This window comes from Lynx canadensis, chromosome B4 (assembly GCF_007474595.2).
Source record: "Lynx canadensis isolate LIC74 chromosome B4, mLynCan4.pri.v2, whole genome shotgun sequence".
Lineage (NCBI taxonomy): Eukaryota > Metazoa > Chordata > Mammalia > Carnivora > Felidae > Lynx > Lynx canadensis.
The window spans coordinates 122,172,149-122,316,327 of NC_044309.1; the positions used below are offsets into that span (position 1 = coordinate 122,172,149).

Sequence of the window (144,179 nt, forward strand, 5' to 3'; positions counted from 1 at the left end):
ATATCTGATTTTGTTCCTCTAGTTTCTAGCCCAGTGCCTGACATGTGACAGATGTATAGTTAACATTTGTTGAATGAACAGAAGTATGAATAAATTAAGTTCATGCCTTTCCAGTAAGGTCTGACTTTGAAGTCAGGGAGTCTGGTAAATGGCCATTTCTTTCTGTTTTCAAGATGATATGCTTGGCTAGGTGAGGCAGTGTTTTGGAAGACAGTGGAAAAAAAAACAGAACTGAGAACAACTGCCTCCCATAGGTAGGATAACTGAAGTCTATTAAAAATATTACTTCATCAATTTGAACAAATATGTATAGATTGCCAACATAGCTAAAGCACTTGTGCCAGCTACTGAAGAAAATTCAAGGTAACTAGAAATCAAAGAGTTTATAATATATTAATCTTTTGTTCTAATATCCAGTGTATAATGTTATCATAAATTACTTTTTTCCAATAGCATAACTCTCTCCAGAAAAAAGACATGAAATTCTAGCTCTCCTTCTCTGATTTGGTTTTATAGGTGGGTCTGCCGACATTCCTCTCCTCAGTTGTAAGGGGAAGTTTAACTGGCAGTTTATTTGTGTTGCTATTCATCCATCTAGCATATAAGAAGGTCAGGATTAGAGCAGGAAGGGAGGCCTAGAACACCCATGGGATGGCATGTCTGGATTCTTACAGTTCTCTAGGAAAAATCATGGAGAGATATCATTTGTACACCTTCCATTTGTATGATGTCAATTTACATATGTCAATTATATCACAGTGAAACTGGGAAAAAAGAGTTCAACAATAAGAACTAAAAGACAGTGGCTCTCAGGCTTGGGCAAGCATCAGAATCACCAGGAGGCCTTATTAAGACACAGATTGCTGGGTGCCACCTCCAGGATTCCTCATTCAGTGGTTCTGGGTTAGGATTCCAGCAGTTGTATTTCTAAAAAGGTCCCAGGCAGTGCAGGTGACACTGGTCCAGGACCAGCTGATCTGAGGTAAGCTCAATACTTACCTTCTACCAAGTCTTGTTCTGCCATTCTCTTTATAACCCATAGGGTGATTCTATTTTTATGGTTTTGTCAGGGTAGTCTTGGCCTGGGGTAAAAGAAAATCAGTTTGAATTATTTTGTAGCCATTTCTTAGTGATCTAGGGCAAGTTTTTTTTTTTTTTTTAATGTCAGATATTTTCCTTTTGCCATTTAGCCTATGTACTTATGAGCTGCCTCTCCTGCCATTTAGTTGGAGATAAAAACAATGATAATATCAATGAAAACAACACATAAGCCTACTGTTAACAAAGACATGTATACATGTTAAGTGTTTTACTTACGCCATTGGCCTTGTGTGAATAACTACGTGAAACGATGAATTTAACATCAGCTCTTGGATTTCGTACTTCTTTCCCTCATCTGCTCTGACTAGGAAAATAATTGTAGCTTCAGTCTAAATGGGGAAATATCAGCCAGGTCTTTCTGTCTTCTAGATAGTTCCTGTAGTCCAGCCAAACTATCTGGCTTTCTGATTAAGCAGTTTTTATAAAGAGGAAAAAATGTTTCCCCAAGAATCATTTTTAGTTATTTTCCCCTTTCATGATGAAAGGCTTATCTAAAAGCCCAAACTTCATTCAGGATTCTTCCCCATTCATTGTCATCACCCATCCTTCCCTGACCCCACTCATCCCTCAGACAGCCAGGGATTTAAAAATATGTTGGAAGATTTTAATAGTGTCTGCAGAGGAGAATTATATTCTTCTGTAATGTAGCATTCGGACACTAAGCAGAGAGATAGCACAGTCTGTCTAGCTCATGTAATTAGTTTCATGATACTGTTTTAATTGTGGCACAGCTTAATCATTGGCTGTGCACAGATTATGCCACATAGTTAAAATAATTATGGGGATTTGATAAGATAATACTTTGAATTCATCTGATGCTTCTTTTCCAATGGGCTCCACACTCTAAAATAAGAGAGAACAAAGAAAAATAGTTGATGCCAGCATTTGTCTGCACCTTGTCAGGGCTGGCCAGGGGACGATTATTCATTTCTTCCAGGTTATCTTCCACCTGCCCAAGGTAGCATTTTATCTAGTACTTGAAGATTCTGAAGATAGTGTGAAATGATGCATACCCTGTTTGCCAGCTAATATTTAATACAGTCTATATATCTAGCAACTTACATAAACTCATGTGGATGCATTAGTTCTAAATCCAATGTTTTGTTTACATAACTGATGGTTGCTGTCTTCATAAGCAGTTCTTTATTTTCAGAAGCGTGCATCTGATCATAGATCTTTCTTAGAACTACTATACAATTTATATGGCTTATTGAATATTTATTTATTCATTCATTCATTTACAGTAGTATGCCTACTGTGTGTCAAATGCTATTCTAAACTCTAACAGTAAACATGTTAAGCAAAATTCCTACCCTCATGACACTGATGTAGGGGACATTCCAGATGTAGGGGAGCTGACAGTAAACAAACAACAAAATAATGACTTCAGATATTATTAGTCTTATAAGTAAAATAAATCAGGATTGGAGAATAGAAAGTGCCTAGAATGGGGCAATTTTACATAGATTAGGAAATATCTTTTAAAGAAGATAACATCTGAACAGAGTCCTGAGGATGAGAAGGAATTGAACATGTGAAATTTGGGGAAAGGGAATTCTCGGCAGAAGGAAGAGAAAGTGTAAGGGGCTGAATCTATTTTGAGCTTAGTGGCTCTGGGAACAGCAGGCAGTGTAGACGGGCTGGAGCAGAATGAGTAAAGGGGAGAAATATTGGGCTGGCACAGAAGCAGGGACCAGGTCAGAGGGCTGTGCCCCACAGCTATAAGATTGGACTTTAAGGTGATGGTAGGTCTTAGAGGGTTTATATTACCTGATTTACATTTTTGAAAGATCACTCTGGTTGAGGAGATTAGACTTATAAGCAAGAATTGAGATGGGAAAGACTAAAGAATATAAGACTTTTTTTTAGACATTTGAGTTTGAGATAGGTGTTACACATCCAAGTGAGGAATCTAACATCAATCTGGAGCTCAAGAGGTAGGTCCAAGTGGGAGACATATATGTGGATGTTCTTAGTCTTTATATATGGTATTTATTACTTAAGCTGGATCTAGGGTGAGTGGGGAAATGAGGTGAATCAGCAAAGGAAATATATACATCATTGCCCTATCCTAAATGAGGGTTTTTTTTTTAAATTTTATCTTTTCTCTTTTTTTTTTTTTTTTTTTTTTTTTTTTTTTAGTATAGTTGACACACAATGTTATATTAGCTTCAGGTGTGCGACATAGAGATTCAACAAGTGTATACGTTATGCTAAGCTTTTTTATGATGCAGGTAATGAATAATAGGAAGTAACAGAGTATGACTTTAATGCAATTGCATCTGTTTATTTGTGTGTTTAATGGAAAACAGAGCAAAATTTAGATATTCAAATAAATCTTATCCTTCAAAGGAGCCACTTTGTAGGGCAGTCAATTGGCCTAACAATGCTTCCCTTGCTTAGAACTTTCTTGGAATGATTGGGACTCACTTTTTAGATTTGCTTATGCGACATGAGAAAGTCAGCCTAACTTTCTCATAAAACTTTATCTCATTTTTATTTAAAAAGTAGGACTGGATTGAAAATTTTGTAACAAAATTTTGTTGTTGTTGTTGTTTGATAAAACCAAATATTTCACCATAGAGAGATGAGTTGCGTCATGGATGATTTTAAAATGAATTTGTCACTTGCTTTGGAGAGTCTCAGAAGAGCATCTGGATATGTTTTGAGCAATAAAGGAGTGATTGGGATAAGTATCACCTTCCATGTGCTAATTTGAAGAAAATTCCGTTTATTTGTGTTTGAAGCTTCAATTTTAGTCATTCATTCACTTATTCATTCATAAAAAAAATGTGTTATCTGCCACATGCCAGGTGGTTTTCTAAGCAGTGAAAAGGCAGTTATAAGCAATAAAAAGAATAAGACAATGCTAATTTTCAGGACTTCATTTTTGGCCTAAAAGATTAGTATATCTTAGCCTTCAAAAATCTCATTTCTGCAAATCGCTCCATTAATCAATTTCCTGAAACAAAAACACTTACATGAAGGAATAAAATTTAACTTTATCTTTGCCTTCCCCATCTGTTTTCCTCTTCCTGTTATATTTCCAGAAATCTAACTCTCAACCTCTGATTTTTAAGTTTAAAGTAATCTGTTCCTATAAGATCTCCCTCAGACATGGAACACCCTATTATCTTTCTTTCTCCCCATTTTGTTACTACAGGATGTTGAGAAATTTCTGGGATTCTAATTTATTAATTAGTTCATAGTAAGGTGTAAATTATTTGATGTTGAGTTACTATGGCCTGAATTTTTATTTTAACAGAAAAAGACTTAGATCAAAGTAATACGTCTATAATGATGGAAGGTAAAGCATTTGCAAGGAGTAAAATGATGTATTTCTTGGCTGAGAGCCTTCTCCATGTCTCTGAAATCACAGCCTATACAGCTCACTTAAATTGGCAATCATAATCTCTAGGAATAAGAAACTTTCAGTTTCCCCTTGATGCCACTATTTCTTTTTCTTTTTAAGAGATATTCAGTAGCCTCCAGGACTATATAATAATGTCAGCAAGCAATCCTCATAGTTTTGTTAGAGCAATGGACCAAATTTTGCCTTGGCCTTTGTTTAGCTGGAAGGTGCCTACCCACTGAACTGGGGCTCTCCACTACCATTGCTCCTTCAGCCTTGTGCAGCATATTATTACAATCAGCTTCACTTGTTCCTAGTTCTTTCAGCATCTGTAGTGGCAGCTGGCGCATCTCCCACTTCATCAGGAAGTGCATTCAAGGGTATCCGGCTAGAAAGCTCCCCCAGCAAGCATTTCTTCATATTACAAAATGAAGAAGCAAGGTTTCAGTTGGAGGTATTCATATTTGGGGTCAAGTAAGGTAGAGTAAAGTCGGGGAGATCTTCCATCATCAAAATGTCTTCAATCATGGGTGAAACCAGTAAAAAAAAACACAAAAAACATTATTTTTTCTAGCAGACTGGCATTCCTTTGACCCTGGTTTAATCAGAAAAGGGATGAGCAGAATTATGCAATTGGCACGGCCTTTGTTTGTTTTCTAAATTCTCAAAGAGAATTGCTCTCATACCATGGGTTTCCCTCAAGATCTGCAGTTCTGATTACTATGGTTCACTTTTGTGTGGAGTTTTCTGCATTTTGCCTTTGGACACCCATATCTATCTTTATTCCAGCAGTTAGTAGGAAAATTCCATTGTGCCAATTGTGGTTTTGCTTTTTTTTTTCCTTTTTCCCCTGAGAAAACAACTTCTGTTGTCCTCTACCTGCCTTTACCTCCTGTATTCTGTACTAATGTGTAATTGCTTGTCAGGGAGGCGGTGATGGTGATCGGCACACGTCACCAAACTGTTGTGGTTCATTAAGGAGAAAAGATGTGGTGGAGGTTTTAGTTCACGTGAAAGTAACTGTGGCCCAGACAACTAACTTGTGTATTTTCTCCCGGGGGAAGAGCTTTGGGACAACATCTCTCAAGGTCATTCATTTTTGTCTTTTAATTTTTCAGTATGCCATGTGTCCAGTACTGAGCATAGAGCCAGAAGTGTTGCTAGCCTTCAACGGTCTTTGGCAGATATTGAGATAGATGTGTCTCTTGGAGAAAGACTAACTGGAGTGTGATATGTTTAAGGAAGCTAACAATTATTGGGTACTTACTTTGTGCCAGGCGATATGCTAGGAATTTCTGCATGTGTTATGTCATAAAGTTTCAATTATTTTTTGTGCATATTAGTTAGAATATAGATTTTATTTAGTTTTATTTAAGTCTTGTTTTTATTAATTTTGTCTGAAATGTTACCTATGTCATTTTGTACTTGAGGGAAAGTGAATTTGATACTCTAAAAGAGCAGTGGTGGTAGTAAATAATTCAGAATTAGACCTGTTCATGAAGTATATAAATTCAAAATGCACACATACATTTAAATTACAGACTTAGGATCAGTCAACACAACAACCAGGGTAATTCCCAGAATTTGGTACTCTGGTACTTATTGAGACCATTCATCAATATTTCCAGACATCCCCCTTCAGCAATACCCTGTGCCATATAACATGTTAGTAAGTAATACTCAGAGTCAGACTCTATTTTCCCACATCCTTAAAATTAGATGTGGCCATGTAACTTACTTTGGCCAATGAAATATGAGCGGATTGATGAGTATCACCTTTAAGTAGAAGCATTTAAAGCCAGTGTACAAATTGTCTTTTTATCCTTTAGCCATCATGACCAACAGCATTCCAGAGGGAGAGGCTCTGCCGGCCAAATCCCGAGAGAGGATAACACGAAGCCAAGTTCACTACTGACCCAATATTACATGAGTGAGAAATAAACTCATTCTAAGACATTGAGATTTGGGTATTGTTTGTTATTGAACCACAACCTAGATCATTCTACCTAATACTGTAGGCTCCATCCATCCAGAAAGTAGAAACCCCCAAAAGCCCTTCCTAAATGTATCTGCTTTCCTTATTTGAGTGGTTTAAGCAGAGGTTTGAACAGACCAGCCCCTTGTGATGATTGGATAATCTAGAAGTTAAGAGGTCTGCGCACTCAGGCTGCCTCCGTTTGAGTAGTAGCCCTGCTATTTTCTACCTGTAAAGACTTGAATGAGTCACTTAATCTCTGAATCTCAATTTCCATATTTGGAAAATTAGGACAATTAAAGTTCCTACCATACAAGGCTATTGTGAAGTGAGGTAAAATAATATATTAGAAACACTTAGCTTGGAGGATAACCCTTTTAAAGTCTTGGGGAAAAAGGGAAATGGGGAGTTACTAAAAATGGACGTGAAGTTTTTGTCAAGCAAGGTAAGTTAGCTCTAGGATCTGCTGTACAGCATTGTATCTAAAGTTAATAATCACATATCACACACTCAAGCATTTGTTGAGAGTGAATCTCACTTTAAGTGTTCTTTCTACAATAATTAAAAATAAACATTAGCTATCATTCTGTTATCTGGTACCATTTGAGACTGGCTTTATGGATCCTGTCTTCTTACAGGATTTTTTGGGTAACTGATCCTTAAAGTTGCTTCCAGCTCTAAAACTCTATGCTTCCATGAAATACCTTGCTATCTGGTCCCTAACTTTCCTTAGAGTAGCTTTCGCTATGGTTTGAATTTTGTGGTACATGAAGGAACAGATGCCAGCAGAGTTTCTTTGGCTTAGCAAGAAATCATCTACCAAAAAATCAATTTATTCTGCTTCAAATTTCTCCTGGTTGTCCACTCCATCATTTCTTAAAGTTGTTCCAGAATTCTACTTGACTTTGTAGTGCTTGATTGTTTCTCATTCTGAAATATATTTTTATTTTTGTCCTTTGACACTGGACAACATAAATTTTCCTTTTAATAGACTTGCTCATGCCTATAGTAAATAAGACCAGGACTATGTCAAGGAAATTTCCCCAAGAGATTATGGAGGTTTTTGATGGTAAGTGTACTAAGATCTAGAGACTGCAGAGGGGAGAGGAGAAACTCTTATTGTTAGACACATAGTAACTTTAATATTATACCAAAACATTTCATATGCACATACTTGTAGAATTATTTCTGACTTGCTGTGTGGATTTGTCAGTGCTCTCTTTGGGAAAGAATGCATTGTCCCCTGAACACGTAGTCATCATTAGCTAAAAATGTTTTGTTAAAATTAAAAAGTTCAGTCTTAAGTATCTCATTAGTGTGGTTGGTATCAATGACTGTTGCTTTGAAATGCCGATGTGGATTGTGAAGCTGTGAACAGGATTGCACAAGGAAGATGGCATTGTCCAGGATGAAGGAAAAGGGCAGGACCTGTGTCAGATGTGAGCGGGTAATGCCAACGTTATTTGCAGAAAAGATGATGAGGGAGGAGAATGGTTGAGTTCCTGGGACAATAGCCTGAGAGCTCAGGGAAGTGGAAAGAGTAGAGGGCAGGAAAAGTGACCCTGGGGATGGGGGTGGTGAGAAATACTGGGCAGGAAGAGGGAGATCAGAGAGGATGCAGAATAAAGGCAGGGCAGCAGACAAAGCCCTCAGGACCAAAAGCCAGAGAGAATCCCAGTTTGTTTAGTTCAGAGACAGGAAAAAGGACATCCTCTAAAGGGACCTAGGTTAAGGGCTGGAGGGAGAAGATAGATAACAGGAAAGAACCAGGCTTCTCTGGGGACCTAAAGAGCAAAGCCTGTCCCACCATCCCACCCTCCCTTTATTCCTGCCCTAACCTTTCTCATAAGACAATAGCTTAACTTGAGTCTAGAAGGTAGAAATGGAACAAACAGTCTGAAAGGAGAGAGAACCTGATCCCTGAAGCCAGGGGACTGTCAGGGAAAGCCTGGCAGAAAGGCCACCATACTAATGGAGGCTGCAGTCTCAGGCCAGGAAGGGCTTGTCTCATACTTTGAAAGCATTCCTTTATTGAATAAGTGAGTATTGTGGAGTGGGAAGCATTGAACTTGGGCTGAGCTTACTAGAAATGTGACGTTCTATTTCAACTCTAGAAGCTGAGACTGTAAAATTTCCTCACAGGTGGGAAAGTTTTTTGTCTGGAGTTGTTGCCCAACAGATACTGTGTGAGGGAGAGGACCCCAGAAGCTGAGTCAGATGTGAAGTGGGGGTGGAAAGAAAGAGGAGAAGAAGCACCCCGTGTTGGAAAGCAAGTGCATTATGACAATTCCCTCTTTTCTCTCCCCCAGCTCTCAGATTGGGTGAGTAATGGGGAACTCAGATTGGGAAATCATCACAGTAGGGTTACTTTCACATGATGGCATTTTGTAATTTGATGTAACATTTTCACCATCTAGGTTGTATTGGGGGGAGGGAGTCGCTGAAAATCCAAAGCAAATACAGGAGCAGTTTGGAAAACAACCAGTACTAGATGAATTTCCAGAATCCTCTGTCAATTCAATGTCACGAATCCTTAGCTATTCTTCCTTTGCATTGTTTATGGATCCAGGTTGAATCAGATCTAATTTAATCTTAAGGGACTTCAATCGCCCCAGTTTGGGTAACTAGATCCTTGACTTGCATCTTTCCCTCTGAGGGGCCTTCTCAAACATTTTCTGGGGGGATAGCTTTGGGTGCTGTTCCTCGAACTCTGGTTTTCTACATATTAGTTATATCCTTAGGAGAGTACCTTACTTCTCTGAACTTCAGTTTTCTTGTCTATAAAATAGTTCACCACTACTACCATATAAGGAAATTCTGTGAACTGATTACATGATGTATTTGAAAAGTGCCAAGGCATGTGGCATACAGAAGTCCTTCTTCAGTAATTATGCCCCTTCTTCTCTCAGAAGGCCAGACATGTAGCATGTCATCTTTGCCCCAGTAGCCTGGGGGATTTTGCCCCAGAAAAAAGCAAGCCAGCATTGTGTGATGTTCTCAAAGATTGCTCCAAAGACACAAGCTTTGTCCTAATAGCTGAACAGGCATAAGTAATGGACAGTCTCATTGTTGCTTTCAACCCCAGTAGTAGACTTCTTCTTAGAGCTCTGGCTGCCTGAAGTGGTCAGCCACTAACCCCTTCCTCCTCACCAGGAGTACAATGGAGAACTGGGGATAGAATTGGTGAAAATGGGCACCCACACATGTATGTTTTATGTGAATTATACTTTCCTAAGGTAAACTTAAAGGAAATAGGTTTTAGCAAGACTGGGGATGATAACAAATAGGGACATTTGCTGAGTGTGGCTTTTCAGGAACCCGCAGATCCTAACAGGGGATCCATTTAGGTACTTCTTCAACCTTTATCCAGGACACCCCAGAGCCCAGTGTGGTGACCTCATGGTTACACTGGCATTGCATTCCTGTCTTAGCCACAGGTTATAAAATAATTTATTAGATGTCACACAAATGTGACCTTAATGATGACTTATCTTTTAGGCCAAGGCCTGGAAGAGACTGAGTACTTCCAGCCTTGCTGTGACCACCCCATGCCTCCAGTATTTGTGCAGGGTGATGTGATTCAAGTCAGCAGTGTGCATTGTGTGGAACCCCATACCTTTTGGTGTACCTCAAAGAGTTCATACTATCTTCATGCAGGGAGCAACATATACCAGGGTCCCTTGCCAATTGGTTTTCAGGTAAGTTTGGCCAATGCGAGGTACTGGTGGAAGACTGGAAGGCAGGATGTACCAGAGTATTTCTCCTCCATTTTGCTTCAGATGAGGCCTCCAGCACTAGCTGCTTTTGTATGCTTGTTTATTTATGCAGTTTCATCTCTTACTGGTCAATCCCATCCTCTGTGTTCCCAGCTACTGTGGAGTGTTCCCTATCACAGTTCTAAATCTCACCCACTGGCTTCAGTTCCTGGCTGTGGTAATGCCACATCTTCCCTGTGTCCCTTCGACCCTAGATGTAGTGGTGGCTTTCTGTTCTTGCTAATATATTAGTTGCCTAACCATCCTTCCTTGGCTTCTCAGCCACACTCTTCCATCACCTATGTAACCAGTTCCTTGTTTGAACCAGTTCCATTGTTCCTGTTTGAAATGCTTCTGGCAGGTCTGTGTTCCTCACTAGACACTCAACTGCTACACCTCCTTGAGTCAGTGCTATTTTATCATCATGTTGGACGTAAGGCTCTCAGGCGAGGTTTGTAGTCTCCCGGGCCATGCACTGGAATACTAGGCAATGTTTCCTTTCAACAGTTAGGTTCCCCTGAACATACTGTGGGTTTCATGTACCCTTTCATGACCCTGTGAGGGGGACAGGGTGCTTGTCGTTTCTTAGTGACCTACTTTCTATAAACACTGGTTAAGCTTTTTGAGATTGTCCTTGTGCTCCTTCCTATTGGTTACATTAATTTCTTTTGAGGTAAATAAACTGCTCTTAGTTCAACATCCATTTTCCCTTTTTCTTTGGTTTATGATATACACTCTTTGTTATTTCTCTGGACTTTGCAGCTAGAGATAAACCTTTAAATAAAACAAATAAGCATAAAGGCAAAAGCAAGCCAGGGATGCAGAGCATTGAAGACCACACAGATCCATTAAAATGATCAGCAGCTACATCTGATTTCCAGGGAGAGCAATGGCCACAGGGCTATCAGCAATGTACAGTGATAGGGGTGTGGGGCATCCAGTGTTAGCGGTAGTGGTAGCGGTAGTGGTAGTGGCAACGGTGTCTTCACCAACCAGGTTCTGTAGCATGATTTTGAATTTGATTCTTGAATGTGTAGCATCTGAGTCTGGTTTTACGACTTTCCTAGAGATCTTGTGAGCTACTCTATATCGTTTTTTTGGTAAATCATACAAAATTTGTTTCTGATATTTATAAATTAATAATAGATACAGAAATTGGAAACATGCACAGTATTTTCTGATCCATAAAAACCATATGTTCAGGTGTGCCCAGGTGCCCTCTAATCTTATGTGCTTTCAGATTAGATCCATAATATCTGAGTTCCATATAAATATTTCACTAAAAGTGCCTGTGATAATTAGATGATTAACATGATCTGTCTTTTGAATGCCAGTAGGTCTTTGACCTCAGCTATGCCAATGGTGCCCAGTGGGCTCATTAGTTAGGTGGCCATGGCAGCAGGAACTAACCTACTAGTTTATTTATGTGGAATTCCCTTCACTAAAGATTGCCCAGAATCACCAACTTGCCAGCTCTAGTGACCAACCTTAACCTGAATGACTGATTCCATTCCTGTCATTCAAATGGTGGAAGGTTCATCATATTTGACTTATTTTGTGGAGGGAGAAGCAGTATGTCCTTGCTAAAATACACACTATTTGGATTTACTTCCCTTCTTTCCATGCTTCTGCCAAAGCCATCATCTGCAGATACTCTGAACACCTTGTTCACTATCACAGTATCTCACCCAGTGTTGTTTCTCACAAAGAAATTCATAGTTTAGGAAAGGAAGCCAATGGGCTGGTGCCCATGGAAATTCATAGTCTTATCATAAATTCTGTCTTAGAAGCACCTGGCTTTTTACAGTACAATGACTGAAAGAAGACTCAGTTGTTATGCCAACATAAAGTCAACATCTTGAAATGTTGGGGTGCCATCTTAGAGGGTGAGATCAACTTGTGTTTGATATATACTGTAGGCCCTTGCAGAAAACATGGATCCAAGGACCAAGGTGAAGAAATGTGAGTGCCGCTTCTCACAATTATATTTAATATTATGGTCATTATACTGTGACTCCATGCAACAATTGTATAAAAGCTTTAGTACTTGGAGAAGACATGCGTCCACCAGAAGAAACAACAGAGACTGCCATTCTGCCTTTCCAGGCTCCTTTTACCACTGGACCAGGAAAATATAGGCCATAGTATTGGCTGGGGTGCCTGATGTGAGTGATCCTGGTTATCAAAGTTTTCTGATATACATTCTGCTATACAGTGGGATCAGAGAGGAATATGAATGAAATCCAGGTGAAACTCCTAGGACTTCCCTGTTCAGTCATAAGTTAAGGGAAGCTATTTCAATTCTGTCTAAGCAGGAACCACTGAGAGCTCAGATCCTTCAGGAACAAAGTTTTGAGTCACTTCACAGTAGGAACACTGGCCATCTGAAGAGAAAGTAAAGGGATGAATAGTGGAGGGTTGAAATAATAAATATTTGCTATGGTCTCCTTACCAGGGGAGTCATGGTTTGAGAGTACACATGAAAAGAATAGGAGACAATCTGCATTTTCAGGAACATAAAGGAAACCCTCCAAAGGTTTTCTTTTGCAACAAGAATAAAAGCCAAAGAAAGCCCATGTGAGATGGGCATCCCTCTCACTTCATTTCATTTCACCCATTGTCTGCCATGTTAAAGCTTACCAGGGAGGTTCATTCTAACCTCAAGGATCTGTACTACCTGTTCCTCCAACCTGGAATGCCCTCCTTCTAGATATCCAAATGGTCTCATTTCTCACTTTATTTGGATCTCTGCTCAAATGCCCCTCATCAGTGAAGCCTTCCTTGGCCACACTATATGAATTGTACTGTCCCATTTTCTCTCTCCACCTCCTTAACCATGCTTTAGTTCCCATTACATAACTAATGACTATATTGCATATTAGATAATAGGCATATATATATTTATTATCTGTTCCTCTCCAATGGAATATAATCTCCATGGGGATAGAGTCATTTTGTTTATTGTTATTTCCATAGGGTCTAGAATAGTGGAGGTGTTCAAATATTCATTGCATAAATGATTTAATTAGTTGATTAATTAATGCCATAAATAAAATGTATTACCAGACCATGGAAAGACTTGGGAATCAGATGAGATGTTTGTATCTCTCAAAGTTCAGATAGTTTAATAAGCATAACATAAAAGATGTTTTAGAGAGTTTTTGAAATTTCTCAGAGTCCTTTGCTATCTTCCAAGCTCTTTAGCCATTCAGAATTCTACTAAGGCTTATTCTACTCTGAAAATGCTTTTAAGTTGATCCCTATTCTTCCCAAACCACCTCCAAATCTCCCTTCTGAGCATCCTCAATTCCTTTTTCCAGAAAACTACTGACTTCTGTGTGTGTGTGTGTGTGTGCATTTTTTTTAAACATTTTCTTCTCTAGGTGATATATCTTGATTATTGAGCAGCTGTTTCATAAAGATGGTGGGAAAGGGCCCTATATCTTTGTTATCACCCAGCATCCTGATTAATGTCCCTGTTTGCTTCCGCATATCAGCTTTGAAGCTATCTGAAGCTTTTGCTTTCATTATCAGAACGTCCACACTGCTACTCAGAGGGTTGGCTTTAGTGAAATATAGTATGGAGTTAACTCTTTACTGTCCCATCAGGGCAGTCAAGGTGGCCTTATTTTTCCATTTGTTCTGTCTACACTATCCTGCTTCTTCAAGATTGGTCCAGAAATGTCTGCCGCTTTTCCATGCCTCATTCCTTTTTCCTTTGAGCTCATTTTACATATATAGTTTCTACCTCACATTGAAGCCCTTGCTTACATACTGTTAGGCATTCCATTTCATTGGGGGATTCAAACTCTTTTCTGTCTCTAGGTAGTTACCATTTCCCACATTCTCATCAGCAACATCTCTCTCAGTAATCATCAATAGTGGAGAATTTGACATACACCATTTGCATTCTATTTGAAAGCCTCTGCTGATTTAATTTGTCTCACTTATCTTTCTCAACTTGTAACTTCTGGGATCCTTGACTGTATCTCATGTTTCTATAGTATTTCTCCAAATAGTGGCTTAACATATGGGATAGTGCTGGGCATATTGCAAGTACTCTTTCAACAAAAAGCAATTGATTGATAGATTTCTTGATTGATTACTAATTAAGGGTTTTACTGAAATTTAGGTGAATCATGATACACACACACAAACACACACACACACACACACACACACACACACATTTGAATACGTTTACTTCTATTCCAGACTTTCAACAAAGCTGTTCTTGGATTGATGACCTGACTATGTATTGTAGATGGGGGTCACACAGCTCCACAGAAAGTCCAGTTTTAATTCTTTAAGCATTAACGCCCATTTCAAGTTTGGCAAAGACCAAGCATCCTGTCACCCTCAGGCCTTTTCTAGCCCAGCCTCTGGGGAAGTGGAAGTGCTACTGGAGACCAAGTTCAACAATGTGGGTAATCCATCCATCCGCCCACCCACCCACCCATCCTTCCATCCACTATACCTATGCAATAAAACTCCAGTAAAAACTCTGGACACTGAAGCTGGGTTTCCCAAGTTGGCAATAACATGTCTGTATTGTTGCACATCGATGCTGGGAGGGTAATGTGTCCTGAGGATGACACAAGCTTTGCACTTGGAACCCTCCTAAACTCTACCCTATATAGTTTGTTTTAATCTCTGTAACAAATTATGACTGTGTATATAATAACTTTCAGTGAGTTCTGTGAATCTTTCTAGTGAGTGATCAAAACTGAGGTGGTGGGAATCCCTGAACTTGCATTTAGTGTCAGACATGAGTGAAGTCTGAGAGACTGTGCCCTGAGACTTTGCAGTTTGACTAACTCTGGTAATGACACCCTCATATTCCCCTCATTTCTCAGAGTTTGAAACATTGTTGTAGTTTGGGAGAGACAGGACTGACCTTTTCTTTTGTTCTGATTTATTTTTCCACCCACTCAGTCTGTGCCAGCTTTATTTCTTCAGCCCTTTCTCAACTTCTGGTTTCCCTCTTCACAATGTCCACTACCTTGTACTCAACCTTGCTCAGCTCCACACTTCCTTTTTCCAGCAAACTACTGACTTCTTTGTGTGTGTGCATTTTTTTTGTTGTTGTTGTTAACATTTTCTTCTCCAAGTGATATATCTTGTGATAGGAACAGCTGCCTCTCAGCTGGTGCAATTCACTATTTGTGTTCTCTAAAAGTTAGACATGACCTTCAGGGACCCAGGGATGACCAATACCTATGTTCCCCAAACTTCAAATCTCCCTCACTTCCTATCAGATATGGATTTGGTGCCACCAGGATGGGTCGTTAGGTGCTTGGCTTTCCTTTGCATTAAACGCTTTTTCTACCCATTGTCAGCCACTTCCTAAAGTTGCTTAGCCAGGTGTTTCATAAACTTGATTATAAGGATCCCCTGGTGGCTCTTGTTAAACTTTTGGATTCTTAGCACATTTCATGGAGATTTTTATTATAGGTCTGAGCCTTGGCTTGAGAGCCTGCATTATCTGAATTTAAATAATAAGTGTACCAGTTATTGTTATGAATACTAACTATATCAATGAGCCTGGACTTCAGCTTCATACCTACTTCTAACTTTCAATTACTATCCTGGGTATTTTCCTTGTCCCTGCTGGTGTTAAGACATAAACCTGAATTTGTTTTGTATGCCCTCTGTGTTGAAGGAGTCATGCCCTAGCCTTGGTCCTGGGGCTGGCAGTCCTCCTACCCCACCTTATTATGGCCAACACTCCTCTCTGGCACTAAGATCCTTCCTGTGCCTTATCCCAGCGTCTGTAGTCTTGCCACACATGCATGGATGGATATCAAATATGATGACCAACTCCACAAACAACATCACTTAATTCAATAAACATTTACTGACTTGAGTTATGTCCCAGGCACTGTGCTAGGTGCTGGCGAGATGAAAAAGGGAAAATACTCATAGTTTAAAGGGTGTGACAGACACATAAAGAAACAGCCATAATACCTCATGATAAATGCTTTAGCAGAAGCATGTACAAAGTGCTATGGAAACTCAGACGGGGAAGTGATTAATTCCTCCTGGGAAGGGTCAGGAAAAGTCACCCAGAAGAGTTTACATTTGGAAGGTGACTGAAAGTTCTCTCAGAGGTCAGGGTGACGGGAAGGCATTCCAGGGAGAGAGCAAAGCCGAATCAAAGCCAAGGAGAGTGAGAGTGCTCTCTGTGCTCAGGCAACTTGGACTGAGCGGCCTAGTGGACAAAGAGCAGTGTTTTTTCCAAGTGTGGTCCTCACACCATCTGCACCACAACTCCTTGGGGAGCCTGTTGAAAATGCACATTTCAAGATCTCCACCTCACAGTCACTGATTTAGAATCTCAGGGGTTGGGGCTAAGCCATCTTTATTCTTAACAAGCCTCCTAGATGATTCTTAAACCAATTAATGCAGTGATTCTCTACTTCCATATCCTATAATCACTAGGGGAGCTTTAGAAAATTTTAATGCCTGAGTCTCACCTTCAGAGATTCTCATTTGTTGGTCCTTGGGTGTGGCCTGTGTATCAGGGCAAGCTTCCCTTGTGGTTCTAATTTGGAGAACCACTCCACCCAAATTGAGAACCATAGGACCACAGCATCAGATTCAAGAAGGTGAAATAGGCACATGGAGAGCTGCTACAAATTATGATGGAGATGTAAGAAGTTCATGAAGGGTCTTCCATACCAGATGGTTTTGATAGAGGTGGCTCCTACAAGCTCACATTTTTCTTTAGGTCTCACTAAACGGTGGTGGTAGAAAACAAGACCAAATCTGGTTTGGACACACTTTGTGTTGGGGGAAGGGATGTTCTCCTGGAAGCTTGTCTACATGAAGTGGCTCAGCTATGCCTTCAGGATGGCTGCACTTTCCCAGTACATGGGCACTGAGTATTCCTGTTAGCTTATTCAGAGATGCATCAGGCACCTATCTTGTGGCCATTGTTGAAAAATCCCTGTTTGTACCCCAGGTGGATTCTGAGCCTCAAGGAGACAAGACAGCAAGGAGATTGGTAGTGGGGGTTACACATTTTAGCCTCCATTAAGCTCAGAGGTTAGAGGTATAAGCTTCACCCAAGTCCCTGAGGTTCATGAGTAGAAAGAAATGTGTGGATTATGGTACATTTAGAACACAGAGGAGTAGTTTTGGGGTGGATCAAATAGTATAGAAGCGGGAGAAAGTATAGGACAACAGCCAGTCACCATCCCAGTCTGAGGTCCTGGGACCTTAGTGGTCACCTTGGTCAAGATAGAATGAGATATTTTATGGGTACAGATGTTAAGGGAAAGGAAAGGAGGTCAGAAGTCTAGTACAGGAACCACCTGAGGACCCTACCTAGTCATGCAGACCTCGGTGAAATCTCCTCCTCTTCTAGTCTCCTCAAATTTCCCCTTTCTCTCTTCTGTCTTCTCCATCTTTTCTCCTCTTCATTAACCCTCTGCATCCTCATTACCCACAGGGCTCCCAGGAACAACCAACAAAGCCCACCAGACTCAAGTTTTAAATGAGCCCAGGAGTCACACCCTTTGTTGAATCTTAGAGCTGAGAAAAATGTGGACAATTTTTGGTCCAACTCATTTAATTTGTGAAAGAAGAAAAGTGACTACCCAGAGAGGAGAAGATCACACAGATAGTCAGTGGTAGAAGTAAGGCAGATCACTGGGGTTTTATGTAAATTCTACACTTGAAACTAGTATTATACTGTATATTATCCAATTGAAATTGAGATAAAAACTTGAAAAAGAAACAAAACAAAACAAACAAACAAACAAAAGACAGACCCACGTCTTTTGACTTTCTGAACCTGTGTCTACTGTACTAAGCTGTTATCACAATGGTGAATTCTTAGATTTTGCAAGCTTTTAGTGGGAAATTTTACATTCATCATGTGTGGTTCCTACAGCCATTTTATAAGGAGGCTACAACAATTAGTTCCTCATGTTTGTCAAGTCAACTGAAGAAGAAAACTACTTTGTTTAAAAACACAAGTTTTACCAGAAAGGAAGTACAAATTTACAAAATAGGGAATTTCAGGTTCATATAATTTTAGGTCAAATGATCAGATTTTTTCATATAGTAGATTCTAGAATTATATCTTGACATCATTATTTAGAGTCCCAGAACCACTACCCTGGGACAGGGAAAGACTTTCATGGTTCTGTGGCTGAGCGCAGGAAAGGACATTATGTGGTTGATTACATTACTTTGGTCCTTTGACCTTTGTCTTGCTTCTTTTTCAAGTCTACTGAGCTTGTCTGCTGCTGCTGTCACAGTAGGATGTGGGAAATGAAATAATTGCTTCTCTACAAAGCAACACAGTGGTGCCTTTAGCTGTGGCCTTTTGGGACCTGGGAAGCCAATGTGGTGTCTGACTCAGTGCCTCATACATAGCAGGCACTCAGGTTATTTGCTGCACCAAGCTGAGATGATATCTGAAGCTTCACTGGATTACTATCAGGGCAACCTTGGACAAGTCATTTCCATTCTCCATGCTCACTCTTTGCTCCTACAAAACAGTAGATAAGAACCAGACACTTTCTGATGTTCCTTCTCACTCAGAGATTATATATACATATTGGCATCTCTTTCAAAAATCCCAGAAATTTGGACCAGGAATGACTTTGAAGGTCAATTAGCCCAACCCATACCATGTTCAAGGCAGAGCCAGACTATTCAAAGAAGTGAAGATTTGGCAACTTTGTGGTTTGTGTAATAGTGAAAGTCAGCCAAAAAGAACAATTCAGATTAAAAATTATTTGAGGGCCAGAATTACTCTAGTTTGCTCAATATCCATCAAGTCAATGAGAAATAGTTGAGTCGCTGCTTTGGTTTTCTTCCTTGTTTTACACTAATGTATAACTTATATATGGTAAAATGCACAAGTATTAAATGGACAGCTTGGTGAATTTTTACATACGTATCCATCCATGCAACTACTTCCTACATCAAAATATAGAACATTTCAACACCATGGGAAAGCTCTTTCATGCCTTTTTCCAGTTGTTATCCTCTCTTAAGGAATTAGAGATCTAATTTCTACCACCACAGTCTGGTTTGGCCTGGTTTTGAACTTTATCTGAATTGAATCACACAGTATATAACCTATTATGTCTGACTTTCACTCAACATTACATCTGAGATTTATCTGTGTTGTTTCACGTGTCAGGAGGTTGTTTTATTTTCACTTGCGTGTATGAACTATATGACTATATCACATTGTATGACAATCATACAACTTAAGGATTTACTAGTGCAGAACATTAGCCACAGCCCAGGAGAAAAAGTCAGAAGATTCTAATCTTAATTTTACCACTAAACAGCTTTATAAACTTCTCTCTGCTCCCATTTTCCTCATTTTTTAATGAAGAGGTTGGGTTAAAGAATCACTAATAATTTTTCTAATTCTGAGGTTCCACAAATAGTATATGAATCACAGACTTATAAGGAATTGGAAGGTAGTCATAATCATATATCGGACTCATATCGAGAACTCGTATCAAAGAACCCATATCAAGAATGTGTAAGGGACGCCTATAAATCAATAAGCAAAAAAGAGACAACCCAACTAAAAACAGGAAATATGCTTACATACTTTGCGTGTGTGTGTGTGTGTGTGTGTGTGTGTGTGTGTGTGTTACTGTTGTTATGATGGAGGAGAAATTTGTTGAGTGGGAAATCTTGGGGTTCTATGACCATGTAATGAATGTATTCAGACACTCAAAACCATTTGGTCATTTACATGCCATTGAAGCTGATTTTTTTAAAAAAGTATCCTTTTGTACTGTTTTCTGTAAGGGAGGTACCATATTTAAATGAATGCATGAAATGTATATAAAAGGGCTTCATAAACTGTAAAGCTCTCTGAAAATGAAAAGCATTATTATTATTCCAGACATAATATGAATGCAGTTGACATCAACCTCCATTCATCCCAGTTGCAGGTGTAACAACCAACAAGGGTATTTTCCTTTGTTCCTTTGCCATGGCCATGGGAAAGTTTCTGAACCCAATACACAAATAACAGCTGTGATTTTAATTGAGACTTTTGAGTGGATAAGCAAGGTGTACACTGAACACATAGCAACAGATAGACTTTCACTTGTGCAGCCACATTATTATTTCCTCAGACTTTGAAAAGGGAAAGTTTTAACAGACCTCTTGGAAGTGACCCTTGTTTTTCCCCCCACCTGTTCGCAGTTACTGTCACAGAATGCGTCATCTCTCTCCCACGCACACAGTGGGAAAACAACTTTGCCATCCAGAGCAAAGAGAGTATTTTGCTGCGTCAGGGATATGAGAGTCTGCATATGGTTCACTATCCATTTCCCAATTAGGCTCCCTCCCTAGGCGCTGGAGTTTCCTGCCTGGAGAGCCTGCCTGGGATCCTTATCATTTCAGCAGAAATAAGTCATCATGAGAGGCCACTGCAAACCAGAATTTTGCCAGAATGCTTGTGGTCTCTGCCTTGCCCTTTTAAAAGATTTTGCAACTCTGGTCTCGCCTTAGAAGGGTGAGAAATTGTCCCAACAATGTAATCAACCCAGATTGGTCAACCAAAGGGAATTTGCTTGTTCGCTCACATTTGCTGCCTGTATCTTCTTGGATGAGGATATCCCCATGGCCCTGCCCCTTGACTAGGGTGACTAACTACTGGGTATTCTCTCTGGCATAGATGTGTTTTGGAATTTGTATTTATTTGCCCATTAATGTTTCCTCTATGATGGACTTAGCAGCTCTATAGTAACACACACACACACACACACACACACACGCACACACACTAATAGCTGTAGACTGAAAAACATTTCAGAGTCCAGAAAACCTAGGTTTGAATCTTGGATTTGTCACCACACCTGGATTACCCTCAGTTGCTTCGTCTCTAAAATGGGGATGAAAATACCTTTCTTGTCCTCAGGATTTTTGTGAAGTCAGGAGAGGCAATGCTTGTACCCCTTCCTAGAGAGGTCTGGCCCACAGTAATTGCCTCATAAACAGTGGGTGAAATGATTATTCCATAGGTTGTGCAACTGGGACAGATTACCCAGTAGTGCAGGGAGGTGGCCAGCCCAAGTTTTGCAGTAAGTTAATGGCAGACTTAGGACAAAAGCTAAGGAAGGCCCAGAGCTGTTTTCCACTATGGAGCAAATCGGGCCATGTCCATGAATTGCTTCCGCAGATTTTGGGAGGAGGCATAATGAAACAAAAGAAAATGAAACAAAACACTTCAATGAAGTGAATTATTAAGCTTTGATGATTTCTTAAATTGAGTGGACTATGGTTGGCTGGCATGAAAGGGAGGTTTTTATTTTTATTTTTGTTTTTGAAATACTAGCCTCTCTTTATGTTTCAGCATTTTTTCCCTATTCAGCCAGAAGCATCTATATTGCTTTGAGGATTGTTAGATAAAGAAAGCAAAAAGAAAGAAATTAACAAAATATGTTCATGCAGCCTACTACAGAAGCATAGATTTGAATGCCAAATCAAAGCTTTTTATTTGTAAGATGGAGGTTTTGTAGAGAAAAAAAAAAAAAAAACAAAACCTTGAGAATCCAAAGGAAAGGTCCTTAAGGAAGCAAGCTATAGAACCTATGACATCAAATTAGGTGACAAAGAAAATAAAGAGCCAGATTATTGCACCTCCTCTTTGGGCTAGCAAGTGGTGGTTGTCTGGCTAGAAAAGGGAGAGGAGAAGGGGTAAGATGAGTGTTGGGGTGAGCAGGTCTGACCTGAGGGGGCCACATGTAGGGGAGTTGGTGAGCATTGAGGGACAGGGCATGCCTTGCAGACTGTGCTTTCCCATTAAGCGGAGGGTTGTGTTAGCTGTTTCATCCTTTTTTTGTTGAGGACCTTCTGTAAACAGCTGCCTATATGTCATATGTGGGCTATCAGCAGAAGTGAAACCCTACAATGTCTCAAGATTTTGCTAAGCTCCATAAGAGCTACCTATATTTCTCATTTGGTGGCCAATGACACTAACAAATAACACAGCCACAGTTCTCTGAAGATGGGTGGAAATGTAGAGAGTAAGCCCCTAACACTCATCCTGGGTCACCAGCCATCTTCATTACTTAGGTTTAATGTTAATTTTAGAAGTTAACAGAGCATAGTGATTAAGAGTGTGTGCCTAATATCCTGGTTCTCTCCCCTTATTAGATGGGAATTTTTGAGAAAATTTACCAGACTCTCAACCCATTGGTTTCCTTGTCTGCCAGATGTCATAATCACAATGTCTGCTACATAGGTTTGCAGTGGTTAAATGAATTAATACACATGAAGGACCCACTCAGAATAATACCTGATACATAAAAGAGTCCACTAATTATTAGCTCCAGTTGTTCTTAGTATTTCTGTTCAGTCACACCAAGGCAAATGTGTGTGTGTGTGCATGTGTGTGTGTGGTGTGTCAGAGCTAACAAACTGACAGGTTTTTTTTTTTTTACCGTAACCGAAAGGGAAGTTACATTTTCAGTGTGTCAACTTTCTAGGGTTACCATTTGATTTTCTATTCATTTGTTTATATGTGCCTTCAAAAACTATTTACTGAGCCCCTTCTTTCTGACTGACAGGTACTGTGCAAGGTGGTGAAGATACAATGACATAAGAGAGACATATTTCCACCCTCATGTAGTTTGCAACCCCAAATAGTCTTTTCACATAGCTTCTTTCCCTTTATCTGATCTGGGGACACAGGACAATCTCCTGAGCATACTCCATAGTGCTGGCAATCTGGGGTCCTGTAGCAGGCCATAAAATGCATGGTATATGGGTTTAATAATGTCAAGGGAAATTTTCAGTTAATCCCTTGGACTGTGGGTACACTCAGGATTCAAAGGCCAGACCAAAATGGCATGAAGAGAAACAGAGAACTGGTAATTATCTGGTGAATTTGGGTCATGTGGAAAGCCAAACCAAATTACTTTAGCCAAGGAAAAAATTATTTTTTTTTCTCTTCAGATGAATTGGTAGTTTTGGTAAGATCTTGCAGGGGTCTCCCTTCCCCTCTTTGCTTTATTCCAACAGATATTTCCTAGAAACCAGCAAATTGTGGGAAAGATATGAAGACAAGGACTTTGAGGGAAATGACAGCTGTCCATTATGGGGTGTTATTTTGGGATCCCTGGTCTTTCCAGTGCATATACGGAAAATTGAAGCAAGGTTCTCAGTCATACTAAGTTGGCAGTGCTATCAAAAGCCAGTCAACTTTTAGGTGCTCTAATTTTGGACTAAATCCGACAACTTCTCTTGATTTGTGAAACAAATGTTTTGAGTTAGCTTTCTTTTAGTTCTAAATTGTATCATGCATTTGTATTTCTAAGGCAAAAGCAAATGCAGGGGATATACTTTAATTTTTATGTTTTGAGTCATTTATTATCCTTTTAATCGATTTCAATGCATTCCCCATCCAGGAAACGGTAATGGAAATTGCCTACTTCAACATGTAATCTATAAAATCTTGTTAAATAGTGTAATGAGAATTTGTCACTTTGTCACCTAGCTGACCTTTTCCAACCCTGAGACCCAAAGTGAAGTGACACCTTCCCCAATTCCGATGAAATGCCCACATATTTTAACTGTGTTCTTACCAAGAAAACCCTTCAGCCAAAATTTCAGCTAGTCCAAGTCAATTTTTAAGCAAAGTGCATAACCAGAAATTGGCACAAACATTTGTGTATCATCCTTTCCATATTCAAAAGCTGTCTGAGACTCATTTGATTAAGCATAAAAATAACTCTGCGAATGTCATTAGAAAGACTGATGAACATTCCATGTCTGGTCCCTTGAATTTGTATTCTGAAGATGCATTATTAAGTCACTGCTAAATAGTTTCTCTTGTAAGAACCTGATCATGCTCTCTAGAGTCTGAAGGAATTATTTTTATATTGAGTTTAGGAGGCTTAATTTTTCTATTTCCATTCAACAGAAAGGAAACAGCTGGTAAATTAGGGAAGGCCGTTACAGTTTATTTGGCTACGTAATCTCCTCTGGCTTCTTTGGTTAATAGAGCATCTTTATTCCAGCCGGGGCCCCCTCCCTGCCAAATCCCCTCATTAAACTGAGTTGTGATTAGAAAAGAATAAATGGCATTTTATTTTATATGTGGCTCCTTCCAAGCTTCATACTCCTCTTTAAGTTTTCCTCTTACACTACTTTTCCTTGGCCTTAAGCATTTCTTATCCCTGGCAGCTCTTCAACAGAGGATGTGCAAAGTTCTTGTCCAGTCTTATAGACTACTACTAAATGTAGCATCTCCTTGTCCCCTCCTTGGACTCAACTGTTATTCATTAATTTATTCATTCCACAAACAATTCTTACACACAAAATGGCCTTATGTACTTTAGACTCAAGCAGTCATCTGTGAGGATAACTTATTGGTGCAGACGTGGAAGTCCTCTTTCACTTGCTCAGATTCGTTTCTCTATCAGGTGGGGCAGTGGTGTGCTTCTTTCCAGAGTCAGGAAAGACCAAAGTATACCTTGCATGTATTAGAGTGTGTTCCAAATGTGGACAGATGTAGACTTGAAAAAATATCACTTGAGTTTGTCAAGAATGGAGTTTTAGGAGATAGCCTGAAGATGGCGGTATAGGAAGATCCTGAACTCCCCTCCCACAGACACAACAAAAGGACACCTACCTATGTGATGATTCCCTCTGAAAAACCAGCATCCTCACAACAGAAGATAGAAGGGCCATATGGAGATAAGGAGAGGCAGAGATGCAGTCTTGCTAAAAAAAACAAAAACAAAAAAAAACCCACCTCTGGTGTGATGACCCACAATTGTAAAGGATCTCATAAATATGGAGCTTATCACTGAGGAGCCAAGGGTTTGTGCTCCACACCAAAACATCTGGCTTTGAAACCCAATAGGGCTTATGTTAAGGAGAACCAGAGGGTTGTCAGGAATGAACATTCTACTTTTAAATGAACATTCTACATTCTGAGTTCACATGCAGACTCATTCACCTTGGGACCTAGTGAAAAGGCAGCAGTTTGAAAAACACCTAGACCATGTGACAAAGGGATTAATTTGCTAATGTTAAAGCATCTGTTAGAAGGGCAGGAGCTTGTTAGAACTCTGGGGACTGAGGCACTGGCAGGTGCCATTTTTATATTTTCCCTCTAACCTGCTAGCATCATAGGGCAGGGAAGGGTGTTATTCCCATGGCCCTGCCAAAGCCACATATGTAGACCACACAGGGTATGCCCCTGGAGCACCTAGGTATGGTGGCCAGAGGGGATTCTCTTTCTGGGCCCCATGGATCTGAAACAATCAGAGGGACAGTTCCTGGTAGGTTGCCACTCCAGGGCGCCACACATACAGCAGACCAAAACATATCCTAGTCTTCCTGTGAAAAAGGCCTATCTACTTGTCCTGGACCTTCAGCCTGAGGGGCAGACTCTAGGCTTACTACACATCTAGAGGCTCTTAAGGAACATAGACCAGAGGATACCATTTTTGTACTTTCTCTTGGCCTCACAGCAGCTCATCAGTACCTCCCGGAAAGGAGCTCATACACTTGTCTGGAGCCCTGATTTTTGCAACGTTGCCAAGGGGATACCCCCAGGTCACCTGGTTTGAAAGCCAGCAGGATTTACAATTGCAACCCCACAGGACTGTGTATGTTTACACATTTTTAAAGCTGCTTTCTGATGTTCTAGCTTCCAATCAGCCTAAAACTAGGTGGTGACCGAGATCCCTCCCTCTGGAACATTTGACACATCTCAACAATAGGGTTCTATCAAGAATAAATCAGGCTGCTTGGACAATAACAAAGGCTCAAGAGACAACCAAGAGCTAGGGCAAGGTTAAATAATGTTCATCTTCTATACAAGGCTACTACTTCAAGACTGGGAGAGATGTTTCACCTAATACATAAAAACAAACACTGAGAGTCAAGCAAAATGAGGTAACAGAGGAATATGTTGCACATGCATGATGAAAGAACAAAATAAAACTCCAGAAAAAGCCTTAATAAAATATAGATAAGTAATTTACTTGGTAAAGAGCTCAAATGGACATAAATATGCTCTCTGAACTTGAACTTGAATATGCTCACTGAACTTAGACATAAATATGCTCACTGAATGGATGAACACAGAGTTTCAACAAAGAGAAAGTATAAGAAAGTACCAAACAGAAGTCACAGAACTGAAGAATACAATAATTATATAAAAAGCAGCAAGGGAAAAACAACTTGTTAGGTATAAGGGAACCCCCATAAGACTGTCAGCAGATTTCTCAGCAGAAACTTTGCAGGCCAGAAAGGAATGGCATGATATATTCAAAGTGCTGGAAAGAAAATACTTCCAATTAAGAATATTCTACCTGGCAAAGTGATCATTCAGAATTGAAGAAGAGATAAAGAGTTTTCCAGCTAAGTAAGAGCTAAGGGAGTTCATCACCTACTAAACTGCCTTTAGAAGAAATTATATAGTAAAGTTAATGGATCAATCAATTATAAAGCTAGTATGAAGGTTAAAAGATGAAATTAGAAAAATAACTATAGCTACAATACTTAAGAGATACATAAAATAAAATGTGACATCAAAAACATAAAACATAGAGGGTGGGAAGTAAAAATGTAGAGTTTTAGAATGCATTCAAATTTAATGCACTATCTATCTATCTATCTATCTATGCCTTGTGGTAACCATAAAAAAAAACCTATTGTAGATACACAGAAGGTAATGAGAAAGGAATCTAAGCGTAACACTATAGAAAAACCACAAGGAAAGAAAGCAAGAGAAAAAGAGAAGAACTATAACACAACTAGAAAATTAACAAAATGGCAGTAAGTAGTACATACCTACAATAATTATTTTAAATATAAATGGATGAAACTCTCCAATCAAAAGACATAGGGACGGAACTGTAAAAAAAAAAAAAACAAAAAAACAAAAAACAAAAAAAACCCCAAAGATCTATATGTGTACTGTCTACAGGAGATTCACTTCAGATGTAAGGACACGCAGAGACTGACAGTGAAGGAATGGAAAAGATATTTCATGCAAATGGAAACCAAAGGGGGCTGGAATAACTGTAGTTATATCAGACAAAATAGACTTTAAAACAAAGACTGTAATATAAGACAAAGATAGACATTACATAATGATAAAGGGGTCAATCCAACAAGAAGATAAAATTTACAAATTTTTATGCACTCAACATGAGAGCACCTAAATATATAAAGCAAATATTAACAGACTTAAAGGGGAAAATTGACAGTGATACAATAATAGTAGGGGACTTTAATACCCAATTGACACCAATGGATAGGTTATTCAGATAGAAAATCAATGTCAGCCCTGGATGACACATTAGACAAGATGGACTTAATAGATATATGCAGAGCATTTTATCCAAAATCAGCAGAATATAACATTCTTCTCAAGTGCACATGGAACATTCTCCAGGATTGAACATGTATTAGGCCACAAAATAAGTCTCAAAAAATTTAAGAAGATTGAAATCATATCACACATTGTTTCTGACTACAATAGTAGGAAACTTACAAGAATAAAATGGAAAAAAACCCACAAATACATGGAGGTTAAACATGTGACTGAATAACCAATGGGTCAAAGAAGAAATCAAAGGAGAAATAAAGAGAAATAAAAATACCTTGAGACAATGAAAATGGAAATACAAGATACTAAAATCTGTGGGATGCAGCAAAAGCAGTTCTAAGAGGGAAGTTTATGGTGATACAGGCCTACCTCAAGAAACAAGAAAAATCTCAGATAAACAATTTAACTTTACACATAAAGGAACTAGAAAAAGAGGAAAAGTTAGTAGAAGGAAATAATAAATAAAGAGCAGAAATAAATTTAATGGAGACTAAAGAGATAATAGAAAAGATCAATGAAAGTAAGTTGTTTCTTTGAAAAGATAAACAAAATAGACTAATCTTTAGCTTGACTCATGAAGAAAAAAAAGTGCAAGGGTTCAAATAAATAAAATCAGAACTGAAAGAGGAGATGTTACAACTGATACCAAAGAAATACAAAGAATCTATAAACAAGTATATGATAACACATTGGACAACCTAGAAGAAATGGGTAAATTCTTAGAAACGTGGCACAAAAACAGACACATAGACCAATGGAATCAAATAGAAACCCCAGAATTAGACCCACAAACGTATGGCCAACTAATCTTTGACAAAGCAGGAAAGAACATCCAATGGAAAAAAGACAGTCTCTTTAACAAATGGTGCTGGGAGAACTGGACAGCAACATGCAGAAGATTGAAACTAGACCACTTTCTCACACCATTCACAAAAATAAACTCAAAATGGATAAAGGACCTGAATGTGAGACAGGAAACCATCAAAACCCTAGAGGAGAAAGCAGGAAAAGACCTCTCTGACCTCAGCCGTAGCAATTTCTTACTTGACACATCCCCAAAGGCAAGGGAATTAAAAGAAAAAATGAACTACTGGGACCTTATGAAGATAAAAAGCTTCTGCACAGCAAAGGAAACAACCAACAAAACTAAAAGGCAACCAACGGAATGGGAAAAGATATTTGCAAATGACATATCGGACAAAGGGCTAGTATCCAAAATCTATAAAGAGCTCACCAAACTCCACACCCGAAAAACAAATAACCCAGTGAAGAAATGGGCAGAAAACATGAATAGACACTTCTCTAAAGAAGACATCTAGGTGGCCAACAGGCACATGAAAAGATGCTCAACGTCGCTCCTCATCAGGGAAATACAAATCAAAACCACACTCAGATATCACCTCACGCCAGTCAGAGTGGCCAAAATGAACAAATCAGGAGACTATAGATGCTGGCGGGGATGTGAAGAAATGGGAACCTCTTGCACTGTTGGTGGGAATGCAAATTGGTGCAGCCACTCTGGAAAACAGAATTAAAATAGACCTACCCTATGACCCAGCAATAGCACTGCTAGGAATTTACCCAAGGGATACAGGAGTACTGATGCATAGGGGCACTTGTACCCCAATGTTTATAGCAGCACTCTCAACAATAGCCAAATTGTGGAAAGAGCCTAAATGTCCATCAACTGATGAATGGATAAAGAAATTGTGGTATATATACACAATGGAGTACTACGTGGCAATGAGAAAGAACGAAATATGGCCCTTTGTAGCAACATGGATGGAACTGGAGAGTGTGATGCTAAGTGAAATAAGCCATACAGAGAAAGACAGATACCATATGTTTTCACTCTTCTGTGGATCCTGAGAAACTTAACAGGAACCCATGGGGGAGGGGAAGGAAAAAAAAAGAGGTTAGAGTGGGAGAGAGCCAAAGCATAAGAGACTCTTAAAAACTGAGAACAAACTGAGGGTTGATGGGGGGTGGGAGGGAGGGGAGGGTGGGTGATGGGTATTGAGGAGGACACCTTTTGGGATGAGCACTGGGTGTTGTATGGAAACCAATTTGACAATAAATTTCATATATTGGGGAAAAAATCCAGTAAAAAGCAAAAAATAAAATAAGATAGATAAATTCCTAGAAACGTATAGTCTTCCAAACTCATTTTATATGGCCAGAATTATCCTGATGCCAAAAGCAGAAAAAACATATCACAAAAACAAATTATAGACCAATATCCCTGATGCATATAGATGCACCACCACTCCCCCCCTCAACACAACAAAATATTACAAATGAAATTCAGCAATGCATTAAGAGGATCATTCATTATGATCAAGTGGGAGTTATTCCAGAGATGTCAGATGGTCCAACATTCACAAATCAATCAATGTGACATACAACATTAATGCAATAAAGGGTAAAAAACCAAATCATCATCTCAATGTATGTAGAAAGTCAGCATCCATTTATGATAAAAACTTTCAATGAAATGAATATACAGGAAATGTAACTAAACATAGTAAAGGTCACAAATGACAAACCCAAAGCTAACATCAAACTCAACAGTGCAAAAACATTCAGCATTTGATCAGGAACAAGACAAAGATGCCCTCTCTCACCAGTTTTATTCAACCACTTTTATTCAAGTAGTAGCTGGAACAATTAGAATCTTAGGAGAAAGAAATGAAAGGTATTTAAATTGAAAAGGAAGAAGTAAAACTGTCACTATTTGTAGATGACATGATTTTACATACGGTTGACCCTTCAACAATGCAGCATCTAAGGATGCTGACCCTCTGCACAGTTGAAAATCTGTGTATAACTTTTGACTCCCCCAAATTTGACTTAATTCCTAATAGTCTAATGTTGACCAGAAGCCTTTCCAATAACATAGTTGATTAGCACATATTTTGTGTATGTATTGTATTACTGTATTCTTACAATAAAATAAGCTACAGAAAATGAACATGTTATTAAGAAAATCATAAGGAAAAGAAAATATATTTATAGTACTGTACTATATTGAGAAAAATCCATGTATAAGTGGATGCACAGAGTTCAAACCAATTTTGCTCAAGGGTCAACTGTATAGAAAATCCTAAAGCTCCACTAAAAACTTTTGAGCTAATAAACAAATTCAGTAAAGTTGCAGGGTACAAAATCAATATACAAAAATCTGTTGTGTTTTTATACACTAATAACAAACTATCAGAGAAATTAAAACAATTCCATTTATAATTGCAACAAAAAGAATAAAATACCTAGGAATAAATTTAACCAAGGAGGTGAAAAACCTATACACTGAAAACTGACATTGATAAAAGAAATTGAAGAAGACACAAATAAATGAAAAGATATTCCATGCTCATGGATTGGAAAAATTAATAGTTAAAATGTCCATATTATCCAAAGCAACCTACAGATTCAATGCAATCCTTATCAAAATTCCAATGACTTTTTTCACAGAAATATAACAAACGTAAAATTTGTATGGAACCACAAAAGATCCCAAAAGACAAAGCAATCTTTATAAACAACAAAGCTGGAGGCATCACACTTTCTAATTTCAGACTATATTACAAAACTATAGTAATCAAAACAGTGTGGTGTTGGCATAAAAACAGACATATTTATCAATAGAACAGAACAGAAAGCCCAGAAATAAACGGATACATATATGGTCAATTAATTTATGACAAAGGAAGCAAAAATATTCAATGGGGAAAGGGCAATCCCTTCAATGAACAGTGTTGGAAAAACTAAACAGCCACATGCAAAGCATGAAACTATATCACTATCTTAAATCACACATAAAAATTAACTCAAAATGGATTAACAATTTCAGTGTAAGACATGAAACCATAAAACTACAAGAAAACATAGGAGATAAATTCTTTGACATCAGTCTTAGAGATAATTTTTTGTATTTGACTCCCAAGGCATGGGCAACAAAAGCAAAAAATAAACAAATGGGAGCACACCAAACTATAAAGCTTCTGCACAGTGAAGGAAATCATCAACAAAATCAAAAGGCAGCCTACTGAATGGAAGAAGGTATTTGCAAATCATATGTCCAATAAGGGGCTAATATCCAAAATATATAAAGAGCTTATACAATTCAATAACAAAACAAACCAACAATCTGATTAAGAAATAGGCAGAGGATTGATTAGACAGACACATGAAAAGATGCTCAACATCACTAATCATCAGAGAAATTCCAATCAAAACCACAATGAGATATCACCTCAGACCTGTTAGAATGGCTATTATCAAAAAGAAAAAAATAACAAGTGTTGGCAATGGTGTGGAGAAAAGGAAACCCTTGTGCACTGTTGGTGGCAATGTAAATTGGTACAGCCACTATGGAAAATAGTATGAAATTCCTTCAAAAAAATTAAAAATTGAAATATTATATGATTCAGCAATTCCATTCTGGGGTATTTATCTTAAAAAAATGAAAACACTAATTTGAAAATATATATTCACTCCTACATTCATTGCAGCGTTATTTAGAATAGACAAGATATGGAGCCAAGCTAAGTGCCCCTGGGTGAATGAATGGATAAAGAAGATGTAATGTATATATAATGGAATACTGTTCAGTCATACAAAAGAATGAAATCCTGCCATTTGTGACAGCATGGATGGACCTTGAGGGTATTATGTTAAGTGAAATATGCAAGACAGAGGAAGAGAAATACTGTATGATTTCACTTATATGTGGAATCTAAAAAAGAAAACACATGAACAAACAAAACTCATAGATACAGTGAACTCATTGGTGATTACCAGAGACGAGGGGGTTAGGGAATATGCAAAATGGATAAAGGGGATCTATAACCAAGTATACAAAAGGTACACACTTCAGTTATAAAATAAATAAGTCATGGGGATTTCATGTACAGCAGGGTTACTATAGTCAATAGTATTATATATTGCAAAGGTGCTGAAAGTGTATATTTTAAAAATCCTCATCACAAGAAAAACATTTTTGGTAACTTTACATAATGACAGATGGTAACTAGACTTATTGTGGTGATGATTTTGCAATGTATATAAATATTGAATTAATATGTTGCACACCTCAAACTAATATGTTATATGTCAATTACACTTCAATTTTAAAAATGGACACTTTAGAGTTCCAGTGTCTGAGAGTGCTGAACCAATTCGGGTAGAGCTTGAGGATTCTTATATGCAGCTGGCTTTTGCCCCACTGATGTGCAGGCCTAGAGTAATATCAGTAGTTATGGAACAGGAGGACATACTGGAGAAGCACCAGGAAGGCAGAATGCGAGGGCTTGATGGCTAAGGTGGCTCCAGGAATGAAGGAAAGAAGGATCAAAGATAACTCACTTACACCTATTGTTTCTCAGTTCATTCACAAAAACAAAAAGAATACTGCTCATTTAATTAACGGAGAAGCTTTCAGAACAGTTTTTTTTTCTTTCAGAACAGCATTAACGAAGGAGCACCGAACAGTATTCTTCAAATGATTCTTTGATTTCAGAAAATAAATGCCTGATAGATTGCACACTTTTTGCTTAACTGTATGTTTACTGAAAGTTGAATGAAAGGAAAGCTTAATGCTATACATTTTCTCTGGTATATTTAACCTACAGTCACAAATGATTATATTGGCATATATTCTCAACTTCAAATAGACATTCTCTGCTAATACATTTCTCTACTAAGGTTGTCCTCCTACCTGCCACAAAAAATGTATTTTATACCTTTTGCTCCCACCTCAAACTTTGACCTCCTCCACTCCCCACATTGCCCTCACTTTTTTTTCATTATATGTGTTTCAGTTGTACAGCATTATAATTCAACCTCTGTTTACACTACAAAGTGATAACCCCAAGTCTATTTATCACCCATCACCCTGCAGTTGGCCCCCTTTGCCCCTTTGCCCACCCCCAACCCCTTTCCCTCTGATAAGCACTGGTCTGTTCTGTGTATGTATAAGTTTTGTTTGCTTACATGTTTGGATTTGGTTTTGGTTTTAGATTCCATACCATATGAGTGAAGTCATATGGTGTTTTTCTTCTTCTGACTTAACTCATTTAGCATAATACTCTTAAGTTCCATCCATGTTGTTGTAAATGGAAAGATTTCATTCTTTTTATGGTTACCTTGAATCCTCCTACTTCACAGGGAATGTAGACGTCATCAGACATGCACAACCCATTTCTTTTGCTACCGGATTTATAAACCTACCTGCAGTCGCACTGCTTTCTTCCCTTTTGCTACCCTTCAGGAAGTATCCCTTCTCTTATCAAATAACTTTTTTTTTCTGCATGGGTCTGGATCTTATCCCTTCTAATCTTTTCAAGGAGTTTGTTCTTCAAGTTGTTCCTTTTCTCTATTTTAATCTTTGATCTTCACCTTTTTTACTGGGTCATTTCTCTTAACATACATACCTTCTCTAGTATCTTCCATTAAAAATAACTCTGGGGCCCACATTCCCATTGTGTCTCTGACACCTTCTTGATCAAAAGTTCTCTATATCTTTTTCTTCATTTCCTGACCTCTCATTAATTCTTTATTTTTGCCTTAATGTGTTGCTCTCTCTTGTCCAAAAATTAGTCAAGAAAAGCCACCAATATCTGCTATGATGCAAAAGTAGCCTGCTAAACATTTTATCACCTTTCAATGTAGTGGAACACTGATAGTCTCCTTGTAACATTTTGTTGACCTCACTCAGTGCACCTCAGTGTTCTGGCTCTCTATATTTGTGACTGAAGCTTCTCAGAACCCCCTTCCTTTACCCAAACTGAGTAATGTAGTTCTTTGGGGTTTAGTCCTGGGCCCTCCACTCTTCTCCATACTCTCTCCTTAGGTGTTCTTACCCATTTTCTTTTTCTAAATTGTCTTCCTTTTTTCCTCCCTCCTTCCCCCACCTCTCTTCCTATCTCCTTTTTTCCTATCTATCTATCTATCTATCTATCTATCTAACATCTGTCTCCATAGAAAATGCACTGTTTTGTTTTCTATTGCATATATTATAGGCTACTTTAGATATAATTATAAATCTTAAAATTTTTTTAATGTTTATTTTTGGGAGAGAGAGAGAGAGAGAGAGAGCAGGGGAGGGGCAGAGAGAGAGGGAGACACAGGATCCTAAGCAGGCTCCGGGCTCCAGGGTGTCAGCACAGAGCCTGAAGTGGGGCTTGAACTCATGAACCACTAGATCATGACCTGAGCTGAAGTCAGATGCTTAACTGACTCAGCCATCCAGGTGCCCCTTGATATCATTCTAAATCTTTCTTTGGACACCTAATCATATAGTTTATAGAGATATAACCCATTTTTCAAAACGACATGGTAGTGTTCATTACTATGAATATATTCACAATTATTTAATCATTACCCCCCACCCCAGTCAACATTGATATTATTTACAGGTTTTTACTTTAATAAATAGTGGTGCATCAGATATCCTTGTGCTTTTCCCCATGCATACACTTGTGAGGACTTCTCTAGGGTAGTAAGTAGAATTGATAGAGGATATGGGCATTTTAAATTTTACTAATTACTGCCCACTCACCCTCCAATGAACTAGAATATACATCCACAAGTAGAATATGAGAATATGTTTTTCCACACTCTTGTCAATACTTGATATCACTAAACCTTAGAACTTTTACCAATATTATGAGTAAAAAATTCCATTTCACTGTGGCTTAGATTTTAATTTTTCTCACTATAAATGGGAGTGAGCACTCTTTTTCATATGACTATCAGCCATTTGTATGTTCACTTCCACAAGTTCTCTGTTCATATCTTTGCCTGATTTTATACTGGGTTATTTTTATTTTTATGTTGATTTATAGGAATTATGTGTAGATTCTGGGCAGTTTCTTCTGTTATGTACGTTCACGCTACTTAATATTCCTAAGCTCACTTTAGTCAATAGGTAATCATGAATACCTAGTAGAGTTATTTTAAGGATTAATTGAGATAAGATATTTAAAGCCCTTCTTCCAATACCTGGCACATAGAATTCCTCAAGAAATGGTTGCTGCTGCTATTGTTTATATTTTAATTGTTTTTATTTTATATGTTTATAATAAATAATATATTATTATTGTTTATATATCTTATTATTATATTTTATTATTGTTTATTATATTTTTTCATCACAAAATCCTACCACATTTTCCTCAGGCCCCAGCTCAAGTTTTCATTCATTTATTCATACATCTCATGAATCTTTATTGAGGACCTTATATGTATCAGAAACTGTTGTAGGTGCTGGAGATACATCACTGAGGTCAACCAACAGTAAGCAAGCCAATACATAAGCATATGTATAATATAGAGCCAGTGGGAAGTGCTATGGGGCAGGGTAAGGGGATCAAAAGGCCAAGACAGGGTATGCTATTTTAGATCGAGGCCAGGGATGGCATCTTTTCTTTTTCAGTGAAAACTGTGTGAAGTAGGAAGATCCATGGGAATACCTGGGAGAAAGAGAAAGTACTTTGTTCATGTATTTGTTTATTTCCCATCTCACTCTTACTGTAATACACGACTATACTATACTATTACTATCATATAATGTTTTTTTCATGACTATATTCCCAGAATGGTACCTCTCACACATTAGAACTCAATGAATTCCTATGAGATGAAAGCCAAATCCCTGCCTTCAGAGAATCTACAATATGGTTGATGGACAAGTGTTACATAGAGGAAAAATAAACTAATGATGGATTAGTAGAGAATTAGATTCCTAATGAATGTATTGCTAATGAGGGGTTCAGGAGTTTAAAAGAGTGAAAAATCCAGGAAAATCCTGGCTTGAAATAGGCTAGAGAGACAGAATTTTAACATGGGCCACATGTTAAATGATGGCTAGCCTTTGGATATTTGGAAAAGAAGGGGGACACTTTCCAGGTAGGGTGAATGGTTTATGCAAAGGTGGGATACATGTCAAAAGTTTAGTTGTAGTAGATATTGGGAAAATTTAAGATATCAGATTGGACATTTGAGACATCAGTATGTAGTCACTGAGGTTTTTGAGAAGATATGCTAACTAGGATTTTTAGAATTTTATGTAAAATAGATTGGAGATGGGAGAGCTTATAGGCAGTCATTGCAACTGTTCAGAAGGCAGTAGGTGTTGCACTATGGTGATGTCTTTGGTGATAGACAGAGAGATATGAAAGATGTTTGAATAAAGATCTCAGGGGGATTTTGTTTTGGACTAAATATGCATTGGATGGTAAAATGTGTTGCTAAGGACAACTCCAAGGTTCTTAACTTGGTTGACTGAGTGATGGTGCCATAGAAAAAAGTTCCAAATGGTAAATTCCTTTCAGGGGTAGGGGCTGAGAGAGGAAAGTGGGTAGAAGTCAAAGTGATGGAAGATATACAAGTGGAAATTTCCAGTAAGACTTCAGATGACTAAGGGATTTAGAGAATGTCGTCTCTTTCCAAATATTTTTTTTTCTTTTTGCCTATATAGAAAGTGTTTACTTTATGTGTTTCCCTGTGGCTCTGTTGATTACATTCTTATGTGTGGTTTGAAGCTCCTCTGCTTCAAACCTGTATTTGTTTTGGGCATGGTTGGAGTAGGGTGCTAATGAGCCCAAGGTCATGGGTTTGATCCCCAGAAGGGCCAGTTAGTTTCATGGAGAGGAAAACTGTGTTCTGTGGTTCACAGACTTCACCCCTAATCCTGTCTACTTGTCTCTAAACTATGTAGCATTGGTCCCAAGGCAGGGGACATGAGAAAGTATGAGTGATTATGTGCAATCCATTAAAACTACTGGAAGAGTGGCTTCACGTGGGTTTATCTGGGTTGCTTCTTCAAGAAATTTTGTTTGCCTTTCTTCAGAGATCATATTTTCAGAGACAACGTCATGACCAAATGCACATGGAACAGTATTGTTTATGGCCACCCACATCTGTTTTACCACATTTATTTACTTCTCAGGTAAAAGGCAGTATGATGATCCAAGAATGTGTTGTTCAGTGCAAGTGTCTTCTTGGAAGTATTTGAATATTATCAGTCTGACTTTGGGAATTGGCTTACTAATATTGTACAAATAAACCCTGGAGAACATGAATGTGCCCAAAAGACTCTCTAAGCAAACCTTTTACTGACATATTTTCCTTATCTTATCAGGCTGCTCTAGCTTGCTGCATACTCTTACTGGGAAATACAACTCTACACTCAGAATTCTTGCGAAATGATCATACGTGGATGCAGCATAGAATGTGCTGTGTTTAAATTTTTTTTTCAACGTTTATTTATTTTTGGGACAGAGAGAGACAGAGCATGAACAGGGGAGGGGCAGAGAGAGAGGGAGACACAGAATCGGAAACAGGCTCCAGGCTCTGAGCCATCAGCCCAGAGCCCGACGCGGGGCTCGAACTCACGGACCGCGAGATCGTGACCTGGCTGAAGTCGGACGCTTAACCGACTGCGCCACCCAGGCGCCCCTAGAATGTGCTGTGTTTAAAAGAGTGACGGTGTTCATAGAACAACCTTTGGACAAACCCACAGAAGGCATCTTCTATATAAGTACAGAGTTGCCAAGATTTGCTGGGATAGCATCTGAAGTCTGCTTTTGTGGATACTGCATTTTCAAAAATCAATCCTAGAGGTTCTCAAATTGCTTTTCCAGTTGACTGATACACCCCTGGGTCCTGCAAGAGCAACCCAAAGAAGATTTGGAATAATGTTACACACATATTGAAAGATTCAAACTAAATCCTCAGTTTAAGAAGCACTTGAAAATAGGTTCACTTTTCTTTCAGGGACTCTTGTGTTTGCCACATCAGGGATATTTCTATTTGACATTATGGAAAATTTGAAAGGCTGAGTGGTAAGAGACTAGACCATCAAATATTATTTAACAGGTTGCCAAAAATTACAGTGATGACTTAGAAGAATACAGCATGGAACAAATATGACTAAAAGTAAAAGGTAGAATAACTGAAGTTATATGCTGATGAATTCAGGAAAACTGATTAAAAAGTTATTGGTATTTAGGTTGTGCATAATGAAACACAAGGGACTTATTTGCATTGTTTTCTTGAACTTATAGTAAAAGAGTAGTTATTTTGATATTATATAGGGACAGCCTGAAAATACCATATAAGCTCTTAAAAATCATTATATGGAAAGTTTGTACCTCTGATGGCTGGGCTGGGCCAGGATGAATAAAAAGAAAGGATCAGTGACACAGCAAGAAAATGCTGGGCTCACATTTGTGATGCCAGGATTTTTAGGTTCAAACAGTTCTTTTCACTTGATTTTGCTGTCAGAATCAAATTAAGGAAAAAAGTGGTCACTTGGTCAGTGTCAGAAAAGTTGAGGCCTTGAACCAGAGCGTACATAGGAAAGGGTGTGACAAGCCAATGGAGAGAGTTCTACCTTGGGTATCTTAGGTCTTTAATTACCTCTCTCATGACTAATAAGAACAATGGAAGTAGAGATAATGAAGGAAATCGTACAAAAGTTAGGAATCACACTAAACAAGAGCTGATGAGCAGACCAATGCAGAACTGTGCCAGTGTTTTAATCTAGCCATAGAGAAATTGAAAAGATGAAAAGAAAAAATTAATACAAAGTGATGAGTTTCCATAAAGGTTAATTTATTAAATTTAAGAAACTTCTCTTTATTCTGAGATTATATCCATGATATTTAAATGCATTCCCTTGTAATTACAGAAAGATTCTTTTTAAATGTCCTTACTATAGTCAAATATATTTTTCTACCTTATGTCAATTTATACATTTATTTTTGGAAATTGCACTATTTTGAGAAATCTAGAAGTTTAGGGACTTGCATGATAATGTTCAATCCTCAAATACTAATATTAGGTAGACTATATTATTATTATTATTATTATTATTATTATTATTATTATTATTAATTTTTACAAAAGAGGAAACCGAGACTCACAGAAGTTGTTTTAATTTGTCCAAAGCAGCCAACTAGAAATGTCAGAACCACAACACAAACCCACATGTGCCTGATTTCGGTGCTCATGCTTCTTACCACCATGTTATCCCTGTGGGTATGAGTTAGGGTCCAGTGAGGGGAGCAGAAACCATTCTAGGTATTGTAAACAGAGGGTATTTAATACAGGTGATGGAAGAAATGAGTATCCAAGTAAGAAAGGGGAGTCAACCCAGAGATCAACATCAGGAAGTCACTACCATCATTGCAGACAGGAGGTGGTGCTCCCATCTAAGAAAAACCATCTGGGTGGGTCTAGGTCCCCTCTGGGCACAGGGTGCTACTCAGGGTGGGAGCAGGAACCATGGAGTACTTGCCATCAGTGCCAAAGATGCTACTTGAAACAGAGAGAGAAAATGGGGAAAACACCCCGGCTTCTTCCTTCCTCCTGCCTTGCTTCTTTTGTCACAGTGCCTCTTATTAGGCAAACCTAGTCAGCAACCAGGGAACACAGGGACAGGGAAATGTTCCTTGTGAAATAGCGAATGAAGGGAATGTTGGGAAATGGGTATGAGCGCAAACAGATAAACATTCTAGTGTAAAATATGTACCTTTTACTGTGGCTGTGAGGTCTAGAGATACCAGGAGAAACTTTTCAATATTAACAGTGTAAGAGAATTTATTTGGCATAGGAAGGGGATGGGAATGTTTCCATTCCCAAATGACCTTTAAAGCAGAGAGAGGCAAAAGAAATAAGAAGAGTATTTCGGTCTTGGGGTAACCCTGCCTTTGGGTATTTTAGGTTCTACGAGGGTGGCTGAAGTAGAAGTTCTGGGCCAAATAAAGTGGCAGAGCACAACCCTGGGTATGGTTTCTGCTTCTGATACTGTTGTCTCCTTCCTTCTTTACAGGAACAATTACTTTCTCCTCACTCTCTCTCAGAGATTTGAGGTTGGGAAGGACAGTCCCATAGTTGTTGGGTGGAATGATAGATTCAACCATAGTACTTATATAGAGACTTGCCATGAATAGAGATGATGACCACCCCACACCCCACTCCCCATTTCCATTTGGAGAGAGACTGTTACTACTGTTCCCTGAGAAAGAGGTTGGGAGCTAAGTAGGAGCCACTGAATTAAATAAACAAAGTAGAGCTAGGAAATTATAGGACAGTTACTCCATTTTTAACTTTCCTGGTAGTAGTCATTAAAAAGAGAAACCTCCTTTCTAGGCCACATTTCCTACCTTGCTTGAAATCCAAGGTCGAATTTTACTTCGGATGTGCTGCTGCAATTGTCTCAAATCCAATTTACATCTGTTTCTGTTTTTACTGATTGCTTTATTCTTTTCAAAATCATCTCATCCCATCACAGGGTGAAGGAAAGAACATTCAGAAACCAGATGTTATATTAACCATAACCATTATCCTTTATTGGATCCCAGAGAGATTTAATCTCTATCTATAAACAGGTGAGGAAGACACCAGCTTTCAGCTCAGCATTTATACTTTAAAGATGCCTCACTGAGAAGAGGGCAAACCCAGGGAGGATCCTAATTGGTATGTATAGCCCAGTGGTTCAGTTCTGTCAAACCCAAAGCTCCCCTTTATGGAACAAATATTTTATGATATACCCTTTAATGCCCCAAAGAGAAATTCATAGATAATGCTGACATATACAACTTCAACAAAAAACAAAATGTTGCCTGAACCATAATATAAAGGAGAACTAAAATGAAAATAGTTTATAATAGAATAACATGCATTATAAGATAGAAATGCTCAGGCACAACTCTATTAGAACACATAATGAAGTGGTCAGATGTTTACACTTATGTGGAGAATCATGAATGTGACAGCTGCAAGCAGACTGATCTGCTCAGAGAATGGAGACATTCAAATAGCACAATTAGCATTGTCATCAATGGTGTTTTTTTTTTTTTCTAAAATAGTGGCAACACTGGGTAAAGTTCCAAATGAAATAAAGTACCACCTTCCTCTTAATTTACATGGTAATTACATTCCTGGAAAAAATCAGCTTATATTAAAGTTATGCAAAAATACTTTGAGCTTATGAATAAATTGGAGTTACAGTCTAGGCTTACGTGATTACAAATAGGTTTGTCATCTATGTGAAATGTCTGGAGTGCTAACCCCTGTCCAGCTAAATGCCAATAATGCCTTCCTCAATCATCATGACTGACAACCCCAAATGTCCTTACATGTTTCCAAAATGCCATTTGGGGCTAGCATTATACCCACTGGGAAGCCCTAGAGTGGTATAATTAAGGCCCTTTTGAAGGGCAGGGATATAAGAACATGTGTCTCATGAACCTCACCCCTTGAATCCACATTCTATGTCTATGAAGCCCCAATTCAACCATGTCCCTGGAGACCACACTGGCTGTGATAAGCTGTCAAGAGAACAATAGGCATATTGTTGCCAAAGTTCTTGGCGAGATTCTTCATCATCAGCTTCTAGTTTTACTTATGTGGGAATGGTTCATTTCTGGACTGTATAAGGACCCAAGTCATACCTCCTCATTGAGGAATCCCGAGATTGGCTTACCATGGGATGTTACAATCACTATATGAAGGACTATCAGGAAGTGACACTGCAGTGTGAATGAGCAGAGAAATGGCGACAGGTAGGGTTGAAGGCCCAGTTAGATACGTTGGTTATTGAGCAAAAATGCTTACTTATGTTCAGAATATAATATTCATAAATTATCACTCAAAGGTGCAATTAACTATGTTTTTTCCTATAGCATGTAAAACCAAACTTTAACAAGAATGTATCTGTCAGTATATGGAACTGACCTTGGGTCTGGATTGAGGCATGAATGGCAAAATAGTAAAAACGCAGGTTTTGATGTCCTCAGTTCCAGATGCAAGCCCACCCTGCCTGTGACCTTCAGTAAGTTAAATAATGTCTTTGAGTTTCCATTTCTTCGTGTGTAAAATAGGGTTCATAACAGTGCCTGACTCAGAATTTTTATAAGGACTAATGAGATAATAGAGGTAAACCACTTGGCATAGTGACTGACCCATAGTAAGTGCTCAGCAAATATTAATATTATTAATCAACAATATTACCACTCTTACAGATCTTACAGGAAAGCAAAAATGTCATTTTAAAAAAGCAGCTGCAATTTTGCTCAGACGACCTTGAAGGAAGACAAAATTCCTCTTAGGGACAGAATTGCTCTTTTGTTTAGGAAAAATCACCTTTGGGGCATATTCAGTAATAAAAAGTGAGCAGGCCCTCCTCCCACTCCCACCAGGGGTGAAGCTGTGACGGGGAAGATTGCTCTGCATGAGAATGAAATAGAATGTCCTTGAAAGTTCTTTCTAAGGGAGAGTTTGAAGGATTGGATAGGAAGTAATTCCAGGCAGAGTTTGCTGAGGAGAGGAAGGGGTCTTACTAAAATGGCAAGAGACACTTGAGCAGCCAGATTTCCTTAATGGATTTTAGTGACAGTGATGTTTGACATTGGCAGCAGATTTCTGCCCCATGCTTAATTGCCTCCCACTTCATCATCCCCAGAGCCTTCAGTGAAAGGCGGTACCCACATTAGCCTAGTGTGAAGGAAGGGAGAAAAGTATTGTCTAGGGGGGAAGGTGGAGAGAAACAATGCGGTTAGAAGCTCATGGCCACTGGAAGCAAGATGCTGAGCACAAATAGGACAAGGAGGCCTGGAAAATGTCAGTGTCAAGGGAGAGCCGCAGAAACTCTGAGGGAGTCACAGAGTAACGGTGAGCTGCACGTGGGAAAATAATAAACTGGTATTGCTAGGAGTTTCTTAAAATAAGTACGAGACTCCTGAGCCTTTTAGACATTTAGGTAACTTTCCAAATAGTTCATGGGAGGTTTAAGAAAAGGCAAATAGAATGAAATGCTTTCATGTAACAAGAGGGAAATTACTGATCTTTCCACTTTGTGCTTCCACAAATACTGCTATGAGTTTGATATTCAGTAAAGAGTTAGAAAAATTTATTGAAATAAAAACCCAATGCTGAGAGACCACATTCTCATGGAACCACACAATATTGGGAGTGTATTGAATGCTACTTGTAGGTGTGTCCTACATGATAGAAAATCTTTTCCCAGACCATTTGTGTCATGGATTATAACTCACTGTTGGGTTACAGTGAGTGGGGTCAGTTACTTAAACCTGCTTTATTGTTAATGCATATATTGTACAATTCATACATCTTTTACATAGTTTGTACAAGTTCTTTGAAACATTTATTGTTAAATATAATCTGTAAATTCTATAAGATATCTCCATCCTGGTATATGATTAGTTTTATTTTTCTGGGTAAATTTTTTTATTTGTTGCAGTGATTTAATTAATAAAAATGTTACATAACAATAGAATTCTTAAGGAATGACACATTACACCAACATTGTCCAAAAGAACTAATTAACCAAACATGATTCATTTTAATGTAATTACTAAAGAAAGATATATCATTTTATTATGACGCTCTAGCCATACATTTTTCCAAATATGGTTACTTAACAGTAAATGTAAGATAACGATTCAGTTAGTTACAGTTTTAGAAGTCATTAGGATTGATATCCTCTGCCATAAGTGAATAATGATTTCAAATGCAATCAGAATTAATTTAATAAAAAATGCCTTTGAACTAAGACAGATATAATGAATGACCAATCATTATTTTCTTGTTCCAAAGTAGCAGGGAAAAATTCAGTGTCTGTAAGTGTCTTTATCACACCTGGTTTGTAGGTGTGAAAAAACAAACAAACATATGAATCAAAACACATGATATAATCCCAGTTCTCATAGTTCATTAACTCTCTTAGTAACAAGAGATCTGACACGGTACTTGGGGCCTTTATGTAAACTGAATACAAGCTGCATGGTGTTTGAAAGTTTTTAATATTTTGAATAGACATTTTAATGATACACAGACACAGATAAGAGATGTGAGTAGACAGTTTGAGGTTGCAGACTCCCTCCTGCAGTGTGTTTAGCAGCAGGTACAAGATAAATATCCAAACAAAATCAGATTAAGAGATTCACAGAAGTGACTTTGCACTGGGTAGGTAAAGGGGGCCAGTGGGTGGCTTGGAAGGGATTTTGAGTTTTGTTTTTATTTTTCCTACTTTTACATCAGTGTAGTTTGGGTAAAAGAAAATTAATATAATGTTTACTTTTAGGCTACAGTAGGCCTGGGCAATTAAAAAAAAGGGCAGATTCTAAGTCTTATGAAAGGTCATTTTGAAGGTGACAGGTGATTCAGCAAGGACTAAGTAGGAGAAACTATCTCCATCTTAAATCACATTTCAATTGGGCAGTAACATTTGGACTTTTGTGTTCTCCATTTTCAAATGAAAAAAATTTTTTTTCCCTTCAAAGACCTTATCAATGACAGCTGAAGAATGGGGAGAAAGAAGGACCATGTTTAAGATCAATGTGTAACCATAAATTAAGAGGGAACATGAAGAGTATTTATTTTTAAAGAGGTCCCTTTAATTCCAGGGTTTCAGCCTGGTCACCCCTTTATAAAATTTTGAGGGAGATACTAAATGAATGACTGGGAGGAATAGAAACAGTTTCAAAAACTCCCTGGGCCTCTGTCTTATCTATGAGAGGTTTCCCCAAAAAAGTATTGTTCCAGATAGGACTTGGTTATTTCAGTTGGTATCTTTATCCTGTACCATATGCACTTAAAGCTTCAGACAGTCTTCTCATATCCTTTTTTTTAAATAGAAATCACACACACAAAAAATACCTATGTATCAGTTTCTAATACCTAATAGGAAAGTCTTTTAGAATATTAAAATAGCAATAAGCAAATATGTACTATAAGATTAAACACTAGCATTGAAAACAAACAAACCAAAAACAAAGAATCAACTAAATTTTCTTCTTGTTTTTGCCCCCTCATATTCTGAACTTCATGATCATTGCAGGCAAGGGGCATAAAGAATTCTTGTATTAAAAAATCAGATTTATCTTTTGAAAATATTGTTGGGAAAGCACAGGTGATTTGAGTGGGAATGTTCTTTCTTATGAAAAGAGCCAAACAGGATCTGTCTCTAATAAATTAGTATACTCTTTTAAGATTAAAAATAGCAAAAACATTTTAAATAGTCTGATTATAGTTTCAACAAGTCAAACATACACTTCTATCTAGCCTATAGTTTTAAAGAGTCTATGTGGGTTTAACTTATCATCCCTCATTCCAATATAAAAAAAGAAAAGAAGAACCAAGTCATTTTTGAACATTAAGATATTCATAAAGACTGTATAAAGTAAAAAACAAAACAAAACAAAACAAAAAACCCCAAAACAAAAAAATCTTCACAGATTGTTAGCCATCTCTTTCAACGATTTCTCATAAATTCTTCTCTTTCCTTATCAGTAGATAACCCCCATCTCATAAGGAAATACTTTCCAACACTTCCCAATGAGATCAGTGATTGCTTCTTATGAGAGCTACTGCTCTTTGAGATGTTTAGATGAAGGGAGAATATCTTCTATAAACCAGTAAATGCCAAAGAATGACTTAAGGGGGATATGGCAGAAGCTATTTTTAGCAGATTTAATCTATGCATTTTTTCTCTTTGTTTTTATTTTCTCCACTTGCTGAATATCCGTTTTTAGAGCAGAGAGCACAAAAATCAATAAGTAACTTTATCATCTTTTGTTCTGCCAGTTGCCTGTAAGGTCCTCCCCGCCCTCCATTTATACTCTATGCTCTTGATTAAGGTATTTAGATTGGATAATATATTGCTAATTTTTCTGAGTTTGAGAGCCAGCAGAATAATGGAGGTTTCTAACTTAAGAAAAATGCCATCTTCTGCCTCCACACCCCCAAACTCACAATTTGGTGAACAGTACGCTACTTGTGAGTGATAAAAAGTTGAAAGGTGGTGGTGACTAGATCTAATGCTATTTTATTAAGCCATCTATCTATAGAATTGTTGTTTTCATACTTTAAAAAAATATGTCTATGCTTTCTTTTTTTTCTTTTTTTTCTCTTTTTTTTTTTTTTTTTTTTTAGTCAAGTACTTTCTTAAAGAAACAATAGCACCACATTGGCATAGCTGGCCAAACAATAAATGGGAAAGCAAAATGTGCTACATCTTCCATTCAAGCAGTCTCCCAAGTGCATAAACTAGTAACAGAAACCCTGGAGCCACAGTGCATGAGATGGTTTCATCTACATAAACATTGACATTCCAAGGAGGGGATGGATTCTCAAGGGAGGCCAGGCTTTTTTTTTTTTTTTTTTCAATAAGATTTTCCAAGGAAGTGATTTCTTCTGAGTATTCCATTGGACTCTTAGGATGAGCATGTGTGTGTGTGTGTGTGTGTGTGTGTGTGTGTATACATACATGCACATGCATGTGTGTATGGAGGAGTGGGTATTGCAAATTTTTCTCTTATCTCTAGAAGAGTAGATTCTGATGTAAAGATACATTAACTTTTTCAGTGGAGCCTCCTCATCTTAAAGTCTTCAAAAGATACTGTTCTATTATTTGGGGAATTGGGAACAGAGATTTGATGTAGGTAATTCAGTATTGTCAGTTAAACTAGAACTAAGTCTGTTATTACCAATATTGACAGCTTTTTCATAAACATCTTGAAATTGCCTCATTTGAGAAATCAAAAGCAAAGCTTATAAAAGTTTTGACTTGTGAAATTTCAGGTGCTCCTTTCTATCAATCCTGTGTCATTCTGCTGTAGAGTATGGCATCAACTGACTTTTGAAGTTTTACATTGATTTGTCTTCTAGTTTTATTTCATTTTAAAATAAGATAGTTGAGTTAGTATAATTAGTTAATTTTTAATTCATTGATTTATGATATAAAGGAGAGGATTATATGTTGGAAAAATTAAGAAAGATAATATGACTTTGCACATTTAAGCTTTCCTCACTGGGGTATTTTTGGCTGTGAATAGAATTATTAAGTGAATCAAATAAGTCATAGACACTCTTAGAATTACCATATTCAACTGTGTCTGGAAACTCATAGGTCTGCAGAGGATTACAGGTAAAGTTTTGCTGGGAAACAGTAATTTTAGAAGGTATACATAAAGAACATGAAATAAAAACCAGAAGTGCCATTTTGGGAAGAGGGGTCAAGCACCTAATTCCATAGAACACATCTGTCTGGAAAATAGATGAAGGGCAAAAATGAGTTACAGTTTCTTTTACATTTGTCTGTAGTGATCAGAACATTGCTCAGCATGACAGAGGTGCTCAATTCAAATAATGCTGAGGGTCTGAGGGTTTAAACACTTTTTGGCTGAGCAGGGGTACCTGCTCTATAGGCCTTCTTTTGGGTATATTTGAAGATCCAGGAAGTCAGACTTTTTCTGGTCTCTCAACCCTGAGGTGAACCAGTGGGATGAAAACTAAAGATGTTATTTTTGTTTTCTATGTACACTTTCTAAGAATAAAAGGGATACAATTTGCATGAAGTAATCAAGCCTGGTTGCTTTTCACCAAAAAGTTTGAAGGCAGATAAAAAGATCTAAATGATGGATGATTCATTGTTCTAATAAGAACATCTTGATAAGTAGATGGGAAACATTTTCTAGGCCACCATGGGCCTGTCCTCTCTGTTGGATTTTCTTGATATCAATTTTCAGTTGAATGGATAAGATGCACCCACAGCGGGTCAGGGGTCACTTCTGTAAGCAGACATGAAGGAAAATTTCTAGTTTTGAAGGAAAATTTTGCCTCTCAACTAGCAACTCTAGTCAAGTATATTTTAACATAAATTAAAAAAATATATATGTATAAGTAAATACAGCTAAGGAAAAGCACAAATTTATTAAAGTAATTTTGTGATTTTTAAAAATTAGATATTATTTAAATATTTGAAATCTTAACTATTTGAAACCATTTTTTTAGATTGCCCAAAGAGAAAGAATAACTATATTGTTCAAAATGAATAAAGTATCATTTATAATATTGCAAAAAGTATTACCACATTACTAGTAACTGCCCGGAAGAGTCAGATGGAGTAGTTGCTGTTTCACTGGTGGAAATCTTTTTTTTTTTTCCTTTTCCTTTCTCTCTTTTCACTTTGTATTCATAAATCCAAACGCAGAATTCAGATCAAATGTAAATCAGACATTTCTAAGTTATTTTGAAAAGTGTTTTAAAGGAGATGGAGCTGTTAGCTTTTAACAACTAGATAGTTGGATAGTTCATTGGATAGCTTCATTGACAAGAATGAGCATGTCAAGAGCATTTGGCTAATCAATTTTCTAGCTATATTGCGGATGGGCTGTTTATAGAATTCCTGGCATCCCAGCAACTCAAGGGCTCTGACCGTGTGCCCTCATAGCAACCCAGGAGAAAATCTGGAGCTTTATCTTTTTAATCCTCATACCACCCCTGTGAGGTAGGTAGATGGCATATTGCCCCCATTTTGTAGATGAGGAAACTGAGGCACAGAGAGGTGAAGTGACTTGCCCAAAGTCACACAGCGGTGAGTCCAAGACAGAGTTGGCAGATGTTTGTTTCTTCAGTGAGAAATAGAAACCAGGACGTTAAATTCCTAGCCTTCTGCGTTTTCCACTCCTCTCTAGACTCACCAATCAAATTTGCATCAGCGGACTTTGTGTCTTAAGTTTCTCTTGGAAGGCATAATTGCAGGAATTTTGCCTTCTTTCCCAAATGGATGGATTTTTAGTACCCTTCCCCTTTGTGTCATTTTTGGCTCCAGGCTTCTTTTGTTTTGCTTTCACCTTTTACCGTTTTGGCCAGACTCTTTCATATAACAAACTACAAAATAGCACCATTGTACTAAAAAACAGAGTTTTACATACTGTTTGTGATATATCTTGTATTCTTGATATGCTAAATTTACATAGTGCTCTATATGGAAAAAATAAAAAGAGAGAAATTACTAATCAGGTTGCATACTAACTCATCATTTGAAAGAAGTGTTGAGAGTTTGAGACTTTCTATGCTTAAAACATATGCCTAAAAATGATTGGCCTCAAAACTGCAACTACTTGCATTTTTTTAGCAAGATGTGGAAAAATAAAGCTTTGTGTCTAAAATAAATGCATCCAACTTATATTTGGTACAAATGCCACAGATGGAATCTTTTGGGTTAAAATCTTTTGGGTGTGCTACTTGACTGCTTGTTACTGCTCTTGAGGAGGCCAAATTTGGCAAATATAAAGATGATGAGGTGGGAGAGGGGTGAAGATAGACAAACAAGATTATCAGACACTGTAAAACAAACGGCCTGTGTTGCGTAGAAAGAAGTGCAAATAAAAAAAAATTAATAAACCACTTAGACAAGGCTGCTGAATGAATGGCTCCAGCAGCCAAGACTCAGAGACAAATTTAGTGCAACTGGATCTATACAACGCCCATGCATTTGTGGCTCTTGAGAGGCAGGGACTAAGAAATATATATATATATATATATATATATATATATATATATATATACATATTTCTTTTTTTCTCTATAGAACATTATTGTTAAAGGATCAACAGCAATCTACCAACTCCAGGACCATTTTTGCAAGGTGCAAAGCTTTTAACAATCACTCTTAAAGACAATGTTGGAATGTTTACTTGCGTATTTCATTGGGGGGAAATGCCCATCTTTTGAAATGTCATCAAACTTATTTTTTGGTAGGTCTTCTGGTGCTTATCAGGTAACTCATACAGAGCAAAGGATCCTGCCGGTGGCATGTCATTCTTCACAATTCAGGACGGTCTTCCTACATTCTGTAGTTCTTGTTTCCCGCACTCCCTCTACTTGCGTTCTTCAAATGTACTTCCTAAAAATAAAGGAGAAAAAGTGACATTAACTTGAAGTTTTATGTACCCTACCCATCTATTTGTAACATGGGTCTCAACCTTTCCTATTTTATGCCTCATCAGTCAATCTCATAGAGAGCTTGGGTCTGTTTTTTTTTTTCCTAAGAAAGAAGTGGATAAGCCTTTAGTTTTTAGTTTAGTCGAACCTCACTCAGGCTACTTTTATGTGCCCTTGGTGTCATGAGGACCACAAATTGCTTTATGAACACACAGAAATATGTTTCTATTCAACTGCTGCCATCACAGATTCGTTGACAGGAAATTCTGAAAAATTGAGAATTCTGGCCTGTGGCATCTTTCCCCGGTGAAAGAAAAAAAAAATTTAAAAAGGAACACATTCTGGGGTCATCCTCTATTGTTTTATTGCCTTTTGTTCTATTTTAATTATTGTAAAAAGGAGACATTTCTTTTTCATTTTTATTTTTTTCTTCTTTGGACAGAGGGAAAGTTTTAGAAGTAGAAGATTGGGAGGTTTTATAATTGATTTAGAATCTATCAAATCACAGACATACTGAGCTGGGTTCAAATCTTGGCTCTTCCATGTTTAGTTATGTGTGAACTTGTGCAAATGGCAGTCTTTTGTGTCTCAATTTCATCTATAAACTGGAATAATAATAGTTCCTACCTGTAGGATTAAGAATTAAAGAATTAGGGGGGTGGGAGGGAGGGGAGGGTGGGTGATGGGCATTGAGGAGGGCACCTGTTGGGATGAGCACTGGGTATTGTATGGAAACCAATTTGACAATAAATTTCATATTAAAAAAAGAATTAAAGAATTAGTATTAGTATATAAGTAGACTTATAATAGTTCTGGCACATGGCAAGCACCATGTAAGTATCAGCTATTATTATTATTATTATTATTATTATTATTATTATTTACTCATTATTATTATTTTTTCATCTTCATTGGAAAGTCACCTTCCTGGACTAAAAACCCTGGTTCCTTGCTTTGGTGCTACCATTCACTTATTAGCAAACAATGCTGTTATCCAAGGAATATTGAGTTTTGCTTAAAATAGAAGCCCTAGAGAGACATGTTTGTCTGTTCACTGTTATATCCGTATGTTCAAAATATGCTTGGAATATTGCAGTTGCTCAATAAATAGCTAGAGAATTAATTAAATGGATGACCATAATGGACCCTGTAATAATGTGAAGAATGAAGTCATTATGCTTTTCCTATGGTTATTATTTTATCCATGAATATATTTAAATAGCAAAGTTTATTTAGACAAATCAGATGTGAATTAAATCCAGGAAGAAATGGCATTTGCATGCATAAACATAAGGTGCTTCTCCTCTTGGTTTCACCTCTAGCCAGGAGGACCTTAGAGGAGAACATAATGAATAGTTATTGGTACAAAGTGAGGTCAAGAATCCACAGTATCCCTTTTCCCCAGAACATGCTTTCATCATGACCCAAAACAAGAGTGCTTATTATGATGTCTGGAATCTCCAAATTCTTCCTCCTGGCTAAGGTAATGACCTCTCAATCCAATCATTCTTAGGAACTTAGAGGTCATTGTAAGGACCTTGGAGATTGCTCAGACCTGAGACCTGCAGAGTGTGAGAAGCTGGAACAAAATTAACTACAGTCTCTGGAAATAATATCTATTGGCTAAGGCCCATAGAGATTGGTAATTTTTCTTACACATATTTTCCAGCTCTACCTGGAACATTAGAGTTATCACCAAGTCCTTCAAAAAAACTAGTTAGCACTTTTTAGTTGGTGGTCAATATCCTGTACTGACTGAATAGAAGGAAGATAGCGTCATTGTATAAATATGTTTATTAAAATAACTAGCTCAGTGGCCATCGAAAAAAGCTTGTGGGAGGAAGTTTGGCATTTGTACAGGATAGCTTGAAATGCCATCTGTTTAAAATCCTGGCACTTTCCCCCAAATATCATACAACTTTACCAAGTCCATTTAATGTTCATATGTTGCTGTACAAAACATCTACTGTTAAGCTACCAGTAAGTTTGTATTTCTAATCTTACATGTTATTCTGCTTGCTTAGGAATTCTCCTGACAAATGGAATAAAGACAAATGGGGCTACAGAGTAGGATCACTACTGTTCCAAACTCCTTGAAACATTTCTGTTCAATACTCAGTGGACCCTGCTGATGGTAGGTGGCTCCCAAAATGGCGATTATTAAGGATACCACTTCTCTACCAAACTGCTAGCCAAATAACAGGTCTAGAAATATACTAATTTGAATTTGCCTTTTTTTCTGTTTAACAGGCATACCAGCTTGGAAAAGAAGGTTTTTAAGAATCTGGATAATGCCCACATAGGAAAATGCTCAAGAATGAAACAGTAACAAATTAAAAGAAAGCCAAAGGAGGTGCTTAATCTCCAATCTTTCTCTCAAACCAAATTAATCCCAAATTTACAGAATAAAAAAATTCAGGTATCTTCTATATTTCCCTCTTCAGATTCATGAAGGCCACAGCAAAAAGGATTGAGTTTAGATTGGTCAATCATATAGAGCTTATCCTTTTCCCCAACAGAGAGATTCTTTTTCTTTTCTCTCAAAGTGGAGATGTAAAGTGTCAGTCTGAGCACAGGGATACTCTGGCCCATTTCTTCTGGGTCTGTTTCGGCATTGCAGCAAAACCATGAGCAGAAACTCACTTGAGTAGAGCAGACATTGCTCCAAGTAGCATGGTTCCCATGCACAAACGCGTAAGGTGGAGGCCATTCAAAACCAGCTGGGATGTTGTCTGGTTTGCATTTGGCTCTCTTCCCAGGTTCTCACATGTGACTTCTTTGTTGCAGACAATGATGGTGACAAAACAAAAGCACTCAGGGATTTGGTCTCAGTCGCATCTGTTGCTTTGCTCATTGTCTTAATTTAATTATGCTGGCCACCCTTGACAATGGGCAGCAAGTGGAGGCATGTTAGAAGCAGCCGGAGCTGGCACCCACTTTCAATGCACTTCTTGAGGGTTATGAAACTGTCCCACATTCAGCCAAGCAAAAACTTTTCACTTCAACAGCTTGTCCAAGACAAACAAACCAGCTGAAACTGTTTCTAGTATGCAACTAGACAGATTTTTGAAAGGAAAACAGTAGTGAGTAAATACTGTTTCCTATTGACACCAGGGAAGGTAAGATTATTAAAAAAAAAAAAAAAAGTTGGTCCTCTAGCTCACTCAGGTTGGTTGAGGAAATTTATCACTCTGAAGGAAACCAACTCATCAGGGAATAGGTTTCAAGGTCCTAATATGCGATATACATTCTAACACATTATGTACCATGCACAGATATTTAGGAAGCAGAAAAATGCCCTGAAATGTTGCATGACATTCACATTCTCCCATTGTCTCTTGGCTCTTATCCTAGCTCCTAACTTTATAAAGGAAAACAATCCACAAACTTTTTGATTAAAAAGATCACTGAGAGCTAATAACAATGGCAGTAACAGTAACCTTGATTAACATTTGCAGACACATTATACTTTACACAGTGATCTCTAGTAAGGTGATATTATTTGCTTCAGTCCATTTATAATCTGAGGCTTGCTAACATTTGGTGACTTGCTTGAGGTCACATAAGAACAAATTGATAGACCTAGGATTAATAAGAAAACAATTTATTATTTAAATAAGATAATTTTATCACTTAGGGGCTGGGCACTATATTATGTATGTTAATTGCATATATTTTTCTTAATTCTTCTAGTTCTCTTGGGGATGGACACTATGTCTTGCCCATTTTACCATGAAGGAATCTGAATCTTAGAAAACTTGCCTAATTTTTTATAAGGAAGATGTGACCATGGTTGGGATTTGTACCAGTTCCCCCTGATTCTGGAGCTCATCAGTTAGCCACTCTACCATATTGCTTCCCAAAAGATAAAACAATATTGGGTGTTTCAAAATCCAAATCTCTTTCCAATGACAATAACTGACAATGTTATGAGCTGCCCATGATCCCAGATGGTGGTAGATTCTTGTTTAAAGGGTAAGGCAAGACTCTAAACTCAGGGGTAGGGTGCCCTCCCTGACCACAAGTGTGAGTTGGGCCCCATGTCTATTATTATTGATAGAAATCTAGTAGCACAATATTCAATTAGTAAGAGTGAACCTTGTGGATATTATAAGCCCTTTTTTTTGCTGCCTATCTTTATGAGATTTTGCCTGAGAAACAGTATCTAAAAGAAGGATGATAATAGTCTCTTTAAATTTCAGAAAGGAAGTAGTGATGTTTTCAATAGACTGTTTCCATCTCAACTACTCCAAACAAGTAAGTATTGTATGACATAAAGTCTAAGAAAAGCCTGGCGCCCTATAAAAAAAAATGCTGGGAAGTTATTGTCCAGCATGGAATATCAGCAGCTATTGTATAGCATAAAGTCATAATTCAGCATTGACCTTTTGTTAAAAAGGGCAAAATGAGGAAAAAAGATCATATAATTGGAAAGATCACCCACATATCAGCTCTTTACCTGTTGAAAAAAACATGTTATAGCTATTTTGCTGGTTTGGCCTGGAGACACATGAAATTGTGGAGAGTGGTTTAAATATTTCAGTATCAACTTTGATATCTCTTTACTTCAGGGAATCACAAGTTCAAATTCCATGAGAGTTGGGTCAGCCTTTCATCTCTGGGAGCCAAGAGAGTAAGTGTCATGCAATCTACTCAGCGCTTTGGGGTGTGACTTTTAAAACCAAAGGACAAAGGTGCACATTCTGAGAGGCTGGTAGGATGGCTGCCTCTCTAGCAAAGTGAAAGGTATATAGACTGGACACAATGTCAGTCTGTTCAGACTCTTATTTTTTTTGGAAGTTACCTCATCCTACTTTTTCTGTGGTTATGATGGTTAATGGCCATTTTTCCAATATTACCCTTTCCTCTAGCCATGGGGAATGGCCCAGAGCTGGCACCTCACCCAATGCCAAGACTGAGTTTGGTGGGGATAGAAGGTCACCCATTCCTGAGAAACACGAGATTCCTTTGTTGGCAAACTTTCGGTTCAAGGACTCCCTAGTGACTTTTCTGAACTTTTCCTTAGCCTGTATGGCAGTATAGGACACTTCCACCCAATGTTCTCTCTCCCTCCCCTTCTCCTTCACTTGGGGTCAGACTTGCATTGTGTTCTGAGGGCTTGCCCAGGCTTCCTCGTTCCTCCCCTATTTCCTTTCACACTGGTATTTTTCCTAATGAAATCCTACTCTTTTAGCCTAGTCTCATCTTGGTTTCCCCAAAGACCTAGGCTTACATACCTGGTATAGATCCCATCTCCCCACGTAGAAATTAAGGGACCTTTGACAATCACTATATTGCTCTCTCCTTCTCAGTTTCCTCTTCTGTAAAACGAAAGAGTGGGGTAAAGGCACCCACCTCATAATGTTGTTATGAGTGCATGTGTTTACCCTTACACATTTACCTGGCATAGTTGTGTGTGAGAAAGCCTACTATTTCAAGGGCCCTTGATTTTGATCTATTCTGTGAACTCATTTATTAGCAACATCAGTCTGCTCAGGCTTCTTTGCTATCAGAGTTTACTCTGCCTCTATCTTTGTTGGAGTATTGATGTGCTACAGAGTAATGTATGTGTTTGTTTCCCCACTGAAAAGTAAGCTCCTTGAGCACAAGTAGCGTGTCTCCTTCATCTCCCTACCCTCCCCATAGACATGGTGCTTTGAGCAAACATAGCAAACCAGGAAATTCTTGCTAAATTGTTTAAATTTTTCTGAAGAAGTAGCACAATAGAGTTCAGGCCAATAGCAACCCTTGCATGGCGTCCTACTTTTACTGTCCTCTTCACAAGGACAAAGAGCACAGAGCCCCTCCTGTCTTGCAACTCACAATTAGTAGGTTGTGGTACAAGAAATATCAATGGAAAAATGCAGAAAAGAGAGGGTGGTACATGGTTAACACAATGGAGTCCATTTTGAGTATAGATTCTGGTCTGGCCACTTGTTAGAGCAAGACTTTGGCAAGACTTTTAGCCTTACTCAGCCCAGGTTTTTACATCTATATAATGGGGATAATTTTAGTATTTACCCTACAGGCTAATGGTGAAGATTTACTGAAATAATTCACTATAAACCTTACCACAGGGCTTGTGCTTAATAAATACCAGGTGTTCTCACTGCCCACCCCCCATTTTTATAGTTATTGTTGTCAAAGAGCATCCCATGGCAGGGTGCTGTCCTTTCCCTGGCTGGAGAAAGGGAATCTACTTATTGGGTGCTCAGAGCTCCCTTGAGTGCTGGGATAGCAGATGTATACCTCTTTTTTTTTAGTGACTGGTGCATCCCTAGGAATCCCCGGGATTTAGGGAATTTATATTTGTCCCATAATTATTCACAGATTATCCTGATTTAGCAACTTTCTTACTCTTCAAAAGATACCACCTGACTCCATTTAAATATTTCTGTCTGTGATGTAAGAAATCACTACCAAAATTGTTTAAAAGCCTGGGAAAGAAATAAAAGGAAAAAAAAAGGCACTGAAGGGTATTTTCCCTCATTGGCAAGAGGTATTTACGTTGCCTTTAATAGTCTTGAAGGATGTTGTAAAACACTTCAGGGTTCAGTCTGCTTAGACTGTTGATTTTATGGGCAGCTTGTTTAGTTAGCTGTTTGTGTTTGTGTTACATTTTTAAATTAAAAAAAAAAAAGATTAAGCACACTATCTTTCCCAGAAGGAGTTGATTTTGGAATTGCTGAAAGGTTCAAATGTTGTGGTATTTTAAAAAGTGAAACACCAGATTCTAGCAATTTCACTGATATGTGCTAAAGATTCAGCACATTTTTACCTAAAAACTGGATTTGATTATTTTTTTCTCTCAAGCCTCCAAAATGCCATTGTTTCATCTGACATACAACTTATGCAGGGGTACTTACAGTGGTGTATGCAGTGATTTATCTTACAATGTTCTGAGGCCCAGGGTTGTACCTTTCAGTGTCATTTCAACACCATAGTGAAGAGTTCACAGAATCGGTAGGAAAGGGTGTTGTCCTCCTCCACTCATTCTTTGTGTGTGTGACACATCTGGGCAGAACACTCAAATGTTGTGTTCTAAATTTTCCTCCTCACTGAGTTGAGAGAAATTTTGGAAGTTTGGAAGGCTTGTCTGAACTTTTAGGATGAACAAAATAACACTATGACAAGTTAAAGTGATTTGCATCTGTTTGAGGTTGATGGGAGCCTTTCAGCATATAAAAGTAAACACACATGGTGCCAGACGGAGCTTTTCCAGGACAAAAACATGGCACAAGAACAATTCATGAGTGTATAGTTTTTAGAAATCAGAATTGCTTCATTGTGCCATCATCACTTTTACCTCCATCCTAATATTCGTTTGAAGAAGGAAGCATGTCATTATTTACAGAAGGACAAGCCAGAGCATCCACTAGTGGCCTAAGTCAACCAATACTGACAAAGTAACAGTATGATGCTATATATTTATTGATTCATTTATACTTTTCTTATTTTCTAGTCCTGCAATGCCTCATGAAACTACTCAAGCATGCCACACTCACACCATGACATGAATATTGCATACCCTCCAAGTCTACAACAGTCCAACTGATTAGAAATTCTTGTCCAGCCCTCAACCTGCCATGGTCTTGAACCTAATCATTCGAAATTTTTGTTTTGCCATAACTGTGATCTATGGCTAAGAAAAGAGCACATCATATTTTCACAGATGGCAGAGATGGTTGGTCTTTGATTGCTTGACTTCCTGGAGCTGGCCAGACAGAAAGCCCCAGGCAAGCATTTATATATTTTACACAGAATTGTATTAAAACTTTTGACATATGAATCCCATCTTGGAAGCCTGGGCCACTTGGTCAGTTTGGGTTTGATGTAAAATCTCTTGGTCCCTCATTGGGAACTTAGGTATTATTTTACCAGACAGAGGAGTTGCCATCATGTGCAGCCTTTCATAGGTCTTACTCTTAACATCCTACCTTCTTACAGAAATTCTGATCCTACCAGTTAGAGGAGCCAAGGAGGATGGTAGAAACGATTGCCACCTTCTTTCTAGACTGACAGTGACACATGCCTACTCAAATAAATGTATGTTCCTTTATTTGATCCAATGGGAACAAATGTGTATGCCCAAGTGAATTGAGGAGGTTAGACGTTTATGGTTACAGAAGGGGAACATGGTAGAAAAAGGCACTTAATAGTTTTTGCGAATACCCCCAATCTCTAATAGAAATAGGGGAAGAGAATGCTGGAACGAAGACAGGCTGGATGCAATGACTTTTGTGCTAAGTCAAGAATTGGACCTGAAAATTTCTATAGTTGCAAATTGGTTCTGTATGAAAGTTTCTGTTTTCTGATTTATAGAGTCACTCTCTTTCTCTATAGATCAGATTGGAAGTAGTTGAAATCCTTCCACCCTTAGGTACAACAGAAAGGTTGGGTTAGGTACAACATTCCTGCCCCCTCAGTAATGTTTCCTTTATTTCCTGAAAAATATTTAACTTAGTACTAAACCTGGGCCTTTGAGAAGACAAAGGGATAATGTGATTTCTCCTGAACGATGATTAGTTTTCCATAAGAATGTGCCTTCAGTGAAAGAAAAGCAAAGAAACTGCATTTATCTATACTTTTGGAAAGTGATTCACCCTAAATTCCTAGTGATTGAAACAATGCTAGAACACAAAACTATACAAACACACACACACACACACACACACACACGCACGCACACACGCGAAGAAGGTAGAGAAAAGAATCCCTTTCTTCTCAAAGCTATTTTCTGTAGTTAATTACAGATTGTAAATTACCAGCAAGGGCATTAAAATTAAAATTAGTTGGTTGTACCAATAAGCATTCTTATTTCTATCAAACTTCTATCAAACTTCCACTTTTTCAAAAGAGTTAGTTTCCTGACCAAAGGTCTTAAAACTGTAACCACATTAGTTAATAAAATAAAGCTAGGAATTTTCCAAAATGTTTTCTAGCTTTTGTTACTTATCTAGCAGTAGCCCATCAGATCTGTAATTGAGCTTCTAGTATATGGTGAGAACTTTCCTGGCTGCTCTCAAGAAGTATCAGATATGGACTCACAGGCCCATTGTCCCACATCGCACATAATTTCCCTGCTGTTCTCAATTTCTATTTCTCTCTTTTTGAGTTTAAATATAAGTCTGTCTTTCTAAGCAATCTCTTTTGGTTGGTGGATAAAAGTGAGGTAGCACTAAAGGCATAACAGAGCCCCATTAAAGATGAACCCCAATGTCAGGGAAAGGTGCTCAAATTTCAGTTAACACCCTGAGGATGGAGAAGCTGATTTTGACCTGGAAGTTTGGTAGCCATTGAGGAACATTTGCTAACCTCACCCGCTCCTTTAAAAATGGATTTGTCTTGCTTATTAGGTCAGTAAATACTGTCACTGATTTTCAAAGAAATCTGGTAGCTGGGCTTTCATTCATTTTGATGAGCATACAACCTGAGGCATTCTTCACTGAAAGAAAAGCCAAGAAACTCTATTTACCTATAATTTTGGAAAATGATTTACCCTAAATTCCTAACCTCATAAAAGGGCATTCTGCTGCTGCTTCACCTAAAACAGTTTATCTTCTTATTGCTACCAAAGGCTTCCACTTTAACTTCAAACTATCAACTTTGCCCTTGGATTAAAAGTCAACTCCATGTTACCTAGTAAATAGTGCAAACGCCCTATTCCTTTCACATAGACAAGTAAAAAGAATAGACTTCATCTTTCCCCATGGATGTTAATATACTTAAGAAACTGCAACATGTATTACTTAAGAAAACATTATTTCTTGGTGGTGGTTGGTGGGAGGGAGGTGGTCAAGGGGTGACGGGAGGGAGAAGGGTCTCTTTGAGGACTCTTTTTTTTTTTTTTTTGCTTCTTTTTCCACCCTTACATCCTAACAGCACGCACATTCGAAGCTGTATGAGCTTTTGTTTGTTTTCAAGAGATGTTTGAAAGAAGATCAAATGCCTGTGAAAGGCACTGGATCGGCAGCCCTAGAAACTGAAATGTCCCGGAAGCTGTGTGAGCCCGGAAATATCCCACATTTCTATTTACTTTGGCAATTTTACTTAAAACTAGTAAGAGCTGGAGTTCATGCTACAATTAAATTTTCCTCAGGCACCATGAAATGAAAACACATATTACATTTGATTTTAACTGGTTGAGAAAAATGGTGGTTTTTTGAAAGTTCATTCTGTGACCTTGAAGTAAAAGTTAGCAGTTCCTCACATGGGAGAGCTGAGCTTCCATTTAAGTTGGAATTATTCATAGCACTGGTGTTCTCTGGGTTGGAAGGGCGCTTAGATCACTGAGTTCCCTTCTATCATCTGCTTGAAACCCTACAATTCAGAAGTGCTGAAAATTCACCAGAAAATGCTGGCAAAGTTGGCCTCGAAGGTTTTGGTGATACAAGACTCACTTCCACATGAAGAGATCTGTTTCTTTTTCAGATGGCTCGAATTTTCAGAACTAGGTAAAATAATATTAACTAAAACTCTAATAGTGATTACTATGTGCCAGGTACCATTTTAAGCAATATAAAAGTTTGTGCACACACATTCACATACATAATCTCAATAAATTCTCACAACTGTAGGAGACAGATTCAATCAGCACCATCATTTGACAGATGAGTAAAATAAGGCACAGGTAAATGACATGATTTGCCCAAAGCCACACCACCAGTAAGTGAGAATCAGGATTTGAACCCAGGCAGTGTTTTTAGCCAGGTATTCTTAACTACTATGTTTTATTGCCTCTTCAGTCCTTATAACTCTCCTTCATGCCTAGTACAGAGGATGGCACATTGTAGGTGCTCAATAAAAATATTTTTCAACAAATTTATTTCAGGATCATGATTCCTTATATCTTCCCATTTGTTTTACACACAGTCAATTTGCCCTAAGAGAAACAGTAGAATTTTAAATGATGATCAATACTCTGCCTACTTCAAGAAAGCAGCAAGGAGAGAGATAGGTACATAACATTCACTATAAAGTACTACTCAGACAGTTGCCACCTTTAGCAGTAGGTCCATGAATGATTTCAATTTAAGCTATAGAGGGAAGTTCTAAACAGGCAAGACTTGGGTCAGTGCAACTCTTTGCTCTCCTTTTTTTCCTGTGTCTTTGCCCTGCTATCCTATGCCAGGACAAGAGGAGTCATTTCATCTCAGCAATGCTACTCATTTTTATGGTCTTTCTCTTCCACTATTAAGCTGCATATAACAATTATTTGTCCGTCTATTTCATCCATCCATCCATCTAGCATTATATGCCATGTGTCACTAGGTGCTTAGTATTGATACTAGAAAGGAGGAGATGGAAAGACTACACTAGATGCTTCCTGTTTACCTCGTTCATATTATTCAGAAATCATATGTTAGGAATTCAAGATGATTGCTTTAGAGTTGATAAAACCCATTCTAAGAAGAAGTGTATTATAAGCCATAGTGTGAGAGTTAAGCATTCTTTAACTAGAAAGTTCTATTCCTTTTTTTTTCTTTTAAAGTCTTTGCCTTACTTCTTTTGAATGAAGTTTATCATAGAGGATAATTAATAGCTTATCCAAAGCCTTGAGTCATAATTGACATTTACTCAGTCAACAGTGAAATAGGGAAGAGAAAATCTCTAAGGAACATTTCCATAGGACACAAATCATTAATTCTTCTGAGGAACTTGAAGAGCCATCTGTGTTTGCAGGCTACTCTCAGGTGGTAGTCACAGTAAATATTGGCTTATGCCTGAGGCTGGTTCCAAAGCATGGATGTCTTAGCAGAAGAACTCAGCATCTCCTGAATAAGGTGGCTGGCTAGATGGGCTTAGGCACCAGCCTAGCTTTTGTCATTTCAGATCAGCCAGCTTTTTGTAACCACAGCAGAAGTGGCTTGGCTCCCATTTGGGGCTTTGACATGCTTCTGACTGGACATTTTCCTCCTGGGCTAAGTCTTGGGCATGGCCTTATATGTTTTGTTATGTTATGTTATGTTATGTTATGTTATGTTATGTTATGTTATATTTATTATATAATCCTGGGTTTTCACTGGACCATAGAGGAAGAATGATCCTGAAGTAGAAATACAGCAGGGACATGAAGGACCAGGCAGAAAGTTTCCTTTATACCATGACATCTTCAAAGTAGGTTACTTGGATGAAATGCTTCACTTCTTGGTTTAGTCATCTTCTTACCCAAAGTCTCATTATTTGCTTGACTGACCACTTTTCTCTTATACCCTCTCTCAGCATTTATAATTCACAATTTGGATGATCTGGAGACTTTTTGCTTTATATCTATTAAGACTCTAACCCTACTAATTAAATCAGAGACGCTGAAGGAGAAGATTTACAAGACCTAAATTCTGTGATTCTACTTAGCTCTTTTTACCCTCAGGGAAATCCAACCCCTTGCTCTCATTCATGTTCTTCCTTCTGGTGGAAAAATATTGAATTAATGGAAGATTTCATTTGCCTATTTCTGCCCCATATTTTCCTTTTGGAATTCTTTCTTAGTCCATGTTGATTATGTGCTCTTCTCTGATGGCCAGAAGGAGGGCAGCTTAGAACTCAAGTACGTCTTTACCCTTTTGTGGATCTCTGTATCGTTGTCTTTAAAATGAAAGGATTGAACCAACGAACTTCAGCTCTAAAGTAACACGGTCCTAGGGTTTCCATGGAACAGAAACTCATAGGATTTCATATATGAAAACCTAGATTTGTGCGTGTGTTTGTGTGTGTATGTGCGTGTGTGTGACAGAGACAGATAGACATACACACAGGTTTATAGGAGATAGAATCAGAAGGCAGTGATCAGACATGAGGAATCTGTTCTGGGCTGAATTGTGTCTCTCCTCAGCCATTCATATGTTAAAGTCCTGACTCCCAGTACCTAGAGTCCTGACTCCCAATACCTAAACTGTTTCCTATTTGGAGATCCGGTATTTACAGAGGTAATTTAGTTAAAATGAGGTCAACACCTTCACCTGGACTTTCAGCTTCCAGAAATGTGTGAACATATCTGTTGCTTAAGCCACCCAGTCTGTGGCGATTGTTATGGCAGCCCAAGCAGACCAATACATCTTTTATATCTGATTCCAAAGTGCAAAAAAAGAAAAGGTTCAATGACTCCTCTTACAGGTTACCCCACAGGCCTCATAGGCCTTTAAGCAAATACTGGATGCCCTTTGGCCTCAACCTGGACTTGACTAAGAAATGCAGCCTCCAATGACACTGCAGGAAAGAAAATCTGGGAACTTCTATGACACAATTCAGTCTTGCTGAGAATTTTGGGCTAATATTTAACTCTGGACATACATTGACATGGGCAATTCTTCTATAATAGCTTCACACAAGATTTTAAAATACATGGAAAAGCCTTGAATTTTGTCTTAATTCTTTAACTCTCATTTGTTTTTGGGGGGAGGGGAATGTAGTGTCTTATTTGCCTTTTTTATAATTTTTGTTCTTTTTTCATTCTTGCCACTGTCTTTCTTTGGACTTCCTTGAGCATTACGTTTTTCTTTTCCATTGTCTCCATGTTTGTTATCCACATTCTACAACAGGTTACTTCTCTTCCTTCCATCACATTCATTATCTAGCTCCACCAGGCCTACTGTTCTTCATTCCTCTATAGCACTTCCCACTTTTCTTTATCGCTGTCTGCTTCTCTCTCATCGTCCTTGCCTCTGTCTGCTTAGTCCTTCTCTCCTCCATTTTCCTTTTTTGCCTCTGTGTTCAGTTTCTAGCTCCAGTCTCCCTTCTCTGCTCTTTCTTCTTTCCTTTCATCTGCTGACTTGCTTCCGTCCCCACCTTCTGCTCCCCTCCTGGGTGTTTCTTTGGCCCACCTTTCCTTCTCCTCTGAGACTTCGTTTTCTTGGTGGTAGATGGGGGATGATACTGTAAACATCACAAAAATAATTGCATTGAGAACAGGTGGTTCCCTTGGTGTCCCAGAAGACAGAGCCTTTGAGTCAGCCCAGAATGCCCGGGATCCATGTGGCACAGGAGACAGCACTGGTGCTGGAGGGATGTGTAGGCCTCAGTCACAAGAACCAAGCTTCTAGAACTTTGGGACTGATCTCTAATCCCCGCCCCCTCCCCAACTAGAAATTGAGAGGCACTGAGCCACCTAGGAAGAGAAAGAATTAACCTGTCTTTGTCCCCGCAAGCACACTTCTCAGCCACATTCTCCTGAGTTACTTCTGTGGTGCTTCCTCCCTGACTCACCCATTGGCTACTGTGTTCTCTCTGCACCAGACTGTGCCCAGTCCCTTTCCATCATTCAAGCTGGCTCCCTGGGGTCACATCTCTGCTAAGCTCCCTGGTCCTCCTCCAGGCTCAGCTGCAGTTTAGGACCAGGAAGCAGTAAATGTGTCATCGTGAACTTCTTGGTTTCTCTTCTTATGCTTTCTGCACAATGCTAGTTTGGCCTCCAAAGAGTAAAACCGCAGTTTTTTTTGTTTGGGTTTTTGGTTTTTGGTTTTTTAAATAGTACCCCCAAGGAGACCCTAATGAGAGCTTTTCTTTCCTTACTCACCCATCCTCACTTTATTTTTTTCTCCTTCACCTACCACCTGCTCTTTAGTTCTCATTCTTTCTACTTAGTTACTAGAATTTAATCACTTCTACTCATTTCTTCACCCATTCAACAAAATTTATCAAGTGGCTAATGTGTATTAGATGATTTATGTTGCTTTGGATGGCATAAATAGTACCTCTGAGGTTTGTTTGAAGTCTAGTTCATAGAAAAAGACATCTACAGATTTTGATCATTAGAAATTTCTAGGTGTTCTGAGAACCAAACAGAAATTTCTGTTTTTAATATATTTTTCTTTAATCAGGTTTGCCACTGAATGTGAGTTTCAAATACTTCCCATTTTAGCACAGTTTTTTTCTTTGCACCTTTGCAGAATACCAGGACTTGTAAAGTTATGTGCTTTGTTATTAATTTTAATTATGACAGACGCTAACACTTGTCCCACAGTTACTTTGTGCAGAACGTGAAAAGAATTGCATGTGTATTTATTAATTCTTAAAATGACCTGATGCAGTAGGTATTGTATCAGTTTTACCGATGAAACTAACACTTGGATAGGTTATGTTATTTGGCCACGGGCTCTCAGCTGGTGACTGGTGAAGCTAGGACTTCAGTTTTATCTGATACCAAAGCTCACATTTAGTGACTGTTCTCCATTGTCTTCCAGTATCAGACTGTCCAGAGCAGTGAAAAGGAGACTTTGCAATGTGGAGTGACCAAAGGGATGGACATCTGAGGTGAGAATGGTGGTTTTTTGACACCTGAAGCCAGGAGACTATGGGACATAGTTTCTGTTTAGTCTACCCACAGGCATAAGATACCTCAGTCTCTTGAGGATGTTGGATCCCTCCCCACCAGCTGGCTTACCTTTTGAGCCTTGGGCATGTCAGTGTGGCGCTGAGCACGGACTGAGCGGGCAGACTTGGCAGGCTTGAGGGGTGCACAGTACATCTCTAGCCGCCTCAGATCACAGCTCCGGAAGCAGCACTCATCCACGATGCCTGTCTGAGGTGCCCTCCGACTGCTGGAGCCATACCCCGTGGGCTTGTCTGTACAAATCAAACAGAGGGGCCTGGCTTTAGAGGGGAATCAGCTATCTTCACAGTTCCACCCAGCCCCTGGAGCCTCTCCTCTCCCCACACCTGGTCAACCTACACACCTCAACCTCTTCCTGAAGCTTCCCCAACAATTCCTGATCCCACAGATTCTTCTGGATCACAGTGTGTCTCTAGACTCTGCATTACACTCCTTAGCACTAACTCATGCACCATGCAGTTTATTTTTGTTAGTTCTCAAGTTCTCAGAAGCCTGTAGTCAAGGATCTTATCTATGCCCAAACCCAGTCTTTCCTTATATATTCCCTTAGTTTGGAGGCTGCTAGGAATATTAATTAAAGGAAGATCATGTTTCAAGTTTTCTTCATCTTTTTAGCAAATTTGCATAGTTTTTATGCACAGGATGGCTCAAGTGTTTACTCTTTTGCTTAACTGCTTCCATTGTAACATCAAATTGAGTTTCAAAGGGCTCCTCATTTTACTGATGTTGCTTAAGGTCATTCATGCAGTAAGGGATGGAGCCAGGGCTCAAACTCAGATCTATTCCCTGCAAAGTTCAAGTTCCTCAGACAGCCCAGGAGATCTGTTGAGTAGCTATGGACAAGACACTTAAGCCTCCTGGGGCCTAGTTTACCCATTTGTAAAGTAGGTTTAATATATTCCTTATAAGGTTCTTTAAGGATTACGTGAAAAAATGCACTAAAGGTGCTTAGAACACCCCCTGACATATAGCAGGTCCTAAATAAATATTGGTTCACCTTCTCTGAGTATCCTTTTCCAGGATCTTATATGGTCTCTGAAGAAACAGCTTTTGTATTAACTGCCTCCAGAAGCCTTGGAACTTGGAATTGGTAGCAATATTAGTGTTACAGGGCTTCCTCTCCTTTCACCCTAGAGAGACCAGAGCAATCAATTCTGTTTTCTTATAGAATAACTACTACACTGAGACAGAATGAACTAAGTGGCCATCTTTCATGTGATTCTAATTGCCCAGAGGGCATATGATGAATCAAATTTCTTTTGATATTTACAAATCAATTAGACCTCTTTACTTGGCAAGTAGGTTTTGGTTTAGTTTTATTTTGTTTTGTTTTGATTTGGACACACTTTTCCTGGCTCTACAACTAAAAGAGAGGGCAAAACAAGCTTACAGGAACTTAAAATGTACCTGAATTCTTTGTAAACTGTTTGTCACAGTAGAACTTCTGTTAAATCAAATATTGCTTATATACCAATAGATAAAACAGACAAAAGTGAAACTGTTCTGGCTTGGGCAAAGGCAGGGGGACAGGATCTTGGCTTTCTCTCCTCCCAAGGGAGGTAGGGGGCCTGGGTCTTCTGCACTGATATCCAGGCTTCATGGAAGAAAATTTGTGAACCACTGATCCAGAAGAATCCAACTCATCAATCTGGCATTTATTTGATCTTTATTCCTGACAGAGAAGATAATGTTATATTTTAAATAAAAAGTCTTAGGTTTGTATCATAATGACACCATTCTTCAGAATGGAGTTTTGAAAATCAAAATCCTCATGTATATTTTGAACTCCCTCGTTAGGGAAGATCAGACCCATGGTAATGGCCTGCTACCAAACTAGTCTGGCTGCCTTGCTGCTTGAAGGGCCAACCATTCATGGCATCCTCTACAAACCCAAATGTTTTCCTGATGTTTGGCATAGGAGCCTGGGGATGCTTCCTCCCTGTAAGGCAGGTTTATTGTCATACTTAGGGCAGCTGGGGGGTAGTAACTCAGTGAGGGTTCATTTGTGGTCTCTTTGGGTGGGGTCTGCTTTCTTGCTTAGGGGCAAACCCTGTGGGCACCTCATGGTTGAGAGGTTTGGGAGGGACCAGTCAGCTGGCCCCACATGAGGCCTCAGCAGTGCTTTCACTTGCCATTGGAGGATCTACCAGTGCAGAAGACTTGTTCTTCTTGCCAGCCGGGCCCTGGCAAGCTGAGACTTGACCAGTCCCTTGGGCAATGTAAACAATATTTTTTGTTTTTTGTTTTTATAATCTTTTCCTGGGAGTATAAATTAGAGGAAAGACACAAATGAGCTTACATGGTTCTTTGTAATTCACAAAGGACTTCTACATACTTCTTGCTAAGTGGTTATTTCAAGAGATTGAAGGAGTCAGCCAGTTGAGAGTAGCTGATACACTTTGGTTTTTCTCTTAGGGTGAAGGAGAAAGTGACTCAGCCTACTTGAGGTATCCCTGGTGTCCATCACAGGTAATGATAGCTCTTTGTCAAAAGTATACATTTCTTAATGAGACATAATTGGGATTCGTTTGTTGCGTAATATAGAATAGTAACCTGATGCTTGGAGGTAGGGTGGTAAAGGTGATTCCAAAAACCTTCAAACTTGGCTAATTCAGAAACAACTGATTTCAAAATTCATCCTTGTGGGTTGAATATGGAGAGGGATAGGCTTTGCAATGCCTGGACCTCTTTAGCATTTCCATTTCATGCATCTCTAATATAATGTTCCTTCTAGAGGAAGACACCAACCTTAATCTTGGGAAGGCAGAAAACACTGTATGTATTGCATACTCCCTTCTTGGAGATTCTCAATAGCCATGAAACTCACCACAGTTCTATTTCCTCTTATGAAATAGAAAGTAATCATCAACATAGCAAAAATAATAACACATACTGGGCATGTGCTTTGTCACCTCTCTTAGCTGATCTCAGAGTTTGACATGGCTCAGTTCTATAAAATAGCTGTGCTTCTAGGTCAATGAATTTAGGAACAGAAATTTAGGACTTTTCTGTAATGCTCCATAAAGAAAATTGACCTTATGTCCATATTTGTTTGGCTTTTTTTTTAAATGTTGTTGAAATGGTGGTATAAAAACTTGGATTTTTACCATAAATGTAACTACTGGTTGTCTTTAGCTACCATAATTCTAGAGAGATGATTTTCTTTGACTATTCATAATATTACAATGGACTAATTGTACTTCATTTGGAATATATGAATATAATAAGTGTTTAGTTATGACCTTTTGAAGTTTAATTCATCCTTTGAAGTATGCTATAGGCTTGATTTCTGGTTCTATATCAAGATATGTAACAGAAAAACACATTTCTCACTAATTGAGAGGCCATAGTTGAGGGTCAAAGTTTTGTCTTTTATCTTTCAAATACCTCATATTACTTCTTTTCCTTTTTTAATTGAAGTATCATTGACATACACTATTATATTAGTTCCAGGTGTACAACATAGTGATTCAACATTATACATTATGAAATGATCATCATGATAAATCTAGCTATCATCTGTCACCATACAAAGTTTTACAATATTATTAACTATTACCTCTGTTGCACATTGCATCCCTGTTTCTCATTTATTTTATAACTGGAAGTTTGTACCTTTTAATCCCCTTCCCCATGTTGCCCATCCCTCACCCTCTCCCCTCTGGCAACTACCAGATTGTTTTCTGTATCTGTGAATCAGTTTCTATTTTGATTTGTTTGTTCATTTGTTTTTTTAGATTCCACATATAAGTGAAATCGTATGTTATCTGTCTTTCTCAATCTAACTTATTTCACTTAGTGTGATACTTCTAGGTCCATTTGTGTTGTTACAAAGGGCAAAATTCCACTGTTTTTTTATGGTTGAGTCATATTCCATTGTATATACTATATACTACATCTTGTGTATTCATTCCTCTATTGATGGACACTTAGGTTGCTTCCATATCTTGCCCATTGTAAATAATGTTGCAGTGAACATAGAGGGGCATAAATCTTTTCAAATTAGCGTTTCATTCTTTTCAGATAAATACCCAGAAGGGGAATTGCTGGATTATATGAAAATTAAATTTTTAATTTTTTAAGAAACCTCCATACAGTTTTCCATAGTGGCTGTACCATTTTGCATTCCCACTACAAGTATACTCATATTGCTTTTTTTCTAACACCAAAGTAAAAGGGTGCCTGGGTGGCTCAGTCGGTTGAGTGTCCAACTCTTGACTTTGGCTCATGTCATGATCCCAGGGTCTTGGACTTGGATCCCAAGCCCCGTGTTGGGTTCCATGCTGAGCATGCAGCCTGCTTAAGATTCTCTCTCTCTCTCTCTCTCTCTCTCTCTCTCTCTCTCCCCCTCTGCCCCTTGCCCCCATTTGTGCTCTTTCTCTAAAAAACAAACAAAACAAAAAATAATGATATTTGTTGGTATGGTCAAAACTAGAAGTCTGAAACTATGTGGTTTACTAGAAAGGCAGTAAAATAATTTGCTCCAGTATAAATTTTGAGAAAAATAGGGATTTTTAAATGACATCTAAATTACAGCTATTGTTATTATGATTAATTTTTAAATGAGATGGAATGAATTGTTCTATCCTTACCTTTAAAAACTCATTAGTAGGGTGCTTGGGTGGCTCAGTTGGTTAAGCATCCCACTCTTGATTTTGGCTGAGGCCATGATCTCATGGTTTCATGAGTTTGTGCTCTAGCTCAGGCTCTGTGCTGACCCTGCAGAGCCTGTTTGGGATTCTCTCTCTTTCTCTCTGCCCCTTCAAGCTCATGCTCTGTCTCTCTCAAAATAAATAAACTCAAAAAAAATAAAAGCTCCTCATTAGTAACTATGTAATTCTACTCCAGTGGGCAGAGTCAGAATTGGTAGGTGAACAGGAAACAATATTGCCTTAGTATAAGAAAAAAAACAGCAATTTATGTTCAAAAGTATTAAAAATGGGACAAACTTCTTTTAAAGGTAATGACCTTCCCATTTCTAGAAACAGTTAAGTAAAGGCTGTCTGAACACCTGCCAGAGATCCTAGGGGCATACTCCTGTATGGTACACAACATATGACTGCCATGGTCCTATTTCAAAGATTCTCTAACAAGTAAAGAAATGTAGGAGAAAACCCTTCTAGGCCAAATATTCAATATGGTTGGAAGCTACTTACATTATCTTCAAAAAAGAGGTTCAAATATTTTTTAACTTAGAAAGCAAAAATATTTTTTCTATTTATCACTTGAGTTCCCCAAGAGTCTTAAAATATTTTTCTCCCTTGAAACTGCCACAAAACAAATAGAATAGAAAAGGGATAGACCTTTCTACAACTAGTATAGTCCCAGAGTTCTGTGGTACTGGTCACTTCATTAAGAAATGACCATCTACTCACTCAACCATTAGCATGAGGAGACAACGCATGTATAAAATTTCACAGAAGTTTTCTTGCTGACAGAATCTTGACATTGAAATTTTATGTATTTATTTTATCAGTAGTTTTTCTCCAAAGCATGCACATCAAATATTGCTTAGCAGACAAGCTGGCCACCACCTAACCTAGGCTTTGACTGCTCTATGTGTAGACATAATGCATAGTCACAGTGCACTGCTGTATCTTGAAAGTTGGCCAACAGACAGAATTCCAATGGTTAAGCAGCTGGCTTCTATAATAATAGCACTTCCCTTTAAATAATGCATGGTCAGTGGAGTAATTCAATAATCTTCAGGGCAAACTTGCTAGTTACAAGGGTTTTGGGCAGAATTGTGGCATCATCAAAACTACACCAATTAGCTGAGTCTCACATTTTGTCATGGATGCAAGCAACTTGCTTCCCTCCATCTCTGAAGGAGAAGGTGTAATTCTGAGATTTAACTGGGGTCATCACTTCTAGAACAAAGAGTTCTAATTGCTCATTACTAGTAAAAATGGTACTACCTTTACTGTTGCTATGTATGCTTGTGTTTCTTATAGGCTTCTCAGAATACAGTTGGGATGCTGTACCCAATTTTAATTTCCTTTGAAACTTCCCCTCTTCTTGAGAAAGCTTTACTTTAATTATTTCAACCCTATCAGTGGCAAGAGGAGACACTAATTTGAAGAATATGTATTTATTTTTTCTTAATTATTTTTAAATGTTTATTTACTTATTTTGAAAGAGACAGAGAGAGAGTGAAGGAGAGAGAGAGAATCCCAAGCAGGTTCCATACTCAGTGCAGAGCCTAACACAGGGCTCAATCCCACAAACCATGAGATTATGACCTGAGCTGAAATCAAGAGTCAGACACTTAACTGACTGAGCCAACCAAGAGCCCCAAGAATCAGTATTTAAATAATGAAAAATGCAAACATTTTGCAAACAAAGAAATATCCAGTTCTGAAAAAACACCTTGCTACTTTTTGGGTTCTGAGGAATAAAACTATTCTTTAGAAATTGCTAATAGGAGTAGGTTCTAAAGTCAATCATACTTTGAAAGCAGAAAAAAATAAGTAAGACAATTCAAGCTGGCTATTCCTAGAAAATTCATGATTATGTATTTGATAGAAAACACAGATGGGGTTATTAAGTAATAATAAACTACTTTCCATTTAACTTTGATTAACTGAAGATTGATCACAAAATTAAATACTATACTGAGAATCTACAGAAGCCAAAAAATTAGGTTTCTTACACCAGCTATTTATCCAAAACCTCCAGGCATGTTGACAATTTAGAGTAACTCAGAATGGTTAGTTTCTTAAGGCAACATTTCCCCATGGGCCATCTTGTCTCATAAAAAAAATCATTCAGTTGACATAATTTTGCATGGTATACTGTAGGAAAGTTGAGTAAAATATAAGTAATCTTAAAGTTGTCTCTATTTTAGCATTTTAATTGCTATTTTCATTTGTGGAAAAGTGAGAATCACTTCTCAATCCTTCCTACACATTTTATGGGTTTATATGGAAAACTGGACTCCTTTTGTGAATTCCTAATGTAAGGAAAATTGTAATAAGACTGTTTATTCAAACCCAACATGTAATACACTGATGGGTGAATTCATAGGATTTGCATTTAACTCAAGGCCTTTTGATGAGTCATTATTTTACCTTTTAAACAAATTCTGTAGAAATCACACTTGAATGAAAACAGTTATTGAGATATATGTCCCATTGTGCTTAGTAAAGATATGGAAAGAAGCTTTCACGACTGTAGGCCAGGCACATCATTATGCACTTAGAATAACATGGTATATACATACACGTGTATCAGGGAGTCAAGTGACTTACCATCATATCAAAGCTACTATAAAACACTTTGAAATTAAGATTGTTTTTGAAGAATTTTTTCTAAAATATATACCTATTGCTTGCCTTATATGTTGCTCGTGGACTCTATACATTTCTGCTTCCCTGCAGAAGGATCTTTCCAAGTAGGATTGACCTTTGGCATCTGTAAAAGTGAACGCTGAGAAAATGTCCTCTTGTCTATGAACTACATGTCATGAACTTTTCTGGAAAACCTATCACATTTTGGTATTGATTTCACTCTGGTTTATGTTAATTTTTAATTGCCAGTGTTTGCTGGTCCCAATACTTCTCAGTTGGACGAGGTCATCTTTTCTAGGAATCTTGGCCCTATTTGACCCACCTCTACCCCCACCACTCAGCACCTCTTTCTCAGGTACTAAATCCCCACGACCCCAAAAGATCAAAGTATTCTCATTACCCAATCAAGTGAATGTGTGTCTGTGGGTCTGAAAGGAATGAAACAGAGATCTATGGGGCTTCCCCTTTCTTTAAACCCTCCTTTCTTTTGGAAGCCTCAACTCAAGGACAGGTGTAAAAATAATGCGATTTAATTCGCCTCCATCTCTAAGATCAGGATGCTAAAGCACAAGGCCCAGGGACAAGAAAACTAGAGACTCAGAGAAGAAACATTACCGTTTTAGGACTCTGGATAAATGGTCCAACAGAGTGGGAAGCAACATGATGTATTGCTTTAGTCTGATACAATGCCCTGGAGGATGAGCGTCTTGCCAGGACAGCACAATTTACTAGCTTAGGTCTGATTCCAGGGCTTGGAGGAGATAGATGTAGCCAACAAAATTATACTTTGGCAAGAGAAATGCTTTGCTGGACAGAAATGTTGTCCTAAGGGAATGGTTTGGTTTATCAACGTCTAAGGTAAAAGATAATCAAATGCCAAGAGGTCATTTTTATGTTTGAATTACTTCAGTTGGGCCTGCTATATACGTTAGCTACCATTTTCTAGTTATGTAGTTTCAATTATTTAGAACATATTATGGGATTAGAGTATTATCTGCCAGTGACATCAGTCATACCAGTGAAGGAGACAATATGTGCACTGGCTAAAAGCACAGGTTTTGGAGTCAGACAGACCTGGATTCTGCCACTTATTCTACTGTTTACCTTGGGCAAGGCACCAAAATCTTCTAAGACTCAAAGGTTGTATGAAATGGACATATGTAAAAGAGTACACATCACTCCCAGGACTGATGGGAAGATCAAGCAATAATGTACGTAAAGTATTTTACACAATGTCTGGTACACAGTAAAGCCTAAAATAAATGTTAGCTATAATAGTAATTATTATTATGGAGTGGAGTTGAGTTGGATAACATAGATAGCTGGGCAGGTATCCTCTTCCTCTCTTCCTCTTAAAAATGCATCTTTTCCAAAGTTTGGTTGAAAAAGATCCTTTCTAGATAAAGGAGGACTGTTCTCCATTAAAATAAATGAATCACTGTTCTTTTTAAAGGATATTCAAACTACATGCTGTATAGCCTGTTCTAAATAATTTTAATCTGGAATAGACACCCTCAGAATGGATCCTCATATCAAGTCAAACAAAGCAAAGTCATATGGGCTTTATCTTGACCTTTTGTTACCTTATATTTCTCCCCAACAGTTTTTCACTGTTAGCATCCACGTCCGTCTGCTTATTTCAAAAACAGTGTTGGGGCGCCTGGGTGGCGCAGTCGGTTAAGCGTCCGACTTCAGCCAGGTCACGATCTCGCGGTCTGTGAGTTCGAGCCCCACGTCAGGCTCTGGGCTGACGGCTCGGAGCCTGGAGCCTGTTTCCGATTCTGTGTCTCCCTCTCTCTCTGCCCCTCCCCCATTCATGCTCTGTCTCTCTCTGTCCCAAAAATAAATAAACGTTGAAAAAAAAAAAAACAAACAGTGTTGCAAGGCATGAGATGGGTATGGGCAAAATAGATGATCACAAGTGGTTTCCCAATCACTTTCAACCAGCCTATGTATCGTTCTCTTTTTACTTTGCTTCATGCCTCATCTCTTTCTTTTCTGTTCTTCCTCTATTTCTTCTCCCCTGCTATTGACAGCCACTGACGTTTTTACCACTGATGAATTTTAGCACAAAAGTTGATGCTATGCAGACTTCACGGGAATTAGTGTTTAGTTCTCTCCCTGGAAGGACTGAAAGTGGGGCTCCCTGTCCTGCCAACCACATTTTGGGAATAAGCAGTCAGCAAGTATACAGTGTCACCAGGCCCACTTAATCACTACTCCGTCTTGGACCCATGCCTGAATGAGATGAAAACAGACAAGAGAAAGAATACGGAGGGACATTGAGGAATTGCATATATGGACTTCAGTTATCTCATTTTTTTTTGAGAAAGGCTATGACGGAAATTGTAAGATGAGTCTGGCTCCAACCTGGAGATTGCAGCCATGCTACCAACATTATCTCCTACACTTGCATTATTGTTCGTTTACTCTTTCAGATGTGAGAAGAGAGGCCTTGTAGGCAAAACATAAGGCACTGGTGAATAGAGGGTAACGCCTCTCTCTCGGGTGGCACAGAAAGATGAATCAGCCAAAAGGGTATTAAAACACATTCTCTTTATTTTTAGTTTCACTCTAAAGTCTATCATTTCTCTTTTCTTTGCAACTTGGCACCTGCCTTGCGTTCTCAGGGGCCCTGTTCCCTGTCAGTCTCCTCACTCAGGCCTCTGTGTTTTGCTCAGGGTGCATCTGGAGATTTTCCCAGGGGTGGGTGTGACACGGTCAGGATGGCAGGTGAAGGGGGTGACAGCTGCCAGGGCAGTCTGGCGTGTCTGAAGGAGAGTGTTGGGAGGTGGAGGCCCCGTAAGGAGAGGCACTGGGCCTGCATCAGGGAGTGAGCTGTTGGAAGGCAGCCTCCACAGCAGCAGAGACAGCCCTTGGCATCACTGCAGAGAAGAAACAGCCAGAGTCAGCGACAGACTGAACACAGAGAAGAGGAGGGAGAGAAAAGGTGGTTAGGGCGTTACATGATATAAATAACTACACGGAGCTCACTTCAGTGCCAGTTGGGTTGTGTGTGATGTCCCTTTCATGCCGGTGTTGTGAACAGTGTTGTTCCTGAACTGAAAGGTCCTGGGAAGTGTTTCTGTAGCACCTAGAACCATGCCATATGCAGAGAGGGAATAAAAAGAAGGCAATGTGGTATACTGAAAACAACATTGGATTTTTGCCTCAGATCCTTTGTGCAAACTCACAAGTCACCCGAACTCTCTGAGGTTTAGTTTTCTCACATCGACAAAACAAAGTACTTACAGTATCAAGCGCTCCTTCTAACAGTATGACTCAGGGTTATCTGGATGGTTATGCTATCCACTTTTTAATCAATAATGTGTATATGGCATATCAGTGCTTCTCCCTAATAATAGGAAAATATATAGTGAAGAGAAGTTTGATGAGAGAACAAGGAGTTTCCTCTTCGTCAGGTTTAATTTTAGATGAAAATAAGATTTATAGGCCGAATTTAAGGAAAGCAGGGATCAGTGTTGAATTTGATGGAGGCAAATAGGGAATGTCCAACGTGGAGGTGGGTTTGAGTAAGAGGAGGGGACAAGACCATCTATGGGGATTGCAGAAGCCGGTTCAAGGAAGATACAGGTGTGAATTAGAAACAGGATAAGAAAGAGAGTCATTTATTGGAGCTATTGAAACAGTAGAAAGAACCAAACTATATTCTGAAAATCAGGGTCCTGAAGGCTTTGAGGAATAAGTGAGCCATGGCCTTCACTTATGTGGGCACTTGGAAATGAGGATTAGCGTGAAATCCTGGGCACCACCTTTGATCATTACCCTTCACGAAGCTGCATCTTCAAAAGATGAGTAAGTGACAAGCCCTAGGAAGGTTGCTAATGTTGTTGACTAAAGTGCTAAACATTGTAACCCTTGCTGTGGCTGATTTTTATTTCACTGGTTTCCTTGGTGTCTGTGAATAGTATATGAATCCTATATGATATTCAGTTCCTTCCAGGGGGACAGATACATAGTTTCCCTGGAAAATCCTAGCTACAACTACATGTTGTCTCATCTCTGATAAAGTGAACAGACTTCCAGACAGGTCATCATCTCTACTTTTGGTACCCCAGATCTGCCCAGAGCAAAATTACAAGATGACCGTTGTAACATGTCTTTTCAAACATCACTCCCTTTTGTAGTAAAATAAACTAATGTTAAGGTTATTAAAGTTTAAAAATCTGTACAAGGAGTTCTCAAGAAAGTCATAGTATTTATCAAAATACCAAGCAGGTATGCAGACTGAGGCTGAATAATTTATTTAGAGTGATTATATTATTTCAGGAACTTTCGGCTAAAATCTGGACTCATGAGACCATCCTTTGTTTCTTTTTTTTTTTCTATTAAATTTCTATTAAACTGCTATATTTTCTCTCTCTTTTCTCTTAATTGATTGCTTAAACATGACCAAGAGACTTTAAGTGCTTTCCTCAAATTATTGTATTTTGTAATTTCATATATCTTTGGACATGATAGCAAACTTGAGGTCAACTAAAGAGGTTTCTTAGTAATCTGGCAATCACTAAACTGTTAGCTTTTAGCCACCCACTCATCCCAGCCTCCTTCCCCCAAGTATTTTTTTTTTCTGAGTTGAAGAAGTAAATTATGAATAAGAAGAGAGAGAGAGGTGTGGTTAAGTTGTAGCTTATCTCCAAGATAAAAACTTTTCTTAATTGTATTTCATCTAAGACTGTTACCATGCCTACCTCTTCAAAACTTATTAATGCTATTTAACAAATATTATCAATGAAGAAAATTCTCTGTTTCTCTTATTTATTTTACTAAATTCAGCAAAGAAAAGTACTTTCATCTTGTGATATTGAGAAATCACCAAAGAGAAACAAAACTCTTTTATTTTTATTTTTTTCTCACATAGTCAAACATGCTGTGAATAACTACATCGCTCTGCTCTGGGACCCCACTCTGAAGCAATGGCCTCTTGGCCTTCTGGCCAGTCACTCACTTCCATGAATTTACTTTCTGAGAACTAAAGACAGTTGCCCCGGAAGTCATTTTTCAGTTTATCACAAAACCTTTGTCCATGGTTGGGGAATTAGTTAGCCTCATTAGGAACAAGGGACATGAGGGCTAATATAGCTGGGGAGGCTCCTTTGTGCAGGAACTCTGGGCCAGGAAAACTGCTTGTGGGACATTTTATTTCCCACAACACTTGCTTTCTGTCTGCTCTCTTTGGCTCAGATCTGGGTCTGGGAAGGTTGCATGGAGGCATTGCTTATGCTAATAATTTGGCATAATTAGCTCTGTCCTAACTCAAGCAGGAAGTGAGGGCCCAAGTTCAGAGGCTAAAAGATCTCTGCTGATGCATAGTCTTTTAGCAGGGTAGCCTCCATTCTCCCTTCCCAGCATTCCAGCAAGTACCTTCTTCCTTGCAACACTACACCAAGCCCCCCACATCTGTGGGAAAGGAGAATATCAAATCCTTTGACCACTTGATAGGTATGGTCTCTATAATCCCCACCATGTCGATTAGATGCATATTTGTATAAAAACTGCATGTATAAACCTTTAGGATGATGAGAAGAAATGATCCTCAAGGTTTTATAACAACTTTTGTATACTTGGGATGAGAGGAGAGAAGCAAAGCTTTTTGACTGAGTAGTAGGGTTTGTGATAAGAGAACTGTGAGTGCAAGTCACTGTTGATGACTTTTAAAGAAAAGAGTGATAGGTAAAGGTGGGCTGTTGGTTTAGAAACATTTTAATTACTTCTAAAGATTTGCTAACATTTATTTTTATTCTCAAACAACTTCTTGTCTTCTACCTCTTCTCCTCCTTTGCTTTTGGTTCAAGATGATACTCTGGTAAAGGTCACTTGTGAAGTCCTGATCTTCACATATCTTCTCCCTGAACCAGTGCTCCCACGGTCCACTGAGACCTGCCCTTGGCAGGCATTTCCTGCAGTCAGACTATGAATCGTCATAAATTCCTTGCATTCTTCACAACATCTGTGCCTTCTTTTGCCACATCTTTTTTTCCTGGTACTCAACAAGCCACAAATTACCCTGGACTTCTCTTTCCAGGCTGTTGATGTCTTAACACTCTCCTTTCAAACCAAATTCCTCTCTTGTCCTTGGCTGTGGCTCTTGGCTTCCCAGACTTCTCACCTCCTTCATCTGGGTTAGTCATCTGTGGTATCACCAGCAGTGTCTCTTTCTTCTAGCCTTCTATCTGGCCTAAAATTATGCATTTTTTCAAATGTCAGAGTTACTATGCAGACCATGCTACTTTGTTTGATGCTTGGGTAAACTCCCTGCACAATGATTTAAACACTGTAGTGCAGACAACCTCCTCACACAGCAAGAACACTTGACAAGACTCAAACCTAGAAATAATCATGAGCTAGTAAGAGAGAAGGAGCTATAATAAGACCCAAAGATATAACCAAATGAGGTTGGGAACTTTTCCATTAAACCCAAGTTTCTCTTGAGATTGAAAGGCAGCATTTAATTCTTTTGTTCATTTTATATTTAAACTTATTTCTTTGACATTTAGAACAATGGGGGACTTTTGCAATAAAACATTACCCATAGCTTCCCTTTGTTGAGTACTTTCTATTAAACTACTATAGTAAATATTACTTTTTATGTCTTTTTCCCATTTATGTCCTAGAGCAACTACTACATGGAATAGACATTATTACTATACCCACTTTACATCTGAGGAAATGGAGGTTTAAAAAGGTTAAGTAACTTGACCCAAATCATGTGGCTAGATTCTTAAAGGCATGTAATGCTAACATCTATGAAGGATATGGGTGAGGCTGTCTATGTCAGCCAACCCCAAGGCTTGAGCACATGCAGTAGACAGTTTTATACTTGGTATTCCAGGAGTATCAGAAGGAATGCCATCCATGGCTTTTGCCCTTGAGAGAGAAGTCTGTGTAATCCTGCAGTTTGGGGCACAGCTGGGTATGGGATACTCACATCTCACCCAGTACACTGTGGTTCTTTCCAGTTGAGGAAGGGGCAGCAGCCAGACTATCCTGTTTCCAATTCTCTTGAATTGCCAAAGTTATAACAACTTTAGTAGAAATTGAAATAAAGAAATTTTACCCATACTCTTGGTATCTCAACAAATAATATTATCTTCATTTAAAATTTTTTTTTCTAGCTTTCAAAAAAATTTTTTTCTAGGTCTCACCCAGATGCACACATCATTTTGACATAGCTACAGTCACAGCCTAAATTTAATGCAGTATCGTGTTTTCTTCACTTAACATTATATTGCAAGCATTTTCCATATTGTTACATGATCTTCAGAATTATAATGTTAAAGCAGAAGAATGTTTTATTGAGTAGATTTTTCGTCATTTATTTCTTTAACCATTTTCCTGTTACTAGACATTTAGGCTATATCCAGTTTTATCATTATTTTAACTCATGTAGCAGTGTTTTCATGCACATAACTTCCTACTCCTTGAGATAATTTATAAGAATAAATCCTCAGGAATGGAATTATTGAGTCAGAAGATATTGTCAGACAATCCAATTTTCATGAAAGCCCACAACTTTGCATAAAGACCAGAAGGGAAGTCCAAAGGATCAAAACAGAGAATTATATCCAGCTATTGTCTGAGGATTAGTGAAGACACCAGCCAAGGTGGAGCACAAACAGGAATCTTACCTGCATCCCATGAATTAGAATAAAAGAACCATTTCTGTTTTCAGTTACTAGTACAGTTTCCTCTGAAGGAAACATGGGGTGTAACCAAGACTTGGGCTTGGCATCCAAAGGTTTGTTAAGTAGAAGTAAAACCAGGGAAAATGAAATTGATGACAAGACACACTGGTTCTCAATCTTCAAAACCACCAAGTATCTATGAGGTTTCTTCTCTCGGGTGGGGAGACAGCACCACACCCCACTGTATGGAGTGGAGGGATTTGTATTGTAAAGACAAAAGTCTCTCCTCCTGTTCTCCTTCTGAGTGCAAGTTCTCTGTGGAATGCCAGACTCTTGTCCAATCTACTTTTAGGGAGTAATATCCCTGACCATTGGCCTCCCCATCCAACCCAAAAGAGGAGTTTCTTTCAGGCACTTGTTAAATTTCTTGTCTGAAGACTTCATTCCCTCTAACCTCTCTGAAGGTAAAAAATGATTATTTATGCATCATAACTGGCACTTAACTATCTATTGGCCTTTATTTTCTGTTTTATGAGGACTGGCCCATTTTTGAAACTTGATTTGAAGCATCCTAAGAGCAGAAACTGTGTTTCATATCTCTGTGTCTAGAAGCACAGCACTGGGCACTAATCAGGGACTTCATAAATGTTTATTCATTAGTGAACTGGCAAGTCAGATGGACAAACAGTACACACAGAGATGTAATATGAAGATATTTTTACCTTGGTAAGAAGAAATCCAACATCAGGGCTAGTCTCTGTGTCTCTGTTTATTTTAACAAATATAGCAGTAAGTGTCTTTATTCACATAACTTTCTACTCCTTGAAATCATGTATAAGAATAAGTTATATTAATAAGGGGGATGATAATGGTATGTACCTCTATCAGATTGTGATGACTGAAGGCACCAGGAAAGCTTGGAACAGTGAGTGGCACAGAGTACCCTTAGCATTACTACTCATGGATTAATTGTGAGGCTGTGCAGTGAAGTCAGAGCACCAGAGCCAGTTTGCCTAAATTCAGATGCTGGCTCCACCATTTCTAACTGTGGACATGGGTAAGTTACTTAACATCCCAGTTCTCATCCAAAAAGGGGGATGCAGAATGTACCCACCTCAAAGGGTATTTGATGAGTGCGTGAGTAAACATTTACCAAATGTTAGTTATAATTATTCAGCAAAAAGTCAATTAATGGCCATTATGTGCTTGAGCTCAGGGTTTAGAGTACTGATAAGGACAGAAGAGACACAGTCCCTGCCTGTGCCCTTCTCCCCACCCCTGCTTCCCATGAGCCTGCAGTTCATAATATTGGTTCAGCATTATTGATTTGTATAGCTAACTCTAGGGGTAACTGCATAGAGTGCTTGGCAGTTCACAAATCACATTCACACACATTCTGTCCTTCAGCCACTTCAACAACCCTATGTGGCAGATGGAATTGTCCCCATTTTCTGGATGAGAAAACTGAAAGTTTAAGTGATTTATGAATCTGAAATTTCCTTTGATTTCCAATGGTAAAACTTCTCCAGCAACAATTTGTCTCCACTAACCTCCATGCAAGGATGAATTTCAGATTTATAAATCTGTGGGGGTTCCTGAAGCAGTCAGTGTGCAAAACATGACCAACATAACAGTATCTCCTAGAGGGTTGGTTAAAACAACATCACTAGGCCCCACCCTCAGAGTTTCTTTCAGTAGGTCTGAGGCAGTGCCTGAGAATGTGTATTTCCAATAAGTTCTCAGGTGATGCCCATGCCAATGCCTATATATGATGCAGACTTCCAATGGGTATATATAATATATGATTTAGTAGAACACTAGCAAGCAGGAAAGGGCCAATGAGGACAGGAGTTCTGGGAAAGACCTCTTATGCTTTAAAAACTCCTGAAATGCTTGATATCTCTTTTGATAATTGCCTAATAAAGGTATCCATATGTTAGTCTGGTAGCAGGACCAGTTTTATTGCAAAAAGGAAAAAAAAAATCATAACCCTCAAAAGTAAGAAACTAAACTGAAACAAAAAACACATGTTGACCTTTTCCCCTTCCTTGCATTTTTTATTTGCACAGTCTGTGTCATTCTGACTTCCAGCTAGCACCTGAAGACAAGCCAGGTCGCAGGGAAGGAAATTAGAGCCTTAACAAATTCCCCGACCACATGGAAAGCTAGAAACACAGGGACGTCCTCTGATATTGAAAGCCACCTTTTCTAAGTACCAGGTTCAATTTATTTTTAGGCTTTCAAAATTGTCAGGTGGGTATTCAAGCCAATCTGCTCAATTGTAAAACTTGCTTCAGAAGACAGACTTCCCAAGGACCCAAATCTACTTTTTCTATGCCTTCACCCTTTATAACCTCCCAGGGTAATGCAGAGAAGCCAAAAAGATGGGGTGGGTTTTTGGCACACCTTCAGGACCACATCATCAAAACATCCTTTCATGGTTCATTCAAAACTCATGGCAAAGGAGAGTGAAAGGGAAATACGCCACTGATGATTGCCTATAGAACCAAGGTGGTTATATAAACCAGAGGACATTCAGTTTTGCAAAAAAAGAAAAATCTTAATTTGTTATTTGTCAGTCAGGCTACACATAATCATCAAATTTCTCAAGCAAGTGTCAGGATCAATCCTGCTGAGGAAACAGGGTTAATTAATCTAACTACCTTCATACAGAAGTGGCAGGAAGAGGGCAAATGCTGCTCTATTTCTTTTCCAAGCCCTTCTCATGAGAGTGTGTGTGAGGCTCTCATAGCTCTAAATCAAACGGTACCCTGCAGGCAGGAAATCCATATTGGGAGCATGGAGAGGAAAGCAGGAGCCACTGCTGGCTTGGCAGTTATAACCCTCCTCCAGGTCCCTGTTTCCATTTCCCTTTTAAAGAAGAAGTTGGGTTTTTAATAATTCCCTTTCTAGTCACTTCCTTCTCATTGCCTCGCTAGGTCATTTCAGTGCACGCTTTCTTCACAGATCTATTTCTGGAAAAGATCAGAGGGAAAATGATCTCATTCACTAATTGGGAAGCCAACCAGGTATCCCCAGGGTTGGCTGGTACTTCTTTGTTGGGGGGTCTCCTCACCCTCCCTGGATGTTCCTCAGGCAGCAGCCACCACAGGACCCTCTGAGGAGGTGACTAAAGGCATAGGGAAACTTATTAGCATCCGTGTGTACTGAGCACTCCGCCAAAGCTGAAGGAGTTTGGGAGGTGGTAGAACACCCAGTCTCAAAAAACTCACAGGCTAACCAAAAATATGAACCAAGAGGTCAGTGTGATTTGAGAGCGGAAACTTAGAATTTTAACACTGAACACGTCCTTAGAAATCTAGTCTGTGCACACATTTTTGTAGGAGGCCTGTGACCCCTCTGCATCATGTGTAATAATGTATATTTGTGGATTTTCCTGGAAAAAGGCTATTCAAGACACTCAAAAGACTCTCAAAAGGCTTCATGATCTAAGGAAATAAGAGAAGCACAGTCCCAGGCTCATGGAGAAGCTCATCTTGTTACCAAATCTTTCAGAAACATCCAAGGTTGACCTGCACACTGGGTGCTTATGATTTGGAATCATATCCCAAATGCCAAACCCTACATCAAAAGACAGCAAAGGATCCAGGACATCTCCTCAGCCTGGCATTTATCAAAGAATATTCTTTCTCAGGGTCCATGCAAAGAGCTTAGGGAACAGCTGTAAACATCCATTTGGGAGAGTCCTAATGTTCATCAACCTATTCAGGATTGTGAGAAACTCTACAGTGAAGAAATCTATGTGATGCTATTGAAGTCCATTCTCTCCACACTTAAGGGACCACTGGACCCTTGTTTTCCAGGTATGTCTATTAACTTCTTGTGGAACTAAGACACCCATATCCTGAAATTCCTTTCTTTTATCTATTCTTTTGATTAAAGAACATGAAAGAGTCCTTTGGAACTATAAATAATTAACTAGGGAAAGTACATTATCAGCCATTAACATCCCAGCAAAAGTTAGTTCTGGGTCTGGGAGAAGAGACTATGAACAAGGTTGGATTGCTAGAGGGAATGGGTTCAGAAGAGCAGAACCCTGTGAGACTGTAAGGTCTTCAGAGTCCCCCTCCCTGCCTGGGGAGGTCTCTCCTAAGATAGCCACCACTCTGATGTCTATTGTCCCATTGTTTTCTTTCAGAACATTTATCAAGATTTGACAAAGTAGTGTTTATTTATTGGTTGACGAGTGTTTTGTCTCCCTCCTCCATTTTTCTTAGAATGTGAGATCCATAAAGGGAAGAGCCTTTTATGTCCTGTTCACTTCTATATGCCCTATACCCACCACAGGCCTGCAAAGAGTAGGTACTTTATAAAATCCATTTTGTGTGCATTGTATGTACATGTTGCTGAATGGATGAAGAAATTATGATTTATCCATCAATGTATGCACAGTGCTTACCATGAGTGCTTGAAAAGATGTTTGTTGAATAGATGACTGGAAAGGGGTTACTACATTGTTTTTCATGCTCAAACCATGCTTATGGGTATTGGAAGAAAATTGAGACTCCTTCCTCAATGAAATAATAGACTAGAATGTTTTTTCAGATTGCACTAAATCAGGAAAAGGTCTTCAAATATTAGAAGGTAAGGTTAGAATTTAAAGTGACCTGGGGCACCTGGGTGGCTCAGTTGGATAAGTGTCTGACTCTTCATTTCAGCTCAGGTCATGATCTCACGGTTCATGAGACCTAGCCCCACATTGGGCTCTGTGTTGACAGCATGCAGCTTGGTTGACATTCTCTTTTTTCCCCCTCTTTCTGTCCCTCCCTTGCTCCCTCTCTCTCTCAAAATAAATAAAATAAACTAGAAAAAAAATAATTTAAAGTGACCTTTAACAATGTAGAATGGGGGAGGTCATTAAAAGCAGGAAGATGTTTAAACGGACAAAAATGGGCTCCAACTGGCAGAGACAAGTACTATAGCAAAATAGCTGTGGGCCCCAAGTCAGCAGGAAAGTACTACAACAAAATTGTAATATGAGGCAGGCGTATGTTGAGAATTATGAAATGAAAGCCTAGAGAGTAATCCTTCTACAAAACTTGGCATTGCTGAGGTTTTAATTAGAGTGGGAACTCAGATTTCATCCTCCTATTTTAAGACTCATTTGGAGAAGCTGGAAAGAATCCAGCTAGGAGTAAAAACAAAAAAAGATTAACTGGGTGGAAAATGGAGTTAATATTTACCCCCCCCCCAAAAGGGCTAATAGATGACTTAATTACCACTCCCAGGTGTAAGAAGGGTTATTATTACACACAATATTCTTCCTCATCTCCACTGAGGACTAGACAAGGGTAAACAAACTAGTGCTATACTGAAAATGTTTCCACTTAAATACCAGGAAGAATTTCTTGATTGTGAGGGGGAAACATGTTGATCCGGGGCGCTGTGGGAAGCTGCCCTCGAGATCTTTAAATGCAGGATGACAACCATCTGCCTTGGAAGGCTTAGATAGAGACAGGGGACTGGACCCAAGGACCTCTTGGATTTCCTTCCATCTTTGATTTTGTGTTCAGAATCACAGCCGCTAAGCACCCTCATTTGACAGTAGTCCTCCATTCCCGTCATAAGACAGACCCTGCACTGTCAAAATCCAAATGGCTTCCCCTGGGAGGAGCTCGACTGTTCTCTTCTGAATGGGAAGGAAACTGATAGTGTTGCTTCAGCTGCTTCCCCTCTCCAGCCCCCACAGAGAAAGGCCAGTTCTTGTCCTGATGGGCCTCCCCAAATACTGGAATGGGCCTGCTCTCCATCTTGTGTGGGATTAGAAAATGTGGATCCAGTTGGAGACAGCTGATACCTCCAAGAACCCAGGAACATCAGAGTTGCAAGGCATTTCAGAGCTAATTCAGACCAATCTCTTTGCTGCTCAAGTGAGGACACTGAGATATTTTCTTTTTTTAATTTTTTAAAAATGTTTATTTATTTTTGAGAGAGACAGAGACAGAATGCGAGTGGGTTGGGGCAGAGAGAGAGGGAGGCAAAGAATCTGAAGCAGGCTTCAGGCACAGAGCCTGACACGGGGCTCGAACTCACGAGCTGTGAGATCATGACCTGAGCCAAAGTAGGACACTCAACCAACTGACTGAACCACCCAGGTGCCCCAGAACACTGAGATCTTGAAAGATTAAATGACTCCCTTCAGGTCACATAGCCAATTCTTTCTGCATGGGACTAACATCCACACCCTCTGGCTCCTTATTTTACCCTGTCTCCTCACTGCCTGTGTATGTACTTTAATTGGAAAGAACATTTTTAATCAGGTAAAATGTTTAAAAGCAAAGCTTTGATAGCTGAACTGTAGCTGAAAAAATGAGCAAAGAACAGAAATTCTACTAGTGGGTTATGGATACCTGGCATCACTATTCAGCATGAGTGGACAAGGATAACGCTCCTGGACTCTCTAGAAGGTCAATTTCCCCATATATAAGTGAGGAATTTGGACCAGGAACATTTTAAGGCCTATTCCAACTGCAATGTTATGATGCTGTAATTTTAAATTTTACTTAAAAAATAACAATGAATAAAAACTCAGTTTCTGGTCTGAAGAAACGGTTTTTTGGGGAGATGATGCTCAGTTCTTGTGAGACTCCAAAATGGGAATTCTATTTCTTCATTTTTATTTTAATTTTTTTTAATGTTTATTTATTCTTGAGACAGAGACAGAGCATGAACAGGGGAGGGGCAGAGAGAGAGGGAGACACAGAATATGAAACAGGCTCCAGGCTCTGAGCTGTCAGCACAGAGCCCAACGCAGGGCTCAAACCCATGAACTGTGACATAATGACCAGAGCCAAAGTCGGACGCCCAACCGACTGAGCCACCCAGGTGCCCCTCTTCCTTTTTATTTAAAAAAATAACTTAATATTTAAATATTGGAGTGACAGTGATCACACTTTGGCTACCATGTTTAAAAGGAAACTTCCAAACCTGTTTCTTTGGGCTGCCATCTCTCTGAGCTTTGAACCAGCACCAATAATGAGCCATGGGAATTGTCTTGACTATGGCTATGAATCAGTATCTCTAAAACCAAAGTCAACATCTATGTCATTGACCAAGTTCAAATATTCCTCTGGACTTATCCAGGTCTGCACCATCATCCTCTTGCTTATCTAGACTCAAAATTTTACAGTCACCTTTGTTTACTTGTTATTCCTTTCCCCCTTTATCCAGGCAAGCAATGTATTGCATCAAGTTCCTTTCTTCTTCTTCTTCCCCCTCCACCTCCTCATCCTTCTCTTCTTCCTCCTTCATTCTTTCTTCTTCTTCTTCTTCTTCTTCTTCTTCTTCTTCTTCTTCTTCTTCTTCAAGTTTATTTATTTGTTGAGAGAGAGGGGGGCTGTGGAAGGGCAGGGAGAGAGGGAGAGAGAGAATGCCAAGCAGGCTCCACACCCACAGCATGGAGCCTGATGAAGGGCTCAAACTCAAACAGTGGGATCATAACCTGAGCTGAAACCAAGAGTTGGATGCTTAACTAGCTGAGCCACCAGATACCCCTCAAATCTTTTTTATCATAGCTCTCAGGGCTCCCACAAAATTTCAGGCACTCACGACTTTCCTGTCTCCATGTTTTCCTATCCTTGATTCATCTTTTAGATGAACTATGGAAGACGCAGCAGGTGACAGAGTATGACAGTTTCAAGAGTGACAATAGGAGTGGAAAATAGTGGAGAAGAAAACTGTGGAATGAACTAAGGAGAAGCATGATGCCCCAAATATTCAGAGCTTTGGAGAAGTGCATGGACTTCCCGTGAAATGTGGAAAGGGGTTCTAAGCCATTTTATGTAGATAGTGGATAAAAGTGTGACCCTAGCATACCAGAAAACCTGGGGGCATCTGATTTATACATACACTATCTCATTTAATTCTTACAACAATCCTATGAGATGGACACCATTATTATCCTTATCTTACAGTTGAAAATACTAATCCTTAGAAAAGTCTATTAATATCTCAAGATCACCCACCTATTAAGTGGCCAAGCCATGATTGAAACTCCTGTCTGCCCAAGCACCAAATAGTTCTATTACAATACTTTTCAATTTGAAGGGCAAGTTCCTGCCTTGATAGAAAACAATAGGAGGAGCTTAGTGCATCTTGGAGCATCTTCTAAGAGGAAAATAAAGCTCCGTATACCTCTTAACCCATTTACTTGATATAGCAGAGTGGACAGTGCCAAAGAGGTATGTATTCCTTACCCTTTTCCAGAGTGACTTTCCACAATAGTTTGCTTGACCTGATAAACAGTGAAGTCAAAATGAATACTCTTTGTATTCTAAAAATCCCACTACTCCCTTCATCATTTTAAGCTCCTTTCTGATCTCTGCTGATTCTAATTGTCATCTCTTCCAGTGCGAGAACTTTATTAATTGCTCTTGTCTTGTTTGACACCATGCAACAAAGACAGAAAGGAAAGGACAACTAAGGATAAAAGCATTCTCTTGAGCAGCCATTCATTGCTCTAACACATCTGGCTAATGGATAGGGTGTGAAATTGTTCAAGAAATACCACCACTGGGAGCTTTGTTAATGTTTTCACACCCAACTTGGTCTAAAGCCTGGAACAGAGAATGCAGAGTCTTATGTGTGGAGAGAATGATGATAATAATAATAAATGTGAGCAATAATAAATGTCTACTGTGTACCAGGCACTGTGCTATGCACACCAGTCATCTCACATCATCCTATAGGAACCTAAGTGGGAGGTATTATTCCCATGTTTCATAGCATGGGAAAAGGTTCAGAGGTCACACAGCTGATTAAGTGATGCTGCCAGAATTGGCATCTGGATCTGGCCGACACAAGATCACACTTTGATTTTGTAGTGCATAGGTGAGCACCTAAGTGATATGACTTAAGGAGCTCTGTGGGTGGTCCTTTTGGCAGGAATTCCTTCTCATTGCCCAATACCTACTCTCCCTCTTTCCATGGTACTGGAAACATTCATTTTCAGCTGAGTATATTCCCCAGCCTCCCTTGAAACTAAGTGTGACCATTTACTTAAATTCTAGACAATGGGATATAAGTTACAGTGTCACAATACAGCTTCTGGATACTTCCTAAAAAGACAACCAGTATGTATCCTTTGCTTTTAAAAATATTCCTGCTGGCAAGAATGTTGTTCTAAGATGCTCCATCAGCTATCTTGGGCTATGTAGAGGAGGGCCACAGTGTAAACATAGTGACACAGAAAATTAGAAGTAGCCTGGATACCTGAGCTACTCTGTTCACCTGGTAGTTCAGCAGCCCTGAACTATGTATCTTGGGACTTCTATGTGGGAGAGAAACAAACTTCCATGTTGGTTAAGCCAGTGTAACCCTGGAACTCTGTTACTTGCGCAGAATCTTAATGATAACCACTTCTTGAAAGAGCAAAGTTTGCTGAAGGTCACACTGGCTTGTTATTGGTGCCTCTAATGACCCTATTATGGCTTTGTCTCATTGGATTAGGAGATATTTATACAGAGCTTCTGGGAAGGAAGGTAACAGATCACTCAGGGTTTACGAATGGAGTAGGAGGAGGCATAAAATAGGCAAGCTTGAGATTCTTATAATTCTGTTGCAGGCCTTGGTAGGTGGGGGGGGGGGTCGGAATGAAAGGGGCAGAGCAGAGTTAGGGCCTCCCTTGCTCTTGACTATATGGAAGAGGCCCAATTTATATTTTATGTACTTAACAGTTTAGTTCAGGACTGTTCTTTTCTAGGAAATTCACCCAAATCTGTGATTACACAGAGCAAAAGTTCAGGTTACATCAGCATTGGGTTAACGGTGATGATGACACCTTTGTATCAGCAATACTAGACTGAAACAGGAGAGTGAGGCTCAGATAGGTAAAGCATTCTCCTAATACTGCCTTAACTTCACAGGGGAAGTGGGGAACACCCTCTGTGAGCAGTTGTACATTGATTTATTCATTCATAAATTCATTCAACAAACTTATACACTGTCTACTATGTGTTAAGCATACTTTCTATGGATTAAATATTAAGAGAACATTAAGGAAATTTAAACCTATGGTGACAAAATAATTTCTAATGTTGATACTCTTCCTGTAGAACTAAGATAGAATTCCATTTAAAAACAAGTCACTTTAAAAAGCAAACAAAACTTTTTGTTACCTGCCATTTTTAAGATGCACTATCTTAAGTGTTATAGAGTATGACAGATAGTTGGGCAAGGCAAAGCCCTAGCTTTCAAGGAGTTTATGACCCAGCAGGGGATGAGATAACCCATAAATAACCATAATACAAAGCAGAATTAGGCTAAGTGCCTTAGCAGGTACAAGGTACAAGGAAGGTTCAGAGAAAGCCCTGCTGAGTCACTGAGGGGTGACTTCCATCTATGAGAGATGACCATTTCGTGGATTGGTATAACACCCCATTGCTAGGATTTTCTGTTTGCAGAAGAGGGGCACAATAAGGTTGAGGAGGATTTCAGCAGAGTCCTTTTGTCAGGATGTTGAAGAAGAGATTGCTTTCTGAGCAGAGGGATTTTGAGTTTGAAGGTTTTTTGCAGCCCTATAATTCTACAGTCCCTCTGTCTCCATTCTTGACAGAAACTCTTACCCTCTGGACTACCAAGGGTTTCTAAGTCTTGACATATTGCTGAGTCTTGTCACTATGGTAGAAGTGAATTACAAACATGGATAGGCACGGAGACCTATGAGGGATTACACCTCATGGGTTCTCCTTTACCTCTCCAGTAGATGTAGGGTAGAGAGAGGGGTAAGGGAGAGAGAGAGCAAAAGGAAGTGCTCAACCACATTAAATGTGAAGTCACAAGACGAAGTCTTAAAAAAGCATTCAGTAAAGTGATAAGTTGTTCTGAACTGAGAAAATCCATCCAGAGTGTATCTGTTTTACAAGTGTGGATTTTCACATAGTATTTTCTCTAAAGAGGAAGCACTCTTTTCCAGGGCTCTTATATTATTTCCCTATCACTCTTTCCCTCACTAAATTTCATGCTTTTCTTGCCCAGTTCACTCATTTGCTGCTTAAAGCTAAAAATCTCCTTATTTTTATACAACTCTCATAGAAATTGCTCCATTACAGAGTAAGAGAGCAACACAAAGAGCTAAGTGAACTATTTTGGCTGTGACAGGAACCGTGTTTGCCTTTTGGCACTGCTTTCTGACTTTCTTTGTGAAGTCTCTCTTGCTCTGATGGCCCCAGCAGCTTTCTGCATGAACAGAAACACAGACACCAGGCAATGCTCCACTTGGAGACAAATGGACTCCCAATAGCTCTGGGACTAAATTAGACCTGATAAAACACTGCTTTTCTGGAATTCTCAATCTCTTTTCACTGCCCCCCCCCCATTTAAAAGCCAGAGTTTTCAACCATCTCATTTAGAGATTATGATTTTTCCTTTGTGTTGGCAAATACAGATAAAGGACACACTGGCTCTTCTTTAGAATTCTTTTGGTGCACTTAAACAAGTTCTCTGCTATTTTTGATTTTATTTTCTCAAGATCTACATGCTGTTTATCAGTATTTTATCCTTATATCTAGGCATCTAATTTTGATTCATTCCTGTCATTCTAATAAGACTCCAGTAACACCTTGGGTAGGTTTTCAGAAGAGTCTTGGATCATTTCTCCTAAACTTCTATTAATTATGGGATTTGGGATATAGGGATACAGAATCTCAGAGGTTCAACCTTGAATGAAGTTTCAGATGATCTTGTTATTGCAGGTTAGTCTGTCAGAGGAGAACAAGGAAGAGGATTTTGGAAAACCAGAAAGGCTACTGGTGAGAAAAATAGCAATGTCAAAATATGCATTCTAATGTCATATCAAGTGAGTCAGTTTCATATCTAATTTGATATGATTTTATTAATGATTCTCCACATTAGGTCTGTCTTGTATATTCCTAGAATTCTTCTAGGTAAACAAATTGGCTCCTTGATTGGCATTAAACTCATCCATGAAGTTGTATCAAAACCTGTGACTTCCATAGATTTTATCAAGGACCAGAGACCATTGCTCTCCCTTGCACAGAGCACTTGAATATTTCCTGAACAAATAATTTGAGACCTATCCAGTGTTTCTTATCATTTTCTACTTTGTTTGCTTACACAGAGTGGGTAAAAAATTTCCAGGAAGCTGGCACTTCTAGAAGCTTGAGACCAAGGTACCAATACATAGGCCCATGGACATTTTATGGTTTCCTTTTCTTAACGCCTCAGGAACTGTGGGCCTTCCCAGGACAAGAGACTCCAGACTCCAGTGTACCTGGAATATCCCAATATTTTCAGGAAAACAGAGGGGGAACAATGAGTCTGACTCCTGATGGGAGCAAACTAGTCACACAATTTAAGCTGGCTCCTTTGATTGTCTGGGATAAGAAGATGAAAGATCCAGAGCCCAAACTGAAGTTAACAGTGAGGCTTCCTTGACACAAGGAATCTAAACCAGTGCCTGTAACAGTGGGTGTGCAACAATGCCTGCTATAGAAGGCAACAATAAGAAGAAAAGCTAAGAAGAAAATGGGAGATTTAAAAATATTCCAACAGTTGGGAAGAAAAGAAAGGTTGGGGAATGTACTGTATAGTTCTCCTCCTAGACAACTGCAGGGCATAACGGCCTCACCACTCCTTGTTTACCTTTAGCACTGGCCATCCGTACTTTTCTAGCTAAATTCTAAGTGCTTAAGGCAAGAACCCTGTCAGTTTGGTTCAGCACTAAATCCCCAACACCTGCCACAGAACCTGGCGTATAATAGATGCTCAGCAAATAACTGTGCACTTATCCATCACCTTTCAGCACTCAATTTTGCTGATCTATAACGCTCAATCTGTGTAGCGTTGGTCTTGACAATTAGATAATTGTAGGCAATTCCACATGCTCGTCTGACATCCTTTCAAAGGCATCACACTGTGCTTACTTGTTGTTATTGACTCCCTGAGCTTGGAGGTAATGAATGACAAACATTAAAAGGATACTTTTTAAAAAAGGTAAGACATTCTCTTCCTATCGGATAGCCTCACCTATGGGAGAAAGAAATCTTCCATGCCGTTAAAAAGTTGGGTGAAAGAGAGAGAGCTTGGACTGGAATCTGCCCGAGCAACCTGGCCCTCAGTGATATCTAAGCAGCAAAGCAATTTGAGGATATGGGCCGTAAAAAGAAAACAGCACCTGCCTTGCTGAGCAGTCTAGTCTGGAAATTGCTGGGTTAGCAACACGTCGCACCCTGTGAAAACTTGTGACTTCAATGTGAAAAAGAGAGGTTTTAATTAAATTGGGTGTTTTTGAGTCTCCTGCAGGGAGTTGGGATTTGGGGGTTGAGAAGCTGAGAACTTTATTAGGATAAAGGGAACCTTCTCAGAAATTCTGGAACCCCACAGCCTTTTGTGAGATACTTCATCCACGTGTGGCCATGCTTTAGCCTTTAAAAGCACTGTTGGAATTAGCATTCTTTTGCAGCCAAGCAGGGCCAACCCTGGAATGGTATTTTTGGTCTGTGGCCTGGGATTGTCCACATTGTGCTTTTCCAAATGGTTTTTGATGGGCTGTAGGATTTCAGGAGTGGAAGAGTTCTCTGTAGGGCTCAGGATTTCTTAGTGTTGTTGTTGTTGTTGTTGTTGTTTTGAATTTGGAAAGATGATCTTAACGAGGTATGTGGGATTAGGGGACATATCTCCACGCTTCATCCAGTGGACTGTGATATTCAATTCAATTCAGGCTATGTTAATTGAGCACTTTCCACATGTAAAGTACTATCTCAGGGTCTAAGGATATAAAGGGGAATATGATGACAATTCTGGCCTGAAGGAGTTTGTAAATGAGCACGTACTTAACTGTAATATAAGTAAGATGATAAAAATTACTGTAGATACAAACAAAGGGGAACCTCAAGTAGGGAAAGACAAATTCTTACTGATAGAGTGGAAGAGGTCTCATTAAAGAAGGAATATATGAACTTGCCCTTAGAGGCTAGCCAGTATTTTCATAGCTACGGAAGAGGGGATGGAAGAAAAAGCAAAGAATAAAGTCATGCTATGAGCAGTATGCTGAAAGTCTACCAGGTACAATGGGTGCTGCGGTCAGCTGCCTGAATTAAAACCATGGTTTTGTCCCACTTAGAAGCTATGTGCCTTTATACACATTATATCTTTCTCTGTGCCTCACGTTAAAGTGAGGATACTGATAGTACATACTTTATAGCTCTTTGTATCAGTGCTTTGAACAGTACCATGCATATAAGAAGTGCTGGGAAAGTGCTAGTTATTATTATTCTTCAATACAAATGTTTCTCCAGCCTATCTCTTTTGGGCTTATTTTGCACTACTCTCCACGAGCACTCTACCCCAACAACTGGCTGGATAGCTTATGCACTGGCAAAGATGCCCTATATTTTGGCATTTATATGCTTTTCCATTAAGTTGTTTTCTCTGCTCAGAATTTCTCCATCTTTCAAAATCCTATCTATTTAAAGCCTATCTTAAGCACCAGACGTGACTTCTAAACAAATGTGAATATACTTATTTCACTTCACAGGCATTGTGGAAAATTTTTGGAAGCTCCCTTTCTGAAACTTCCCATTAACCAAGGCTACTACTGACATTCTGGAGTGATTCATGAGGTCTTCAGAATGTCAGGGTTTTCCCTAGAGGGGAGTGCATGTACCAGGGGGAAGAACAGATTCAACTCTGCTGTTCCTAGATTTCCCTGAAAGAAGACAGCAACACGGAAGGAACAAGATAAAGCTAGTCACTTGAACATAGTAATGTTTCACTTAACTCAGTCTGAAGGCCATTGCCACTTTTGTGAATAAGACAAGACTCAGAACTCTTCATGAAGCTCCCAAGAATATTCTGGACCAACCAGCCTATTTAAGAATGGAGAAGGGTCTCATCTCCTCATTTTTGAAAATTATTTCATAGATTGAGCTATAGGAGTGATTCAAGGGGATGAGGATAGAAGATTTCCCCATCAAAGAGTCAACAGAGTCAGTGGCCAGCACTGGAGGTAGAGTCAGGCTGTTGGACTGAGAGGTCCCTTTCAGAAAGGGAGCTTCCAAAAATTTGGGAGGTGGAATCCCAAATACTTGATTGGTAATGCAAGGCCAAGTGGAAAGAAGCCTTTCCTATTTTCTGTTGACCTATCAGTCTGGGAACAAATGGATAAACCCAGTCTCATGTTTCCACATCCTACTGTGTCAGAGCCCACCATAATGCAGTGCTCGGCAGAGAAGTTCAGGACTGAACATGCAAAACCTACAGTTTCTTTCCATTCATCTCTCTCATGCCTGAAGATTCTTGGCTGAGAGTGTGGGGGAAGGGAATGAAAAAAAGGGAGGACATGGCCTGAGCCACCCACTGTGCCATTCCCGAGTTTTGATTAAAGAAGAAAATATTGGCTCTGACATTCTCCATTTGCAAGATCCAAATGTATTTTGACTTTTTAAAAGAACCACAGGCTCAGGTTTCACGGCAATGATCCTGCTCAGAACTTCTGACTCAAAACCTAAAGCAGCTCGACTTCTCAGTAGTTGAATGCACAGCAAATGCAGTTAGTAAAGTGACATTGCAATGGCTGTGAGTTGCACAACAGCATGATGTCAGCCTTCTGATGAGAGCTGGGCTGTTGAGCAATGCCACTTGGAAGAGAGAGGTCACACGCAGAAACCTGTCCAACAGTTCTAAGAATTTTATATCTTTAAAAATATTCAATATATTTCTTTATGTGTTGGGGCCCAGCCCTTCCAAATCCCTGATTAGTGTTTTTCCAGAAATCTCCCTTGAATCTTGGGTCAGGCAGTGAATTTCCAGTTGACAAGCTAAGTTCATTTTAAAATATCCTACAGTGAAACCAGAAGAGGGCATTTAAAGTGGGGACAAATTTCCCAGAAAGGCCCCTGCTCACTGCATCTGCCCTCTCCTCCCAATTACCCCACCTATAGCCTCTTTCTTAATGCTGAGTCTGGGGCAGCTGAGATCAACAGTCTCCATGGAGCAAGGTAGGTTAGACTCAGGTAAGATTTTGCACTCCCTCATCCCAGTGGGCAGGAGACATACATTCCATTGTATTCCATCGTGCCTGGTACAGCAGCACCCTGCTGCTCCCTCCGCAAAGCCTCGTCCCAGGATGAACCTAGCAGACGGCTTGGATGGGAAGCTGCCACTTTTCTCCCTGGCCCTGGGAAGAGATGAGTCATGAACATGAGCAAAGGAGAAAGAGTTGGCTAACCAGATATAAAGAGTTGGGATCCCTCTGGATATTGCTCCCTCTAGAATGAAAGAAAAATGGCTGCATGTCTGACAAGTGCTCAGTAGCAAGAGCCTATGGGATATGGCCCTTCCTCTATAGCTCTTTTACTCTGGTCCCTTAGGTCATTGTGCTAATATTTGTTTGCTAAGGACCCACAATTTGGTATAGAATTTGCTTCACGAAAAGGCAAACATTTGTAATAGGGCATGAAGACCATCTTAGGAGCCTCTGAGGAGAGTTTTACCTCTTTTGAATTTCTAACACAGATATTCAATTTATTCCATTTTTTTCAATTTAAAAATAGGTGTGCATGTGTGTGTGTGTGTGTGTGTGTGTGTGTGTGTGTGTGTGTGTATTCTAATCTAGAAGGTAAGGAGAGATACTGAGGAGGTGATGAAATATGAATAAATGTACTTCAAAGACTAAAATCTGGATTCTAAACACAAATGTCTTCATTTAGGGAAAATCAGAGAAAATACCTCAGGGAGGAAAAGGTATCAAATCTAATTGTTAGCATGTAATAATATTTTGTCAGTTTTTCCCTCATTTCTGTTCAACTACAGACTTTCAGCTAGAACTAATCTTCTAATCAAAAGAGAACAAATCTATTTATAATTGACATAAATGATAGTCCTATTTATAGTTCTCTTTGGTGTTCCATGTTTCTCTGTGGGAGATTTTCCCTGAAACAAAAGCCTACTTTTTCAAGCAACTGTGTTCCAGGGACAGCCTTGATCATTTCTGTTGCCCGAGAGATATATTTAATTAACCTCTTATCCCTACTCATGGGATAGTGGAATATGGGAAGCACTGACCAATAATATAGCTACTCCTACTTTGCCCTTGTAATGCCAACAAAAAAACGCATGCGACCCAAAAAGAGATGGCTGTCCTCAACCTCTGGAGGAAGATGACTGAATGTCATCTTGGCTAACCCAATTGTAACTTAGAATGTACTCTGACCTAGCAGTCCATCAATTCAAACAACACCTCATTCAGTTTATCTCTAGAAACCTGTAGCTGGCCTTGATTCCCTGAAAACTTTGTGATGCCTCCATGGGTATTATCTCACCTGAAACTCACAAAAACCCCTTTCTGGAGTCAGAACAGGGCTGACTATACCCTTTTATAAACAAGACAATTACCTAAAGGCACCCAACTTATAACTAGCAAAGCCAAGTCTCCTCAGGTGTTCAAGTCTCCTTATTTTATAATCAGAGCCTCTTTTGACACCTAACGTTGACCCTTTGGTATACATACATACATACATACATACATACATACATACATACATATTATTCAAATATACCTGGACACTCACAGTTGAATTTCTGTTTAATTTGGAAAAATATCTGTTTTGAGGAATCCTTGTGCTGAAAGAAAAGGAGCCAATGATGCCCATGTTCTCTGTGTCAGATCCTGTTTGGACTGGGAGATACAGAAAATCAGATGGGAGGAGAGCCTCATGACTCCAGGTAAGATTTGGATACATCACTGAACTTGAGTTGGAAAGATTGGTCTGGCAACTTCACAAAGGGAGGGAGTTTTTCATGAACTTTCCATCAGCTCAAAGTCAAGGCAGCTTGTTCACCCAGTATTTCTTGCCTCTTTCAAGCAACAGAGCACATCCGTACCTCTACCTAGTTAAGGATCCAGGCAGACAGAAGGTACATGAAAGTGACAAAGTCCACCTTCCTTTTAAACAACCATGGAAAACTTTACAAAACTGTATGTAGAGAGAGGAGAATGAAAATTCTCAGTGTTCATTTGGAAATTTAGTAAACATGTTTGACATCTGCCATGTCTAGCAGGAATAAAAAAAAGAATGCCATTTTTATATTTTATTATTTATTTTAATGCTGTCAGTTTACTTTGATGATAATTCCTACACATGGGTAAGGGTTACATTCTCAACCAGACTGAAGGTAACTTGAGGCAGGCTTTTATGTCATACCTTGAGAATATGGTTAGTTGTCCCTACTTGCTTTCTTGTTTTAGCTTTATCTTGATTTCTAGCACTATCCTGGGTGCATATTAGTCCATAAAACATTGCTGAATTGAATTATATTTTAGAAGAGTGACTTTCTTCTTTTTAGTTCATATTTTACAACTGATCATTCTGATTCAAAATCCATGAAGTTGGATCCATTTCTGGAACCACTGAATTCTGACTCCATAAGCTTGCAACTTATTGATGGCCCTTCTCCCAGGGCAAACAGGAATAAAAGTGCATTTCTGGGCACTCAGTAACTCTGGAAATGGACACTTTTGAATGCAGTGTGCAGAGTTCTTTCTGTTTCATTTTTTTCTGGGGTATTTGTGCTCTACCTGGCGCTGGCTCAGCTCACTGTTTCAGCTGGGCCCCCAGGAATAGACTGACTCCTGTAATTCTGACAAAGTTGAGCATACTAAAGGGTTTGCTGACACTCCTTGTGAGACATGCAATAAGGATTTAATCTGAAGATCACAGCCAGCTTCCAACAAAAAGGATCATGTTCTGTTTACCTAAATTCCCTCAGTAGTTTCCTTTAGATACAGCATTTCTCACTCCCTACTTGAAAATGCTTAAAAGTCCATGGAGGCCTTCCGACTCAGCCATGTCTGCATTTCAAATGAGTTACTACCTTCTTATGGGCACACACAACTAATATAGGCCTGGAAGACCAAAGAAAAATGGATGGCTTAATTCCATGCAGACATTGACTATGTTGTATACAAGGGAGTATGTGGGATTTTACAGCAGATTAATAAAACAGCTCTCACCTTCAAGGAACTTACAGCCAACCAGATGGTATAAAGCACAAACACTCACCAAAAAACACAATATAGAATAGATGATAAGAGTTGTAAGAGTAATATTATTGCTATTCAAAGGAAAGAGAGTTGACATCTAGTAGAAGATTTTTCAGAGGAGGTGACATGTGAAAAAACAGGAGGAAAATCCAGGAAAATAATATATGTAGTAGGAAATCATCTAGGTTAGATGTTGGAATATGTAGGGAGTATTTGTAAACTCAAATGCCTACAAAAGCCAAGAAAATCATGTAAAGGAGTGAGTGGGCCACAGTAATGCAATAGAGAATGGTGAAGACTTTGGTGCCAATGTAGAAGTCAGAGTTATTTATATTGACAGATAATTCAAAGTTTTGTAAAAACACTGCATTTGCCAAACAAAATACTCCTGAAGTTTGGATACAATTTACAGACTGCCAGTTTGTGAGCTATGCTGTAGGGAAATGTTAGGAAATACAGTTGAAAAGTTAGGTAGAGGTCTTATATAAAATGCCTTACTGTCAAGTTGGGGAGTTTGGATTCAATTTACTTAGCCATGGATGGTCACTGAAGTTGTTTAGAAAAGGGATAAAGTGATTAGAACTGTGCTTTAGAAAGATTAATTTCATGGGTGGGATGGCTGGTGTCAAGCAATATTGGACACAGAATGATCATTGAGGAGGCTGTTGCAATAGTTTTGGTGAGTGATGAGGAGGACCTAAATAGTGATGGGAATGGAAGGAAGGACACATGTGTAATCTTCCAGTGAATTGGTAACAGCTGTTCTGGATCTTGGTGCAAAACAAACTACAATGCTACAACTCACTTTGTCTGAAGAGTTGGGTCTGATGGTCTCCATTGTCCTAAACACTCTGAGTGATTGCGTAACTCATCCATTGCATTGGCTGGGAACCTGGTCTTTCCTGCTTTACAAGGTCACTGGCCAAAAACTCCACTTACTCTTGAAGAAATATCCCTTTGATGATCTCTAAATTATTGAATGTTGAATTTTTCATATTTGGGTTCTTCCTTCACCAGGAGGACTTGATTGTCTTTTAAATTTTGCCTGAACTATACCTTTTCTATGTTTGAGAAGAACTATGAAGTGCCTTAAATAAAAATTTTGTGCCTTATTCATATGAATCAGCAGTGGCTGGCCTAATGCATGGGTGATGGTACAAAGGCAATAAGTGAATGTTGTGTTGAATAAAAAAGAAAGTTGTGTTAAGAGATCTTGCATATCTGGGGTAGGAAAGACATTTGTCCATGTATGCTAAGGCCAGGTTGGTATATAGATGAATAAAGCAAGCTTGTAAGGCCCTGTGGTGAGCTGGAGGGATACATATCCCACCTAAAAAGCTCTAGCCAATAGCTGCTACTCAGGAATGCTGGCCAGCAATGCTAGATCACCTAACTTTTCAAGAGGAGCTTTTAATCTTTGTTTTTATTTTAAATCTCTTGGTGTTTATAATTCCAAAACTTAGAAAGTATATTGGCTGGAGAAAACAAAACAGTTTTGAGCTAGATTCAGGTGGGATTGGAATAGGGCACCATTTTGTGACATCTGCTCTAAAGTAACTCCATGAGGGTAGTAGGTATGCTTTACATTCCTTTCAATCATTAGTGTTTTGCTAACCAGAAGGCACTCAATGGATGGTGTAGACTGGAATAAGACAGGGGAGAGATATTTCTATCTGACCCAAGCTTGGGGTTTAAGATTGATATTTAATGGGTCCTCATGCACCAGTGTGAAACCTCTTTCAAGGCATAGTTTCATCCTCCCTTGGGTATTGCTTAACACAGAGCAGATACTTAGTCAATGCTATAATTAAATTGGTTAGTACATAATTTTACTTCTATACATTTTACTGAAGCTCTGAATAAAAGTAATGAAAGAAGAATGCTAATAAAGAAACAATAATAGCTTTATATCCAGTTGGATTTCTTAAAGGATTTTAGAGATTTCCATGAAACAATAGTAAATATTAGTTTTGGAAAAAGTCTTAGTATCTTATCAACATTCTTTCAATGGGTATAGTGCTAAGTAAGGGTTATTGCATTAAAATGCTGTGGATTAAGTCTGAACAAATAAAATATATAATTGTTAGCTAAGTCCAATACCACCAATCCTAGAATTGAATGCAATCAAGAGGTGACAGTTATTTAAAGTTTAAGGAAAATGAATATGAAAAAAAATGTGAAAACTATGTCTATGACTTATTCCCCCCCCCCCCCCCCCCCCCCCCCCCGCCGGCTCCCCCCCAGAAAACTGTGAAAAGAGATCACAGTGATCCCATTTCAGTAGTGGAATGTCATGGTTCATCTTAATAGTATTGTTCCAATAGAAACAGGTTTTGAGACTCATGAGACTATTCACCAAATTTACCAAGTTATTTAGTGATAAACCTATGAGTAAATCCAAGATTCCCTAACTTCCTAATTCAAAGCTCTCCCCCATTTTTCTAGTGTCATTCAAGGAAAATAAGTTATAAACTGGTCTTCTATCACTTTTACCTGCCCTGCTGTGGGATAAGATCTTTCTGAAGAAACATGTCCTTTAGATATCTAGACCTTCATTAAAGTTCAGGCTGGGGAGCTTGCCGAGTTCCAGAATGGATCTAGTGAAGGCTTTCAACTGGGGAGCCAACTGCCTCTTTGAAAAGCAGTTTTAAAGTTTACCCTTCATCTTCCAATAGGAGATAGAAACCCACTTTTCTTAGCTCAAAACCATTTCTTTTAAATCTTGATAACAAACCTAATGGATCTGATCAACCCAGAGTCATAAGAAATAATATTAGAACCTGGCTGAGCATGACAAAGGAAGCAATTTGATATGAGTAAAACACACATTTGTCCACTCAATGCAATTAGAAATATTTTTTTTAAGGACTCTTGCTTGGCTGTTCTTATAAAATGTAACTATTGAAAAAGAAGCTGGCAAGATCTTAAGGACTGGATCTCAGTTCCTGGCCCCAGTGATGGGTTTGGAAATTGCAGCCACAGCAATTAGGAGTTCCAATTTCCAGTTCACAGAAGGTCAGGCCTTGGGGTTATCCTTGGAGCAGTTCTATACTTCCCCTGAGGAAAGGCTCCATTGACCTAAGGAATCAGGGACTTAATACTGTTCAATCAGTATATATATTGTTAATGATCACAAGCATGTTTGGCCCCAACAACATTTTTCAAAACTTCAGTGGAAGTTCAGCCCTGACTAGTTGGTGTTCTCTTTCTTCAGTGATGAGTCACTAATCAACATGTACCTGTTATTTCCTGTGATTCCCTAGACCAGGGCCCTTTGAATCCTAACGTGCATGCAAATCTCCTGGGTATCTGGTTACAAGTGCAGATTTTGTTTTAATTAGTCTGGAGTAGGGCCCCTGATTCTGCATTTCAAACAAGCTATCAGGTTGCTTTGAGTAAGTAGTAAGGTTCTGTATCTGTCTTCATACGCTAAGCTATATTTTTACTATGTGACATGTGTGCCCCTTAGAACATTTGTTAGTCAAACCAAATTTCCCTATCATAAACAAGAGACTACTTGCCACAAATCACTTTCCATGGTCTTCAATAACATCTGGTTTCTTCTAAGAGATAGACTTCTCTGTTTTTTATTATTGCTTTTGTGTTTTTTTGTGGGGTGGGATTTGAAATCATATATATTGAAAGAAATCAGTTACCTGCTGAATGACTTTAAGACAGTAAGTGATCAATGCCTACTTCAGAATCAGCCAGAAGTCCTTCCATGTCTTCAGCTTATGCAGGCCAGTGTTTCCATGCAATGTTACTGAACCCTTGTCTGGCTTCTCTGGTAAGGGAGATTTCCACAATTGCATGCAAAGCACTAGTAATCTACAGAATGCCAGCCGGATTTGTGGCACTAATACCTTTTATAAGTCTTAAGATTCAAATGACTCAGGGCTCATAGACTATCTTAAGGTAAGTCTGAAATGATGCTTATTGTGTGAGTATGTCATTGATCTCCTCAGAATCTGTCCCCAAATATCTATTCCATAGTGGGAGGCAAGAATCAGCAGAAAAGAAGGAATCTTTGGAAAGCCAAAAACTATCTCTATACCAAATTGAGAGAGTGGAATTATAAGGTGAATGCAATTAACTGGCAGTCACGTCTATGCCGAAAACATAATCATCCCTTTAATAAGGAACATTTGCCGTGCTTGACAAACTCACAGTGAAACGGTTGGATCCATAGGAAGGAACATGCTGAAAATGGTTTCAATATGATCCTGTTTTTTCACTCAATAACCATTGATTGAGGGTGTCCAGCCAAAAACAATGAGAAAATGAGCCAACAATAGTCTTGCCCTTTGACCATATTAGATATAGTTGCAGCTGAAATTTGTTATATGTTTCAGTAATAACAAAGCATCCATATGGAACAAATATTTGGCAGTATGGCAGCTGATGAAACCAGGAAAAATTAGACAAATTATCAATCGCTCGCTCCCAAATTACCCCAAAAAGAAATTAGATCCATTTTCAGTAGCTTTGCTTTCAAATTTCTTCATTCCATGAGTCACCACGACCTTCTGCCAAACTAAATATGTCTATGAACGGCTGGAAACTTTAATGGAAAGAAACATAAAACTCAAAATACGTAGGAAAATTTAAGCTTCTTCATGGAAGACCTTCATGGAAGACTAGCAAGTCAGGAATGTGGAGACAGAAATAATGTATTGACAGTGCCTTTTGTTTTGGGTAGCTTCTGAGTTAACATGCAATACAAATGCATAAACTAGGCAACCAACTGACATGACTTTAAATTAAAAGTATCTCTAAAAAGAAATGAGCTCGTCACTTTTTTTCTTTTAGGCCTCCAATTCATCAAACTACTAGGGTCTATGAAGATCCATAGTCCTGTAGTCAGGTTGATCAGATTTGAGATAAAGAGACTTGATGATGTTATCCAAAGGGTGGTAGTAGTTGGAAAAAATGTTTTCTTGTTGGTTAAGGGCTCAGATTTTCAAATACTATTCTAATGCATTACAACAGAAGAATGACATAGCAGTTCTGAGTTGTTAATGCTACCTTCATGTGGGTTTTTCAAGGTTAAGTTCAAAGCATCTTCCTGTGTAAAAAAACCCCTAGACTGAGCAAGGTGACTGAATTGCAGTCCCAGCCTTCCCACCAGTGTACTTTGTGACCTGATGCACATTGTTTTCTTCTGGATCTCATTTCATCTGGGAAGTGAGTGCACTGGCCCAGATTGCTCTCTGCAGTTCTTTCTAGCTCTCCGATTCTTCAATTATACTTTGGCAAATAAAAACTACTTGTAGAGTTCTCTGAGGGCTGGTACTCCAGCTGTTTTACCCACCTTGGGGGCTTATTTGCCAGGGATTTACCTTTTGTTACCTGCCTGCCCGTGGCTACCATCGCTCCTTTTAGTATGGATACCTCAGATGAAATAGAGAGGAACTAAATAGAGGTCTGTTTTCAAAGCCATTTCCACAGGTAGAATCTTTTTGTGAAGGCTCCTAATGTAGACCTCGAAAACTCTCTGTTGACTAGAATTAGCCTACTGTTGAGCAAGGAGAAATTTTTACTGGGGCAATAGTGAATGTGTCCTAAGAGATGATACCTCAAATAGATTTTTAGTTCTATATCTTAAATCTCAGATCCTTAATGGTGGCAGCAGCAGATGGGGGTATATTCTGGGGACTCGTAGAAGGAAATAGTTGTTGGAATGACTTTGTTAACATCAAGTCAAGGAGTTTTAAGTGCCCAATATTGGATGGTGTGGAGGACAGGAAAAAAAGTAAAACTTTGTTTTTCTAAAAGAGCTCAAAATAGAATGAAAATTCACAGCAGTGGTAACCAGTACTTGATTGTGAGGTTCAAAAGTGTCTTTGCTAAGTCAAATATTATGTATCTGAGAGCTGTTGGATTTGAAGCCTCTGGGATAGAAGAAACACGTGCCAGTTGGTCACTGGACTGCATGGTGATAAAACTCACAATTCTGATTTCATCAAAGCCATGCTCAAACAAAAAAATTCAATTCCCCTAAGTCAGGCTATGATAAGGAAGCTGTTACAATGGGCAACCTGAGAGTGCAAAGATACTTTTCTGATTAGCGAGTACATTCCCTCTGCTGAACACCGCATTTTGAGGCTAAGCAGAAATAACCAATAGCTGACTTGGGAGAATGGAAATCTCTTGCCTACATGTGATACCTCAGTGCCTACAAAACCACCTTGTGGAGACAGACTTTTTAAGCAAGCTTAGCGTGGTAAAGTGATAGGCTCTGTCTCCTTCCTGTTCCCTGCAATGAGGACATAACAGTAATACTGGGTGAGCATTCTGAAAATACATTAATTAACTCTTGGGTGGTCTAAATGTAAAGTGATATAGAAGTGAACAGAAGATACCAACATACTTTTCTTTCTAATTAATAAGGTTGAGGTGATACACTGCCAAATTAACTTGTCTAGATTATAATTATTGCAGAACAATTGAACTAATGGGTCAATGTCATTAATAATTGAAGTTGAACCACTAAACTAATTTGTGGTGGTGATTAGAGGGACAAGGCAAAGCATTTAATTCAATCAATTATAGCAACATGTTTGGATGACCCCTTAGGTTTTCCAAACCCTTCTATAGTTGAGCCTCAAAAGAACTCTGAGGTATAATATTTTAATTCCCACTTTACTAATGAGGAATGTAAGACGCAAGGATATTAACCAACTGCTCCAAAGGGGAGAAATGCTGTTAAGTAGGGGAGCTGGGTGAGGCCCAAATGTGGAACTTCTGATTTCCAGTGTCCTCTCTTTCTGTTTTCTGCTGGGGCTGTTTCTTGGCAATAAAATGCCTCTGATGATATTCAGATAGGAAAGACACAAGAAGGGAAGAGAAAAATCATGGCCACCATATCTGAACCAGGCCTTTTCAACTGTGGGACACTGACAGCTTATTTGTTATATGACTAAGAAGTGAATGGCCATAAATATTGAGGTCAAAGATAACTAGCTTATCTAGTTATCTTTTGCTCCAGGTGGTCATAATCATACTTCGAAGCACAAAGTTTTGCTTTACACCATTTCTGCCTTCCTTTCCTGCGTTACTAAAATAAACAAATTCCACAGCTATAAGACAAGAAGGAGCACCTACAAATACCTTCTAGATAGCCTATAGGAAGAGCTTTTTATTTTCAGGGAAAGACTTTTGAAACCACAATGAGTCTTCTCATTGTTACTCTGGGTAATGGAACATAGACTTCTGATTAACCAGTGACTGACAATTACTTTCTGTGTTAGTTTCACTAATGGCTTTCTCATCTCTAACTGCTTCTCTTCTAGAGACCTCTAGTCCAGTAGTGCTCAACTAGGGGTGATTCCACACTACCCCTCACCCCCCGGCCCACCGCCGGAGACATCTGGCAATGTCTGGAGATATTTTGATTGTCATGACTGGGAGGAAGGACACTGGCATCCAGAAGGTAGGAGCCATGTGTGGTGCTAAAGATTCACAATGCACAGAGCAGCCCTCCTTCCCCAACAAAAAAAAATATCTGGCTCAAAATGTCAATAGTGCTTAGGTTGAGAAATTCTTTTGCCAATGACACTGCTCACGGAGGCAAGTGGGGAGTATAAGAATGAAGTAGGATTTAAAAACAGGCCACTTGGTCTCACAAAGGAGCTGGGGCAGGGGGCAGCGAGAAAGGAGGCCAAAATCTACAGTGTCCTCAAATCAGTTTAATCCAGAATTCTAACTCTTGGTGCTCCTTTCCCCAGTTTCATAGATTATCAGGAGTTGGCTGCTTGTGGGTTGGCTCAGTGTGGACTTTCTTAATCACTTGCTTCTGATGAAAGACCATTTCACCAGGGTAAATGGCACAGAGGTAGTACCATCTTCCCAGCAATATTCACAGAATTGAGTCTATGACTAACAAATTTTCAAAGTTTAAAAAGACCCCTTCAACAGCCTTTTTAGTACCTCATAAAGACCACAGATGAAAGAAGAAAGTCTGAAGAGATTCATAGAGTATTTGCTTGGAAGTCTGCAAAAAAATCAGGTGTAAATTTCTTTTGGCCTAGGGCCGTCAGAGAAATCTCCAGAAAAAAAAGCTGATCCAACAACTCGTCAGACTGTTTCAGATTTTCCAGGAGCACAGCTTTGCTAAGTCATTCCAAAGCAGTTCTACCCAAGTTGACATTGGAGAGAGTGACCAAAGAGTCAGAATAATATAATATACAATAATAGTCTAAATTATGACCTTAAGTGGAGTGGAATGCCCAAAGCATCTGCAGGTTTTGTGTAATGTATAAGAAACAGGCAGGGAATTATTTTAGTTTGTGAAAATTTCTACAGCAAGGGAACAAAAGTGTTAACTTTCAGATGAGTTTGTTGGAATGAGAGCCACCAAGATCTACATTCATTTGGGTGAGCTTGATTGGAGGCCCCTCCTGGCCATTTTAATTTACCAGGTAATTTTGATATAGGCATGGTTCATTGCTTCTAAAGGCCAAACACTGCATTAGAATCAGAAAACAGAATCAACAGTATCTTTTTCTATTTCTGTCTATTAGCAGTGTGACCTTGGACACATCACTTCTCTCTGAGTTTAAATCTTTTTTAAATATTTATTCATTTTTGAGAGAGAGAGAGAGAGAGAGAGAGAGAGAGAGAAAATCCAAGGCAGGCTCCAGGCTCTGAGCTGTCAGCACAGAGACTGATGTGGGGCTGGAACTCATGAACTACAAGATCATGACCTGAGCCGAAGTCGGACACTCAACTGACTAAGCCACCCAGGCGCCCCTCTCTGAATTTCATTCTTGATGTTTGACTATTTCTCAAGGCTTTCCAAGCTTGTAGCAGTCTTTAATTTTACTTCCTTTGAACAATCAGGTAGTTTTAAGAGGGAGATATTAGAGAGATGTATGCTTAATCAATAATCAGTTTTTTGCATGTCTTCCCAGGGGCGTCCCCATACCCCCCCCCCTTTTTTTTTGGCATGGAAACCATTATCCTGTAGTATGCCTGAGCATTAAATGCAAAAGGTTTTAATTTAAAAGACTGTGTGGTCTCTACTGGTTGCACAATTTCTCTTTGTATCCGTACTGCTGCTGATCAAATATTGCAAAGCCATTAATTACCTTAGGACAAATGCAGAGGGCCACATGCAAAAGTTCTGGCCAACTGCATAAAGCAATATGCCAGATATAAAGTAAGTGAAGGGTTTTTCTTGGTATTTAAGGTTCAGTGAAAAAGTAAGAGGGGCAGCTATGCCAAGAATGAAAAGCCAGAGCTTGCCAAGTGCTTCTTTAAGTGGCTTTAGCCAATGTGAGACTAAACAATGCATTAAATAGGCATACAACTTACTACGGTTCAGGAATTGCATGTCAAATAACAGCTCTTTGCTGTTTTAAACATGATCTCACATGTAGATAAAGACAAACAAAATGCTGTGTTGTCATCTTCTTAGTCTAACAGCTAATAAGGCCTGAGGATTTGAACTTTCCAGGCAACCAAAAGTAATTCTTTGTGATGTAAGAGCTTGCTGATGTTTCACAGAGAGGTGTAGGATGGAACTTTGCCAGAGCAGCAGCTCAGTGCAAAAACGATTTTTTGCCACCATGGTTGTCAAAGACGTCTGGCTGCATAAAAGAGCAAAGGCTTTGTAGTCCATTATTGAGAACAATGAAAAATGTACTTGAGAGAGATCTTGTGCCTGTTTTCAGTGTGTCGGATTCTTTGTTGCAGGCTGTGAAATGGGAAGGAAGGTTGCTAGAGGGATAGTCATCTCTTAACAGAGGCCCTGAGGAATGCTGGCATGGAACATGATGTCTGGACAAGGTATATGGAGGCCCAGGGAATTTGAAGAATGCCAAAACTCTCTTCTGGATCTAAAATACCTAACCTACCAGCCACTTAAGATACGAGATATCCAAAACCAATGGTCTTCAAAAAGCTGGTTGAGTGATACCTGCACAGGTGGAAGCCTTTCATCCAAACCCAAGCCTGCTCTCATAACTCCTTCCATGGCCAAATTGGAGAAGCCTCTACCTGCCTGGCACACTGGATTATGGAACCTTATGACCACCTCTCCTTTACCACATCTCTCTCATAATCCCCAGAGAAAGATTTCTGGTCCAAATAAACAGCCCTTCTTCAACCAGTCTTTGAGAAAAAGCAACAGAACTAACAGCTGCAAGAAATGAGGCACCTGAAGTTTGCTGGAAGAGAATGAAGAGAACTTGAAGTTGGCCAGAGGAGATGTCCCCCCCCCCACCCCCACCAGATCATACTACATATCCTGGTGCTCACAGGTGAGCTGCAGTGTTCTGTCTGAATGGGGTCCAGTCTCTGAAGGCTCTTGAACAGCAGTAGCCTCCAATCAAAGATTTTGTTGTGCACCCTGAGGAAATTCTACTAGTATTTCCTAATTTTTCCTACAAGAGAAACTGTAGGGTTATCACATGAATATCTCCCTCATGCCTCCTTCCAAAGAAGTTTTCAGAATCAATTTGGTTACCCAGGGGTTTCTGCTCCTTATCTCTCGGAAGAGGACTGGGATTTTTGGAAGCATCTCCCTATGCTATCACACGTTGGGCCTCTAAACAATGTAAATGGCCAAATGAATATGCTTCTTGGAGACAAGAGACCTTAGCTTTGGTTCTGGATCCAGCCAGTGAGGTAAGTCACAAAGTCTCAGTGTCTTATGTTTCTCATTTATTCAGTGAAGCCATAATTCTTGCATTCCAGGGGTAAAACCAAACAAAGTGAGAAAACTCATGCAACTGGATTTTGAAAAAGTAAATGTACTATTCAAACACAAGACATTCTTCTTGTTACTGGTACTGCTATATACCAATTATTACTAATAACAGGTGTTATCAGTTGTCCCTAAGGAGAGAAAATGAGTGTATAACTTATTGGGCTGTGCAGATTCCTCAACCTTGGCAATAGACTCTGCAACAGATCCCAGAAAAGAATAAATAAATATAATTGCTAACATATGGATGTGCTTACTATGTGCCAGGCAGTATTCTAAGTCAATATGTTCTAATACATTAACTCATTGAATCCTAACACCACTTCTATGAGGTAGGCCCCCATTTTACAGATGAGAAAATTGAGGAACAGATGTTAAGTAGCTTGCTCAGGGCCACACACCAAGTAAATTAGAATTCAAACTCTAAATTTTTGTCAATAGAGACCAGGATCTTAGTCTCGAACCCTTCACTTTTCTGCTTCCCATAATTCTCCATCAGGAAGATAAACCCAAAGAACATTAAAAATGTCAGAAAAATGCAAATTAGTTTCTTATTTTGCATAGATACTATCACTTTTTAAGTGGTCCTTTGGTTGCATAGACTGGTCCTCTTGGGCATATTTAGAGTAGTAGCAAGCACTTCAGGTCAATGTAAAAACTCTTTGCTTTTCTTTAAGAATACCTGTGACTTATTAGCTTAGTGGTGCTAATGAGGCCAGGGCCATAGGTCAAACCCCACATGTGCCAATTAATTTCAAAGCTTTTCTCTTTGAAAAGCTTTTCCACAGCCAGTGACGTACCCTTAACTTTGACCAGCTGTCATACAAATGCATGACTGGCAGTCCAAGGGGTACCAAAACAAGGAATACAAATGGTGTAGCCCAAACCCAGCCCCATTCAAAGCAATGCTAATAGTATGTATCTTTGAATGCCCCAAACTATACACTTCCTTCTTTAGTTGGAAAGACAGTATCAATAGGCTGGCAAAAGGTGGCTGGTCAAGGTTTAGAAGCCTATAGATTCTTCTTGTCCCCTCAAAAGTAATCAAGTGCAACTTAAAACTGACCTACTCACTTGTTCTCACATTCAAGAGAGTAAGAATATGTAAAGATGAGACCTGTGAGCTAGTCCTTCCTTGCAAAGAAAGATGGCTATCTGCTTTCATGAGGTGTGTGCTCCTTTGGCCAGATGACCCTCATGTATTTGGTCATGTCTGAACTTTTATTCTATCCCTGAGGGGTTGAAGCTCACCTTAAAACAAAACAAAACAAAACAAAACAAAACAAAACAAAACAAAACAAAAGAAGCTGGCTACTCTTTCATTAAGTAGGTGGAATCGCCTATCTTTAGGGGCAAACAGAAACTCTGTAGAGAAGATAAAGGACACTAATGTACTTTGGCCACTACTTAAATCCAAGGTTCTTCTTTCTTGAATAGCACCCAATCCTTGATAATTACAATCTGGACTATGAGTCCATTAAAGTTAGAAGAAGTCATTTGCTTTAACAAAATCCCCTTGTTTTATAGACAAGGACATTTTGACCCAGGAAGTTTAAATGCCTGCCAAAGTCATACAGCTAATGAATGACAGGTCTGGGAGCAGTTTTCTGAGCACTATATTTCAAATGAAAGAAGCCTGAGTTAATAATAATACCTAGATCTAGGAAGGTTGTTGCAATCAATAACAATGAAATTCATTACAAAGTTTCACTTAAAGCAGTATGTTTTAATACATGAAGAATGCCTTTAGTTTATTCAGACCCGTTCTTAATAACTATGCATTGGAAGTATGTTTTACAAAAGCCATAAATCTGGAATAGCTGAAAGGGTATCCAACTTTTTTTTCTAATTGATTTACTTCTCCTTTTTCCCAGACCGCCGAGGTAAAGCATATACACTTTATTTAAGGGACTGTTTATAGACTCTTAAAACTAAAAAGGACCCCCAAAACTTGCTTTCTTTTGGTTGCTCTTAATTGAAACCATCCAAGATGGTTGGTTGTCTGTCAATTTTTTAAGTATCTCCAAAGAGAGAAATTCCACGAGCCCCTAAAGTACACATTAAAATGGTTAATCACCATGACTGTCAAAAAATTATATCCATGGCAAGCTTAACTTCTATTTCAGTTGAAGCTCTTTTCCTCTTGCTATGTTTCATGCAAAATGAGGTTATAACAAGCCCTCCTCTATGAGGGCTCCATCAATCTGGCAAGATAATAGCTAGCTCTTTCCCAATGTGCCACCTCATTATGCTACCATTTTCCTCATAGGACGGTGAGAGCACAAGACTGGCTGATACCTTCTCTTACTATGATACATAGGGAAGAATTAGTAATTAGCTGTTCACTGGAACTTTCATTTCATAAAATGTCTGGGGAAGCTGCATTAATTATAGAGGAACTGTTCCACTTATGCTGGGAAAATATTCACAAAACAGATAATCTAGAAGGATGCTTCCACTGTGCTGTAGTGGAACTTGTGCTTGTAGACAAAGATGAGCTCATTCACACACTGGGTCAGTCAATACAAAGTCAACATTAAAAACTTTTTTTATATTCAGAACTGTTCTTTTCTAATAGGTTGAGAAAATTCCCCTTGTTAAACATTCGGGCCAAGCAAAAAGATAAATATGGAGGCAATTTTCTTTTAGATGTTTGAATTTCAAACTAAGATCAGAAACTGCCTTCCACTATTAAAAAATAACAAGAACAACAAAACTATACTTTCAAAATGGATTTGATACAGCTTAAAATAAAAAGCACAGCCACAGTAAAACTTTGAAAATAAGGATAAAAACAATGATAAGAGTCAATTGACAGGGGATAGAGGTGGGGAAGACTGATTTCCTCTAAAAAGTATCTCAAAGACTGTAAATGCTTAAAGCTGACTTCTACACACACTAAATCTCAGCGGACAAAAAGGAAACTCAATAAAATTTGTTGACAACAGTTAATGCCTGTTAGAATAATTGGCTTAGACACAAACCAGACCATCAGTGTAGCTTGGGGATGACCAAAATGCAGTCTCTAAGACATTGTTAGTATACACTGTATTCAGTTGAATAAAAGAAAAATAGTTTTATCCAATAGCTAGATATATAGGAGGTATAAATTGTCCAAAGTACTTGACAAACCTAATTCTTTAAGGTTCTGAAGACTGAGATCCCAAATAAGTAATTCCATTCCATTCAATTGGATTCAATTACATTCAATTCAAGCTTGTCAGTTCAATAATCAAATACGAGCCTTTACTATATCAGCCAGGCATAGGGCTAGCTACTAGGATTCAATGGTAAATAAATATAGTCTTTGGCATCAAGAGGCCCATTGAGAGGGTAGATCATGGCTAGGTGATTTCAAATGGGACAAAGTCTTCAGGAAAAGCATAAAGGACTATAATCTATTCTTCTATGATTGTGTTTCTCATATGACATTTGATAATAGTTACATGCAGTTTTGAAACATCCTATCAGACTATGAGTTTCTTGAAAGCAAAGTCAATCTCTCATTCATTTCTAGGCATCTTATTCATGCCTAGTACAGTATCTCACATATAGCACATGCTCCATCAATGTTTTGAATTAAAGCTAACTTCTCTTTGGCAAAAGAGATTGTCCAGTTGACTAGAAAGTTAACAAGAATACTTTTGTTCATGAGGTTCTGCGTCAGACAAAAAATTTATATAAGTCATAGAATTCTATTAGGCAGAATTTATGAAACATAGAGTCTCAATGGCAATGCTGACAATAATCACAATTTATGAAACCACTTTCTATCCAAAGTTATACTTCAAACATTAAGAGTGCCTATATATAAACTTTCCCTTTCAAGTTATTAAAATGGAGTTTAAAAACATCTGCTAAAATTTGATCATTGTAGTAACAATAAAAGAACCTTTTCAGTGGCTTGAAATTGGTTTCCATCTTAGTTGTCCCATACTCTTAACTGTCTGTGTGCACATGTATCAGTATTATATGATTATGTGGGACCAAATCATTATTTCTGTTCCCATTTTTCATCATCTAATTCAAATATCAGAGGCACAGAATGATCCAGTTTCCATGCACTGTGCATGGAAATCCTGGAGCACATCATGTCAAACAAGACAATTCAGCTTGGCACATAACAGAAGACAATTGTGGGCTTGGCAATCACCTTGATCCTTGGATCAAAGGAAATTTTGCAAATGGATTATCAAGGGGGAAAATCTCTTGAGCATAATAAGTGGAATTACTTATTCATTTTTTATATGTGGATCAGTAGCAGCAAAATAAAGAGTAATGACAACCCACCATTGGGTGATGTTGATGTAACACATTTGCCTTTCACTGGATATTTCAAAGGTAAAACAGGTCTGCTATTTTAAAAGTACCCACCCAATGAACTCATTCTTCTGCACTACAACAGAGAACCAGATAGAATTGCTTTGTTGGGAGAAAAATACCTGAATTCACTCTATTGAAGCATTAGCTGGAAACAGAGAGGGGGAATTTACTCATTCAAGTATAGAAAGCACTTCTCATTCTCTGTTTGTAGTTGTTTAAAGACTATTTGTTGCCAAATCTGTGATGAGTACCCATCAGTCCTCCACCAGCCTCTCCTTTCCCATCTCCCCGACTCATCACAGACTGCTATATTCAGGACCCTTCCCCTAGTCTGTCTGTCTGTCTGTCTCTCTCTCTCTCTCTCTCTCTCTCTCTCTCTCTCTCTCTCACACACACACACACACACACACACACACACACACACACACAAGCACACACCACCTTCCCCAGGAAGAAGATGAGAGAGACTTGAAGTCTGTGAGTCATCAGAGGAGCTATTCAAAGCTTAGTGGGCAACTGAGGTAAGCTGTCTACACTCGAGTGATAATGAACCTCTAAGAATGATTCATGCTCACTGAGGACCTGAATATCAGTTTCCTGGAACTCTCTAAAATTCCAAACAATTATATAGAATGAGCAATTGGCTTTAAATCTTTCACTGTCCTATAATGTACAATTTGATAGGTACCTCTGAGGTAGATTCTTTAAGTGATCAGTTCCCCCAGGCAACATTGAGTTATATTTGTGTTTATTATTTGGAAACATTGAGTTGGCTGTCTATTTTTTATTGACTGTCAACATTTTAATCACCTGAGATCTACTTATGGGATAAGTAACCCCACACTTGTCAGAAACCCTTTTCCAGATGGAGAGTCCCAGAGAAAAGCTAAGTCAAAGGAAGGCAATAACCAAAAAAATCAAGGTCAATTTGCATAGAGGACAAATTAATATGGCATTTGAGTTTGCATTTAGAGACTGTCTTTGTATTTGCAAATGTGCCTTTGAGTGAAGTTCACCTTCTGTTCCTGGTGATTTCATATTGCGTGGAGACATCTGGGATGTGCCCCCTTAATTCTTTCTCCAAGACCCCCTTACTATTTTACTCCAAATTACCTAGCACTTGTTTCCATATGTTTATATGTGCACCCACAGATCTTGAGACAAAAAAAATGCAATCCTCTAGGCTCCATCTTGTCCCATCCTTTCACTGAAAGGAAAGGAATAGTGAGGGTAGAGCACAATAGATTTGGGAAAGCTCTCAGCAGGAAGTAGTTAAAAGACAAACTGCTAAGGAGGAAAATTCCATCCTAAATCTGCAAAACCTGCCACAGCCCCGTTGAAACACTAGGCTTACTTTAAGGTGAAGAATCTCAGAGGCTGAGGACGGCTGCCAGCCACGGGCAGTCATTCAGTTATTCACACACTCCCTGCGGTTGTAAATCCACAGAGCAGTGAGAGGGAGGGCTACTTACTGAAATAAAAACCCCTGTCTCCACACACGAACTGAAGAGCGTCCACCAACTCAGCCCCACAGAGCGTCTCTGGTCCAGCTGTGGCGGAGCTGGTGAAGGTGAGCAAGCACAGGCCCAGATAGAAGAGATGAGAGGGGGACATGATGTGCATCTTTACCTGCCAAAAACACAGAAGAATGGTCATGTTTCCTCCCTGGTCCTTGCAAGGGCAGTGTGGGTGAGGCAAAGTTACATTGCCCCCCTGCCCCTCCCCTCACACACACCTTCTGTTACTGCCATTAGTCAGAACTACCCTGCACAAAAGTGCATCAGAGTGCATGGCAGACCATAGGGTGGTGTGGACGGATCGTGTCTTGGCATCAAACAACCTGTGTTTAATCCCCTTGCCACCGTGGACTTTTTCCGAACCCCTTCTTTACAGATTCCTATTACAATTCAATGAGATAAAACATCTAGAAACATTTACTATGTAAATGAAAAATGCTATTATTGCAGTAGATCCCACACCACTCAGAGATCCTGGTAAACCTTCTGAATTTTCAAAGGTTAAACTATGCTCAGTCCAGATTTGGGGCCAAATACGTTTTATTAATTTAAATTCTCTAAAGATTGGCCATTCAAAGATGACATATGCATTCGTTATGGACCAGAATATTAAGTTAACTAGAACGGCATTCCCCAGCTACTTATTAAAAAGAATTTACCGTGGATAAAAAAGGACTTGTGAAAATACTGTATGTCGTTATAGGGTGGGTTTTTTTTTAATTTTTCACTTAATGAGAGAGAGAAAGAGAGAAACAGAGACAGAGAGAAGCACAAAGAGAGAAACTTTTTACCTAGGGAATATCAGTAGTTAACACAACCACAAGTGGAAGTGAAAATATGAACAGAAACTGGAGAAATACGAGGATTTAGGAATGAAATTGGCTCATGCTAAGTAGACCCTTCACCTTCTGTATTCTAATGCCCTCTGTGTCAAGTGCACTATCAAATCAACGTATGTGTAGATATTGCCTTCCAAGAACAGGGCATTAAGCTCAAAACCTGCAAAAGACTTCTTTTTTTTTTTTTTTTTTTGTCACAGGAATTGTGACTTCATGTCTCAGAGGGACTTATGTGTCACTGTATCCATTTTACAGCAAAATATACCAAGGGACCCCTGGTTGACTTATTTAGCCAATAATAGAAGCCAAATGGCAGCCTTGCATAAAGCAAGATTTCTGTGGCTCAAGGCTCCATCCACTCTCAGAGTAGTAGTGATCACTAACTTTCCCACATTGCTCCTTGTGGCACAAAGATGTGGTTTCTTCCAGGAAGACTCCCAAGGCAAGTAGCTTCACCTCTTTCAGATGCATTTACTTTCAGTGGGCTTGGATGAGTCACTGACAGGATGTAAGCGAGGGACCCTGTCAAAAGGGTCATGGAGTTACGCTGGAAGTGATCATTATAAAAAGAGGCTTTTCTGAACCTCACAGTAGAAGCTGGTCCATTCAACCCCATCCCTTTTGGAGGAACAGACTCCATCATTTGTCCTCCTTGCCCTCCATGAACTCTCAACTTAATGGCTCTCTACATCAGTGGCAGACTTTACTCCATCATTCTAATTAAGATTTCCATTTTTGTGGCCAGACCTTCAGCTCAGAAATTGGGAAAAAACCTTAAACCCCTGACTCTTGTTAACACAACGTAAATATTTAGTTAATGCTTGTAAAACAGTTTAAGATGAAAAGTGCCCTCTGTTTGCAGATCATCATAAATAATGACCGTAAAATAGAAGAGAAGGTAAACACCCAACCGAACATCTCTTCCATTTTCTCAGGAGGATCTCTGCCTGGAAGCCCTCTGCCACCACATAGCCAAAGCCACCAGGACTGCTGGGCACAGGTCATCAGCCAATCTGCATTGGTCTTAGTTATAAAATAATTGGTGGGGGCTTTCCCCTTCAATACTTCCAGTGGAAATCTCAACAATTCCAACCCAACTAGACTTCACTGCCTTTTTCAAAAGAGCAAACTCCAAACTGATCTTACAGAACATACCCCACACTCTGGCAATGGGCCAGTTTTAGATGTATGCTAGTCTACCTGTCTCACTTCTCCATCTCTCCCTTCTTTGTTGAGTTTATAGTAATGCCGAGGGCCAAGCACCTGCAACTGTAGATGCCTTGAAGTTCTTTAGTTTTCGTGAAATCCAGGGAAAGAGGTAGCCTTAGTGAATTGAGAACTTCGGGAGATGTCAAAACTGTATTTTCCATAGTTATTTCTGGTATCACACATATAAGCCCAACAATACCTATAGATCACTAACATTTAAGAATTTGAGATTGATTTTATATAGACTTTTCTTTTTCCTTTTCTTTTTTGCTGAGTTATATTGTTAGATAAATATCAGCACTTTTATCTTTAGGACAGGATAGAACCTCTACTGCATTTTCCTTTAGTTCAGAGAACAGTCCAGTACACCCACAGAGAACCAGAGAATTTTATCACATCATGTTCCCCTAAAAGAAAACAATAACAAACTCGCTTAGGAGTTAAAAGTTTGAAACAAGTGGCCCCATATGTTCATCCTTTTCTTGGTCTTTTATTTTGCCAAACACAAAAGAAACAGAAAGGAAAGATACAGAGAGAAAGGAAAGAAGAACCAGAAAGAGAAGGAGAGAAAAAAAAGGGGGAAAAACATCAGAACACTGTTTCTCAAAAATCATTCACATTTTCAAAATTTAAAAGACCTTTCTTTTTATCTTAAATAAATGGAATATCAATTGATTCCAGATGTCTGGGCTATAACGAAAATGCCCAGCAAAATTTCAGGGCAATAGTCATAAGAAAATACTCACTGTAGGTGTAACCATTTTTGTTTGTTCCAGATCTTTTACAGCAGGTCAGGGTGGGTATTATGAGGCTGATGTGAATAGAAAACAGGACTTAAAAACATGTGCTGCTTTGTGGGTGGGGCTTGTGAAAGCATCTAGTTACATTTGGACACCCAGGCAGGTATGCTATTAGCCTGGGTAAACTGCCTTTTGTCCATTCAAACAATGAACAAATTGCACAGCTGGGATTTGAGTCAATCTTTTCCTCCCAATCAAGGCACCAATTTCCATTGTGTGCCTATTGTAGCCACCCTGAACAGTGACCCAAGCTCCAGTCTTCTGCCTTACCCTCTTCCCTCTGACTCAAACACTTACAAATATCTTGAGACTCAGTACAATCAAGTTGTGAATGCTGCCTCTAGGCAGGACACCTTTACTTACTGAATTATGTTTGAAGGACCACACGGCTTCCTCAAACCACTTACTGCTCCAGGAATGGGGGGAAAGCAATAACTTATTGCTAGCTTTACTTCTGAAAAGTTCATCTGGAGACAGTTTTCTAAACTTGTAATTAATGCAGAATAACACTCAACAACCTCTTTTATGAATATCTAAGTAGGGAGACAAAAGCCCTAGCTGTAAGATCGCGTGATCTATCTATCTATCTATCTATCTACACACATATATATACACACATATATATATATGGATATATACACACACACACACACACACACACATATATATATATATATGCACACACACACATACATGCATATACATATAGAGAGACTTCATTTCTTTTAAAAGCAAAGTACCCATCATGTGGCTTTGTATCTTGAGGGTAGCAGAATCAGGTGCCTGACAAAGCCGTATCCCTAACTCCTAAGCCACTTACTTGACTAAGAAAAGTCCTAGTGGTGGAGTATTTGAAAGCAGCGAATGAATGCTGTACTAAGTGCAGGGACGTTTTATGAATTGAGCTCTTAGGCAATTGCATCGAGAAGCCAGTGACAGCGGCTTAAAAGTGCTTGCAAATTGGAAAAACACAAGTCTTGAAGGATATAATTTTGCTGAGAATGGAAACTTGAACTAGGGCCAGTGATTGGAAACGAGAAGTTGGCATTAACAACAGCAGCCAAATTTACCTAAAGAGACTTTACAACACCGAGTATAAAATCAGAGTGTTACAACACGAAACCCTAAGTCCAAACTTCGCCCATGATAGTCCTCTTCAAAAGAGAAAACTTAGACATGCAGTTGCTAGAAAGTTTTCCCTCTCCGTATATACAGTATGCATTTGTTTAAATTATACGAATATGCGAGGTCAGCAAGAATTGTCAAGGAGTTCTTTTTTGGAAGAGCAAATTAAACTTCACTCTAACTTTGACTCTCTGGGCATAAGTGCAGAGAGTTCTGGGACCTTAGCTCCAAAGATCATATTTAAAAGCTTTAATATCATCTAACAGATAACTCTTCGTATGTGCCTTGTAATAAAAAGTCCAGTCCTGACAAGTTACACACACACACACACACACACACACACACACACACACATACATACACACACACATACACACACATACACACACGAACATGGTCTTAAAAATAAAACATCTGCACCTGCAAAAAAAATCCAAAAGTTCATATCCATGCTCTACAGTCTTTAACCATAGACAGGATTTAAAGGAATCTTCTATAAGGACACCACTGAAGCCCTGCAGAAGTGGAGGATTTAGCACAAGTACCTTGCAATAGTTTCTACTCATACAGATATCTGTGCAAAGGCATCCATCTCCCGGAGCTATTTTTTCAGATCCCACAGAAATGCATATTCAGCAATTTATAAATAACTCCCAGTTCCGAAACAATGAAAATTCTAAAGTGAATAACATTTCTAGGCAGAAGCAAACAGTACACAATTTAAAGAAAATTCCCCAATGACTTTAAAGAGTAAGAAATATTTACCTTCAAGAAATCACAAAAGCAGCACTTAAATAATTGGGTTGGAAGACTGCTGATTTTTCCCATTGCTTCTGAAGTGCAAAGTCTGGAAATGAATTGCTTAGCAGGAATAATGAGGCAAAAAGAAATCCAGAGAGATGGGAGATGTTGAGAGCAATGTCACATTTCAATTTTGAGGACTTTATTCCATTGCGCAGGCTCTATCTGCTCTGAATTTAGCAGTGACAGTGAGATTTAGCAAACAGAAGAGGGATTTAGAGAAAATCCTCACATTTATCTACAAAACACAGACACTGTAGACAGGAAACAGCTGGGGGAACATTTGCCTTCTCTCTCTCTCCCTCTTCTGGCAAAGTTATCGAGTAAGGACTTTTTTGGGCATGGTGACAAATAACATCATACCTTTGCATTTTAAAACTAGAGCACAGAAGCATTTTTTTCCCTTAAAAGAATGTGTGTTAGTGACAGGGTTAGCAGACAGTAAAATACTGATGCTGCCATAGAAAATAAGGATCTGTTCTCTGATTAACTTTCTGCTGGGCAGGGAGACACATCTGCTAATACACCTTACCAGTATTAAAGGAACATACGATGGAGGATGGGCAAACGTTTTTATATTCTAGAGCAAATGCAAAATTAAAAGACAGAAATGAAGAAAAAAAACCAGCTCGAGCAAACCCTATAATTTTAACCCTGAAATGACCAGGGTAAACTAGGTTGGAAGATAGCACTGGGGTGACCCCTTGTCCTAGTTGCCAAGCAAGGGGAATGATCTCATTTCCTAGAACCTAGAAAAGGGGCAGGCAGCATTGCAATTGGCTCCCTTTAGGACACTGTCTCATGCTTTTTGCCCACAACAGGGCAAAGACTTTGCTGAGCTGTAAAGCCAATTGAAAAAATAAAATCTTTTTCTTCCTTTCTCCGCTAGGCTTCCTATCAACCCCCCAGGGGAAGGGCACCTGAGGGGCAAACTATTTTTCCATTGTTCGTGTTTTTCTGCATAACTTGAACCTGTGTGTGTGTGTGTGTGTGTGTGTGTGTGTGAATGTGTGTGTGTGTGTGTTTTCTTTCTCCAATGTTTGTGTATTCTAAATAACACCAGCTGGCTAGCAATACCCTCTCAAGGGTTATGATGTCATTTAAATCCCTCAACTGGATGAGTGGCCGGCAACATGGTCCAAGCCAGCTGTTTTGCTATTTATAATGTATACTTGCCTTTGCCATTGAGAATCAAGTTCTGATCTTTTGTCAATACAGTTTGTACCAATTGCTCTTTGGTTTTGTGAGATAGTAGATAAGAAAGTAGAGTACGAAATAAGGTTGCAAAAGCCCAGATCAGACATAACACTTTCCCTAGATGTCTATCCAGGCATGGTTTCCCGGGGTTGGTGGAAATAACCTGGACCTTGCGTTTCTCTCTCGTGATTCTCAGGGGCCTCGATGGGTCTGACGCAACAACTAAAACAGAGGTCTGCTCCAAACCCTAGTCTGGACCTTTATGGTGTCCTGTGGCCAGAAATTTGTTTGCAGAGGTGAGTGTCCTCAAAGGAAAACCTGGTTGGTTTTGCAAGGGGGTTGGGTTTGGTCAAGTCTTCTGTGTAGTTAATAACTCGTGGCAATGTTTACCTTCCAGAAAGAAAAACTGGAAATCTGGAGTCATGCTGTTTGGATGGTGCATTATATTCAGCATCATTTAGTGAGTGTCTACTGTGTGCCCAGCTGCATGAATTGCAGTCAAGGCCCCCACGGGGCTTTCAGCTGAGTGGCAGAGCCAGAGAGGAAAATGTCACTGTCATGTGGCGGGTATGTGCTCTTGTAAAAATACAAACAGTACACACCAAGAGGGAGTAAAAAATTCTCTAGAAAGATGGGGAAGTGAAACTCTTTGGAAATCCAGAATGAGGGATGTGTCACGAGAGGGTTTGGGGTACAACGTTGGGAAGTTTCAGTGGATTTGATGTGACCTGAAGAGTGTATACAAATACACATCAGCGGGAGGTGGCCTGGTAGGCAGCTGCAGGTGTGTGGGCAATTCCTGTCCTAAAGAATAACTCAGATCTTCCTTTAATGAGCTCCCCTCTGTGCACTTAATTTATGACATGATTTACCAAAAATCCTTTCTGCAGCCTTTGTGGATCATGCCCTTTGTAAAAAACAAAGCCCACCCTTTCGTGGACATTGATGATATAGATTGTATTGAGCCAAACAGCTGTACCTATTTCCCAGGTAGAAAGAACTGCATTTTCTAAGCGTGCAGTCAGGTCTTGGCTGGAGTCTCGGTGCTGAGTGCCTTGCTCCACCACTAGACACCTTCACAGGTGAAGGCCAGGACGTTCCAACTGCAGTGTTAGCACATTTTAATCTTTCCAAGATGTCCTAGAGGCTCACTGCATTTCTCCAAGGCCGTAACCCAGTCTGATGTACTCTCTCGGCATATGCATTGTGCACAGATCACCTTATCCCCAACCATTTCGTGTGAAAGGCTGTTTGGGACACAGGACACATATTGTTCCGTCAGACGCTGTGCTCCTGCGATATCGACACACTGACTCACAGTCTCTTGGTTTTATAACCCCAATTACCCTTAAAGGATAATTGGGTTTTAATTTATGTCCCAGTTTTTATGTCACAATCAAAGAAAACTGAAATTTCAGTGAGTCGTAATTATCATCAGCTGTGCTGTGGAAACATTCCGATGTGAGCTCTCAGTTTCCAATAGGGAAAGCAATTTCCTGAAGTGATTATTGTATACTTCGATGTGGAGAATGGTCTGTATTTCTGGGTAGGGTGAGCCAGCAATGGAGCGGGGCAATAATTCCTAGAGAAATGGAATTTCTTTGCTAATTCCACGAGTCAATATGAAAGTGAAAGGGCAATAAATGTGCCACATGATTACCTTTTAATAACTGAGGGCTGTACCTGTTTAGGAAAAAAAGAAATGAAATGTATCTATTACCAGACAGTCCAAGGTGGTAGTAAATCTGATCCTAGGAAAAGTTCAGATCATGAAGTCCCATGGGGAGAGAAACATACGGGGTTATTCTAAAATTACTGAATGATTATGTAGTCTCCTGTCTGGAACAATCTGACAGTTAGGTATGGGAACTGTGTGCCACCAAAATAGCTAACTGCAAGGATGTGCTCATCATGAGAACATCCACTCCTGGAAATTCAGAGATTCACAGTTTCACCTTTTGCATGTGTAATGCCTATGGGATATAAATAACTCTCCCCTAGAGCCGGCTTCTTGAGTAGCGTATTTGCATAAAGCTGCAGCCTCAGAAGACTTCTGACACCTCTCTTTAAACAAACAAACAAAAAAGTTGTTCATCTCCTTAAAGAGCAGGCTGATGGAAATTCACACAACGCGGTGGGCAAGGCCCAGTCTTCACTCTTTTTTCTCAAAACATGTTCCCAGCGTTCCCCGGGTCAACTGCAGAGGAACTCACCCCAAAGGCAATTTCGTATCCACGTACAATAGGGCATATTTACAATTTATTTCATTAATGGCTTTGCTGACTCCCAAGAAATTCTCAGGATGGATATTTAGAGGGAAGGGGACCTTGGGATCAGAGAAACAGTGAGGTGTAAGGTTCTAGGGCCACCTACCAGGCAAAGAAGGTAGGGAACTCTTGGATGTATGTCTTAGACCATGATTTATTGGGACGGTTAGTCTGGAAGCGTATTCTGCAATGTTTGAAATCAAACGTTTGTCAGTTCAGAATGTAAAACTCAGAGAAGAAGGCTGGACCTCAAAAATACAACATGCTGCTGAACGAGGGCACCAATGTCAGCTCCGAAAGATCTGCTCAGAAGGAGCTGTGTTATTCTTTAGGACGATCTTTAGCTCAAATGAACTGCTTTAAATCCTTAGAGGAGCATTTTCCCCACAGCTAGGGAAAACGGTAATAGCGAGAAGAGATCTTCTCACTAAATAAATCAGTGCTTTCTTTTCAACATCAAACTTGGATCCCATTTCTTCTAAAATGTCAAAAGGGCAAATGCTGAAAACAGTCAGAAGCAAAACTGTTGTGGTTTGGGGAGCAAAAGAATTCTTCGTAATGGCAGACAAGGAGTCACTGCATGGGGCGGGGATGTCTTGGTGCAGTGAGAGAACCCGAGGGCTCCACAATTGCCCCAAGTTAAATAGAAAGTGGGGAAAGGAGACACCAATTCCAAACTTCAGCGGAAGTACCCACATACGCACTTTCTTTTGGAATCGAAAAATGTGCGCGCCGCCTAGTGGCCTGCAGGGAAAGTGCCAGGGCAATCTTCGTGGTTAATGTGTGGAGTTTGGGAGGAGTGGGGCGTTTTGAAAATCTCCGGATTCAAATAGACTTTAAGCTGCACTAATCTTTAATCTTTTCATCTTTTTGAAATAAATAAGCTGGGTCTTTGATTCGCTGTAGTTTTAAAAAGGGGAAGAGAGCTAAGGGGAGAGAAAGATGATAAACTTAGCGAGGGCACACATGTCTTTCCCGTGACTGCAGTCCCAATGCTGAGCTCCTGGTATGGGTTCAGAACATTTTGTTGATTTAATGAAAGTCCGGAAAATAAGTGATGATAAAGGTAAACTATTTCACGTGAAAACTATAATAAATTCTCTTGCGGGTGAATAAGAAAAATGAAGGGGGGGGGGCATCGATGGATAGAAAAGTGACTTACTTGTTTAATGAAACAAATTTAGGTGCTTGTAAGTGGATCTCAAATCCACTCTTCCTGTCTGCTCTATGCTCATCACCGTTCAAAATAAGGGCTTTTACACTGATGGTCAAAGACAGGGCATTAAAGAGTCACACAAGTGTGGGTGTAGTTTTATTGTCAATTCTTTCTACCCTAAGTTTACCAGGGAGAAAATCTCAGTTTTGGTACCAGCCTGCCTTCACTGCCTCTTTAACATTTCCTAATCTTCCTGTCTGATTACAACAAACAAACAAACAAACAAACAAAAATGGACCTTAAGCCCAAAGGCTTTGCGTGCAGCGGTTTTATCCAGAATTTAAAAGTATTATTTTGTTTTCATGGAGTTTATTTTTAAGGATAACTTCTTTTTAGGGCAATTGATGCTGATTTTGAAATAGATATTTTAAATCTCAGATTCTGTCAGAATCTAACTTAGCATCTAAATTTTAAAAAATCAATTTAAGAAAAAAAATTAAGTAAGTAGATAATATAGGTGGCCAACAGTTATGACCAAAAAACAAATGTGTAATTGATATTTGAATATCTGATGTTTGAAAATCACTGCGGTAGACTCTGCCATGTGTTGGGGAAAAAAAGTTCATAGCCACAATGAAAAAGTATGGAACAAAGACCCTGCATGTAAAAAATGCTACCATATAAATGTATTGATTACGTCTCTTAATAATTTAAATACCCTTTAAACTCACATTCATTTTTATTCCAGTCTTTCATAGAGCTTAGAGATGTTGAAAAAGGAGTGAATAGCATTTGAGTTAGGTCTTGAGGCATGAGTTCACTTCCAAGATGAAAAAAAAAAAAAAAAACAGTAAAGGCTATTCTGGGCAGAAGGAACAGCTTGGACAAAGTTATATACGAATGAAGAGGTTCCCATTGTTGGGGGGATGTGGAGGGATGAGGCTGTAGCTATGCTCTCAGACTTCTGCACTGTGGAAACCCTTTTGTCTTCTTTCACCATCAGTAGTCCTTGCTTGGCTACAAGACTGGAAAATAGTCTTAATTCTCTCATGATACAAAGATTTGTATGTAGCTGAATCTGTGATTACCTCTGGGAATAGCATTGTGCCTCAAGGTAAATATGCAAGAACAAACCTGGGTTACATTATAACATAGGTCAATTTGAGCAGTGCTAGGTGAGAAAGACTGAGGTATCTATTGGTCACCCAATGGTCTTGCCAGAGCTTCCATTTGGAAAGATTAAATTGTGTGTATACTTTGGTAAGTAGGTTTTAATGGAAAAATGAAATAATTATATTTGATAAAGATTTTGCACAATAAGTCAGAAAGGTCTTATTTCTGGTGAGACCTGAATTTGCTATAAAAACCGGTTCATGAGAGCATCCCACTCTTTATGTGGGTCAATCAGGGAAGTTTTGTTGTTCTCTTTGAGAGCATGGGGTGAAAGGAGGCTACGGACACCTTACAGGCAGGGATTCAGATATGCCTATAACACACTTTGCTATTTTTCACAACACCTGCTAAAGGCCTCGGCTTCTTCCAGAACTCAACATAAATATTTAAACCCAGTTGTATTGATCAGAGTTCTCCAGAGAAACAGAACCAATAGGATCTCTCTCTCTCTCTCTCTCTCTCAGTGTATTTTAAGGAATTGGTACATATGAATGTGAAGGCTTAGCAAGTCCAAAATCTGCAGGATAGGCCAGCAGGTTGGAGACTCAGGGAAGAGTTGCAGTTTGAATCCAAGGGTGGTCTGCTGGTAGAATTCCCTCTTCTTCCGTGGAGGCCTTCACCTAATTGGATGAGGCCTACCCACTTTATGGAGGGTAATCTGCTTTTACTCAAAGTATACTGATTTAAATATTAATATCATCTAAAAATTACCTTCACAGGGGCACCTGGGTGACTCAGTCAGTTGAGTGTCCAACTCTCAGTTTCGGCTCAGGTCATGATCTCACAGCTGGTGGGTTCGAGCCCTGCATTTGGCTGTGCACTGACAGTGTGGAGCCTGCTTGGGATTCTCTCTTCTTCTCTCTCTGCCCTTCCTGCACATTCTCTGTCTCTCTCAAAATACATAAATAAACTTAAAAATAATAAAAGTTCAAAAATAAAAAATTAACTTCACAAAACATCTAGAATGTGACCAAATATATGGCTACTGTGGCTTAGCCAAGCTGACATATATATTAATATCACACCACTGGTTCCCCAAAGGTACATTCACTAGTCCTCCCTCACTAAAATTGAACAATAATAATTGTCTTTTCCTGGCAGAAAAGAAAACTCAAGTTAATGGATTATATTTCCCAATTCTAAGTTTTCTTCCTATACATTTTTCTTAAACCTTTGGCTCCTGCACTCACTGTTCCCTGATTATTGATAAAAGGAAGTCACAGGGCACTTGCCTTGTCCATGTCATTATATTTTATGAAGATACTTCTCACTGGTGACAAAAAACAATAACAGTTTTTTTTCCCTACCACTAATGGGAACAAATATACATAACACACATACACACACACTCACACAACTCTAATGTATGCACACAATAACACTCAAACATCAGTGCTTAGTTTCTCTAGATAATAAGTGTATTCATTCTCTTATTTTAAAACTAGCTGTTTCGATCACTGGAGCGAAGTTTCAGGCCTATGGTGGTGTTTGGGTAGGATGATGTCTTGCCTTTTTGCAAAATGGGAGAGAGATTTCCCACATGCTTCTGCCTCCAGAGACTGACTCCATGCCTGGCTTTTTGGGGCTGATGCTCTTTTCAGATTCAGGAAGACAAGTGGTATTTTAACTTTCTTCTTAATACTTTCCTGCATTTTCCAATTATTATTATTATTGTTATTTTATATTCAGCAGGTATTACTTTTATAGTCAATAAAAGTCTCAAAAATTTTATTGAAAATGTCATCTGTCCTTAGTATTGACTGAATAGGAGCATATATGCATTTGTGTTTGAGAAGATGTGTATCTAGTAACTTGGTTTACCTCTGCAAATCTTTTGGACTTCTATGATTACTATCTTGGTCTTGGCTTACTTATGTGATATGGATACACACTCACTCATCAAACCTCACCCTCATTCTTCCACCTTCCTTTATAATGTCTGAAAAGCTCAGCCTCTTCCTCTCAATTTGCCCAGCATTGTTTTAGATTGGATTAATGAATTCCTGGATTATTGCATGGGCTCCTAACAAGTCTTCCCTCATGTCATTCTAGCCAATTCTGGTTTCTAGAATCATCCTTCTCAAATGCCATGTTCATGTGTTTCACATTGCCTCAGAGTCCCTTGGCCACATCTAAGTCTCTCTCCTCCCATTCAAAACACCCCCTTTCCCAGTAGCCTCCTCTCTTGATAATGCTCATCATGGCTTCTTCATAACCTGTTGTTGTCCACTAGCTTATCCCTAGTCCCAGCATAGTGCTTGCTTTTTAATAGGCTCTCAGTATATATTTGTTAATTAACAATGACAATAACTACTGGTATTATTAAGTATATATTATATTCAGTTGTTTATTTCATATTACTTTAATTGTATCACTTAATTCTCACATATCCCAATGAAATACTCTATTACCATTTTCATGTCAAAGTGCCTGGCACACTTCTTAGAACATAATCAGATTCTCAAAAGTATTTGTTGGATGAATGAAGAGAAAATTGAGCTAGGAGAACATAATGATTTGCCTAATGTCCCATGGTTGGTAAATTACAGAGCCAGGACTCAAATTCAGGCTAGTCTACTATATAACATGACATGGTTTATACATCTTTAGTAGATGGATGATCCTTTCAGTATTTTGTTGTATAATCCCTCCATCCCCCATTGTACAATATTCTACTTTCTTTGCTGCTCAGTAAAGGGATAATTAATTCTAAACATGAATTTAGAATAATTGTAATAGTAATTTCTAAAATAGCCAGCCTGAAGAGCTCAGAGATGAGCTCTTAGGGTGGAGTCTGGTTACAGCCAGGTTTGGAGCATATTAAGAGAAACTAACAAAGAAAGATTATGCTTACTTCCAGCCTGAGCTGCTGCCTCAGAAGCATAGAGAAGAAAACAACTCCCCACAGAATTTTCACTACAGTATGTTGTGTCTAATAAAACAAAACAAGTAACCAAATAAATAGACAATTACTCTCAAGAAGCAAAAGGTACAAGAGCCCAAGCCAAAAGCTCAGGCAGAGCTTGCCTCAGACAGGAGGCTTATACTCTCCTGATTACAGTAAGAACAGAGTGTAGATTTTCTGGGATGTACATGTGGGCAGCTGCAGTAAAGCAACTCACACCGCCAAACATCTATCTACTGAATTCTACTCTGATTTATATGAACTTGTTCCAATGAGACATTAAGATCTTAACATTTCCTATTTGATGGTAATTTATGCTCAACTTCTTAGACTCTTAGACATTAGGGCAAACTCAATTTTTGGTGTCTGTACTTCTTAAGGTTGGGAAACAGCTACAGGTTGTCCTGGGATGGATAACATAGCAAATCCCTCTCAACCTGCCTTAGAACCAGTACAGGTTGAGGGTTCTCAGAAAGCTATTTCTTTTCCTGTCTGGCAATTCCCAAATGGACCTCAGGATAGATTGGGAACAGTTCCTAATTTTTTGCTGACTTTTCTTCGATTTAAGGTAGGTTGCTTTGACCAGACTGTATGTTCACTAATTAGTATTTTGGCCTTTCGTTCCCAGTTACTCTTTGTGTTTGTTTCCATACCCCTTTCTTTCCATTCTTTTACTGGCTAATGAATACTAGCTGAACTAGTTCCCTTTAATCAACTGCTCTCTGGCTTTCCTTTTCTGATTCTTCACAAGGAAGATGGTGACTTCAGAGTTGGATCTTGCTGGGGCTAGATCACTGCCAATCCAACTGGCAGCCTCCTTCCCTGCTTGGGTTCCCATCAAGGTAGCAATCCCATATCCTGGAGTAGCTAGCTTCTCTGCAAGGTGCCAAGGTTGTTAAACTCACTCCACTACTTTGGAAAGCAAGAGACATCCAGAGGCATTTGTAGCATTTGCAGTGTTTGAAGAGACGCTGGGGCTGCTAAGTGAGGGCATCTGTTTTCCCCAAGCGGCTATCTAGGTCAAGTTTTCCAACATCTGAACTTTTCCTACCCACTCACTTGTGGATTTTTCAGGTAAAGCATGTGTTGTCAAACAACAGTCAATATGCCAGTGTTGCATCCATGGATAGCCTCAGTGGGGCAAGGGACTCTTGTGATCCAAACCTAACCAACTCTTAAGACCCAAACACAAAATAGACAAGGCATAAAACCCAAAGTTCCTGGGGAATGAAGGGAATTTTTTTCAGTGGGAGAGAAGAACCAAGAACAAATGCTAAGTGTAGTCAGGAATAACCAGACAATAGCAATTGTCAGCATTTAGCATCAGTGATGATAAATTTGCATTTTTGCAGGTTATAAATAACAATTCCACAGGATCTTCATTGAGCCCTTTTGAAAAATTTTACCGGCAATCATGTCCCGAACATGCCAAACCCAGGGCTGTGTTATCCTACACAAGAGGGATTTTCTTTGTGAAAGGTAAGTCATTTCTGAAACATATGACTAGAAGATCCAATTCATCATTTAGGGCATACCAGCTACTCACACTGAAGCTGGGGTCATCCCAAACTGGAGAAAACTTCATTCTCCTGAAACTACTAAATTATGCTGCCTGGAGAATACATTCACATAGCTCAGTGCTAAGTAATTTGGTTAAGTCCAGAAAATGGGCAGGAAATGCCAGGGCTGGGCTGACATGGGTGCCCTGAATTACAGCATCACTTTGAATGAGACTATTATTTACTTCTTAAAGTAAATATCATGTGACAAAATCAGCCTTATACAAACCAGCTGAAGTGTGTGATGTAACCATGTTAACACGTTTTTATAGTCCTGGAAGAACGCAATAGGATTGGGTCTATCAGTAATCATGTAAAGAAGCTGAGTATACATTCCAGATGTTCATTATGTCCCAATCATCTGCTGGGAGCAGAGTGGAGGCTTTCTCCTTGCCCAGGAAGTCTGATTTTAGTAACTGAGACAGAGAAACACTTGAAATATGATACGTGTGGAATTATAATGCTAAATCCCATAGTTCCAGTTAAGTAAGTGTACGTGTGCAAAACAAAACAAACACGCAAAAAGCAGTGGGAAGAAAGAGAAAAAGAAAAGAAAGAGCAAGCAAAGGCAATACTGAAGGACCTTTCCATCTGAGATCTTTCTTTTTCACTTTAGTCTCATGGTGCCATGCTCATTGCTACTGTCAAACAGACTTTTGCCGGAAATTTCTAGGGACAAGGAATGCAAATGCAGATAGAGATCACCTTGACTGTATCACTGAGTATCCAAACTTTGTAAAATCAGACCTTTCAGTGTCCTGCACTGTCAGAACAAGAGGCTTCTATTTGTTGTGTTGCTTACATTTCAGAATGTCCTCCAAAAGGAGACATTCTAAGCAACCCCTAAAGAGTCATCTTAAGAAGAATTTAGATTTGGGACACATGGGCGGCTCAGTCTGTTAAGCATCCAGCTCTTGATTTTGGCTCAGGTCATGATCTCGTGGTTTGTGAGTTCAAGCCCCGCGTTGGGCTTTGTGGTGACAGCAAGGAACCAGCATGGGATTCTCTCTCTCCCTCTCTCTCTGGCCCTCCTCAGCTTCTGCACTTTCTCTCAAAATGAATAAATAAACATTAAAAAATAAAAGAAGTATTTAGATTCTTTGTAGATATCTGCTTTACAATGTTCTCTATCCTGGAGGGTAATGTATTGAATCACACCAGCTTTTTATTTTGAAGTTATTATAAATCAGTAGTACAACTTCCAAGCCCTTTACAAATAAGCCTAAACGTACCTTTGCAAACAAAAGTACCTCTTGTTCCATAACTCATCTGTCCATCGGACCAAATTAGACTGCTTACTATACTCTAGACATGTGTTGCCCCATTTGTACCTTCTGCTCCTACTAAAGTCATTTTCATCCTTACCTCAACCTCAGCACATTTGGCTTGAAAATTCTGGCATGTTTTCCACCTATCCTTCCTTAATCCTCCTGCCATTTCTTCCACGCCCTCCTCACCCCTGCACTGGCTAGAAGTGATGATTCATCCCTGTAAACTCCCATATCACTTGTTCATGCCCTTCTCCTCTTGTATGCATTTGTATAGGCATACAGACACTTATTTGTATATTTATTCCTTCATTCATAAGATAGTCATTGAGCATAATAGGCAACATGGTAAGAAGTAGAAATACAATCTATATTCTTCTAGCTGCAGTCTTCTATCCAGTACCTGGGTTAATTGATTGTGTCACTGACCCACTTTGAAAAAAGGCCTCCTAGAAACACAAAGGGAAAGTGTGCTGTGGGCACTAACTGTGGGCTTTAACTAAACAACATGAACCCAAAGTGACTTTTTTTTTTTAAATGCAGGTAGAAAATAGGTTAGACTTAAGAGATGGTAAATAATTTAAATTTGAAATAAGATTAAAAATGTAAGAATCTAGAAGTAGTTCTTTAAAAGAAATTACCTGTTATGATAATCATGGTTAAAGGACCAATAATAAAAACTAAAATCTCAAGTTGCTTAAACTTTTTAGCTGGCAGAATAAGCTTAGTACGAAGAGCTGAATCAAAGTTTCCTCATTTAAAGTTGTAGTTTGGGGGCGCCTGGGTGGCGCAGTCGGTTGAGCGTCCGACTTCAGCCAGGTCACGATCTCGCGGTCCGGGAGTTCGAGCCCCGCGTCGGGCTCTGGGCTGATGGCTCAGAGCCTGGAGCCTGTTTCTGATTCTGTGTCTCCCCCTCTCTCTGCCCCTCCCCCGTTCATGCTGTGTCTCTCTCTGTCCCAAAAATAAATAAACGTTGAAAAAAAAAATTTAAAGTTGTAGTTTGTATAAATTGAAACAAATATTCAAAGGTTCTTGAAAAATGAGCAAGCAAATGGATTAACAGTTAACTTATCTAAATGGCACAGATAAAGATTTGACTGTGTTTTACTGTATTTGCCATGGGCTGGATAAGGTTTTGTCATGCATTCCTGGTGACGTTACTTGAACACAGTAAGTCTTCCAAAGCCACCTCTGTAGTCTGAAGTCTCCACAGAGCATACAACTCTCCAGTGTAGATATTTGTATCCCAGTTGGTACCCTCCTAACCATTACCCCCAGTCCAAATCCCCAAGCTCTAAGACCAGGGAGCTCAAAATCAACCATTCTGAACCACATTCTCTTTTTGTGTTGGCATCATGCTTGTGAGTGCTGCCACATGAGGTCAGTTTCTGATTCTAGAGAGGGAGCAGTTATGGTTCTAATTGAAAGCAGTGAGCATTCATGGAACTTCTACTATGTGTCCCACTCCATTAGTTGGCACCAGGAGGACACAGAGAAATGCATGACATGATCTATGACTTGGAGGAGCTAGCTCTTTTGATTTAAGAGACACTAAACACACAAAAAAATTAGAGATGATATAGCCATGAAGTATTAAATTGAACATGTGATGATGAATTCCTAGATTATGTGATTGGTATGTATTTATTGCTATGGTCAGCAGAGAGGGGAGAATGGGCCCTTGACCTTGGCTAGCAATCATACTTCATTTCCTTTATCTGTTCACTCACCTCCTCTTATAGATGGTGGTTTTCATTTTCTCTCATCTCTCAAATTCTCTACCACCTCTACCACCATCCTCACTCTTAGTTGAAGACCTTACTTCCTGTTTCATCAAAAAGATAGAAGCATCAAAAGAGACTTCCTACAACCTCCTCCCATAGTATTCTTTTGTCCACCCATTTTTTTTGTAGCCACATACTGTGGCTTTCCCACTAGCAGATGTACATGCCCATGCTCCTAGTTGAGACTAATCACCTTTGCCTTCCCTCTTGCCTGTTCAAGGACCTCACTCTAGAAATTCTTCCCTTCTCTCCTGTATTCTCAATTAGTCCTCCCTCCTGCATCATTCTCACTAGCACATAAATATGCTTGCCCTTCTCCCATCTTGATTCTACCTTCCCATCCAGCTGCCAGCTCATCTCTCTCTCTCCTTTTACCTTTCTGTTGTTGGACTTTTCCCTACTGAATTAAAAATGTGTATATTGTTATAGGGAGTAGGGGAAATCACAGTGTTATCAGTGGTAAGAATTCCTAAAGGTCTGATTCCAACTGAATAGAAATAATCTTTTCTTTAGGAAAAAAAAGCACTTCTTAAAAGTAGGTAGAGTAAAAAGAAAATTGGAATAAAAGGAAGGGCTTTGTATTGCAGTGTGACTTCATAGCCAATATCCTAGCAAGTGGGTTAATGTCCACAGGCCTCAGTTCCTTCATGCAGCTACGATTTCTTGGAATACATAAACATTTAGAACACAAATCATTGGTGAATTAGATACTGCTTCTTATGTTACTGAATTATAATTATGATAATTTTAGTTTATTGGCAGAAAATAATTTAATCTGGGGCACCTGGGTGGCTCAGCTGGTTGAGCGTCCAACTTCGGCTCAGGTCATGATCTCGCGGTCTGTGAGTTCGAGCCCTGCATCAGGCTCTGTGCTGACAGCTCAGAGCCTGAAGCCTGCTTCCGATTCTGTGTTTCCCTCTCTCTCTGCCACTTCCCCACTTAAGCTCTGTCTCTCTCTCTCTGTGAAAAATAAATAAACATTAAAAAAAAAAGAAAATAATTTTATCTAGTTCACAGAACTGAACCAAAATTGTGTTAGATGTAGGTGGAAAGCTATTTGAGAAAACTCATAGAAAATCAGAAGCTGCAATAGACAAAGCTTAATTGGTAAATTGCCAAGAAAGTTTCTAAAACACAATCTGTAGACATCTAGAAGAAGCACATGAACCACTCATTAGTACATATGGACTCTCAGCCTCAAAGACAGGAAAGCCAACGTCATCTTTTCATCTTACTACTGAGTATGTGGAAACTTAGATGGCAAATACAGAAAACCATAACAACCTTCCCTTTTCGTGACTAAACCTTATTACTTGACATCATAGAAGAAACTATAGAAATGCAAAGCCAACACTTAAAATAAATACTATGCATATCCTTGTGGAGGGGTGGAGGAGGAGTGATAGCAAGGAAAAGCACATATTTGCTATCAGTGCTTAATGTACCATGTTTCAAGACAAGAATCAGAAGTACAATATTGAGAGACTCATGGTATTTTAGTATTGGAAGGGACCTTAGAAACCACAAGTCCACCTGACTATTCATTTGATATCTTACTGAAATGGAGAATGGGAGATCTGATGAGGGATAATGTACAGAATAATGAAGTACAGTGATCTCAACTGGGCAACAGAAGAAGAAAGAAGAAATGTATCTTTGCTATATATGTTCACTAATATGGCACTTTGTGGAAGAGGTAGGTGAATAAATAGAATGGCCTCTTGGACACATTGATGGGCACTTGCCTGGGAAAAAGATTTCTTCTAGATTTGTGTGCCTCAGAAAAGAGAGGCAACACTAAAAGAAAGGAAGTTTAGACATAGATTTTTGGGTGGATAGGCCAAGCTTCAAGATGGTCTAGGTTGGGACATAGAAGCATTGTGTTGGAAAGAGTAAATAACCCCAAATTAAGTGTCACAGAACTTGATACAAGACCTGGATTTAAATCCCAGAAGTATTGCCAAATAGTTCTATGACCTTGGATATTTACTCATTCTCTCTGAGCTTTTCTATCTATAATCCCAGGTTGAAGCAGACTGAGACTTAAATCCCAGCAGCATCATTAACTGCTGGTATGATTTTGGGCTAGTTATTTATTCTCTGGAAAACTACTTACCTATAAAATTAGGATATGGATACATACTTCATGGATTGAACACACAAAAAGTGCTAGTAAAGTAGATGTTGTTAGTGTGAGAATGTTTATATACATTGAGTACGAACCACTAACATAAAGTTTTCCAATTTGGAACCTATTTTGCGCTATCTGTATACAGAGTTTCCCGATGGCCTCTCTTTAGTAGAAAAATTGGGTCAAGGTCAAGGTGACCTGTTTCAAACCAATTTGGATGTTCTCAAATTTATTTAAGCCTTGATAGATAAGCTAGCTAATATGAATGATTGCAATGTCCATAGGAAATATCACCTACTATAAAATTTACTATTCCTGTCATTAATCCACAGTGGACACCTAATAGCTATCCAAAAGAATTTCAGATTCTGAAATTTCATTCAAACTGAAAATAGTCACATTGATCTCTCTGTCATATCTGTTAGCTTTAATTTAGAAAGACATTACATTAAGTATTAGTGTTTATCTTATTTTGATGATTTGTTTATTTTTGATGATTTGATGATTAGCATTTATCTTATTTTGATGATTTGAGTAGCAACTGTAATTTTTGTTCTGCCATGTTAACTCTCTAGACAATTAGCTGAGGTGAAGTGGAGGAACATACATAAATATGGATCAGAGGAGGCAAGATGTAAAGGCCCAAATCCCTTCCCTCCATATACTTAAGGAAAACAGCTTCACTTAGAAGTACAAACAGTCGCTGTAAAGGTTCCAGTTTATGCAGAGGTTAATAGGAATTGCTTTGGGGTTCCTTAAAAGGCTAACAGAGCTTCTCGTGCTTTTTAGCAAGACCATGTTGCTTTCCAACACTTCCCACCTCATTACTGAAAACTGCTTCAGAGACCAGTCACAGAAAGGAGACTACAACCAGAGCTGGTTACTAACTTCCCTCTAAAAGACTACGTAGACTAACCCCATCATGTTTTTGATCCTTGTTTACATTTCAGGTTACATCTCATAATGAATATTCTTTATCCTGCTCTACACGTTCCTTAATCTGACTTAGTCTTCTGTATTCCTTCCCCAAACTCTTCAACTATGCTCTTTGGAACTCATGACATGTCATCAGCAAAATCCCCCATTTCTTCATCTTTTGCTTCCCCTTTTTACTCTAACTGAAACCCATCTGTCTCTTGAGGACAGCAATTTTTTCTAGTCTTCTCTTGAAACTTTTATTTTTTCATGTTATATTTCATAAACAGCAGGGTCTGGAAATGATGGATAGATGTCCTTTTTATTCCCCATGACAATTTTCTGATTTTGCTCTTTCTTTCCCAAGCTACTCTACTTCCAGCTCCTGGGGAGCACAAGCTATCAGAATATGCCACCTTCTATCCCACCTTATTGCTATTATCCATTGTCTTCCTAGTCATTCCCTTTCATTCATTGAAGATTTGTTGTCTGGATCATTGTCTTTCCTTCCATCATTGTTCTTGTAACCATTCTTGAGGACTATAGCATCCATATGAACAATCCATCTGATAATGTGGTCTTTGAACTCCTTGGCTTCCTTGCATCCAATCATCTGTTCCTCCACTCTGTCTCAGCTATCACCCACCTTCCACATGCACACACTATACCCTAGAGATTTCTATTTCAATTACTACTCTCTTGGGTATCTCAGTTGGTAGAGCATCAGATGTTTAATCCGAGGATTCAGGGTTCAAGTTTATGTTTGGGGGTTTGTGGCTTTTGCCACTTACTTAGGTGACCAAGTATTATTCCTCAAAATTCCAATGCAAAAGCATGCTTTCACTTTAAATTGAATTCAATTTAAATTGAATTCAATCCATTTTCCATTGTTTTCAGAATATGTTAGATAAACATGTTCTCAGGGAAGAAAAAAAAGAATCATCTCCAAAATCCCTATTCCAAGTATACCTACCACTGCCTGCATACCATCTTCTATCTTTCCAGTTTACTTCTTTCAGTACTCTTCCTCTAACCATTCTTAACCCCACTGGGATATCCAATCCTTTGATTCTACCATATTTCCCTGTCTTATTCCCTCATGCCCTTGCTTCCCTCTCTACCAATTTAGGTTCCATGACCTGGCACTTTAATCCATCCCTATGTGTATATATACCTTGTCCATCCCTCCTCCCACCATATTTGTCAGGCAAAAACCCCAACTCTAAATCTCTGTTGATTCCCTAGCTGCACCTTATCAGTTGAATGTGGCTAACAAAAACACATAATCAGGCTGAACAGCCTCACATTAGATTTTTTTCCCCTAAAACATCAAATCAACCTACAGTACAGTAGGTTGTACTGCTTGGAAATCTAAGACCTTTCCAGAAATAATGTGAAGAATATTGAGGAAGGGGACAATACTACAAACAAGAAGACTGGGTAGGATTCAGATGAAAGAATCAGAAAAGACATGGTGGGCCATGAACTAGAGAAATAGTCACAGGAATGTTGGTTAGAGAATATTTTCCAAAAACATTTAGGAAGCAGAATTTGCAAGATTTGGTGAGTGAAACTTGACTTGGGAAATTAGATAATCAGTTTGGCTCATATCATGAACCATCAGGTAGAAGCTAGAGATAATGGACAAATGAAGTCATTCTAGATTTAAGATTTTACCCAGAGTATTTCATTGGATGATTGGAGGGGACTTCATAGGAAGGTTATTGTTCATAGGAAGTTGTTCATTTCTGTTGTTCATAGGTTGTTGTTCATTTCTTTACACTTCATCTTTCAACAAACTTCCTACCTAAGACTTCTCAAAAATAGTCTTTGTAGTTTCTCTCCATTCCTGTTTGTGAGGCTTCCATTCTACTATCCTTTGTTATTTATAACTTCCAGTTTGAAGGGATGAAGACAAGCTATTGATCCCTAATAATTAAAAAAAAAAAATCATGCATTTAAAAAGGAAAAACAATTCAAAGAAAACTGAGTAAGAACTTCAAAGTAGGGCATATGCTAATTTCAGTTTGGGAATTTTAATTTTCCTATTAAGTGATAGGGTCAATAGGCAATTGATTATAATTGTTAAAGATGTAGACCTGGGAATTGTATCTATTGTTTTTACCCACTTAGAATTCATTATTCCTTCTGTTAACAACATCCTGATATTTTCTGGGAAGTTACCCCTGTCCCTCTCAGCAGCTTACCACTCTCCACTCCCTTATCTTCCTATGCTTATCTTCCTTTGTTTGTTTCTTTTATTTGTTTATTGACTATATCTCCCTCTGTAATATAAGCTCCATGAGCCCAGGGACTTTGACTCTGTTGGTCATTATTGCATTCCTAGAACAAAGAACTGGGCACATAGTAAGTGCTCAATGTATGTTAAATAAACACCAGTTTTTTTGAGGTTGACCTCACTCCTGCCTCCAGAAATGGTGATATGACTCAGGATTAACGAGTAATCATATTACTTTGTTGGAGACAATGATTGGTTTAGGATGGGCACATAAACCAATATGGCCCTGGAACTGAAAGCATGTATTTTTGGAGCTTTAAGGCACCACATAGAGGGACATGGACTAGAAGCAAAACCAAGTTGGATGGAAGCAGAGTTAAGAGAGAAAGAGAATGAGGCCAAATCCTCATAACATTATTTAAGATCCTGGGGCAAGACAAACATGTTACATGAACCAATAAATTCTATCTTTTGTTTAACATTGTTCAACATCACTTAAGTTGAATTGCATTTTCTGCCATTTATAACCTAGAGTCCTGACTAATGCTGGTTGTAACTGAAGTATTGTAAATAGATTGCATCACATGGGCAGGACAGATAGTGAGATAATAGAGCACCAGGAAAAACCGTATTTATGGATGAATGGAAGAAGGAGACTAAAAAGAATAGCTTAAAATGTAAAAGAAGAAACAGTACTATGTAGCTCACAGAAATTAAGTGAAGAAGGAATCTTGGAAAGGAAGAGGAAAGGTTAGAAGTATTAAACTCAGAGTCACCTAGAAGGCTTGCTGAAACACAGATTGCTGGGCCCCATCCCAGCATTTCTAATTCAGCAAGTCTTGAGTGGAGCCCAAGAGTTTAAATCTCTCAAGAGTTCCCAGGTGATGTATGTATGTATGTATGTATGTATGTATGTATGTATGTATGTATTGATTGCTTGCTTGCTGGTCTGGGGACCACCTTTGAGAACCACTGCTATGGAGATTTTGAAGAAGGTTGAAATGTGAAAAGAATTTATTCGACTTGAAAATATGGAAAAGGAGAACAGTACATGTGTTTGTGGTGGGTGGATGAAGATGCAGGGAGTTTGGAGTGATGGGGAGGTGGAGGAAAGGCAGTGAGGATAGGCAATTATTTCAAGGCATAAAATTATCAAAGAAATTAGAGAGGGAGCGAGTTTGAGGGAATGACCCAAAAAGCACCTCTTAATTAAAGTTGGGAAAGATCTGGGTATGTTTATTTGCTGAAAACAAAGGTCTGTAGTGAAGCCTTGGGAAAATGAAGATACAAGAGGTATAGGAGGTGAGCCCTAGAGTAATGAGTTGGAGGAGACCAGAGAAATAGGTGAGGTCCTTGAGTCCTCTCAGTAATCGAGAGCAGAAGATGCAGCAGATATGGAGAGATTTGTGGATGGAGGAGCCCATGTTTGGATTGCCCAGTTTTTCCCCTTAAAATAGGAAAAAGTTTCATGTGCTTAGATTAAGGCAAAAGGTAGAGGCTCAGGGGGGTTAAAGAGAAAGGAAAAAGTTTAAAATAGCTGCTGAGAAAAATGGGGGAAAGTTGACTGTGGGCAAGCATCAGGTCATATTCAGAGCAACCAGGGCTCAGCTATGGTTGGAGTCCATGATTTTAGAATGGAGCTACTTCTTCCCAGCAAAGCTTGGCAGCCTGGTTTAGGAGCAGAGAAGGCAGACTGTGGCATTTGTCCAGAATAGGGGTGACTTTCCTTCTTGTTCTTTTAAGAACAATAATACCTCCATTAATTAGTGCTCTGGGAATAAAGTTCTTTACTATTAAAACAGGCAGTCTGAAAAACAAAAACATGTCCATAAATCACGAAAGCAGAACACTTGTAGCTGTATGACAGAATTGCTTGCTTACTACACAGTTTCTTTTTGTACTGGACCAGACCCTAGTCTCGATCACCATGTGAAATCTCTGAAGAATATCTTCTGTCCTAGGTCCCTTTGACCTACTTCAAAGGTCTGACATCTCCTGTTCTCTTCAATCCCATCCATCTACAAACCTGGGGAGGATTTGATAATCAGTCTTGTTGCTGCTGATAACAGATTTTTGGAATCCCTCACTTGTGTGTTTCTTTAGTCAAGATTATGCATTTTCAATGCTTTTCCTCTGACTGTGGAATAATATTGGACTTCCTTTTCTTAGAAGCAATTTAAGTGTCAACTTAAAGGAGGAGGAATACAGGCAATGGAGGTACGTCTGATCTGTAGTGCTTCATATTGTATCCAGGGGCCAGCTAAGTGCCTGAAACATAGAGAATACTCAAGAAGTATCTATTGAACAAATGAACACATGAATAAAAAAACCAATAAAACAGATAGTGAGTTGGAGTGGGGATGGAATTGAAATGGGGATGGGATCAGACATTGTTTGTGGAGGTGCAAATTATCACAAATTTTGTGGAGGGTACTTTTAAATTGTGTTTCCTCAGAAGTAAGCTCTGAGACAAAGATTTGAGAGCAAGTAGTTTACTTAGTAGGCGATCCCATGTAGCACGGGTAAAGGCGAGGGAAGGGAAGGAAGCCAATAAAAGGGTACGTTAATGAGAGGGCTATCATTGTGGATAGCTGAGGCTCAGTTCCACTACAGACCTCAGTATAGAGATGTTCCCTGCCAATGGGTGAAGAAAGTGGGGGCATTTATTTGTCATTGACTGAGGACTTCTCTTTGGTATGTTCAGTTCCCAGCTTTTCTGGCCTACCCGAGAGCACTCAAAACACACTTTGACAGCCAGGGAAATCCCTCAGACAAAGCCGTGCAGGTGCTTGTAGTAGGAAGCCATTAGTGACTAAGGAAAGGGTATGGTGGAGCATCGGAAACAAAGGGCCTGTATGGCACTATATTTCAAAAATTTAAATGCTCATACCCTTCCGTGCAATATTTCCAATTCTATAAATTTATGCACTTGATAAATGCATACAACTGCACAAATACATACACATATACACACAATATTCACTGCCTAATTATTTGTAGTAGCAAAATTTTGGACACAGTTTCAATGTCTATCAATGTAAGAGACTGATTAAACAAATTATTACCAACCATATATTGGAATCCTATGTGGCTGCTAAATAAATAAGAAGGTTCTATCTGTACGGATACAGAAAGATCATCAATGTGTATTATTAGTATAGAAAAGCAATATTAATCATGGCTTGAATAGTATGCTACCATATGTGTAAAAATGTGTGTATGTATGTGTGTATGTGTGTGTGTGTGTGTGTGTGTGTGTATATATATATATATATATATATATATATATATATAATATCACTGGAAGGATGTAGAAGAAACTGCACACAGTAATTCCCCTAACATGGAAATTGAGAAGAATGAGAGACAAGATAGACAAGGTGAAAGAGAAAAACATTATTTTTACTATAGTGTGTTGTATTGTGTAATTTTTTTAATATGCTCAAGTAGGACCTATTTTAAGAAATTAAAATGTTAAGTGAATTGGGGTAGTTGTGTATGTAGTTAATGAAAAAAAATAGAAACTTTTCTTCCTATTTCCATTCCCACCTTCTAATCTTAAGGGAATTGAATATGAAAGGATTCCAGCAATTTTCTTGAACTCTTAGATGTCCTAATGCTGAGATTATTCTGCTCCCAGCCAATCATGAAAATGACCTCCTCCATACTTTTGCTGTTGCACTGTTCTCAGGTCTCTGCTTTCCTGTGAACCAAAGAAACAATGGCTAATAACTTTTTAAGGTAAACACAAACAACAAATAAGTTCTGGCACAAGCTGGACTAGATATTCTTGATAAGACATTGCCAGCAGAAATGTTCTCATCCTTGAGGAAAGTCCCTCAAGTGGTCCTGACACTCTGGGGCAGGGAAAGAACTCCTTAGGGGTGCCCAGAATGTCTCAACACTTGGCTGGGCAGTGGCATGTCACAGAAGTGGCTAATACAGATCTTCATTTTGATCTCATTTGGTGCTTTCTCTGAAGTGCTGGGGCTGGAGGAACTAATTTTCCCTAAGAAAACTGGTGACCTATTGCTGTTTCTTCTGCCTTCTCAGCCTCTCCATGGAAGAGAGGATTAATCAGCTAATTGCTCAGTTTAATCAGTCCAGACAGTCACATTTAACATTGACTGCCCAGATTAGATGGTTTAATCTTTGGCAGGGAGTTGGGGAAGAGGTACAGAATTCCCATTTTTCTTAGTCGGCACCACTGAAGAATAATAAAGATCTTAATTTCACATCTGGATCATTGCTACAGCAAACCTTAAATGCTCTTTCTGTCTCCAGTGTTGCCATTTTAAAAATTATCTTCCAAGATGTGACCATTGTAATCTTTCTAGAATGTGGGTATAACTGTGATGATCCATTTCTTGAAACCCTTCAGTGGAAGCCTATTTTCCTATAAAGTAAAATACATTCCACTAAGCAGGGTGCTCACAGTCTCTCATGGTCCAGCCCATGCCAACTTCTATAGCTATATCACTTACCAGTTCCCATCCTTTTGTATTTTCAGCAGTGCCAATGGATCCCTATATGCTGCTCGTGTTCTGCCATATTTCAAAGCACAGAGACACTGTCCCTGGTCCTTTAGGTTCTCATGGACCCATTAGAATCCTTCTGTCTCATAGTACTTATAACACTGTATTGTAATTCCATGTTTGTCTACATCCTTTATTAGATGGCAAGCTTTTCTAGATAAAGGC

At 39.0% G+C, this 144,179-nt stretch overlaps 1 protein-coding gene across 5 annotated transcripts; it reads right to left on the bottom strand.

Moving 5' to 3' along the window:
- Nucleotides 1-49,923: 49,923 nt before the first annotated feature.
- Nucleotides 49,924-121,164, bottom strand: IGF1 (insulin like growth factor 1). 5 transcript variants are annotated; one of them, XM_030323521.1, is made up of 5 exons: nucleotides 120,850-121,164; nucleotides 116,067-116,223; nucleotides 65,659-65,840; nucleotides 64,100-64,151; nucleotides 49,924-50,241 (listed from the first exon to the last, which is right to left on the bottom strand). In XM_030323521.1, the coding sequence occupies exons 1-5, from the start codon at nucleotides 120,910-120,912 to the stop codon at nucleotides 50,216-50,218; spliced, it is 480 nt and encodes a 159-aa protein (XP_030179381.1). In that variant the 5' UTR covers nucleotides 120,913-121,164; the 3' UTR covers nucleotides 49,924-50,215. The 5 variants fall into 5 exon arrangements, with proteins under 5 accessions (XP_030179381.1, XP_030179382.1, XP_030179383.1 ...); XM_030323522.1 differs by lacking the exon at nucleotides 64,100-64,151 and having other exon boundaries at nucleotides 120,850-121,162; XM_030323523.1 differs by lacking the exons at nucleotides 64,100-64,151; nucleotides 120,850-121,164 and adding an exon at nucleotides 118,906-118,964.
- Nucleotides 121,165-144,179: the final 23,015 nt, after the last annotated feature.

What these genes read in the sequence shown, in the direction of transcription:
- IGF1 (XM_030323519.1), bottom strand. Translation starts at nt 120,912, where the DNA reads ATGGGAAAAATCAGCAGTCTTCCAACCCAATTATTTAAGTGCTGCTTT. An exon ending in GCTTTTGTGATTTCTTGAAG is followed by an intron (nt 116,224 to 120,849) that starts GTAAATATTTCT and finishes TGTTTTTGGCAG; the next exon opens with GTAAAGATGCACATCATGTC. An exon ending in ACATGCCCAAGGCTCAAAAG is followed by an intron (nt 64,152 to 65,658) that starts GTAAGCCAGCTG and finishes TGATGTTTACAG; the next exon opens with TATCATCCCCCATCTACCAC.